Below are 144,179 nucleotides of genomic sequence, written 5' to 3'. Positions count from 1 at the left end.
TGCGCACCGCGGCGGTCGAGGAGGACGTACTTGCTCGCGTGGACGCCACACCGTCCACTAGCACCCGTAGCATTGCACGTGCAGTGGGAGTATCACAGTCGACAGTGTGGCGTGTCCTTCATGATGATCTGCTGTATCCCTATCATCCACAGCGAGTCCACGCGTTGCAGGCTTGGGATTACCCACGACGTGTGGAATTCTGTCAACGACTGTTGCAGTTTTGTACCGACGATCCCCGTTTTTTGCGCCATGTGCTTTTCACGGACGAGGCAACATTCACCCGTGAGGGCATCTTCAATTGCCGAAACAGCCATGTGTGGGATTATGAAAATCCACATGCAGCAGTCGAGGTGCACCATCAGACCCAGTTTGCAGTGAATATCTGGGCAGGTATCATCGATGAACAGATTATCGGTCCATACCTGCTGCCACCACGTTTAAATGGCCGCCTCTATCGTACCTTTCTTGCATCAGTCCTTCTAGAGCTGCTAGAAGATGTACCCCTCAACGTGCGACATCGTATGTGGTTTCAATTGGATGGAGCGCCTGCACATTTTGATGGCACAGTGCGAACCCTTTTGCACCGTACCTACCCACAGCGCTGGATCGGCAGAGAGGGCCCCGTCCCCTGGCCCGCCCGTTCACCTGACCTCACACCAATGGATTTCTTCTTGTGGGACCATGTGAAAACACTCGTCTACGAGACCCCGGTGCCTGACAAGGAAACATTGGTAGCGCGGATACTTGCAGCATCGGCCGAGGTGTGTACCATGCCAGGGATTTTTATAGGGTTCGCCAGAATTTCCTGCGACGCTGCAATGCATGCATTGAATGTGGTGGTCGTCAATTTGAGCAACTTTTGTAACAACGTCAGTCCGGGGTACGACTACGTACTACGTACTATTCCTATCTGTAAGTGCACGTTTGCGTGGCAATAAACCTCCTGTGCCCGTAGTTGCTGTGTTTGTCCTGCTGGCGTACGACCTCTGTGTGACATCCCCTCGGTGCTGCTACGGGGAATCCCTCGTCCCGCATTTGTTGTCTCCTTGGCAGGTACCATTCCCCGTCCGGTCCTCTTTCTCTTTTGTTGAACCGTGCTTTGTTCTTGCAGCGGTGTCTCCCCACTGTGTTTGGGGACTCCCCACGCGCTGCATGTGTTTGTTTCCCGCTGTGAAATTGTTACTTCATGCTTCATTGCTTCTTTTTGTCCCTTCCGTTGTCGATCGCTACCCTTTCCCTTCACCTGTCTTGCGGGACACTCCTATTTCCTTTGTGGAACCCCATGCGCATGCGTTGCGCAGCTGCCGCCTAGTGTTTTTCGGATGGGCGACTTTGGTGTTCCTTTTGACTTCGTTTGTTCCGCCTTTCTATCTTCACTGGTACTGGCTGTACAGAGGTGTGAAGTTCATTTTCACACGTTTTCGGCGTTGTCTAGCTCCTCACGGAGGCATCTCTCGGCAAAGTGGAAGGGGAACTTTCGTCTCTATTTCATGGGAGGTATCTGTGGTTTTCGTTTGTACTATACCTTTAGAATCACCCTGTATTTCGCACTTTTTCACATTGCCGAAAGAGCCTTTAAGATTGGAATTACGAATTAAATAAGCTTTTCAACTTTGGAAACTTAATTCACCGTGTCAAATTTGATTAAATGTTTAATTTTCTAGAAATCTGGTATAAATATTTGGATGCACAAGTTTCCATGGTTTGTTGTAGGTTACATTTTTTAAAAATCATTTTTCGCATCAAAATTTTAAAATGCAATCAAAGAGAGAAAGTGTACTAATACTAATGCAAAAAACGTACTAGCCTAACCTATTCGCAATACCTAGATGCTAAGAACACCTAGGGTAACCAGACGTCCTCTTTTATCCGGACATGTCCTCCTTTTTTGGTGTCTGACCGGCGTCCGGGCGGATTTTTTAAGAATCGGTAAACGTCCTCCTTTTTTGGAAAAAGGCTTCCACCCATAACGATCAACCAGGTGTTATTTTACATTTAAGCATATCACTTGAGGCGCGATAAGTATCCTAGCAATGCTCCTTGAGCACCTGGGAGCTCAACCATTATAATTTTGTCCAAATGAGCCTTCAACGCCTCCCAGACTGCAGTTCCTTTTCGAGTCATACATATGCGACACATAAACGCGTAATAACAAATTTGATTATTAAGTAATATTTAAATTTATGAAATACCAAAGTGCCAGCCGGCGGAGTGGTAAGCACACAGCGCTACGATACAAAAGGCCCCTGGTTCGAATCCCGGAACTAGAGAACAGTGGCGGATCCAGAAGTTACAGTTGGTAGGAGCGAATTTCAGTTGGGTTGGGTATATCACCCCACAGAAAATTAATTCCAACTTACAGTTGCACTAGTCTATACAAAGGAGAAGAAGTACTATAAACAGGAACAATATTGTTTTGCAAAAATAGGGATCCAGGGCTGGAATAGATTGTTGTTATATGCTGGAAGAAGCACCTTTGATACATTTATGAAATTAATGGTAATGACAAATGTGATACAATTGTTTGCTGTATCTCTTTTTTATGTCTGTGTCATCCTTTTTCGCCATGCCCTGTCCTCCTTTTTGAATGTGTGTGTCTGGTCACCCTAATCAACAGTAATTCAAGCCTATTAAAAGGGATTTACAATCACACGGAAAATGAAACTCGTTGAGAATATTAATGCAACATGCAAGCAACTTACTTTAATTAAGAAGCAAGAAGACACAATAAATGTCTCATGCTCTACCAGGAGATTATTGTTAAAAGAATATCGTATTCTAAAGTCCTTATAATTATATCCCTTTTCGGTAAACAAGCTAGATAATGATAAAAACCAAGAGACAAGTTATTTTTCAGGATAAGGGGTAACTTTTAATATACAGGGTGTACAAAAAAATCCCATACCCTCCCCCCCCCTTTGAATTGTAGACAAACCTGCAAAATGTTATTTTAACAGCATGCATATGATGACAGGATGGTATACCATTAAATCACACCAATGACCACCATTTACTCCAGAGGATTTGTGTCCACACCGCCATTTTCATGGCACAGTATTATTCGCCTCCAGGTGCGATGTGAAATCCTTCCTAACTTGGCTGGCGTGAGGGAAGCAAACGCACTGCGAACAGCTTCTTGAAGTTCCCCAGTTGTCTGATAACGATTATGGGCGACTTTCTGTTTGATGTGCCCCCATAGCGCATTATCACAAGATGTCAGATTTGGACTTTGGGATGGCAATTTTAGAGGTGCTGGTAAATTTGGCAATCCTCGTCCAATCCATTTGTCTCTGAACATATCATTGAGGTATTCTCTTAAAATGGCCACCTGAAATCCAGATCTGACATCTTATGTTACGGAGTATTTCACATCGCACCTGGAGGCGAATGATACTGTGCCATGAAAATGGCGGTGTACACACAGATCCTCTGGAGTAAATGGTGGTCATTGGTCAGATTTAATGGTAATCATACGCATGCTGTTAAAATAACATTTTGCAGGTTTGTCTACAATTCAAAGGGGGGAGGGACAATGGGACTTTTGGTACACCCTGTATATCAGCGTGTGTTTCATTCATCCCTAACAACGACAATTTACTTCTATCCAAGGTTATTAGAATCTTCTAACTACCTGGACACGTACTGAAATCGTGTCATGGAATGTTCGCTGACATGTAAGTTGATAATTAATATTTTCCCCTTGTACTTGTGATATTTAGAACAGGTTGAGATATCTCACTCTCCTACTTTCCCACAGAGCATAAACATTAATATGTGGCATAAATGTAAATAAAGCCAATGTATTACATGAAATCACAATGACTGACTATGCAAATGTACTAATCGTTATTCTTTACATAGTAAATTTTTACTTTAGAAACTTGTCTACATTTTCAAATACCTTATGTTGCTGACACAAGTACACGTTTTTATATAGTTCGCTAATTACATCGCAATAATCAAAAGGATCTTCCTGTCTCTAACAGAAATAATCGACAAGGGAAAATATAACATCCATTACTGAGTAAAAATATACAAATTTATCCACAATATATTTGTGAAATAGGTTAATAAAATTGAACAAAGTCGTAAAATTCTATTGCTGTAGGCCTATATTATATTTCTTTCACCTCGTGTATATCATAGCACATAATTCTAGTAAATTGGAACATAACATGAAGAAGTAAGTGAATATCCTCTATTGTGACTAGAAAGTAAAATTTGTTCAAGACGTGACTCTTGCACTTTGAACTGCACAATTTTAGACAACGTATGGGCAATAATACGGACATATAAATAACAATCAATATTTTTCGTATTAAATAAGGGAATACATATAATAGTTACATGGTCGGCATCTGTTCACAAATTCTTAAATGTATACTTCGCACTGGTTGAACACAGCCTTTTTTTTTTTTTACTAACATATAATTAAATGTTGTACGATATACAAACGCATAAATTTACTTGTATAACTGATCTGGATACAGTGGCGCAACCTCGGGGCGGTGGGCGTTGCCCCCCAACCTTGGACTGAAATCAGTTCTAGGGGAAGGGGGGCAAACATTGACGGCTCAGTGTACCTGCAGGGGGGAATTACCGCCCACAACTTCTCAAATTTTATTCTCTAAATTAAAGTAAGTTGTAAGATTGATTCATTGATTTTTGGTTTTAAGTCCACTTTACGTACATGTTGCTAATCGGGACAGGACCTACAGTTTAAAGTGGGGTCCGAACCACTGTGCCTCCACCGGGTATCGAACCTGGGACCCCTTGATCACAAGGCGACGATGTTACCACTACACCATTGGGGAGGCACAAAAGTTGTACAAGAGAGAATGCATTGACGTCCCGTGGAATTATTTGCGTCCCATTAAATCAATATTGATTACAGTCTGCAGAAAAATTGGATCCAAAAATTGTCTTACTCGCTTCGCTCGAAATTTATGTTTGTTCGCTGTAATGCATTGTAAATCACCAGACAGAGAAATAAGACTTGTCTTAATTAATTTTGTGTTAAATGGATGAACAATTGTTTTGAGGAGAGGGAACGTGCACATTTCAGAGACGATTTATGTAATTTTTGCTGTTGGTTTATTGTGAGATGGATGAATTGGATGGATAATGTATTTAAATAATATTTGTTGTATATAATATGTATTAAAGAAACTTTGAATACGTACACAATTTAGTGTCCACGTCGCTCCATGTTGCACATATGTGAAACATATATATTGCATGAAAGTTATAGCCTACATGTTAAGGTAAAAAGTATTTGGAATACATTTATCAAGCATTTTCTGTCTTTCAAAAATAGTTTGTGTGCTTGTTTTCTATTATTAATGTGAAATAAACGTGTTGAAAAAATAATTCAAATCGTTTGTTTGAACACAAATGCTTTAGCACCAACGTCTACCCCCTTTTTGCATAATTTACGAGGGTAAAAACGTCTTTGATACTACTACTACTACTACTAATAATAATAATAATAATGATGGATGATGATGTTGGTCTCGTTCGAATCCCGGCCTGGGCATGGATGTTTGTGAGTGTCCATTCATCAATTTCTTCATATCATCACCCAAAAGTGGCACAAGAAGCAAAGTAAAAAAAATCAAACCAATAATAACAATAATAATAATGTTATAATAATATTATTATTATTAACATAATTATTCTAGCATTATTATTAAAATCATTATTATTATTGTTATTACTTTTTTGTCACAAAGTTGCCATTCCTTACTAGCAAGACACTGCAGCAGTGTTTCAGAAGTAACTAGTTACAAGTAAGAGTTACTTTTTTCTTTTGAAGAAATGTAACTGTAACTACTTACATTTAAAATCAAGTAACTGTAACTGAGTTACTTTTTTCAGCAGAAGTAACGTTTCAACAGTTACTTTTGCAGTTTCTTTACCACACTAAATTGTTATTGTGATGGAAGTTACTGACAATTTGGCTACTTTTCTTCCTCTTCGCCATTCATTTGCGTTGTCACACTTTCCTGTCAGACTGTTGGGAGCTACGTTTGGCGATAGCCTCAAGCAATACCGGATTCCTGGAACGGCCCAAGTGGCAAGCGTCAAGGCATGACCCCTTGAAGTGATGGTCAAGGCATAGATAAAGGAACCAAGGGGTCTAGAACAACCTCCCCTAATCCCTTTTCTCTGTCCGTGTCCATTGAATTTTCCAGAAAATAGTTTCACAATGAATGAGAGAGTTGTCATGGTGACTCGGATTCGGTCATCCACAGCAGAACGTCTATATGCATGAATGAGTGGAACAGTGGCGCAGGAACGTTTTTTCATTTGGGGGGTACAAAATTCAGCCTCCCATATATATATATATATATATATATATATATATATATATATAATATAAACACATATACTACTGCACCTAGAAATACATTTCGGAGGTCCAACGAAGTGTTGCAATAATAATAATAAATAATTATAATAATTATATTTAATTAAATTACAATATTAATTAAATATGTAAGTTATCTAGCTTACGTGTAGTTAAAATCGCCAAGATTTGCATAAAAACAACTGCCCTGGCAAGGAATTTAATGTCAAATAGAAAAATAATTGAATATTTATTGAATAACAAACAAGGAGTTAGATCCAATTAACGAAAAGTAAAGTTTCTGATTAATATTTTATGGATATTATTATTAGTTGTGTCCATAAATCTTTTGGAACCCTTCAAAGCCGTATGAGCCAAATTCTTTGCCTTCCAATAAGTTCAGCGGAAATAACCATCGATTATATAACAAATGCTAAACAATTATATTCTGATTATTTACTTTTACTTCTTGGTAAGTCTTTCGGGGGAGTGTCCGGACACCCTCCTAAATACGTCCTTGATACTTAGGTGTAATGTGAAGGCATGGGAAATATTCTATTTTAGAACAGCACACACGAATTATTTAATGCAAAATTTGTATAACTATTTTTTCTTTATTTTTCTTAGAATTTGTTTTTTTAAAACAGATTTTAAAACCAGATAACAATTCTGAAACATATAACGCTCTGGATTTCGGAAAATCTGAGTTCGAAATGTGAAAATTGCGAACAAAGATACATCTATTCATTTTAATGCAGGTTGAGATTAAAGGGGGTGAAGAGGATCTTGAGCCATCCCAACCAGGAATAATTACCTCCCACCCACTAGATATAGAAACCACATTATTGAATATACCATACTTATAGAGTTCCACTTCAGTTCAGTTCATTCTAATTTTAAATTCCCATAGCTACGCATAAAAAATATATTTAAACAATTTATGGCAGATGTGTATCACATCCAGTGTCTTTTAGAAGCCATGTATTTGGTATAAGCCATGTATTTGGTATTTACTCAGACATCTGTAGGGCGTTGTATTAAAAAAAGAAACAAATCTGAGTTGAGATGGTTCCCGATCAACTCGTATGAAGTCTAACTTTGAAATATTTGTGAAACATTTGACAAAGCATTTATTTGTTATATAATTAGCTGTACCTAATGACACTCTTCAAGCACTGAAAGTACTATCATTACATATACAAAACCGAAATCATTCGGATGTCAGAGGAAGCAAGGAAAGACATACGCTCAAAAGGTTTTTTGTTTTTTTTTCAGTTTCAATCTTTGGTGGACAATATGAAGAACCGCCCAAGGTTTCTTTTCGTAGGTAGTAGTTTTAAATGCAGATTCATGCGTGTGTTTTAGGGTGACATGTCAATTTCTCGTTTATGTGAAAAGGTAAACTTTAATGTAAGCAAAAGCATGTGCGCGTCACAGTTAGAGATTTTCGCATCTACAAAGAAAATCCTAAACACATTCCCACCTCGCCGGCCTCCGTGGCGCAGTGGTTAGCATAGCGCTTTGACCAGTGCCGGATCTACAAGCCTCAAAACCCCGCAGTGCGGGGGGGGGAGAGGGGGGAGACAAGTAAGCATTTAGGGGCCCTAAGCCATTGACATAGTATAGGGTTCGCATATGCGTATGTAAAAAGTATGTAAAAAATAAACTGTTACTCAGGGGTACATAAATGAATACAATATATACAGGTAAAGGTAAAGTTCCCTGTGCTGTGCATCTCTGTAGCACCGTGACATGAAGGCACGGGGTAGGCTCCACATATTTTCGCTGTCGGCCATCTTGGAGGTGATGTGATCAGCACCACGCTGCGGCCGCGTTTATCCCCCGGGTACCATTTGATTTAAGGCTGGGTGGGCCCTAGAGCCGCTTTATGCTGGGACAAAGCCGGGAAAATTCCGATCTTAAGACACCCACCCGGGTTTCCCGTGTGGCAGTCAGACATGAGGCTAGAATTTCACTAACAATGCAGAGGTGAAGATTTCTTCAAACTATCTTCAATCAGGAACAACTTACGACTGCATGATTGTAACAAATGTATCATTTTCCAGGTGTGAGAAAACAATGTCAAATACTCGTATATACCACATCACCCCACTTTCCATTTTTTTTTTCAAAAATGAGTTGAATGCAATATGGTGAGCGTCTACTTGGAACACACCAATGTGGTTCCCTCCAAGCCAGTGGTTCTCAACTTTTTTTCTGTCTGGGACCCACCTTGAAGGATATTACACTCCATGGGGCCCATAAGCATGGCCGCCGGCAGAATTACTTGTAGGGGTGTGTACCGAGTATATAATCATATTGTTTCCTAACATCGAGTACTTTAAGATGCCCTCTTTTACGCTTGCTTATGCAAATTACATACGTATACTACATTCTAGAAAAGTAAATATGTAATTTAAAAGACGAACCGTGAAAAGTTCCAGTGAATTCTTAAAACCGCCGCAATCCATTTGTTCATAGGCAGTTAGCAAGCAATCTCGATAGCACGATAGAGATGTGAAATGACTACAGGTGACACCTCTCGGCAATCGCGCGCACACACACACCCACACCCCCTCCCCCACACACATATATATATATAGCATATGTGTGTGTGTGTGTGTGTGTAAAGGTAGGTAAGTAGAGGAGGCCTCTTTGGCAATATTTTTGGGGGGGGAGGCTAAGATTTGTAGATCCGGCACTGGCTTTGACGCCAGAGGTGCCAGGTTGGGCATGTGAGTTTTCATCAATTTCATGATATCATCACCCATCCTCATCTTTGCGATTAGCCAAAAGTGGCAGAAATGCGAAGTAAAATAAACCAAATAAATCAATCAATCATTCCCATCTCACTCAAAGACCTTGTGAATCCAATCCAAAATCTACCAACAGAACCTGCAGTGAGTTTCATTTATCTCGTGCATTCATCTGACTAATGTAATTTTCTTACAGATTGACTTTAGGGTTTAACTTAAAATGGCGTTATTTGTGTTGCATTCGATACCAAAATTAGATTTTAAGCAATTAATGTTCAATTATAAGTATACCTAATAAATAGGTAAAAATAATTCCCCCTTCCTCTGATAATATCGCAAATTGTACCCTGTTTAAATGTCTAGGAAAAATTTAATTTCACCTAGGAATGATATCGCGAAGCAATGAGTCAAGAATTGTCACAGCCTCATCTCGTCTCCGGTGTGGCGAGGTCCGTTTCGTTCTTGTTTGTGTTTATTTTTGTTTCGGTTTCCACTCAGAAGTTATTAAAACACATTCTAGATTCACTTCATGCTCAGATAGACTAATCGGGACTCTATTTTCAAAATCTTTTAATATATAGGTTTAAGTATAGTTTTCCGAACACCCCCTTACAAAGTTATGAAAAATATGGGTGAGGAGGTGAGGTACAGCAGTACATTGTACCCCCCAAGTTGGACTGCTGTGTCTCGTCTCCTTCGCGTAAGTATTTCGTTTTGGAAAATTCCATTTTAAATATTCAAAAGGAAATGGGATCAGTCATATATTCTTCTGATGAAGATTTGTATCTTACCTTCGAATCGACCCACCGTTACGCAAAGAAGCATTCGTCTGCAGCGTGATTTTCTGAGAGCAAATCTGATTCCATCGTTCCACACACATTTTAAACTATTTTCATCTACTTAAAGAGGTTTCAAAGAACACAGGTCAATGAATTAACTAGTAGCAACCAACCACAATGTAGTAGAATAAGTTTAGAATGGTTTGAATTTCTGTGGTAAGGAAGATAACGTTTATAAGTTATAAACAATATACACTTTTTTATTGGGCGAACTGAAAATAGGTTCTTTTAACAGTAGCACCTTGCGTCTGCTGTCACATTACCAAGGGGGGTACAGGGGGTACAACTCGATTTATGGATTTAGGGGGTACAGTACCCCTTTCAAAAATGAAGGGGGTACAATGTACCCCTATACCCCCCCGTTCCTGCGTCACTGGAGTGGAACAATAATAGTACGCGGAAGATGGCCTAGCTAAATGGATTTTTTTTGAAAGTGCAGTAGTCCTTTACGAAATCATTTTTTAAAGAACAGTGTGAAACTCTCCCGTGACAAACCAACGAAGAGGAAGAAACTAGCCATTACACACGCTTGTTAATGTAATCTTCTTCTGGGGGGGGGGGGGGGGTAAGTTTAGAATGTAATTCTTGGTTTCATTGATAACGCACAAGCACTTGAAATTTATTTCTCTCTGTCACACTCTTTACATGCTTCAACCCCCCTCCTCTTGTGAGAATATAATTTCATAGCGTTCTTAAAAATTTATTTTTTTCTTCTTAAAATTTAGTACCGCTACCCTCAAGAGGTAACAAGAGAAGAAGTCGCCAATTCAAGGGAATAGGGGGGAAAGACTTTGGGGCAGGTGTGCTCTGGGGTTATTCGCCTGTTTAGAGGCCCAGTTACTGGTGAGGCCTGCCGGATACAGGCCAGTGTTGCCACATTGGATTGGCAGAAAAGAGCTAAATCCCACCTAAAGTGGGGATACTATTTCTGTGAAGCAACTAGAGGTAGACTGCAAAGCCAAGGATGGATTTAACTACGAATGAGACGAGTTAGGTATTAGACGAAAGTATAGTTCCTTGGTGCGATTCGTGATTTGGACAAAGCTTGCTCCAAAATACTAAGTTGGCAACAGTAATACGTACAGCTGGAGCTGGGCTTCCCACATTGACTGTCACTGGAGGGAGGAGTTCTGTCGTCTGCTCACCACACAAACGTCGAACTGACCCGAGAAAAGTGTGGTTCTTGTTCTTTCCCTTTGCACCTCATTGCGAAGAAACAGAGACTGATGAAGAATTGACAAGAGCATGTGACTTTTCATTGGATTTTCGCAGTAACTGTTTCATGAGTGGTAATTCTTTCTAGAAGTGTTTGTGGCTAAATCACTGTGCGGATTGCAAAAAAGAACGAGATGAACAAGAATCTAGGTCGAAGACATGTTTTTTATGGGGGGGGGGGGTTGATAACGTCTAGCAGGCATAATTGTCGTACTGATGGCCGGTAACACTTTTGAAAAAGTCACGCCACGCCACTGCCCCACTGCAAATTTCTGAAATATAATACTGATAATATAAATACAGAGATGAAATATGTTACGTTCCAGATTATTGATTGTGTGTAAATTATTTGCAAGAAAATTTCTAACAGAAAGTAACTGTAAAAGTAACTGTAACTGAGTTACTTTTCAAAATGAGTAACTGTAACTCTGTTACTTTTTGAAGCAAGTAACTGTAACTAGTTACTTTTTAAAAAAGTAAGTTTCCGAACACTGCACTGCAGAAACATTGTTTTCTCTATTACGTTACAGTGAGAAGCAGTGGCGTGCCTAGAATTTTTGAAAGGGACGGGAGGTTACATGTACTTTTTTAGTGGTCAATCCTACTTTGGCATCTTTTTTGCCTTTGAAGTTCCCTTGAGGAATACTTGACCAAAGTGGAGGTTGTGACCCACCACTAACCCTCCCTTGGTCACGCCACTGGTGGGAAGTTACCATACATGATTGTCCTACATATATATCATAGGCGTGCGTAGACCCTCTGATTAGGCGGGCAAAAGCCTTGATGAAAGTTCAATCGGGAAAGAAAAACCTCATTTTATCTCACTGTTTAAGTTTTATTGCTTCGACTGGTGTGTGTATATTCGTTTATACACCCTCCCCCCACATATATAATACATACATACGTACATAATCAATTCATTCGCCCCATAACAAATCAACTGCAAAAATCATATAAATTGCCTCTCAAATGTGCATGCTCCTTTTCCTCCAAACAATTGTACATGTGTGCAAGAGAAAACCATTTAGCAGCAGTATTTCTCTCCCTGGTACTTTACAATGTATTACGGACAAGAAATTGCGAGGCAAGAAAATTTTCTGATCCAATTTATTTGCAAAATGAAAACAATATTGATTGAATATGGTGCAAAGATTTTCATGGAGCGTCATAGCATTTGTTTATTTCTTTTTTCATTTAGATCTTTGGTGTCCAGGACTAACTCCCACCGAACCCTAGTTATAGCTCTGAACTTAAGGCGAAGAGGGACAATTACGCACCAGGCATGCATTTATTCCAATATCGTCGGAATGAGCAATGCTAATAAAAACATCTCCGGCAGAAATGAAGAGTATGAATTTCTCCCCATGTGGCAAGTGGAAGCGGTTTCCTAAGTTGATTATTAAGCCTTATACGATTTTTGAAAAATATGATGAATTAGTATTTACCGAATCCCATGTATTCCTTATGGGACATCAACTTCAACTTCAAGTTACGGCTCATCAAATGGGAGTTTCGACTTTTCCTACTGCTATGACATAGTTCTACGTGTCCTTTTTCCGTCCATGTACTTTTCTACGTCATCGGATGTTTGATATTCCCGAGAGAACGAATAAAATAATGGTCCCATAAGCCTAGTGCATTTCTCTTTGCCTCCTACGGCCATCCTGGCAGTGTTGCCAAACGTGATGTGCATAATAGAGCTAAATTTCACCATTAATATAGCTAAAGAGGACTTTCGAGGAGCTAGATTAACGAAGGCTGCATAAAGTGTCTACTAGGGTAATTTTAGTTGTCAGAGGGGTAGGGGTGCTGCTATTACCGTTAGCTTTAAAGTGATGGCAATTTATTCTTTCTTAGTTTTCACCGCCTAGATTTGGCGGCATCACCCATCTCAATAATCCAATGATGTTAATATAAAATCGAAAATAAATGGTTCCCGGATAACAAAATTGTCATCTTCATCTTAGCCACAGCGCTATATATAAAAATACATGGGGAGGAAAGAGGGGGTGGGTGACGCAGCCTATAGCTATACGAATATCACGTCACGTGCAAAATGTACACTCATGGCAAAAGTTGGTATTTTTGGGCCGGAGCCAGTGGTGGCATCATAGTGGGGCAGAGGGCGGTAGCCACAGTTCACAGTCAAACGAGTGCACGAAAGAGCCAGATTTGGCTCCAAAAGAGCGAGTTGGCAACAGTGATCAGCAGCTGCCCCAGCGAGGAAGACCAAGGGGAAATTGTCCCTCCTCGCCTTAACAAGACTGCAAGAAAAGCAGACATTGCTAGCGAAACGAGCAAGAGAATTTTACGAAATGTATATTTATTGTATAACATTTTAAATCGAGGGGGCAATTGCAGTTCTGTCCCCCCCCCCGGCCAGCCTCTTAGTCGTCTGGAAGAAATAATGCAAGAAAGACGTGAAAACTAATTCCATCTTGAGTATCCTCTTCTCCTGCTACTCTTATATTCTGCTAGTCTTGTTTTCCTTTACTTCCATGTTTGCCCCTAAAATTGATTGCCGTCCAAGGTTGTGGGGCAATACCCCCTGCCCCCTGTGGTTACGCCACTGCACCCCCTTTCCCCGTAGTTGCTCTGAACTTTCATCCGCTTGAAAATACATCATTTTCTTTAAGAGTATAATATAATTTAATAACGGCGCTAAGTTCCACTGTCCTAAATTTCTAGGTGAAAATATAATAATAGAGGGGCATGAACGTCTGGAAGGGGTGCAAAGATGGCCACATCTCTTCCTTAGAAAAAGAATGAATATCAACCTAAAAGTACATTTTTACGTATAATTTGATTTCAGTCATAATAATTTACATTAATTATAATGCGATAATTTCAAATTAAAGTGGTGTTTTTTGAGGGGCAACACTATTATCGGGGTAATATGCCCCATGGTAAAATAAATGCATACCTCTCTTGTCCCTCCGTGGAAAAACTTGCGGATGTCCATGATTAAGGGGGGCATTCCCCCCCTTGCCCCCGTGCGCACGCCTATGGTATATATCAGTAGCGTACGAAGGATTTCATCAAAGGGGGTTATATCTAAAACTTTTTCCAAATTCACATTACCATTGTTTTATTATACTTTAATTAATTAATAATATTCATAATTAATTAATAATACTGATAATTGATTAACTAGTTTAATTACTACTAATAATACTACTAATGCAGCTGCTGTTACTACTAATATCACTACTATTATTAAGTAGTAGAGATCTACATAAATATATTTATGAAAGCAATAGGACAAAATTAATGTCTAGTCATTCGATTGTCAACAAATTCTTGGAGTTTTTTTTTGTTTCTTTGTTACGAAATAATTGTCTAGTCAATGGTTATTTATTTATGATAGTCCATAAAAACAATCAAATATACACTGCTCGCCATTAAAATTGCAACACCCAGAAGGAAATGAGATAGAAACACGAAACTTGGCAAATATGTAGTTCATAATAAGATAAGAAAATGATTACAGTTAGAGCTCGGTGGTGTGACATGTGACACGTAGAACATGGTTGCATAACCCCAAGGAGCTAGTAGCGTGTACAGCCTCCACGGGCGGCAATAACTGCTGCAACACGGCGAGGCATGGACAGAATGAGTCTATCGATGTCTGCTTGCGGTATGGCGTCCCAAGCGGCTACCACACGGTGCCAGAGGTCTTCAACATTACGTGCCGAAAACCTGTGTTGGGCCAGCCGGCGACCCACCATGGACCAGACATGTTCAATTGGTGACATATCTGGCGAACGTGCTGGCCAAGGAAGCAGGGGCACGTGGTTAGCTTCCATAAATGCGAGGACATTCCTTGCAACATGGGGCGCACGTTATCCTGTTGAAAAGTGGCATTATGCAGTGCATGGATTAATGGGACAGCAACAGGGGTGAGAACCTGTGTGATGTACCGTTGGCTGTTCAATGTCCCTTGAATGCGTACGAGACGCGAACGAACATCTATGGCGATGGCACCCCATACCATGATACGCAATGAAGGCCCTGTGTGATGATGCATGATGCAGGCGTCATGAAGCATAGTGCCACGGTGCTGCCACACGCGTGTACGTCCATCATGATGTTGTATACAGAAGCGGGATTAATCAGAGAACACTACAGCATTCCACTCCGCCATCCATGCACGACGGTCTTGGCACCATCTCAGACGCAAACGCCTATGCTCTAGCGTCAGAGGAATCCGCAACAGTGGGCACCGGGAAAAAATTCCCCGGTTCGCCAAACGACGAAGTACGGTTCGTGGGGACACTGGACGTTGTAAAACATCCCGTACTTCATGCGCAATCCTCGTTGACGTGGCCGTTCTGTCTGTAAGGGCCATGCGTATCAGACGTCTGTCCTCTCGTTCCGTCGTCCGACGCGGACGTTGTGAACCTCTACGTCGCTCTACAGTGCCTTCCTGGACCCACTGGTTCCATACACGGATCACTGTGGATGCATTCCGTCCTACACGGGCACCGATCTCACCGTAGGATAATCCGCATTCACGGTATGCAACAATTCGGCCGCGATCGAACTGGGAAACCTGCTGGAATCTCTGCCGTATTCGACGACGTTGCATTGCTGACCGATTTTAACACACTACACTCACGACCATGCACTTTCACTGCTCTTCTGCACCTATCTGACCTGCTACAGGTACCACTTACCAGATGGCGTGGCAAGCGCACATGACGCATGACGGCCTTGAACACCTAATCATTTCCTTCTGCACCTCTCCTCTACACACTGTGCACATTTCGTCCGATTCCGATTACGCCTTCTGGGTATTTCATTTTTAATGGCGAGCAGTTTATTAAATTAATTGAAATAATCAAAATATGAAACTCAGCCAAGGAGCCGCAGCATGGAGCCGCGCTGCTAGTCTAGTCTGACAACTTCGCGGGAGATCCCCGGAATTAGTTGGAATTAATCCAGCCTTGTCCCCGCACCCAGCATCATACGACAGTGGGTACCTGAGAGCAACCCTGGGGGGATAAATGCTGCCCGAGCATGGTGCTGATCACATCACCCGCAAAATGGCCGAGATTGAGAATGTGTGGAACTCCACCACACCACTACAAGTGCTTTCATGACACGGTGCTATATGCATGGGGGAATTTACATTACCTTTACCTATGGGAACTCACCCAGGAGATGAGGCAGGAGAATACATGTTGCTAAATTCCACTCCACTGAGTGTATGTTTTTGTTCAAAAGTAAGTTTATGGACATTCCAACACATTTATCACTTCTAGGTGATTCACAAAGCACTTCTTCAACATTATTGAACTTTGCGGCCGCTTAGATTGTTTAGACATATCGACGGATCCCAAACTACACTGTAAAGATTTATGAGAAACACGCCAATACCGCTCTCAAAATCTACTATGCACGGGCACTATAATTCACACCTGGTTGTCTCGTTGTCCTTACCAACAAAACATTTCACAATAGTTAAGCTTATTGTAGTTCGATTTCAGAAATTCAAATGTACCGCGCAAACAATGGAATGGTGGACTGGTGATCGTGTGTTCTTGTAGGGCGAGCATTTGTCTACATTAGCAGCTTACAACGAACCAAGAACTTTATTTATTTAAAGCTCATTGTTCACAGAAAAAAAATGCATGTTCTTTGAACATTCTTGCATCTGATGTACAAAACAACTTTTTTCTTTTAAATCATAGTTGCCCTCATACTTAATTTTCAAGAATTTGTGTTTATTTTCAAGGCATTCACTATTAAAGGTGCGTGTGTTTGAAATGTTGTGCTTTTCTCCATGCTGCATGGGAATAATAAAAAACAAATTATTATTATTATTAGTATTGTGAATATTATTATTATTAGTAGTAGTGTTTTTATTTTTATTACTGTTGCAGATCTTTGACTGTGATAAATTGGCCATTTTTTTTCCACAGCATTTTCGCATTTTCGATAATATTTCAAAAGCTCAAGGGGGGGTTAAACCCAGTAACCCTCCCTTGCGTACGCCATTGGTATATATGCACCTTTGTCTTTAGAGACAGCTTATTCTTTTCGCTGGTCTATTGTTTTTCAGTGCATGGACGTTACCTAGCAACAGGGTCCTCAAATACATTTTAGGTGATTAGATGCAAAATTTGTAGTACCGTGTAAAAATTCATGGTGATTTAATTTCAGAATCGTTCGAGGTAAGAAGATGTATAATTTCCCGAATATATTATGGGATAAATGGCTTTACCAAAATCAATAAGAAGTTCGTCTCATGACGGAAAACAATGCTCACTCAAAGATTGCACATGACACGATTTGTTCTTATCAAACCTATATCTAATGCAAATTCAGCAGGAAATGCTATTTAGTGTGTTTATTTTTATAATTGTATGCATACTGAACACTTTACGTTAGTGATAAACTTATACAACTTATTTTTAGGCATTAGAGAGAAACGGCGGGGTTTGTTCGCCAAACCCTGTTTTTCCTTCGTCATTTCCAACACTATTTAACTTGTGTGTACAATCTTGCCATTTCTAGAGATTCCCTAAATTATCTTATTACATCAAGTGCTTTTACACCTCTTAAAGGTTAAAGCCATCACGACGATGGGATGAATGGGACACTTTATGAATGAAGAATGGGGCCTGATGCCGTTCTTCCATTGATTTTTTTGGAAATTCAGTCAGGCTTTATCTGTATATATACACAACTAACTAACTAACTAACTAACTAACTCTCTAGCCTTCTTAAACCCGAAGGTTCGTGGCTGCAGCAACACAGGCCTTCTAACTGTCCCTATCTTGAGCAATATCAATATACTCTTTTCCATCCCTACCGTTTTCCTTTAGGTCCATCTCAACGTTGTCCCTCCATCTTCGTCGTGGCCTTCCTACAGGTCTGTATATATACATAAAAATATATTCTAAAATTTTCAATTTCTGTAGATTATTGACTCATGAGGGCCTTTCGAATAGCCCATCAAAATACAGTATTCTTTTACGATGAATTACACTACACCCTCGTTTATCTGAATCTGATGGGACAGAAGGGGAGAGTGGGGTCTATTTTAACAGTTTTGACAAATTGTGCTTTCTCTCTCAAACTATTGACATATGGAGCTTGAAAATTAGCATGCAAACACTTCAATATGTTGTTATTTATATTGTGCAGTTATGATCCCACTAACTTTAATGTGCTAAACATCAGTAACATTTTAAATATGTGTGACAAATGTCACAATTGACTCTTTCTCGGGGGTAAATGTAACACACTACAGCCACTACAGGGGCAAATGTAACATGTGAAGTGTACCTAAATTTTACAGAAATACAAAATATTTTTGTCATAAGTGGTAAGCACGCCTTTACCAACGTGAGAGACGTATTCTAGTGTATTTGAGGATTATTGTTATTGCTTCGAAATATTCATTTGTACTCAAGGAGCCATGGTTTTGACATCCGGTGAATGAACCTAAAGGTTCGGATACCACTTTAAAATATAGATCCAGTTCCGAAAGTGGACTTAAAACAAACTTTGAAAACATGCATCTTTCACGAGAATTCATTCCTCCTTGCCTCCCCGATGGCGCAGTGGTAGCGTCGTCGCCTTGTAATCAAGGGGTCCCGGGTTCGATACCCGTTGGAGGTTCATAATAGATCGGATCCCACTTTAAACTGTAGGTCAAGTCCCGATTAGCCTTACTGTTCATAACGTGGACTTAAAACAATAAATCAACAAACAAACAGAATGTAATATTTCAGGATGTTTGTACAATGTTTCATATTGCAATACAAGCGAATATTTTAAATGGGAAATACACAAGGGGCAATTATATCAGTGTTACAACTGTCCCAATTAAAAGTGTTACATTTGCCCCAACCTGACGCCATATTGTTTTTTGGCTTCCAGCTGCTAATTACGACATCATAAATTTATCATAACTATCTTAACAAATACATCAAATATTGGGTATTGTAATGATATATGAAAACCTTGATCAGACGACATCGAGAATCCACTATTAAAAAATAAAGGAGTGCTTTAGGTTTTTACAGACATGTTGAAATTTTGAAAAAATCCCATTAATATCCACAGTAATCACAACGTGGGCAATAACTCTACATATGTCACTCACAACTGACTTCTCCTTTTCACAGTTTTAGTAGTTTACGAAAATACCTCACGAGAAGAGCACAGCAGCGAATGTTACATTTGCCCCTTGTTACAATTGATCCCACTCTCCCCTTCCTGTTCCGGACAGTAATAAACTTGTACTGTACATTAAAAACATGCATACCGTATTTCACCACATAATCGTCGTATCCAGTTTTTTCAGTCCAAAAATTGGCTTGTAACATTTAATCGCGTAATCGTTGCAACGGTGCGTCAGACAACGAAACTAATGATAGCGACGCAGAATCTTCGGACACAAAGTTTTAAATGTTGTAAGTCCGTACTTCACAACAATTGTAGTAAATTTTCTCAAATGTAACATTTCGACTATAATGCACAAATCAATAACAACTTATGTGCTTTTTTTTCAGACCTGAGAAATGTTCGCTAAACTGTCAGGAAGAAATGATGTGTGTCAATTTAGAATATTCAATTTTTACGTATATTCACTAGTATTCAGTGCATCCTAATCTTGCACCAAAGACAGTTTACATGTAGTAATAAAGGATTTTTAAGTACCGGTAATACCGGCACATTTTTTTATTTTCAAATAAAAGCTTCACATAATGGTCGTTTGCCTCCCAAATTGGCATAAAATACAAATGACAAGCTATGCCACGTTGATTCCCATAATACCATTTTCCTCAGCACCCTTTATTGATATGTTTTGTTTTCATCGAAAAGTTTTCGTTCCGAAAATGCAGTAACCAAAACCAACTAACAAATTTTAAAAAAAGCAAAAAAAAAAACCAACAAAAAAACCCAGTTTTTATTAACAATTTTCCAGCGCTGTCAGATCGTCATTTTCACTGACGACGACTTTCCAATTTTGGATTGATGGCGTTGGATGTTCAAGTGCTCCTGTGAACACTATTACGATACCCCTATGCCCCTTTTCATGGGAAAACAGGAACATTAGGTACCCAATTGCAAGGAATATGCTGGAGTAATTTGATACGCTTTCTCTCTTCAGGTCATTTCCACCATATAGTATTTAAACCTCCGTGTTGAAACCAGCTGGCCATGCATTTCTAAGTGTAGTGCCCCGCAGAGTATCCAAATCAGCGAATGCGATGGAGATGCAAGCAAATAGCTGGCCCAGATGGGACAAGGGTGACCAACCTGCACAGATGGAGAGTCAACTGAGACCCAAGAACTCGGAGATGAATGCCCTGGAACAGAAAGGTTACGTGATCGGCAAGAAATTTGGGCAAGGGTCGTACACCACGGTTCACTTCGCAGAATACACAGATGCCACCAACCAAAAGAAAATGCGCCTGGCTTGTAAGATCTTTGATAAGGAAAAAGCTTCCAAGGACTTCCTGGAGAAGTTCTTTCCTCGGGAACTGCACATCCTGACGAAGATCGACAACCCCCACATAGTGCAGGTGCACAGCATCTTGCAGCGCGGGCCGCGAGTGTTCATTTTCATGCGTTTCGCAGATCACGGCAACCTGATGGATTTTATGATGAGGAACGGTGCTGTCTCCGAGCAGCAGGCTAAAGTGTGGTTCAGGCAGATGGTGAGAGGGTTGCAGTATCTGCACGACAAGAACATCGCACACAGGGACCTGAAATGCGAAAACATTTTGCTCTCGAGGAGGTTCAACGTGAAGCTAGCAGATTTCGGGTTCGCCCGTTTCTGCGACGACAACGAAGGCGGGAGGGTGTTGAGCCAAACGTACTGCAGTTCTGCAGCCTACGCTGCTCCCGAGGTGGTCGGCAGAACCCCGTACAATCCGAAACTGGCAGACGTCTGGTCGCTGGGAATTGTCCTCTTCATTATGCTGAATGCAACCATGCCCTTCAACGACTTCAACCTCCGGAAGCTGCTCAAGGACCAGATGAACCGCAACTGGGTATTCCGGCCGCACATCAAAGACCGTATCTCGACGTCCGCCAAACATTTGGTAACCCAGATTATCGAGCCGGACATCACACAGCGACTGAACCTGGAGCGGGTGGCGAGTCACGACTGGGTGAACTTTCGTCCCCGAGGTTCCCGCACGTCTCCTTTCCCACAGCCACTCACAGAAGTTCCTCACCTTTGATACAGCTTAGAAAAAAGTGACAAAGCACAACTCACCTCCACTTTCTTTCAAATGTTAGCATGAGATACACTGGAATAGTGGGAACCAAATGCTTGTCTTATACAATTTGGTTTTCGCTTCATAACTGCTTTGTAAAAGCAACATTTAGCATATGTACAAATAAAGAATTCTACTTTTGGCCTCAAAACAGACCTAGTAATACTTAAGTAGTAACATCCGCAAAATAACATACATGTTTTATTGATGTACTGCGATTATATTTTCTATTGGCTTTTGTGATACAGTTACAATAATTTTTGCTCCTTTCACTTGATGGCACTTACATGGTTATAGGCTTCGCCGATGGCGTAGTGATAACGTCGTCACCTTGTAATCAAAGCAGTGGCGGGCAGCTGCAAGTATGATGGGTAGTGCCAACGTGATAAAGCAATCGAAAAAAAAAACAACCTTTGTAATGCCCCCGCCCTCTCCTTGAGGTTGCCCCACTGGCCAATATGTTTATCCTCCTTTGGTAACGTGGAAAACAGTGTGTGTTTGAGGTAGGCACGTATCCAGGAATTCCTTTCGGGGGGGGGGGGCTCAACACAATTTTTTTAAGGGTATAGTAAGAACCTCACAATTGTATGTTCAAGACCACTGGTGGCAATTGGGTTCCAAAACGGGGGGGGGGGGGTGCGGAGGGCATTGCAAGGGAAGTTTACTTTCTCTTGGTAGACAAGGCTTAACATTAAGAGGCCATAATGTTGAAGCAAAAAAATGGGGAGCAACTGTAAGGCTGTCAGTTTAATCAGAACGTGAAATCGGAACATTTTTCACCATTCGACTCCTCTGTTTCCATGCATTAACATTGTGTGCCGGAACCATCTCAGTATATGCACAGAGGTGTTTGTCCATTAGGGTGGATCGAAAAACAGTTTTTTTCGAAATCGGTCTGCGGCTAGTACTTAAAGTTTGTGGTTGGTGGTCCTTATAACCCATAAAAAATTCCAACTTGATCGGATAATATCTTCAGGCTGCGCTTTTTAGTCAAAATTTTAAATTTTTATGAAAAAATGTCAAAAATTTGCAATTTTTCCTGATGGTTTCTCGATGATTCTGGAGTGATTTAATGGCAAAAAATTATATATATTGCTTGTATGTTGCTTAATATTAACGATTTAGTGTGTTTGAATCAGGGAAAATGGTTTCTTAGTTCGCCAAAATTCGTCAAAAAACGCCAAATATACAGAAATGTTACGGATGTTGGGTAGGCAATAACCCGCTATAATTACTCGACCCCACCGACTTAAATATACCAAAAACGATAAGGTTATAGGAAAGGAAGTAAACTGCAGCTCTTAGTTTATCGACTAATCGACTATCCAGCACTCGCCATGAAAAGGTAGATGCAAATACATTAATGACGCCAGAACGTGCTTTGCTTATATCCTGCACCTGTAGTACTCTTCTTCCGTCATCCTAGTGCTCCCATCGCCCGTGTGATTTTTTTTTATTTTCAGAAGTGCGGCAAGTGGACGAAGCTGAAAATGTCGAAGACAAGGAAGACTTACCTGGCGATGATGAAGATGGAGAATTAATTCCGCAAAAGAAAAAGTTTAACTCAGGAACAAATAGTCAGACCAGGGTTAATCTGAGTTCGTTTTCGCGTGCATGTGTCAGACAGAGTAGCTGCACATTTGGCGTCAAGTCTTCTGAGTGATATAGATAAAACACTACCTCAAAAGGAGAAATTTAACATTGTTACAGACAGAAACAATGTCAGGCGACAGCGCTCACGAACGCGACAAACACTACAAGAACAACAATGTCCCCAGAACAAGAAAATTTTGTCGCTGTACTTTGATGGAAGGAAAGATTCTACTTTGTTGAAAGAGATATGTGAAGAGACTGGAAAAACGTACCAACGGACTTGTCAAGAAGAGCACATTTCTCTCATCTAGGAACCTGGTTCATTCTACCTTACCCATGTTACGCCCAAAACAGCCGACGCAGAAGGAGCAACTGCCGCTATTTGGAACTTTCTCTGCGAAGAAGGCATAGATTTGACAGAATTGTCGTGCATAGTATCCGACGGAGAGAGGAAGAACACGGGGAAGCACACCGGCATCATCTGGCGTTTAGAAGAATATATTCAGCGTCCTCTCCAATGGATTTTGTGTCAATTGCATTCTAATGAACTACCCCCAAGACACATTTTTGAGAAAATTGACGGCAAGACATCCGGCCCGAAAGGATTTCATGGCGACGTAGGAAAGAGCTTGTCTACCTGCCAAGACCGGCCCATCGTCCAGTTCAAAAAAAATGAAGCAGTTCTTCCTGATATTGACGTTGATGTTCTCAGCACAGACCAGGCTTTCCTCTACAAAATGTACCAGGCTACAAACAGTGGAGTGTGTCCAAATGATCTTGCGATGTGTCTTCCTGGGCCCATTCACCATGCTCGATGGCTGACTCTTGCAGAGCGCATCTTTGGACTGTATGTAGCAACGTCAAATCCATCACCTGCTCTTAAGACATTGACAGAATTTGTCGTTAAAGTTTACGCTCCCATGTGGTTTTACATCAAATGCAATGGAACTATCAAGGACCCGTCAAAATACCTGTAGCTAACATTGCAGAAAATGGAATCTTACCAAACGATTTAAAGACTTTTCTCTATGAACGTCTTCAAAATCATGCTTTCTAGGGGCATCCAGAAAACATACTTGTTGGTATGTTGGCAGACAGTCGTCCAAATGTGCGTCAAAACGCGGCGAAGAAAATCCTGGAAGCAAGAAAAAACCAAAGCCAACCAAACAACACCATTAGAAAATTTGCACCTCCAGTGATTAACTTTAATGCCAAAGATTACACAGATTTAGTGCACTGGGGAAAATAAGAAATAACATCGCCTCCAGTACCACACTTGCTTACGAATGAAGACTTAGAAGAGATCGCAGCAGGAAGAGACGATTCCCTAGGAAAACTGCAGACTCTTTTTTGACCTGCCGTGCCATAGCCAGGCAGTGGAACGGTGCGTCAAAGATGTAACTGCTGCATCAATTGCTGTATGTAGCAACGTCAAATCCATCACCTGCTCTTAAGACATAAACTGTATGTATGCTGTATGGTTATGACTCCCGAGATGGCTATAATTGAGCTCGATTGGAGGACAGGAAAATATTACCAAAGTTTGATACCAAAGTGGACTTTAAAACCTAAAGAGACCAGTCTACCTGGGTGGGTGGGCGGCACTCGATTGCAGCCACCTCCTCATGGCGAGTGCTGGATAGTCGATTAGTCGATAAACTAAGAGCTGCAGTTTACTTCCTTTCCTATAACCTTATCGTTTTTGGTAAATTTAAGTCGGTGGGGTCGAGTAATTATAGCGGGTTATTGCCTACCCAACATCCGTAACATTTCTGTATATTTGGCGTTTTTTGACGAATTTTGGCGAACTAAGAAACCATTTTCCCTGATTCAAACACACTAAATCGTTAATATTAAGCAACATACAAGCAATATATATAATTTTTTGCCATTAAATCACTCCAGAATCATCGAGAAACCATCAGGAAAAATTGCAAATTTTTGACATTTTTTCATAAAAATTTAAAATTTTGACTAAAAAGCGCAGCCTGAAGATATTATCCGATCAAGTTGGAATTTTTTATGGGTTATAAGGACCACCAACCACAAACTTTAAGTACTAGCCGCAGACCGATTTCGAAAAAAACTGTTTTTCGATCCACCCTATTGTCCATTTCTTCTCATCAGGCATAAAAACATCTATGGTGTCTTTGATTGTTTTTACGAAGCTGTTACACCTGCACGGGATGGACAATCCACTCGACAACGCGAGATTGGCTGCGAACTGGACGCAGACAGCTCTCTAATATTTCTCTCTGATTCGAGCCTGAACACCACTAAACGTGTCTTGTCCTCCCATGTTTGCAGCTCTTATAAAAGCCTAAACCCACCAAATTGTTCAGATTCAGGCCTTAGCACTCACAAGTGTTCAAAAATGCCTGTCACAGCTTCCGCTGTCTTGTCATATATCGGCACGAAACAAAGGAAGTCTTCTCGAATACAGGTGGATCACGAAACAATTAATGCACAGTGAGAACCCTTCCGTTCCCAACACATCTAATGTTTCGTCTCCCAGTATGATCAAATGCTTACTCATTTATTTATTTAAAAAAAAAAGAAAAAAAATCAGGACTGACCACCAAAAATAGTATGCGTAACCCCTCTTCCGAAAATCCTGGGCACGCCTCTCTTTATCTCGGACACATTTTTTAAAATCAACTCACCAGAAGTTTTTATCATTCCGTATTGGAGATTGAAGTAAGATGCGTTCTTCCTGCAGGTTTGGATATGATCCTTTAGGGTGTCGTCTGTCGTCTGCCTGCCTTCACACCTAACCTTAACAAGGCCCTAATTTTCCATCCTTGTGACTTGGATTTTCAAGACTTAGGAAGGTTTCAGACCGAAGGGACATGCGATACATGTCGATTGGAATGGGCCAATCAACAGCAACGTTTCACACCGTAGCGACACAAAAGGCAGCACAAACCTAATCTTCAGGCGACACGGTGTGAAATCTCCCTTATTAGGCCACTGTTATTGTCACCTCGAAGTAGTAGCTCTTGTTGACTACAGAAAAAAATTCTCCTCAACCGGTGGGAATGCTCTTCAGTTTTTTCTCTCCTATATTTTCTGTGCTTGTTCACTATACAGGCAACACTTTATGATTTGATATACACATAACATGTACTGTGTATACATTTTAACGAAAAATCGGTTAAAGTCAAGGATGGCTAGGTGGCTCAGTTGGTAGAGCCCTGATTTGGGTCCTGGTACAGCCTACAATTTCCGCCTAAAATGTCTACATATGCAACATCATCTTGCTTTCTCTTCTCGACATTCATAAACTTTTTGGATGTCTCTTTATGGTAGTTAAGTGTTTGAATGTGTTTCGAACCCAGTAGGCTTAAACAAAAGTATTTTTTTTTAATACCATGAAATTCTCAGACTGCATATATGAAATTAATTTAGTTCTGTCAAAACTAAATCATCACTCAAAACTTTGATTTTCATTTGATCTATGCAGCTTATTTCTGTTTTAATAAACCACTCCAATATCCGGTACTGCTGAAATATTCACTTGAGAGAGAGAGAGAGAGAGAGAGAGAGAGAGAGAGAGAGAGAGAGAGAGAGAGAGAGAGAGAGAGGGAGGGGGGGGGCTTGATCTCTTCGGCCCTCGAACCGAACTAGCACTACACTGAGGCCCCGGAAGTTCTGCTGTCGTCAATGTCTCATTTTCGAATCACTATACGTATCTTATAAAGCAACCAGAGGATGCTGACTGATCTGATCACCAATCGACTGTATGAATTGTCATACTTACCTCCAGGGACGTCGTTAGGGGGGGGCACGGGGGGGCACTGGCCCCCCGAAACGTTCACGTGGCCCCGGCAAACTGTTCTACATTTGCTGAAAATTTTACTTTCATGACAAATATTGCAAAATAGTTTTTCAGTAATTTTTTCTTTCAGTTAGCAACACTGTTCTTAATTTGAGTGTCACGAACCCAAAACCACATTTCTTTCTCGTTTTCCTGGTTATAGCTATAGTGGATGTCAGTGTAGGAACCTAGAACTTCGTTGTTTCTCGAAATTTTGAGGGAGCGGTCTTTCCACCCCTAGCAGTCGCAGGTCAACAACAGGCAGGGTTGGGCGTTGAGTGTTGCCGTTGCGTCCAAACAATGTTTTGAGCTTTAGTAGATTGAAGAACGACCGCTTATGCAGCGGTAAACCACATATATGCAAACAGTTACAACTGGTCCCGAATCAGAGTGCAATACACGCTAAATAAGTATAATGGTGGCAGGATGCCTCATATCTCCGGGTAAGTAGTATTATTCGCACCAAATATCTATTCTACTATTGAAACAGATTAAAACACGCAACGTGTTAAAAGTAATTATCTTCACAAACTGTACGATTTCTCGAGTCGCATATTTTTCTCGAGTCACATATTTTTCTCGAGAACGATTTTGAGAATCCTCCTTAACAAACGATGAATCCCCGATTGCGCAGTGATAGCGTTGTTGCCTTGTAATCGGGGGGTCCCGGGTTCGATGCATGGGTGGAGGTACACAGTGGTCCGGATCTTACTTTAAACTGTAGGTCCAGTCCTGATTAGCCTTACTGTGCATAAATTGGACTAAAAACACCAACTCAACTCAACTCCTTAACAAACTTTTCGAAGAATCGAAAATTTAAACAAGAACAAGTAAATACATTTTTGTAATTTTGAAGTAAATTATTATTATTATTATTATTATTATTTTGGGTATTTTTGGTTCATATGAATCTGCCTCACACAGTAAGCTTATTTTGTTGAGTCAAATACAATAACAAACCCTTGCAATAAGTCACTGGAAACACATGTGAGGTTGCACATATATTTAAGCATCTATAAATATATAATAACCCGTGGTTCGACAGCCCTGGAAGGGCCTTGGTCTATCTCCCGACTGCCAGTCCCTCCCACAATCCTACCTAAAATTTTAGAGGTGTGGAGATCTTTAACCAGTAATGGGGTGACGTGGGGTCAGCACGTCGAACCCCCAACCGTTATAGGGGATATCCGTAAAGAATAATTATATTCTTGTGGTAAGGAGTCGTTGTCATTTAACAAACTTTATTAATTTTTTCCATCAGCATTATTTAAAATGTAGTGACATACTGAACTTACCAACTTAACAAAGGCACATTGATTGCTAAATGAGGCATTTTCCTTGTGTTGCAGAGCAGGTTCAGTTTTTGAAGTTTTGCAATGTTTTACACAGTCAGTTCGAAGGATTTTGAGAATATTGATGTTTTGTCAAAGGGACCACCCCCGAATGAATATATGTGGATGTTTTACAGGTTTCATCGTATTTAAGAAGGTAATTTTTCCTGTACAACTTTCCTCCATACAACATGTCTTTTGCCACTCAAGCTGAAGAGCCGATTCATAGGTGCAACGACCTTGGCAGAAAGAAACTCTGATTGGCACCATGTTGACAAAAGACTCAAGAAGTCCCGGAACCGACAGAACTGGAAGCGCTCGGATCCTACGGTGACATACACTTTGGTTGAACACAAACGGATGCATTGGTAGGAAACGCAGTGATTTTATGGGCCGTCCCTTTCTGCAGGTAACGCACTGCAGGTAGCTAGGACTTTCTTGGTTAATTACTTTATGGTTCACCATGGACATATGCTTTTCAAATTGCAAGAGACAAAATTCTACTGTTTGTCCCTTTTCTGGCGGGAGATGAATGACGAAGATGTCGTGGTTCCTTCAGGTTCCCACACTCAACCCTTGTGCTCATAACCTGCAATGAAGGGAAAGGCCATAATAAGCCTTTGTAATATACCAATTTTATATCCTTCCTTGTAACTTTCCACTCATTTTCAAGAAACATCTGCTTCTTTTTGCCCTACTGTGTTGATTGGTCGACAATTGATGACTGTCAGCTAGTTCGAAGAACAGTTTGATCCAAGAAGTTGTTTCGTAGTTAGCTTCTGTAAACGTGAGATTCCGGCAGGATCACGGAGTGCTTGAGATCTCATTTTCATGCTTTGCGAGTGAAATTTCGATTGATTTGGTTCATTTTACTTCGCTCTTCTGCCACACTTGGCTAATTGCGAAGATGGGGATGAGTGATGATATGATTAAATTGATCAATGGACACAACAAACACCCATGCTCAGTCCGGAATTCTAACCCGGCACACCTGGCATCGTAGCACAATGTGCTAACCACTCCGCCACGGGGTAGGCGAAGTGAAATTTCGAGTGTGAAGCTGCCAGCTTGTTTTCCTCTCGAAAAAGGTGAAGACTGATCAACTAAATGTCCAACACATTGGCTTTCTAAATTGGTGTCCGACTACCACACAGGAGACCGCGTTTGACTACCAGGGCGGTTGATCTCACATGTGATGAAGAATAAGTCAAATTTCAATTAAGAAAGGAAACGAGGTATGTAGTCAACATTTTATAGTAGTGTGCATGCTCTAGAAATAATACGTTTCAAAATTCTGCATATTTTGTGATTTTTCTTTATTTAGCCTCCACCAGGGTTGTCAAAGGTCCATCTACCCATAACTTCTATGGGTTTTATTGGGTTCCGTTGCAGGACCGGAACCTTTCTTCTCGCACAATTTAAATTCGGTCCTAGTAGTGTATTGTTCCATTAAAAAAAGTTACTGGATCGTATTTAAATTGATCTGGAAAAAAAATCCTGCACCGAATTTTAATTCATCCTGGAAAAAAGGTTCTTGGACAGTGTTTAAATTCAGCCGAAAAACAAGGTTCTTGGACAGTGTTTAAATTCAGTCGCAAAACAAGGTTCCTGGACCGTATTTAAATTTTACCGAAAAAAGAGTTCCTGCACCGTATTTAAATTCATACGGAAAAAAAGGTTTCTGAACCGAATCGAGGCCTAGAACCCATTTACACTTGCTGATTTTCTCTCCCGGATGTGAAATGAATTTATTTACAATACCTGGACCATTAACAACCCTGGGATTGTTAAAGATTAGGGAACGCATACATTCTAATCCCATTATAGGACCGGAATCTATTCTCTTGCACAATCTAAATTCGTACCAAGTTGCGAATTGTTTCATTTCAATACGGAACTTTGACCCTATTTAAACTGATCCGGAAAAAAATGTTCCTTGACCGTATTTAAATTCATCAAGAAATAAGGTTCCTGGACCGAATTGAAATTCATCTGGGAAGAATATTCCTGGACCGAATTGAAAACTTTACAAATTAAAAGGTTCATTACGATCCAGAACCCATTTACGATTGCTGATTTTCTCTCCTGGACCGGAATTGAATTTATTTAAAATTCCTGGACCTTTAACAACCATGGCCTCCACCCGCAAATGCAGACGCTGTGGCTGCATACTAGACATACAAATAAAATTTATCCAAAGGTATATAGCGAATAATAGTTGCTTACATAACAATATCATGAAATACGGAGAGACAAATTACTTATCAAGCATTTTCTGTTATTTGCCTATCCTAGTGGGAGCGAAAATCATTTGCCCTTGCTGGTGAACTCGGTTCCTGCAAATTCAAGATGGCATTTTCTAATTTACATTTCTATTTGGGCCGACAACTCCGTGTTGGAGTGGTTAGGAGGTTACGCTACGAAGCAGAATGTCCCGTGTTCTAATCCCGACCTGAGAATGTGTCTTCTTTGTGATGGTCCTTTCATCAAGTTAATCTTAACTCATTCTCATCTTCACGATTAGCCAAAAAGTGTCAGAAAAGTGAAGTAAAATGAACCAAGTCAATCAATAATTTCTATTTCGTTATTTTACGCCGCTTTTCTACCTCTTGGGTTAAATGCGACGGAATCTGAAGGAATAGCGATGCGAGACATGATGCAACCACACCTGTCCAAGGTCCGAACCTTGGACCTCTGGTTCATAATGTGTCATGCTCATGCTTCGGGAGTGGAATCCTTTGAATTAAAAACTATAAAAGTAGGGTGAAAGAAAACAACATTGTACTGTGCAAAAAAGCCATGTTTAGGTCCTCTAAAGAAAAGTACAGTTATTCAGTAAAATTAATTTTGAAGGACAAAGCCTCCGAAGTGTTTTTCCATTCGGTGACGCGTGGTCATCACATCAAGTCCCATCTAGCTTTGAGAGTGGAATTCGCTTACATATTGATTTCAAGTAGCTTCTCAATTGTCCTCATGATGTTAGGTCATCACAGAAATTTTGGAGTTTCTACCAGGAATCGAACCTTGAAAGACTAGAGCGCAATAATTTGAGCGTGCGGGAATTGTTGTTTCTATTGCCATCACATATTCAATTTTGCATGCTCAAAGATGATTACTTTTAAGAAACTAGATGTGAGCATAAAATTTCGTATATATCGTCATCATTCTCCAATGTGAACAGTACGACGCCACAAAAGACTCGTGCATGTCCCATAGAATAGTGGTTAAGAGTGTCGCCTTGCAATAAAGGCTGCCGGATTCGATTCTGGTATAAACAATATACATGGGATGCCTATCTTTAACTCATCATACAAACATTTCATTTTCGGACCGTTGTCATAATTGTACACCTGATTCCATCACCCTTTTATATCTAAACCCACGGAAGAGAGTTTTCTCTACTTCTCAATTTTATTCGAGCAAATTTACAAATCTAAGGAGTAACGACTAATGCCATTGTTCTTGGTATCTCAAATCTGACATAAGAGAAAATACATGGATTTTTAAAGACTGTCTAGATGCCATTAAGTTAATGCTTTCATTGTGCATTTAGATTCCCGAATAATGGCCGTGGATTTCGCGAGTCTATATTCATAAATTTTAGGGGGCTACAGGAGAATATAATGTTCTCTTTCAACAATATATATATATATATATATATATATATATATATATATATATATATATATATATATATATATATATATATACACGAGGGTTGGGGCAAAAATCATTGGAACTGTTTTTTTTTCTTGCAGATATGTGAGCGCAGCACAAAGTGCTATGTGTCGCGTGGAAGCCATGCAGACATAGTGTGTATTTACAACAACAGATGGCTCTGTGATTGCAGGAAGTAACACAGAGAGCGCTCTGAATCAGTTGTGTGGCGAGCGTCGTGTGAGATGGACGTAACCCGTGTTGAGCAGCTCGTACATCAAACTAGCCGTTCGCCGAGGGTTGAATGCGAGAGATTGTCACAGTGAATTGGTGGACGCCATTGGGGATAATGCTCTCCCATACCGGACAGTAGCATGGTGGGTACGAAAGTTTCATCAAGGACGTTGTTTCAACCGGTGATCAGGAAAGCTCGGGACGACCTGTCAGTGTGCGGACCGACGTGGCACGTGCCATCATCGAGCAGCTCCTGGAGGAAGACAGACAATGGACACTACTGGAGTTAGAGAGGGCAAGTAGCTACTAGAAACGCACCATCCACAGGATATTGCGGACAGAGCTGCTACTGCGCAAAATCGCATCACGGTGGGTACCACATGCACTGATGGAAATTCAACGGTGGATGTGATATGCAACATGCTCCGACCACCTAGCACGCTTGCAACAGGACGGCGACCACTTCCTGTCACGAATAATCGCCATCGATGAATTTTGGGCCAGGTCATACGAACCAGAACTCAAACGTCGGTCCGCGGAGTGGCGACATGCCGGATCACCAAGGCCGAAGAAATTCCGTCAGAATCCTTCCACCGTGAAATTGATGGTGATCGTCGCGTATGACGTCAGGGGTGTCATTGTGTGCCACTTCGTTCCACATGGCAGAACAGTGACAGCAGAGTACTACAGAATCTTCCTCGTGCGACAGGTACGACGTGGCGTTCGGGACAAACGTCCGGACCTTCTGGACAGTGCAATCATCCTGCACGACAACGCTAGACCACATAAAGCAAAGTGTGTAGGGCGGAAACTGCACCGCTGGGGATGGGAAGAATTGGAGCACCCCCCGTACTCTCTTGACATTTCGCCCTGTGACTTTCATCTCATACCCAAGGTTAAGGATCCACTATGTGGAAGACGGTTTGCAACACGAGACGACATTGCCAATGCTGTGCAACAACAGATGACCCGATTCACACATGGTGCGACCAATGGTGACGCAGATGGTATTCAGTCTCTCCCACATCGTTGGCAGCGTGTGGTGCACATGGCAGGTGACTACTTTGAGGGCCTTTAGTCCCAGTTTTATTCTGTCAACTGTAGAACAGGTATGTATTTGTCTTGCATGATCAAACCAATATTGTTCTGTACGCTATCGTAATAAATATGTGAGGCAAAATGTTCGCGTGTTTTAACTGTCCCCACATGTAGTTCCCCCCTCGTCCTTTCATCTGTATATGTCGCATTTTCCAACCGCGCTCTTATCTGCAAGAAAAAAACAGTTGCAATGACTTTTGCCCCAACCCTCGTATATATATATATATGTATATATATATATATATATATACATATATATAAATAAAGCACACACACATACTGTACATATATGTAGGCCTATATGGTATATTAAGAGTTTGTTAGTTTTTAATGGTTTGATAGAAAAAAATCTTAAGTTTTGGGCCCCCCCGAACTGATCAGCCTAGCTACGTCCCTGCTTACCTCTGAAATCTCATTAACCGATTCTTTGTACAGATCAACCGAAAAATTGAATCCGCGTATTTATATCCTCATTATATTCTAGAATGTTCCGCAGATAAAACGATTCGTTAATATTCCAGTAGTTGACTCCTCCTCTAATTCAAGAACGTACCTTCTCCCGCCTTCCCGAGATTAGAAATTACAACGAATCGCCCTACGTGTGGCGCTACCTTTGTTGTGCAGCTTCCAAATGCTGACAAGTCTCTACATAGTGCTCCAGTGCGCTGCGACAACACCGAAAGCGCAAGAAAAGTTTACGTGCAATATTATCAACAACAGGGTTATAGAACATTCTCCGTCTTGCCTCGATAATTGTCTATCTCCTTAAATCATCGCCACATTATTCAAAAAGCCAAAAACCTAATTTTATCTAGTGTAAAATAAAAAAAATCCTGGGGGTGGGGGCTCGAGTCACCTTAACCCCACCTTGGATACGTGCTATTAACAATAACAGGGTTATAGAAATTATCATCACATTATTCAAGAAGCCAAAATCCTAATTTTAATTATTATAAACAGAAAAAAATCCTGAAGGGAGGCTCGAGCCTCCTGATTCCCACCTTGGATATGTGCTATTGACAATAATAGGGTTATAGAACACTCTCCGTCTTGTCTCGATAATTATTTCTCTCAGATTTATAAATTTATTATCTTCACATTATTCAAGACGCCAAAAATCTAATTTTATCTAGTGTAAATTGAAAAATTTCCTGAGGGGGGGAGGACTAGAGCCACCTCATTCCCACCTTGGATACGTGCTATTAACAATAACAGGGGTACAAAACATGCTCCGTCTTGCCTCGATAATTATTTATCTCTTTACATTATTTTCACATTATTCAAGAAGCCAAAAACCTAATTATATCTAACGTAAACTGAAAAATTTCCTGGGGAGAGGGTCGAGCCCCCTGTGCCCCATCTTGGATACATGCTATTATCAATAACAGGGTTACGGAACATTTTCCATCTTGCCTCGATAATTATTTGTCTCCTTAAATTATTGTCACATTATTTTATTGCACACCACAAGAAACAAAAAAAAAAATCATTTTATCTGGTGGAAACCTAAAACTTTCGGGGGGCTCGAGCCCCCTAAGCCCCCCTCTGGATACGTGCCTGGTTTGAGTAATAACACACTAATACGATTCATCTTCACTCACCTATATTTATACACTACAGGACACTTCACTAAAAACACAATTACAAGAGGAAGGGAAAACAAATCTTCTCACATTCTCCTCCCCCCATGCACACGTATTCCAACTGGATGTTGAAAATATTCTAGACATTTGATGTAAAAAGAAATTGTCGAAATTCCAAAGGAAACTCACATCACCATAGGATTTTTTACTTTTATATTATTAAAAAAACTGGATGACCCTCTAGGCGCATCTATCTATTATCAAAATGTTCATTTAACTTTGGAAAAAATACTAGGTTCATTTCTCCAAAAGTTGGCAGAAAAGTAGATAGTACCTTTTTCACGAATTACTTCCCCAACGGGTCTTACAAATCCGTCGTATTTAGTGGCTTATCTCTGAAGATAGCAACTGTGTCAACACTGTGAAAGTTCCCTCGCTGTGCCAAGTGAAAGCGGGCATGGATGGTGTCTTATGGGCTAACCCCATTGGCTAACACCACCCCCTGCCACCTTCTTCCTGGCTCATGGAGGAAATGTTACTCGCTGAAACTTCTCCAACCCTCTGCATGTGTTTCAACTTGGTTAGGCGAGCTCTTGGGTGGCGTGGACCGCTGCCTCGCCAAGGGTACAAAACAGCTGGCGATGCAGTAAGGAGGTTGGGGCGGTTCATATCTAGTCTGGTTGGGGCGGTCGTCACGTCAGCTTGACCGATTGCAAGATTCGAATCTCCTTGTCTGTAAACTATCAATGTATTAATTTAACAATACTTGGGCTAGGTATGCATTTCTTCTGAGGGTAGTGCCATGGCACGGCGGCTCTCCCGCTTGAGCTGCCGCTGAATCAAAGGGTTCCAGGTTCGAATTCCAGTAGAGGCACAAAATTATTTGAATCCCACTTTAAACTGCAGATCCAGTCTCGATTAGCGTATCTGTGAATAAAGTAAAGCAAAACTGAAACATGGCATTGCCACTGTTTACAGCCTTTACCATCTTCTTCAATTCTCTACTACATGTTACTTTCAATGATATCTTTGTCTTCCCTCATCGATGGGCCTTAAACTTCATGGAAGTAAATAATATGAAAATAATTATATTAACTGGTGACAAGAGCAGCCTATAATGACCCGATGTCTGACACTGTGTGAGCATGCCTAGCTAGCAATGCATTATGAGGTTCAGCAGTCCATGGTACAGGCACAGGTATGGTGGCAGGGTGTTCATGGACCCGAAGCTTCAGTAGATGCCAAGACCATCAGAAACTGCAATTGCAAGCTGATGACTAAAGGATCTCTCGTAGTAGATATATGCAGAAGTTGTCGTTCCTCAACTTCCAGATTGGAGGATCATGTCTAAGTGGTGGAGAATGCCGGTATGTTTGTTTGAAATCTTGTAGTCATCAGCTTGGAATGACAGTTTCTGATGGTCTTGACATTCACTAAATCACGGAGTCCGTGAACATCCTGCAACCATCTCCACACCTGTACCGGGGTGTAAGGGGTGCTCCTTCCATGTAGTGCACCCAATAGTCAACCTCACTTCCACTTAGTACACCCTGGACTGCAGACTAACGAGACTCTGGCGACTGGCCCAATGGCCAGTATAATTCTGTGTAATCTTGTGTTTTGTCCTTATTTGTGCTGAGTGCCCTTTTTAGCCTCAGATTTTAACCAAGGTAAGGAAGTTTTAGTTTTCAGACATGCTTTTATTTTTCTTATAATAAGGGGCTGGACACCGTATAGTGTGATGGGTGCAAAATTGCCTCAGTGCTTACGCACCCAACAAATTTTAATTCAAATTCAAATCCACATCTGTACCACAAACTACTACACCTCGATCTCAATACCAGATGGCCATGCTCACACAGTGCCAATAAAAATATTTTTTCAATATAAAGCAGCATGGTTTACATAGCTAAAATCGCATCTACACAAAATTATATTTTTTGTTATCTTGACCCCGTCTGGCTGGTGCATGAGAACACTATCTATCCTCCCTGTAACTCAGTGGCATGCCCAGGATTTTCGAAAGGAAGGGGTTATGTACACTTTTTCTGTTAGTCATCCCTCATTCCGCCATCTTTTCCTATCTTTGACGTTTTTTTTAGGAATACTGGGCCAAAGGGGGGGAGGTTGTATCCCCAAACAACCCCCCCCCCTTGACACGCCACTGCTGTAACTATCGTTGAACATACCCAAACGGGGCTGGTTTTGCACTCTGCACTGCTATATTGGGCAGGTATCTTTCTTTGCTTTCTTTTTGGTACACCTTCCTCTTACCGATTTTTATTGCCCAGGCTAGGATTTGATCCTGGGGTCCCTGGCCTCAGTATATTGTGCTAACCAGTCTGGCACGGAGGTGTATCTGTGATGTCTTGATGTGGAAGACGTGAGGTGTGGCATACCTTTAAGGTTCTGGACTTGGCTGCAATGGCAATAAGCAGAAAGCAACTGGAAGACACAGACAAATTACTCTTTGTGAGTGTCCCCTCATCAATTTTATCTCATCATCACTCATCCTCATCTTCATGATTAGCCAAGCCAAACATGGCAAAAAAAGCGAAGTAAAATAAACCAAATCAATCAATCAAAACAACCGATATGGAATTAGGATGGATCAAATGAAAACTGAGCAGGGGCCACAGAATGCAATCAACAAGGTGATATGATTCATATTTTTGTGACGTCACAACCTTAAAATATGTCACTGATATATTATACTTTTATGAAAGGACACGTAAATGTTGTGTTATTATATGTAATATTGCACCTTATTTGTAATGCATATCTTTTGTTTAATGATTATTGTATCTTATGCTCTATTATGAGTAGTTTAATGTATCTTCATGTTTGCGAGAGTGCATGTGTAGATGTCAGTTTTGTTGATAGTATTCTTTTGTAGATAGTGAGTGTTTCATCTGTATTTGAATCTGTGTTCTCGAAAATAGTATAAAAGCGAGGATATCGCATAAGAAGTAACACACTTTCGCCATGGATCGACGAAGCTTTTAAATTTAAAAGGAACTCCTCGGTGTTGTGCATACATCTTGGAAGCTAGGCCTATGCGATTATAGGTACGCCGATAGCCATGCATTGATTCTATGCACAATACTGCAACCATTCTACGATAAATAATAAAGCTAGCCTAAGGATTAATTTGGAAATAAAAGGCTAAGGAGCAAATATTGGCTCAGTTATTATTGCATATCTCTTGGTGTGGTAGTTCGGGGTGCAAGCTAGGTCTATGTGATCATAGGTATACCGATAGCCACGCATTGAGTTTCTGCGTTTTAGTTGAGTAAATTCATCAAAAAAGCAAAATCCTCGCCTTCGTTTCAAGTATAATTGCATTATAATTGCAATAGATAAAGGATAAAACCTTTCAGTTTATATATACTGCAGTAATGTGGTTTTACTTCTCTGTGCTGTGAATGTTGTTTCTGCCTAACACTATCCCTGTACCTGAGAGGAGTCTGTGTACTTCACCGAGTCTTATCGTTCACCGCTGAATATTATTAAGTTAATATTAATAGTATAATAATACAACGTGTCTATTCCAAGAACGTATCAAACGATTATTTCAAACGTAATCTCCAAAGTTACACAAGCACTTATCCCATTGTTTCACCAAGCAGTGAATACCCTGCTCGTAGAACTCCTTTGGCTGAGATCGGAACCAGTTGTGAACATTGTCCATGACTTCATTTTTCGAGTGGAAGCGCCGATCCTTCAATGCCCTTTTCCTTGGACCAAAGATACAGAAGTCACATGGCAATAGATCAGAGCTATATGGTGGGTGTTCCAACACTGTCCACCCAAACGTCGCCAACAGCTGACGTATTTGGCCGCACGTTGTCATGCAGCAAAACCACTCCAGAGGACAACAGGCTGGGTGCTTGGCTTTGATTGCTGCTTGGATGATACTGCTGCCCGACCACCTACGCATATCATGTGCGACTATCTAGGGTGAGTCCATTATGCAGTAGAGGTTACCTTCCTTACCTCCCGCTCTACCTCTACAGAGGGTTGTCGCTACGCACATAATATAAACCAATACATCCATTGTTCTGTTTTTATTTGATCCACCCTCATACAACAAAATAGTTCAAATTTGCTTCATTTCCTTTATTTGACAGTTAATTTTAAAATGAGCAGCAAAGTTTAAAGCAGGGTGGATAAAAATCATGATTTTTATTTAGAAAATCATTTTTGTTGATTTTAATCGATTTTCTTTATTAAGGGAAAAAAACATGCTTAAAATTGCTTGTTTGATTTTTGGCACCATACATACCCATACAGCACACCAAGTTTCAGACATATTTCAGAAATATTACAATCTTTCATATATGTTTCTAACATTCTGGTTTCGCGTTGACGTTACAGAAAGCATCACATGAAGTCCCAGTTTTGTTTCTGAAACATTGCAATGTTATAGTTTCATTGTATAGTTTCTGCAACGTCTAATTTTTCTTACATCTCTGAGAAATGTTTCAGAGACATTTCCGCAACGTGGATTCGGTCATCATGCATGCGTGGCGGCCATCCGAGACATTTTCTGCGGCGGCCATGTTGTTACCTTCAACGCTGACCGGGAGTCGTGCACATCTTATGAAGAATAATGTTGTTTATTGAGTGGTAAGTTGAATATTATTAATGCCAAAGTGTGTTTAATTGTGTTATACTTATGCACGCTATCCTATTTAATCTGTGTTGTGTAAGATGTGTGAAAAAGTGAGTGGAAACAAGGCAGTTCAAGCCAGTGTTTAAAGAAGTATTTTGTTTTGTTTGCTTAATTAAAATATGTGGACATAAAGAAGCACTGAACTTCTCCACCTCATGAAACTATAATCTCGAGAAATAAGTTGCCTGCGTTGTGTGTAGTGAAAAAGTGAATGGTCTAGACGCAAAGTATTTTCCTGCATGTTTTTACTGTTAAAAATAGCTATATAGTTTTCGTTTACGGTATATGACCACCCCCCTAAATTTTGCACAAAATTTGTCCTCTCTTTTTAAAAAAATGTTGTTTCTCACTTCCCTGTGCGTAGTGAAGAGGCGTAGAATAATACCACGTAAGTTTTGTTACGTTCAGAGCCTCTATCTACTACAAATTACGAATCAACTAATTTGTTCTGTGACATCGTTACGTAATGCAAGTCTACGGCAGCACCACAGCCATGGTCATACTTGTTAGATCAGCTCTCGATTGGTTGCACAAGCTATCAAGAATAAAATTATCCTATGAAAAAACCTTTAATAATAGCTCAAATGAACATAGCAGTCATAATCAAAATTCTGTTTACAATGAAGTGCAATTTATAAACAAAACAAACATGATACTGGCTTTTAAAAAAACACAGCCCTCTGAAAGTGACAGTATGCCATGACTACTAGTAGTGTCACAGTGCCATGACTAGACAGTGTAAATTATTAAAAAAAACTAGCTATGTCAGACTATCAAGCTAGTGTTTATATAAGTATTTTGACCTGTCTCATTATCCACTATAATGTGAGAAATTCTTGTTATGAAATACATGTAAAATCAGAAGAGATTTTGTTGTAAACTTTCATTTTTCATGCTGCACAAGTTGCAGATGTTGTATTTAACTTGGCATGATAAAAGAAAGATGGAACATGAAAAAAAAAATCTGCGGAATGCAGAGGAATTTTCTAAAAAAGTAGATGGAAACACTGATTTTCACTAATATTAACGACTTGGATGTTACATAACATATTGAGCATTCACAAAAATCTTTATGCTAGTTCTGAGCAAATAATATGAAGTAAAAGCAATTTTTCTTGCCAAAATTGACTCTGTTTCACGGCATTCTCCGAGGTTACCTTTATAAAAAAACTGAATTGTGCTGACATGAAGAATGTAAATTCTTGATGTTGCTTTGCAATTTTCTTCAATGCTAAGATGTTTATGACTCCAACAGTTAGTTTTTATATAAATTTAGCAGTAATTAAGTATTCTATGGCTGTTTCAAGATTCGTTCTTTCACAAGAATGATCTTTTTTGGACAAAATTTGGATTTCAAGTTACAATAATTTAAAACTATGAAACAATATTCATATTCATATTCTTTATTTCCGTTGACCTATGTCCATAGGTATGGAAATCGTCACATAACAATACATACAGTAATAAAATATTAATACAATTTTAGACAAGGATTACAGTAATGATTTTAAGAACTACTACATGAAGGAAATCCAAATACACTAATAAAAATATTAATACAATTATAGACAAGAATTACAGCAATGATTTGAAGAACTTCTGCATAAGGAAATCTAAATAGAGGAAGAATACACTATTGGAGTAAAATTACATACAATATTTAAGGCGAGCACAATAATAAGCAAAGATTTTTTTTTTTTTAGTGTAAAAATAAGATGTAAAAGTAACTATGTAACTTATACAACATGGAAGAATGCAATATCTATACAGGACCGATTAATGATTATTTTGGCACAATAATAGCATATAGTGAATACTTCATACGTGATAATATAAATAGTATAATTCCATTTTCTGTACAACCGAACCCTCTTTGTTGACAATTTATGCAATTTAATATTTACAAATTTAGAAATTCATTTATTGAATAAAAACAATGTCGTAATAAGAATTTTGTTATTTCCCTCTTAAATTGGGTAGTTGATTCCATTGTTTTCATGTGATCAGGTAATTTATTATACAGGTGGATACCTACGAATTTAGGACCTTTTTCAAGGAGAGTGGTATTATGAGTTTGTATAACCAGATTGTGATTTTTTCTTGTGTTGTATTGATGTACTTCCTTGATACGTTTGGAGAAACTAGACATATCTTGTTTTACATAGCACAGTAAATGTAATATATATAGGCAAGGTAATGGTAGAATGCCATATTTAGGTCATTTGTGGTTCAATTGTTATTATTAAGTTTGAAGAGGTAAAACATTGGTAATATTTAGTTGTTTTTATGATAAAAATCCATACAATCATCATTTCTTCGTAATTAGGTAGGTAGAATTATGGATTATTGACAAAAATTAAATAGAAGGTTAAAATCAAATTATGATACTGCACGATTGCACAAGTTGCAAATGTTGTATTTAACTTGGCATGATAGAAGAAAAATGAAACATGAAAAAAAAAATTCTGCGGAATGCCGAGCAATTTTTTAAAAAAATAGATGGATACACTGATTTTCACTAATATTAACGACTTGGATGTTACATAACATATTGAGCATTCACAAAAATCTTTATGCTAGTTCTGAGCAAATATTATGAAGTAAAAGCAATTTTTCTTGCCAAAATTGACTCTGTTTCACGGCATTCTCCAAGGTTTCCTTTATAAAAAAACTGAATTGTTCTGACATGAAGAGTGTAAATTCTTATGTTGCTTTGCAATTTTCTTCAATGCTAAGATGTTTATGATTCCAACAGTTAGTTTTTATGCAGATTTAGCAGTAATTAAGTATTCTATGACTGTTTTAAGATTAGTTTCTTTCGCAAGAATGATCATTTTTGGACAAAATTTGGATTTCAAGTTACAATAATTCTAAACTATGAAACCATACAAGTTTAATATACTAGATTTAGGTCATTTGTGATTCAATTGTTATTATTAAGTTTGAAGAGGTAAAAAATTGGTATTATTTAGTTGTATTTATGCTAAAAATCCATACAATCATCATTTCTTCGTAATTAGGTAGGTAGAATTATGGATTATTGACAAAAATAAAATAGAAGGTTAAAATCAAATTATGATACTGCACGATTGCACAAGTTGCAGATATTGTATTTAATTTGGCATGTTAAAAGAAAGATGAAATATGACATTTTTTCTGCGGAATGCTGAGAAATTTTCTAAAAAAAGTAGATGGAAACAGTGATCTTCACTAATATTAACGACTTGGATGTTACATAACATATTGAGCATTCACTAAAAATCTTTTTGCTAGTTCTGAGCAAATAATATGAAGTAAAAGCATTTTTTCTTGTCAAAATTCAATCTGTTTTACAGCATTCTCCAAGGTTACTTTTATTAAAAAAAACTGAATGGTGCTGACATGAAGAATGTAAATTCTTGATGTTGCTTTGCAATTTTCTTGAAGGCTAAGATGTTAATTTTACTTGTGCAAAATATTGTTTTTTGAAATGAAAATTCTGACCAGAATTGATATTATGACATTATTTCCTTTCAGGAAAAAATGAATGTTACCACACTCCAACAAGAGGTTATAGCGGAGAACCTGCAATGAAATACTTCTTAACAGAACAGAAGCAATTGTATTTTGACAAATTTAGACAAATAAAGAATATATTTTATGAAAAATATTATTTTTACGTATAATAATTTTTCTTTGAAGTGATGCATGTCCAATTTTTAGAGTTCAACGGTGACATGGATAGTGTCTGATCACTCGCTGGTGTAAAAAATGTATCAAAGTATGCTTCTTTATATTTATTTGGTTCTTTGAATTGATGTTTTAAGTCCACTTTATGCACAAATAGGCTAATCGGGACTGGACCTACAATTCAAAATGGGATCCGTATCACTGCAATATGCCTCTACCAGAGTTTCGAACCAGAAATTCCTTCATTACAAGGAGCTTAATTCAATTTATCAGTGTATTCTGAAACTGACCAACTCATCCTAACCACCATAACAATGTTGAAAGTCAAACATGGGTGAAATAGAAATGATTAAAAAGTAATAGAAATGAGAACATATACTTATATCTTGGAAGTAATAATTCAATGGAAATTGCTCACAAGTAACATTAAGAGAATTAATTTTTCTAACTAGTAACCACAACCTCTGATACACACTGCACATTTAATATTATAGAGAATGTCAAAACTTTTAATTGATTTATACATTTTTAGTTATTATTCAATTATATTATTCATATTTTTACTGCCTAAAAATTGCTAAAGTTTGCTTGTCTCCACTTTGCACTTGTGAATTGATATTTATTTCCCAGTTGTGGTTACTGGTTCATTTACTGAATTTATTTTGTGGTCAAAGTGTATCTATATTTCTCCAATTATGTAAGTATATAGGATATTATTACATTCATTTTGAATTTTTATTTGAGATACGTAAAAGGTGAGAATGTCACATAGTAAATTTTAGTATCCGAAAGTTATATTTGAAGACATGTGCTCAATTTGTGATGTTGGAAATTAATTTGGAATATTGCTGTAATTCTGAAAGTTCGAACACCATATAGGTTGAAAACCATACATGTGAAACATGTATTCTGTCCAGGAAAAATGTTTTCATTCATACAGACACATTAGAGTAGAATTTTCAGATGACCGTGACTCATAGAATCATGAATGAATTTCATACAACACTAAAATGCTTCCAGCCTCTCATCTATTAGTAGAGGGGACGGGAGCATTATGCTGATCACATCACTCAAATCCCACCTTCTTTGTGACAGGGTGCAACAAACCACGGAGAGCTTATTATTGCATGTAAAACTTTACACACATTGGATTTGGTGGCGAATACGAGTATTTTTATTTTTTTAGTTGTAACTGTTGTCTGGTGTGAATGAATGTGTATTTCGTACTTTTATGCACTTTTTCCCCCCCTCGAGAATAATTCTAGCAATTGAGATACGTGGTCATTTGAGGTGAGGTAAAATAAATATAATTAGATATCACTCCTAATTAGGTATCAAACATTGTGAATTTTATTTTCAGGAAATGATTTACAAATAAATATTGAAATAAAAGGGCTTAACCCCAATAGGCCCCCTTAAATATTTCACTCATGAATACAGTACTGATTCCATTCAATATAACCGTAATGTAAAATTATATCACTGTAATGTAGCTGAAATATCACAAAACCTTACGGAAATGTATTTGTAATGTTACACTGACATGTTTCTGCAATGTTACATTGACACGTTTCTGTAATGTTGAACTGATATGTTTCTGTAACATTACGAATGTTATGTTAGATTCGCGGATATTTTTACATTGCTGAAACATACCTGAAACATCACAGTAATGTTTCGCAATGTTGCTGCAATGTTACAATGTTTCACGAGTTACGTATCCGTAACATATCTGAAACCATGTTGTGCTGTATGGGTATATGTAGATATATGTTTTTTATAGAAGGCCTTTTCTAGTAAACACTCCTGTAAAACATTTGAACAGTTTGTTTAAAGCAAATAAAAAATATACGTAAATGTACATTTTTCTGTTTCTGATACTGTACCTATGGAAATTTTTGTTGTGTGTGTTAATGAAACTAATAATAATTTCAGTAACTTTTCTTCCAGTGAAAATAAAACATTCTGGATGTACCTTATAATTGTAACTTAAGGGGATGAGGGACAATTTTGCACCAATTTTGCATTTATTTCAATATCATCCAAATGGGCAATGCTACTGAGAAAAAAAGCTGGTGTTCAATAGAGTATGAATTTCTCCACATGTTGCAAGTGAAAGTGTTTTTTAAAGTTGATTAAGCTTGATACGATGTTTGAAAAATATGATGATTAAGAATTTTCAGAAACCCATGTATCCTTATGGGGAATCAACTTCAACTTAAAGTTACGGCTGATCAAATGGAAGTTTTGACTTTTTCGCCTGTTAATTACTACTTCACTCTGACCTTTTTCCGTTGATATATTTCTCTATGCCATCGGAAGTTTGATATTCCCAAGAGAACAAATAAAATAATATTTCCATAAGAGCAATGTATTACTCTTTGCCTCCTACGGCCATCCTGGCAGTGTTGCCAAACCTGATGCACATAAAAGAGCTAAATTTCACCGTAAATGGAGTAAAAACTTTCAAGGAGCTAGATTTACGAAACTGGATAAAGTGCCTCGTGGGGTAATTTTAGGTGTCAAATGAGTGGCGGTGTGGGTGAGGGGGCAAATTATGACTGTTAGCTTTAAAGTGGTGGCAATTTATTCTTAGTTTTCACCGTCTAGTTCCGGCGGCGTCACCCATCTCAAAAATCCACTGGAGGTCGTATGAAATCAAAAATAAAGTATTTCTGAATAACAATATTACGTCCTCTTCACGTCAGCCAAGGTGCTATAAAAGTAGCTGGGAATGTAAGAGGGGGTGCGGCGACGTAGCCAATATAACATATCACATCACGTGCAGAATGTATACTTATGACAGAAGTTGTTTATGTAAGCCGGAGCCAGTGATGGCATCATAGTGGGGCAGGGGGCCATAGTTCACGAAGCTGGCAACAGTAATCGGCAGCAGCCGAGGAGAGAAGGACCTGGGGGAAATTGTCCCTCCCCCCCTTAAAATATTAACTTAAATATTTTTATAGTCTTTGTAGCTGAATTTTGGAGATTTTTTTAGTGATGGTTTGAAAAATATCAGCGCCATGTTTATTTACAGTTTAGTGATGACACTATTTATTGTTTAACATGATTAGTAGTTTGTATATTTTTCTACACAAAATGTTTTATATTTTTGCCTATAAAAAATATTGAAATTTAAATCAGGAGAAATAAGTTTACATTTGCTTTCATATGAGCTTTACACACCATCAGTACATATATTTTATTTCCTTTAATTTCCTATCTTAGAGCCTAATAAACACCATTAAATGATCATGGGATTGTTGTACTTTCACCAAAAGTGATTTTGATATCTACAAAATCCTTACATACATTATCAATTTTTTTTTTTTAAAAAATCACCTGATTAAAATGTTGATTTAAATCAACCTGATTTAAACCAATCCACCTTGGTTTAAAGTAACAAAAATTGGCAGTTACTTTTGCACCAACCAAATAAACATACATATAATTTTCAAATAGACAGTCTCTGTGCTGGAGTGGTAAGTGTAAAGCCAGAGGTCCCAGGTTCGAAGCCTGGCTAAGACCAAGGAGTATTATTGCATTTCATCACTTCATTATTTATTCACATTGTAGCGATTAACCCATGAGGTAGAAATGCAACTTAAAATAACCTAGAGATAGAAATATCTTTATAATAAATGAAATATTAACATTTTGGCACTTTAGTATATGGACTACCTCCAGTTAGCATGCTATACGTACCTAACCTCAGCCTCATATCTAATTAGTATGCCATAGGAACCTAACCTAACTTATTCGATATTAAGATTAGGTTAGGTATGTATAGCGTAGTAATTGGGGTAGTCCGTATAATACTAAAGTACCAATATTTTTTTCTGAGAAGCTATCTATCAAGATATCTAGCTTCTCATTAGGTTTACCGAAGAGAAGATTATGGGAACCCTCTTCCAACTTTGCAATTAAAAAATAGATCAATATAATTATTTTGTTCCATTTTCCTACCCATTATGACATTCATAATGTTTTTTGAACATGAGCAACCAGTCACCCATACAAAATTTATTGAAAATATAAAACATACTGGCAACATTTTGAATGCACGTACACAGTTTTTTCACCTAGAGCAGATATCCCAAAATAATGTAAGGGCATTTTTTCTGGTTTCCAAACTTTGTTTAGCAATCTTCTTGGAAAAGTTTTTGATTATCTAAGCCTTGGTAGCCTTTCATGCGTGTATGTTCTATGATTGTGTTTTGATTCATTTCATGCATTCAGGATTTACCGTTAGTACAGTTAAATGGAACCAGTGCTAGCATCCCATCTCTTTTCACATGGAGTGAAAGATGGTAAATTTGCGTAATTTATTTTATATATACGCAAGTTATAGAGAAAAGATGGAAAAGAACATGGGCTGTTCTTCTCATCTGAGAATATTACTCGGCCATTCCACATCAAATCAACCAATAAAATTATTTTTGAACCTTTAGGATTCATATTTTTTAGATTATTTGTATACACATTGCACCTAACAAGAAGACAAAAACTGCCAAATTTCAGATTAGAGAGTTTTACAGCTGGTACTTTCTAGGACACAATTGTATGTATCAGAATGTGGCAACAAGTGAAATGGATGGCAGTGCAAAAATGACCCATTTTTGAAAACCTGGGATAAATCATGACAAATAATGAATTAATCCAATTAATTTATTTAATCATCTTAGTTTCCTTGGACTGGACAACTTTTTCATAGCTTCAATCTTAGATGGACCCAAAAGTAAAGAACAGATTTTTATTGCAAATTCCCAAAATTTAATTTCCTTTGATGGATGCGGTAAATGCAGTTTAAAATTACTTACGTGAAATTTTGAAATTAATTTACAAGGAAATTCGAAATTTCAAAATTTCACGCAAGTAATTTAATTTCCTTGTTTCCTAATTGCCTTTTGTCAGGTGATAAAGAGTAAATTTGAATTTTTCAATGTGCTCGAAATATGCACATAAGAAAAATAAAGACAATTTTCCCCACTTTAAGATGAAGTGACTGAACAGTTACACTCTTCGAACCTACAAACATTCCCATTAAGTGTGGGAATATCGAATTACATCATCTGCATCACAAAAAAACACTAATAATTTAAAATTACAGAATTTAAAGGGATAGTATTATAAAAAAAAACAATTGGGAGTAATTTTATATAAAAATATTTTATTCTATGAAAATTACATGTATCTAATAAGGTGATAAAGCTAAAAGAAGAAGAAAAACACTTGAAGATCCTCCTTGTAAGTGCAAATCATTCATTTGGAATCTGGCTATCTTCCACTTGTTGGCTGGACGGAATGTACACTTTAAATGAGAAGTCACTCTTAGGAAAAGAGCCCTGAAAAAGTAATATAACATAAATAGAAAAAATATAGTAGCATTTCTTTAATAATTACTAGAAATATCCGTTAAAATTGCACATAAATAGAAAAAATAGTAAACATACTTTTTGTTCATTAAATAAATTACAATTATGCATGTCATTACAGCCACTGTAGCAACAACTACAAAAATATACCTGCAATAAGGATATCACATTCCAAGAACGAGTATAATCAAGTCAGAAAAAAGAGAAAATTATTTTAAATCGAATTTCCTTGAGATTGAAATGTCAAAATACACATATTTCCATTGTGGGCTACATACAGTCAACTCCACTTGTAATAATGAGTTCACTATATCATAATTTGACAAACAGAAATGCCTTCCCTTAACCTGAAATGGTGTTAGTAGTGACAAGAGGAAATAATATAGGTAGGAGTTGTTTGACGGACAAAGAATCTATTAATGAAACTAAATATCAAATACAGTAGAGTATGAAACATAAAATCAGTTTTTAACTTTACTGTAGCCTGAAAAAGTATTATCTGTGGTTGCTTAACCTTTTGTGTCCCAAGTATCTCGATCGAGATACCCAAAAGTAAGCCTCACAGTCCCAAGTATCTCGATCGAGATACCGAAAAGTAAGCCTCACGGTCCCAAGTATCTCGATCGAGACGCTGTGTCAAGGTCATAGTTTTTACGTTATAACTTTTCTATTTTTGGCTAGAATTTCGATTTTTTTTTTTTATATTGTTCCTAACACATGTATTTAACAGAAATGTTTCTTGCACCTTTCTTTTTCTTCATGAAAATGGAGGTGAAAAGGTGGGAAAAGGGACTTCTCTTTACGTCTCTTTTCAGGGTCAAATTTTTGCCAACAAAGGAAGATGGGCTTTGTTGTTCTAAAGCAATGCTTTTCACTCCCGCCCGTTAACTGCATTTGAAGGAAACTTGTTTATCAGTATCTGATGTCAAAATGAAAGTTTTCCATGAGGGTGCAAGCAGGGGGAGGGGGAAGACTGGTTGTTGAATCTGCGTTGTGAGAATGGAATTTCGAAGCGTGCTGAAGGAAATCTTTGTTTTTTTAGCACAAGTGTCCAACAAGTTGGGACAGGGGTTACCCTGCATTGTCTAAAAATAGAATTCCAAGCAGCTGCAAGAATCGGCGCTCATTTTTCACTGCGTTTTAGCTTTTCGTCCGTGAATGTGCGTAGGTGTCGTTTTGTGCCCAAGTGCGAGGACATTTTTTGGGTGGTGACAATTTTTAAAATAATTTTTGGGGGTTTTCTCACTTCCCTTCCCCTCCATATATACACCAAATTTGCATAAATTTTGTATTTTGACCAAATTTTTTTCCCGAAATTTTGGAATTTTGAGTTAGCCCCCTCCCCCCCACCACATATACGCCGAATTTGCATAAATTTCATACATCTGAATCTCTGGTTCATTCCACGTACAACGATATATCACTCATCTCTCTAGGGCAATTAGTCTCCGATCTACACTCATTTAATTGAAACTCTGCATTTTGCTCAAAATCGGCTCGGGACCGAGAGTCTTACTTGTGAAAATGGCCTTGGGACTCAAAAGGTTAAGTCATACTGTTTTAACGAACAATATTCTTCTAGATCCCTTCTCTAGAGCAGCCATGTCAAACTCTAAGGCCGCATGCCTTGACCCTACTTACATTTCATGCATGCAGGACTGACTATCTATGCATACGCAGTTGTCCTGCTTTTCCTTTTTTCATGAAATGAACCTAAACTCATTCAAACTTCACCAGATTGATCTATTGGGTTGAGAAATAATTCATGAGCATTTTCTTCAAGTGTAAAAATGCATTGGCAAAATGTTTTATGTTAATTGAAAGAGAATTGTTTGCTCTACAAGATAGTGTGTGTTATGATTTTTTAATGTTATTGATTTTTGTGTATTTTCAGATCATCAAAATGGAATGTCAAGCCGACAAAACTGAGCATTTTCGACACCATTTGCTTTATGCATATAATCGAGGTGTTAAGGCTGCCGAAGCTGCTCGTGAGATTTGTGTTGTGTATGGAGAAGGAGCAATGCCTGAAAGTAGTGCCCCCTTTTGGTTTTGGGAATTAAGTTCGACAATGCGGTAAAGAAAATGATGTTTGTGACCATGTGTTACACGATGTCGAACAAACTGGTGGAAATTGTGGAGCGTTGATTTTTGTTGTCTTTGCTCAAAGTGTGTGGCACCCAAGCACAGAGTTTCTGAACCTTGCCCATTGAGGGAAGGTGGTTCACCTCAGTTTTTTTGTTTTTTTTATCACACTCCATCTGCTCCTCCGCCAATTCTCTGGTCGTTTGACGTGGATTTTGGTGCAGAAGATGATTCAAAACTTCTTCATCGAACTCAATTGGTCGACCGATGTGTGATACGTCCTTAAGGTCAAAATTCCCATTTTTGAAGCGTAAAAACCAAGTGCGGGTGGTACTTTGATGCATTGCTCCTTCTCCATACACAACACAAATCTCACGAGCAGCTTCAGCGGCCTTAACACCTTGATTAAATGCAAAAAGCAAATGGTGTTGAAAATGCTCCGTTTTGCCCACTTGACATTCCATTTTGATGACCTGAAAATACACAAAAATCAATAACATTAAAAAATCATAACACACTATCTTGTACAGGAAACAATTCTCTTTCAACTAACATAAAACATTTTGCCCATGCGTTTCATTTCTGCGTGCATTTTCACATTTGAAAAAATGCTCATGAATTATTCCTCAACCCAATATTTTCCCTACTCTTGCATTGCATTAAGGTGTATTTCTTTTGTCAACCATGAGTCTTGTTTCTTGATTGTGAAGGAAAGTCATCTTCTGGAAAAGTTTCAGATAACCTAACCATGTCGCTCTGCCTAAGAATTGTGGAAGTAAGAAAAGGACTATAAAAGAGGAATTTATTTTTGTTGTGAAGTGAATTCACATTCACAAACATTTCCTTGTCATGAAATACAATTGCCGACCTCTATGGCGGAGTGGTTATCACTAGGGAACGGAACTTTAGGCAAATAAATGTTTTCTCTGCTATAAGATAGACCCTCGTTTTTGCCAAAATTCTGATCATAGCCTTATATGTTAACACGTCAAATTTTATTTTACATAAAAACACATATTTTCCAGTTTTCCGTATGTAAATACATATTTTGCGAATTTTCATTTTAAATACATAAAATCGCTCATTGACTTCAGCTACCTCAAAATCCTCAAAGGAAAAATGTTTATTCTCCGCACCTCTCTCACATCGAGTGTGCTAGGTTTGTTTTGTCCTTGAACATGCTCGCTGGCAGACTTCTGGCACCTTGCCTACGATCCTATTGGGGGGAAATATTACCTAGATAAGTCAAGCTTACAACGTAATGCAGAGTTTCGAGAGTGTTTCTGCTTTTGTGATTTTCTGATTCAATACTTGTGCAGCAGTGTGTTTTCTCCTATGATATACCAAAAGTTGAGGCAAGTGTTTCGTCTCGTTTGCAACAGTTCTGTAAAGAATATAAGAATGTGTTTTCAACTGATGGCAAAGTGTTATTTTGCAACTGTGTGGTAAATCTATCGCAGCTGACCAACGTTCGCAAATTACGCAGCATTTAGGTAGCAACAAGTATGTTGTTGCTTCTTTACGTTTGAGAGGCAGACAGGCACTTATCGGGCAACAAACTCGGGAACCGACAAAATTGTCCGCTTTTTCAATGGACTTGTGCAGAGCTTTTGTGTCCGCAGATATTCCACTGTTCAAATTAAAGAACCCTGATTTACGAAACTTTCTCACGAAATATACGAACTTCGAACTGCCTGACGAATCAACATTGCGAAAAACGTATCTGCACAGGTGTTACGAGCAAACCTTACAACATATTCGCTCACAATGTGCGCATCGAAATACTTGGGTATGTATTGATGAAACTACAGATTCCACCGGTAGAAAAGTGGGAAATCTGTCTCAACGACAAATTATTTCTAGTGTGTAGAGAGCTAGCTGGGGCTACACATGTAACGATAGCAAGGCTATTTAACGAAGCAATGCAGCTATTGTGGCCGGAAGGCATAAAATTTGACAATGTTCTTCTCCTCGTGACAGATGCTGCAGCTTACATGAAAAAAGCTGCAATAAGCCTTGCCGTTAGCTACCCCCAAAATGGTGCACGTTACATGTGTGGCTCATGCTGTGCATAGCATATGTGTAAAGATAAGAGCTCTTTATCCCAATGTCGATAAACTGGTTTCAAATGGGAAGAAAGTTTTTATCAAGTTGCCTAGAAGAATAGACATTTTTAAACAAAAATGTCCTGATGTTCCACTTGCCCCTACACCTGTAGTTAGGTGATAGGGCACTTGGTTGGATGCAGCTGTATATTATGTCCAGAACTTTGAAAAATTTGTATCTGTTGTAAATGATCTCGACAAAGAAGAGAAATTCTGCAAGAACTGTTGAAGGATCTCTCCTTAAAAGTCGAAATGGCATACATCTCAACAAACCTGTCCTTTCTCTCTAATTCCATACAAAAGCTTGAATCGTCTGTGAACACTTTGGCAGCTTCCGTGGGTGAAGTCCGTATAGTAGAAACTAAACTGAAAGAACTCACTGAAAAAAACCAAGGTTTTCAAACTTTGTGCCAAATTGCACGTGTTTTGTAAGGTGAAGTAAAGGAAGAGCAAGCTTTGGAAAACTTCAGCGTTAGTGACATTTCTTGCTTCAGATATGCAAGAATTGTTTCTTGTAACGTGGAGCGATCTTTCTCACAATATAAGATGCTTTTAGAGATAATCGTCACAGATTTACAATGGAGAATTTGGAAAAAACTATGGTGATCCACTGCAACTCTTCCAAAAAATAGCTCACTAAGAGATAAGCATTTAGAAACTGATTTCAGGTGTTTAAAATGCATGTAATATTTTGTTTTTGTTACCAAATGTTTTTTTTATTTTTGTCACATATTTTCAACATTTATGACTCATAAAAAAATTAATATTTCGGAGTTTCTTAGCACATAAAGTTCCGTTTCCTAGTTATAACAGTGGTCACTGAATCCAGGCCTTTGGATGGGTGTTCTGTGTAGATGTTCCCTCATCAGTTTCATTATATCTCTCATGCTCATAGTTGCCATTAGCAAAAAGTGGCAGAAAAGAGACGCTATATAACAAAAATCAAAGTTCCAAAATCATAAATACAGTTCAAGAGGAGATTGAGATACCAAAGAACAATTGAAAGCAAAAATTGCTGGTTTTGTTGTTGCTCGCAATAGAAAGTAGGGACTTTTAGAGTACTCTGATAGCTGTATTCATTCGTGAACAATTCTCATCTCAATGTGACAGAACTGCTTGATATAATTCCTCTCTGTGACACAACTACAGGAGAAGATATCTTCAAGGAAATGGAGGCCATTTTGCAAAGGTACAGTAGCTATAATTTCAGTCATTTCCAAAATTCTCTGGAATACCGAAGTTCAATCTGTGAATATGATTTAAGGCAATACTGGCCCAAAGTAAAAATACTGCTTGATGAATTTGAAAACAGGTTTCAAAACTTCAAAGAGTGAGGTAAATTTTCTTGTTAACTGTTCCCTTTCCTTTTGAATTCCAAACCTTCAAATGGAATTTAGTGACTTACAATGCGACTCAATATTGAAAGAGAAATATCAATTTTTTCATACCTCCCACAGCAGTATCCTCGAATAAGCTATTTTGCTGCTGGAATTTTAGTGTTGTTGGACAGCCCTTAACTTTGTGAACAGCTGTTCTCCATTATGAAGATTAATAAAACATCCGAAGGATTAAAAATGACTGACAGCTGGTCTCTCTGGTGGAATGATTAGCACAACGTGCTACGATGCCAAGGGTCCCTGGTCCCTGGGCATGAATGTTCTTTGCGAGTGTCCCTTCATCAATTTCATCATGTCATCACTCATCCTCATCATTACGATTAGCAAAAATGCCAGAAAGGTGACGCAAAATAACACATGTCAAGTTAAAGAATGACTGACAAACACTTGTTGTTTCCATTAAGAGTTTCCTGATACAAAAACATAATTTAGACATTGGGAAGTTGGTTTCTAAAAAATGAAGGGTATCTAATATCTGGGAAATGAAACTAAAATTGTCCATATTTGGGTTTCTTGCCAAAATGTTTGTACAAATGTAACCAATTTATACTTGAAACAAACACATAAAATAGTATCATTGGCTATGAAAAATATTTGTATTATTTTTTTCTCTCAATAAAACATATGAGGATTATAATTAAACTATTTTTCATTGCAGTTATACACATGTGCAATCGTATAAACTTTCAGTTCTAGGTAGGGTGGTATGTAAAGGAGGTGAGGAGAACTATTGCATCCCCTTTCTGTTGCTAATTTTTATCACTTACTTTCTATATAATTTACGACACTACAAGTCAAGTCTAATCACTGGAACCTCCACCTCTTCCACCCGTCAGGGGCGAACCTTTTAGTTTTAGACTTCAAGAAGTCTGGGTTCGAGATGTGCAGCCTAGACAGTTTTGGTATTATTGTTATGCGGCCCTTCTTACGAATTGAGTTTGACATGGCTGCTCTCGAGTCTGGTTTTTCTGTACTTAGTTTGGCCTTATCCAAACACACTAAAAACATTAGAGCAGTCTAACACACTTCACTGCCTCTTTTATGGTTCAGACACTTCTCCATTCTTGTCCTTGTCATTTTCACCATTTCCTTCCATGCTGGAAATTTAAATACATCAATTATGGTAGCAAATTCAATTAAACTGCATGAAACAAAAGGGGAAGAGTAATAAACCTCAAAAATGAAGAAAAATGCAATAAACATGGCAAAAAATACTGAAACCTAAAAGCCAAGAAAAGCCGAGGGGGAAAAAAAAGGCAAAATAAAAACATGTTTTTCTGGTTCTAACTTATGAGAAACAGACTGATATCAGGTTTAGCATTGTTTTGAAGGCTCAGATAAAAATATAATTTTTCAACTTCAGAGTCCTAATGATGACCTACTACAAGCAGGAAAAGGGTACTTACAGGATTTATCACTTGGCAATCCATATACGATGTGCTGAAAGCATTCAATTGGTCAGCACATACAACCAGATCTGGAACTGGATACAGGTGTAACCCCATGTCAAACGACCAGTACACAGGGCACACAGAGAGTGGAAGGGGTGCTAGATGAGCTTGGCAAACAATTGTTTTAGCAAACTGAAAAAAAAAAAAAATTATTATTTTGTAAAATACCTATTTTTTTAAACGCTGAAAGCACAAAAATTAATTTTAGTGACAACACAAAAGCAAATAAAATGACAATAAAGAGATCTGGTTAAATTCCCAATGTGAATCTGGGCTTCTTGCTACTTCAATGGCCAAGTACTTAAGAGTGTCTGACTCACAATTTTGCCTGCAACAGTTCTAGTTTTGAATCTTGTTCAGGATAGAGAGTCCTCTATTTTACCATCCTCATCATCATGTTTAATCTTTTGCAGCCCAAGGCCTTTTTCACATGTAAGCCTCTCTGTCCCGAGCCGATTTTGAGCAAAATGCAGAGTTTCAATGAAATGAGTGTAGATCGGAGGCTAATTGCCCTAGAGAGATGAGTGATAGACCGTTGTACGCGGAATGAACCAGAGATTCAGACTATATGAAATTTCTGCAAATTCAGTGTATATGTGGCGGGGGGGGGGGGGGGGGGGGGCTAACTCTCAAAATTCAAAAATTTCGGGAAAAAAAAATTGTTCCCCCACCCTCCCCTCAAGCAAAAAGTACTTGACAGTCGACATGCACATGGAAATGATCGCTAACATGTAAGGAACACAAAAATATTTTCATTATTATCATATGACCAATGTAACTTGAGTTATACCCCCAAAAGGAATTGTCGGCATGCCACTGATTCAAAATGCAGCGGTACCTTGAAATGACTTTAGCTCAGAGACTATTTGCCCTGGAGATATGAACGATATACCGTTGTACGCAGAATGAATCACAGATTCAGACGATATATAATTTATGCACATTCGGCGCACATATGGAGGGGGAAAGGTGAGAAATCCCCTGAAATATTTTTTTTTAAAAAAATGGGATTTCTCCCTCCCGCCCCCCGAAAAAAGGATATGAAAAGTTCAAAATGCACATAGAAATTATCGCTGACATGTAAGGATCACAAAAATATTTGCATTATTATCATATGACCAATGTAACTTGAGTTGTACCCCCAAAAGGAATGGTCGCCACGCCACTGATTCAAGCTTCAAAATGCAGAGTTACATTGAAATGACTATCGCTCAGAAACTAAATGCCCTAGAGATATGAAAGATATACCGTTGTAAGCAGAATGAAACACAGATTCAGACGATATATCATTTATGCACATTCGGCGTATATATGGAGGGGGAAAGGGGGGAAATCCCCTCAAAATTACTTTACTTTGAAAAAATGGTGTTTCCCCCCGCCCCCTCAAAAAAAAGTCAAAATGCAAAATTTATTCAAATTGGGCGTATATATGGAGGGGGAAGGGAGAAAACCCCCAAAAATTATTTTAAAAAATTGTCACTTCACCCAAAAAAATGTCCTTGTACTTGGGCACAAAACGACACCTACGCACAACATTCACGGACGAAAAGCTAGAACGTAGTGAAAAATGAGCGCCAATTCTTTCAGCTGCTTGAAATTCTATTATTAGACAATGCTGGGTAACCCCTGTTGCCACTTGTGCTAAAAAAACAAAGGTTTCCTTCAGCGCGCTTCGAAATTCCATTCTCACAACGCAGATTCAACAACCAGTCTTCCCCCTCCCCCTCCCCCTGCTTGCGCCCTCACGGAAAACTTTCATTTTGACATCGGATACTGATAAACAAGCTTCCTTCGAATGCACTTAGCTGGAGGGAGTGAAAAGCATTGCTTTAGAACAACAAAGCCGGTCTTCCTTTGTCGGCAAAATTTTGACATTGAAAAGAGCCGCAAAAGAGAAGTACCTTTTCCCACCTTTTCCCCTCCATTTTCATGAAGACAAAAAAAAAAAAAAAATAATGCAAAAAACCGTTTCTGTTAAATACATGTGTTAGGAACAATATAAAAAAATAAAATCGAAATTCTAGCCAAAAATAGAAAAGTTATAACGTAAAAACTACGACCTTGACACAGCATCTCGATCGAGACGCTTGGGAGAGTGAGGGTTACATTTGGGTATCTCGTTCGAGACGCTTGGGCAGCAAAAGGTTAAGGGCCGCAGTGGCTCAGTCGGTAACGCATCTGATAACCATGCTACAGGTCCTGGGTCTGATCCCCGGCCAGTTCAAATCCGGGAGTTTTTCTAACGTTTGAAGCGGCCCCAGCGCCCACCCAGCGTCGAATGACATGTGTACGTGGGGGAAACCCTGGGGGGTAAAGATGGTCAGGGGCGTGATGCTGATCACATCACCCCCACACCCCTATATGCCTTCATGGCGTGGTGCTAAGCACAGGGGAACCCTTTACCTTTATCATCATGTTTAAACTGAAGAGCTGAGAGAGTAATGTTGAACACCAACTACATGCAAACAAAGTAACTTTCTAAAATTTATGTCAGTGGATGATAAAATCACAAAATACACAAGACTGATTTAAGACTCTCACTAGGAATTGAGCTCGGAACTGTTCACACCAAGGGACAAGCGTGTTAATCATTTGGTTACATGGAAGTCCATCATGCATGATTTGCTACTTCACTTTCTTGTGAGTTACCCATATAGGTGAGTCAGTGGCAATGGCACCACTATGCCATGTAGTTTGATGCCAGATATTATTAAATTCAATGTTAAAAACATACGGCAACTAAACAACAAAAAAGGGGGTCTGCCACTGACTTAAGAAGCCTGCATTTTAAATTTAAATTTTGTTGAAACACTTTATTTAAAATTAAAACATATTATTTAACTTTATATTGGCAATATGTTACTAAAACCCTGATTACAGGGCATGCAATTGTTCTGAATTGAATTTTAATTACGTGTATTTTTATATTTATGATTTATTAAAATTTCTACAAGCAGAATACATCACGAGAACTTAAGTATTAGAATGCATTCTAACAAATACTATGAATAGTGTGCAGAACATCATAAAACTACCTAATCTAATATACTTACATGGTCATGTATTTCTCCAGATACTGGGAAATAAATGGTATTCCTACACATTTTTGTGACTATGTCTTCTCGGAAAACAACTATTTCCTGTGTACAGTATTGAATCCGACAAGGATTTGTTGCAAATATGGCAGAAGGTACCTTCTTTTCAAGATCCTCTCTTATGGACTTTGCAATTGGAGGTCTGAATAATAACAATATCAATAACATAAATTATAAATCATTCAAAAAAACAAAAACCGAGGGAATTTGTAGAAATAGTGTGCAATTTTGAAATACTGCTCATTCCTAGAACTATTTATTAGTCCACACTAAACTCAGATGAGCTAATCAAAATTGAACTTACAGTTTAAAGTGGGATCTGAGCCACAGTACAATGTGCCTCCACCACGGATTGATTAGCAGTGTTAATATGATGCCACTGGGAAGGCCTTTACAAAAATAATTACAAAATAATTTTAAAATTTTTACTTTGAAAGGGATTTTTATTCTTCTGGTGATATTCTGTTCCAGTTGTGACAACAAATGAATGGAAGAAGAATAAAAGTCATTTTCACAATGTTTACATTGATTTACAAAACCTAGTAAAATGAAGAAATTTTATATTAAAAAGCATTAGACAAAAAATTATCTTTCATGAGTACCTATCATGCAAACTTCTCATTCTTGGAAGCTTTTCTGGTGATAAATGATGAAATTCTCTTGGGATATCAACCAGATCAGTTCCAGATATGCTTCTGAGAGGTAATGTCACTCTCATCTTCAGGGATTGAATAACTCTGCATCTCAGAGATGTGTTTGGAGGTGATGTAATCAGCACCAAGCTCCAGCTGCCTTTACTTTCCCCCTCCCCGCCACTCCAGAGCCACTTTATGCAGGGACAAGGCCAGAAAAATTCCAACCTTGGATCACTCACCCCAAGTCTCTTGCATGGCAGTCAGATGCCCCGTTGATTAGCCCACTGCTGTGACAATTTATAAACAACTGATCAGTGTTGTTCAGTCATGGATACTTCTGCGTTGTAATGGCCTAATTTACTTTCAATGGAATCGTTACAATGCAAAAGTGTCTGTGACTGTACATCTACTCTATGTGATCAGAAGTATCCGGATACCCACCTGAAAATAAAGTACAAGTTTGAGCAACCCTCCATCGGGAACACTGGCAGTCGATACAGTGTTGGCCCACCCTTAGCCTTGATGACAGCTTTCACTCTCACAGGCATACTTTCAATCAGATGCCGGAAGGTTTCCTGAGGAATGGCAGCCCATTCCTCCCAGAGCGCCAAAATGAGAAGAGGTATTGATGTGGATAGGTGTGGTCTAGCACGAAGTCGGCATTCCAAAACATCCCAGAGATGTTCTGTGGGTTTCAAATCAGGACTCTGCACAGGCCAGTCCATTAGTGGGACGTTGTTGTCATCAAACCACTCCCCCACAAGCCCTGCAGTATAGACGGGTGCTCGGTCGTGTTGAAAGACACAATGGTCATCCCCCATCTGATCTTCGACGGTAGGCAGCATGAACGCTGTTAAAATGTCAACGTAAGCTTGTTCTGTGACAATGCCATGTAAAGCAACAAGGGGGCCAAGCCCCCTCCAGGAGAAACACGACCACATTGTAACCCCGCCACCTCCGAATTTCACTGTCGGCACTATATAGGCTGGTAGATGTCGTTCACCAGGCATTCACCACACCCACACCCTACCATCGGATCGCCACATTGTGTACTGTGATTCATCACTCCAACCAACGGTTTTCCACTGTTCTATGGTCCAGTTTCGACGCTCCTTGCACCACACGAGGCGGCGTTTTTAATTTGTCTGTGTGATGTTTGACTTATGGGCAGCTGCTCGGCCATAGAAACCAAGTTGCCGCACCTTGCGCCAAACAGTAATGGTGTTTGGAAGAGACCCTGATGCAGTTCGGAATTCCTGTGTGATGGTGGCGATGGATGATTGACGATAATGCTGTACGACCCTCTTCAACACTCGATGGTCTCTGGAGGTCAACATGGGAGGTTGGACTGCATGCTTTTGGGTTGTACACATCCCTTCACTATAACATTGGAAACCGTGGACAGAGGGATGTTTAGGAGGGTGGAAATCTCACACAAACAGACTTCCTACACAAGTGACACCTAACCAACTGACCACGTTGAAAGTCTGTGAGTTCCTCACACCATCCCATACTGCTGTCTCAAACTGTCTGCAGACTACCGAGTTCGCTGACTATGTGTTCCATGCAGTAGATGGCAGTACTGTGTCGCCCTCTATGATAAACACACGTTTCGCGGTGTGTCCGGATACTTTTGATCACATAGAGTATATTACCCGTAAAACAACTGAATTTGAACTTAAAACTACATCAGATTTCAGAACTGGGGCTTCGTCAAATAAAGGTCAAGCTATGGGAACAATTTGTCTCCACAGTGTAACCTCAACAATAAAACATGTTTGTATTACATCAAATTTTAGATAAAACTGATATACTAACTAACCTGGGAAGAATGTTTGCAAATGTTGGATCTGAAGGTCCAGGCACAAAAATGAATCTACTACTTTGTACCAGCGATGGAAATTCAGCGATCAAATCACCAAGCACTTTCATTTGAGCTTTCAGCATATGTGTGTGATCACTTCCTTGCTGAGAAGATAAGAAATTTCCCATGAAAACAAAAGCTATTGGTGGACATTCAGCGTAACCATGGAAAAGGATGCGGAGCTTCTCAAGTACCTATGAAAGGGTAATAAAATATTATCATCTCTGCAGCTAGGCCTGTATATATTGATACATCAATATAGAGTTTACAAAAACCAACAAGGCGTAAATATAGTATAAAAGTTTCAACTTTACTATTGTTATTACTAGCTGAACCAATACCGAAACTCTTTTATTCTCACAGATACTGATGCAGATACTTGAAAATTGTAACAATTAAAGTAGTTCAGAATAATTATTAATAATATGATGTAAGCATTCCAATGGAACTATGCCACTGCTTTAAAACATTCATGCTTTCACATGAGATAATCATTGAATCACCTAGTTGAGTTTGTTTGTAAGTCCACTTTAAGAACAGAAAGGCTAATTGGGACTAGAACTACGAGGGGAGAGTGAAAAGTTCTCTACATAATTACATAATCACTATGATCACCCACCAGATCAATGCACTTATGCATTCTGTGCTGTAAGTTTTTTACAGTCATCTGGTAGAATGATTTGTCCTGAGTCTCACACCACTGAATGACATCCTTCGTCCACGTGGAAGTGACGTCCTCGAAGCGAATTCTGACGGGGGCAGGTTGGAGGATTAAAGTGAATGGGGAAGTGCAGTGAAGCCACACTCGACCAAAGCAGCCTGTGCAGTGAGGCCTTTCCGACAGAGGTACCAAATCACGGCCCTGTCAGCCACTCTCTTCTGACACTTCATTCATTTTGAACTTGACAAAAACATGGAAGAAAACATGTGGATTTTATCAAAGTTCGTACAGTGTCTCCTAAAACTCAAACCTTACATACTCCAAAATTTGAACTACCTAGCATCACTCCTTCCATGTGAGGCTCAAAACTTTTCACTCCCCCCCCCCCCCCCCCCGTACAGTTTAAAGTGGGATCTGAACCACTAGTGCCTCCACTGGGCATCGAACCAGGGACATTTGAATACAAGGCGACAATGTTATCACTACATTATAAGGGAGACCCTCTCCACAATGTTGTTACAAAAATAATGAAAATTATGCACTTTGCATAATTTCCAGGATATTTAGTCTCCAAAGTGCAGCGCATCATTTTTGTGGACTGCAAAACACCCAGACTCTGGAACAGTATTTTTGATTAAATTATAACCAACATATCCCGATAGCGATACCAGTGGTATCAGTCAATAAAGATACATTAATATCGGTATCGGCTCAGCCCTAGTTATTAGAGACATAAGTTTGTCAAAAGTTTTCAAGTCCACTTCATGTTCAGATATGCTAATCAATACTGAACCTTTAGCTGATTTTTCACAAACTTGATAACACCAGAAAATTTAAATTTTTGGAAAAAAATATGTTTGTGTGTGTGCAATGAATGTTCAAAAAATGTTTATCATGCATTAAAAATTGCAAAATAAAGTGAACTGTGGCCATTTTGGCAAATGTCAACATAACTTGTGATCAGAAAGTTAATATTGCACAGCCCTATCCAAAACATTTGGGAATTTCACAAGCTGGTGAAGTTTACCTTGATGCGGTCCAACCAGACATCTGCTATAAACACAATCATTCCATCTTCATTTTCTTTTTCCAGTCGAAGAAGCTTGGGTGATGATTTCACGGACACTGCTGATGGTCCTCCAAAAAAATTTAAATTGCCAAAGTATGCTCTGGAAAAAATGTCATTTTTTAAAATATCATTCAACAGAGTAGCAGCATAAAGTGCTACTTTATGCAGTACAATCAGCAATTTCTTACACACATATTCTCTCTTTCTAAATTACTAAGTCTACCAAAACAGATTACAAGATTTAAGTAACACATTTGAACTTGAATATAAACTGCAAAGAGTGAGATAAAAATGGTTCATGTTGCACATCTAAATGGACTTTATTTATTTCTTAATGGTTGTCTTATGTTCAGAAATTTTAGGTCAGAACAATATTGATCACGGAGTGATCATTTGCAACAACGGGAACTGAGAATCCAGTTTTGAATGGATGTAAACAAGTTGCCTACACATAAGCTCCTGCCACTGAGGTACAATGCTGGTACATTTTAAAAATATAATGTTCACTTAACATGGACAAATTTCAAAACACTGTATTTTCCAAAGTATTACACATACATTCCTGTACCAGTGTCATATACAGGGTGATTAGTAATTCGACCTATTCCTGGAAAGGGGTAATACTAGAGCACATTTGCAACAAATTTGACCCTATGCACCGGGGGTCGGAAATCAATGGGTTTCGAGTTATTAGAGTTTGTAGATTTTCGTGACATATTCCAACTTGCGACCAAAAAACTACTAATTGTGAATAAACTACTACATCCTGGGCACTTAATTGACACGTTGCTAACAGCTGACGAATGAGTGACTATTGGGAAAAAAAATTCATGCCCAAAATTCCCATACCCACACAAAGAAACAGTCATTGGAGCACACGTCATGAAGAAATTTGGAAATTATCATTTAAATTGAAGAGGATTACTCAAAAAAGTGGTAACACACTTTGCGTAAAAATTACGGAAAAAACTTCCTCGTTTCATAAGCTCTCCAAAAAGATACAAATGTTGTCAACTGGCACACAGGTTTGGGGAAAAACTGAATAAATAGCGGAGAAGGCACGTTGTAGACCTCTTTGTAAAGTGAAAAGATGTTGTCTGTTGTGAGAAATAAACGAACGAAAATGAGTGAAATAATAATGTTATTTACCATTCTCATGATTGCAGGTTGTCAGAATTAACTGTTACGAAAACTACAAATCCTGTTCAAATTGCCTCCCCCGTTACGTATGCAAGCACGCAACCTGCGATGTACTTCAGGCACAGTCACTCGCGTTGACACTCAGTCTCTTATGTATTGGGCGGCTGTCACATTTCTCTCTCTCAACTCTACTTGGGAATCCACTGGTGTACTGTAGACTAACTCTTTCATGTGACACCAAATGTAAAAGTCGCATGGCGTCAAATCCGGACTCCTCGCCAGCCAGGGGTCGGGCCACCTCGGCCAATCCATTGCATGGGATAATTGTCGCCCAGGGACTGTCGCACACCCTGGAAATAGTGGCCTGGGCAGCCATCATGTTGGTAAATCATACCCCTTTTTGTGGCGAACTGCACATCCTCCAGCAGCGTCGACAATTCTTCCCTTAGTTTTCGTAGGTAATGCCGTTTAGGTTTTGTGGCACATAGAATGGCCCGAACACATGTTTGTGGATGATTCCCATTTAGTGAGAATTTTCTCTGGTGAGCCTTTCCTTTAGATTTTCTGGGGTTATGACCCTTAGGGGATGAAAAACCGCATTATGAAAATTCGTAATACCATCGCGGTCGAATTTGGATTCGTCCGTCCACAGAATTCTTGTCACATGATGGGAGTCTACAACGTGCCTTCTCCGCTTTGTATTCAGATTTTTCCCCCAACCCACGTACCAGTTGACAACATTTGTATCTTTTTGGACAGCTTATGAAACTAGGAAGTTTTTTTCCGTAATTTTTACGCTAAGTGTGTTACCATTCTTTTGAGTAATCCTCTTCGATTTAAACGATAATTTCCAAATTTCTTCATGACGTGTGCTCCAATGACTGTTTCTTTCTGTGGGTATGGGAATTTTGGGCATGATTTTTTTTCCCAGTAGTCACTCATTCGTCAGCTGTTAGCAACAAGTCGATTAAGTGCCCAGGGTGTAGTAGTTTTTTCACAATTAGTAGTTTTTTGGTCTCAAGTCGGAATATGTCACGAAACTCTACAAACTCCAATAACTCGAAACCCATTGATTTCTGACCCCCGGTGCATAGGGTCAAATTTGTTGCAAATGTGCTCTAGTATTACCCCTTTCCAGGAATAAGTCGAATTACCAATCACCCTGTATACATGTTCCCAAAACAATAAATCAAGGTTTCTTTGTGTGTATGTATTAATCACCTTCAGCAATGCTTGATTTTACCTTGTTGTTTTTGCAGTCTCTGCAGGAGGGAAACCCATAGCATTCACATGGAATATTTTGTCTTCATACCACCCTTCAGCTAACACGAAACAATTTTCTGTATGGAGACCTGTATGGAATTTGTGATCACTGTGTTAAGGAAAATATAAATTGAAACTTCACAAAATAATATATTTAATAAAAATAGAAAGAGGTCATAAAGAAGCGCCTTACACTTCTTAGTCTTTGAAAACAGATAAAAACTTCTTGTGAAATACACATTATAAAAATACCTCAATTTGCAGAAATATGCAAGCACATTTGATATTATGGTTACAGTACTTCAAAAATTAAATAAAGTTGCTCCATGGCTAATATAATTACAGCAATGAAAATAAGAGCGTTAAAACACTCGATAGCAAATGAGTAATTAGAAATAATGTGGAGAAAATTAGACACGCAAATAACAAAAACTGAGGAAAATACCGTATTTATGCATGTATAAGGTGCACTTTGGTTTTGATAGAGAAAAGCATAAAAAATGATCTCATCTGTAATGTGCAGAGGAAAATACATAATATCATTGAGTGTTATTTTCCATTTTTCTCTCATGTGTCAAATACTGATGTTATGGCTCCCATGTGACAGTTGGTTTGATTGCCATCAGAACTGCATGACTTTGCATAGGGACCAAAAATGTTTCTCATATAACAAACACTGATGTTAAGGCTCCCATGTCAGTAAGTGCATAGTTGATCACCACCAGAACCACATAACATTGCTCAGTGTTGCAAAATGAACCGATAGAAGGTGAAAAATCATAGGAAACAGCCATTTGGCTGTTAGCTGTTGGAATTATTCCATGCATAACCTGCACAATAGTTTTTTGGGGCTAAAATTTTGGTTAAAAGTACACAGATGCTGTCGTCATGTTGTAATCCAACTCCCACATGTTTTGTTTGCATCTTGTTGAAGAAGCTTATTTTGCAAGCGTGGTACTGTATTACGGGGTCTACCGAAATAACAAATCTAAAATTCTTCACTTTTTTTTTTCATTTTTCTAAACCTTTATTTATACAACTCCTGCGTAGGTAAAGCTGGAAATTAGTAATGAAGAAAATACATATTTATTTAATGATAAACCCCTACCAAAAGTCCACTTAAGATGAAAACTGAAACTCTATTTAATTAGAGAATTAGACTTGCTTTATCTATTAATGCATCTGTACTGCACTTGGCAGGCTAGAGAGGATCTTGCACCTGGATTCACGGCCAGTATGATATGTGGCTCGTGTTGTCGTCCCTGCATATTGTGATTGTCCATTCATCCATCTTATCTTACCACCATTCATCCTCATCTTTGAGATTAGACAAAGGGGCATAATCAGTTATTGTGATAGCAAAAATTCTTGACCACAAATATAATTTCCTTTTATTGACTTCTTGACCTACTTGTTGATTTCTTTATTTTTTCTTGACTGTTGGGACACCCTGTATTATCTTAATTCGCATATCTTAATTGCAGCCTGGCCTCGGCTTTCTCCAACACAACATTCGCTCTGTCTACAGTGGCAACGCCGCGTGGTTTCTGCTAGAAATACCAATGATCAGGGAACGTGGGAAACGTGACAGGTTGTACAAATGCAGTTTAGCACAAGACATTTAAAGCTCAGTCCAAGGGAACTGTTAGCAAGGAAGGTTTGTAGGCAGATGCGGAAAATAATGATTTTATTGCATCCTTGCTTGTACTAAAGGATATTGTATTTGCTAAATCAAGCTGTACGATCCCGGTAGGGTCTTCCAGAAAGTAGCATCCTTCTTTGAGTTGTGTGAGCAGTCCGAGTACTATGGCCTCTCCCAGGCGAGAAGAGGAGCTCAAGAGATACTCCACTGGTTGCAGCTGGAATTTCCTTCCTGCTTCATCAGATTCGCAGCCAATCACGGCTGGGGTGAACAGGTCATGTCGTTCTGTCCTCTGCTTCAGCAAAATATACCTATGACAGAAAACACTCTTGGTAAGTAAATGGGGCAAACGATGTTCATCGCTACAAAACAACAAAAAACTCCAAATTTAGTGTAAACATCTCATAATACAACACTATTGTAGACAATGGGGTGGAACCGATGCACAAAAAGGTCTACGTCCAGTTCGAAAGGAAGGTCACGTAAGTGTGTGGAGCAATTATGTGCCCCCCCCCCCCTCTTTTGTAAGTTCTCGCATAAGCTCTCAGACGTATGGCCAATAGTGTTCCAGGACTTCCCAGTGCTCAAAGCGACTTCAACTTAGGCAAGGTGAGTGATGGTGTGCCTTCCATCTACAGCATTGTTTCTCAACCTATGAGGCGCTACCAACTGCTCGGACTCGAGCAGGCGTTTGCTGAGTCATGGTTGGGCTCGAAAATTTATTTACTGTGTCCTTTTGTTTTTGTTTCAGTCCCAGCAATTAGTTCTTAATTATCTGTGTGTCATATGCATGTTGACTTAAAGTGTCGCTTGATATTTCCGACCATGTGTGTGTGTGTGTGTGCATGTGGTTACCGAGAGGTGTCAACTGTCATCATTTCACATTGCTATCGAGACTGCTTGGATTACAAAGCTAACCATTTATGAACAAATGGATTGCGGCAGTGTAATGTGTTTAAGCAAGGTAAAAGAGGGCTTCTTAAAGTACTCGATGTTAGCAAAACTATGATTATAAACTGGGTGCACACCTCTACAAGAAATTCTGCCAGTGCCCATGCTTATGAAGTGTAATATCCTTCAAGGTGGGTTCTGAACTGAAAAAGGTTGAGAACCACTGGTCTACAGTCATTTACCATTCGTTTGATCTAAATAAAATACATGTGGAGAAAATATCGGTCTTTGCAATTTCCTGCTTGCCTTATCCTGATAAGGTCTCTGCTCTCCCAGAGAATACGTGGTTAGTGGAGCTACGAAATGTGATGACCCAGCATCGTCTTGTCCTATAGTGGGCACTGTTCCCTTGGGGAGAAGGGGGACTAAACTATGACTAAACTATTTGAAAATATCCAAAATGCATGCCACTGAATTATATACAAACCACTGTTATTTGGTAAATAAATTTCTGAAAACAAAACCTGAATCCAATAAATAAGTGGTTGTTACAACCTGTAACATTATCTCAGAGTCAGAGCAATTAAGATAGATAAGGAACGTGAGCAAAATTCCAATGTAAATAGGAATGCATCTAAGTACCTTTTTCAGGAATGTCATATATTATGCATGGGCATGTAACATGAGATTTAACTTTTAGCGGATGGAAGCCTCTCCCTAATGTTAGCCACTTAGGAGGGAACTTTTCAGTACGTGTTTTTCAAACTTCTTTTCTGTTTATTGTAGCATGAGAACTAATTGTCATAAAGAAATGAGATATTTTTTTGGAATGACAGGACTTTTATATTTTGATGTTATAAATATGGAATGTGTGATAGTTTTCAATTCATGATCTTCCTCTTCTGTAAACACTCTGTTGAACTACACAATTTTGTAACTTGCATACCACACAATCAAATTTGTGACAGTTACCTGTTCTTAAACAAGTCAGCCTTAGATTTCGGCACATCAAATAAGCAAGGAGGGAAAGTTTTCACAGCCTTGTCCTCCACATACTTCTTGCGCTCTGGGTTATAGATGAACCTCGGAACTTCGAAGGCACTAATTACATTCACTATGGATTCAGAATCATCCAATTCACTCCTGCTGCACTCCTTAAAGAAACAACATGATGTGACTATATGTATAAAAATGACACAAACAAGGAAAATAGATAACTATCTTTGTTTCAGAAATGTTTCTTGCACATGTGGATGTTAGCATGTTGAAGGGTAGGTTCACTTACTGGTGAAGGCACAGTGGTTTGGATTCCACTTTAAATTGTAGGTTTAATTCTGATTAGGCCATCTGAGTATGAATTACACATAAAATAAACCTTGGAATGTTCTTTTGTTTTTTTGACAGGATGAAAATAGACTATCAGGAGTAAATTGTCAGGTACCCTTGACCTCCTATCCCTCAAGAAAGTAAAATATTTTGCATGTTTGTTTTCTGTTGTTTTTAGCTCGTGATGTGCTGTTGTGAAGTAAAGTATGTCTGTTACTTTACAGTGAAGCAGAACAGCCCAAAGGCTTTGTCCACGTGAATATAGCACCCAACACGACTTTCCACAACAGCAGCTATAATTTTACATTGTTAGATTTGGAGCTGATGGCAATTTCAGACATTTTTATTTTTATTTTAATGTGCATACAAACTGTTTCTACTTATAAAAAGTGGCAAAAGTACTCTAAGATGGCAAGTTTTACCTTATGCAAACCATACTTTGGGATCAAATACCTCCATTATTTGCGTTTTCCACCCATTGGAACCAATGTTATATTACGTAAAACATCGAAATATGTCTGTTCAAAAAAATTCAATATAATTTCGAGGGGGTTGACATTGTTACGGGCTTACTGAAACAAATGCTCAAATTCCAACTATTACCATTACCTGACTTGTCTTCCAGAAAGGTCTATAGAGTATACCAATGGCAACTTATTCCTGGCTATACATGATTTCTCCTGTAATATGAAATTATACAGGAGTTAACTGCAGAAGTGTATGACGAGAGTATACAAAAACTTGTCTCCCTGTATGATTAGTGCCACAATGCTATGGGTGTCTGTGTATAAAAATAACTTAAGGTATGTACTTTCAGAATAAAAAGGTTTTGTCCAACTAATTTCTTTCATTGTCTTTCTATTATCAAATGTGTATTACTTTCTGGACAGTGTCGTATTTTGTCACCAAATAAGAAAAATTGTTTATACTGAAAATCATATCAGAAAGGTTAGTTGCTAGTAAACAAAATTCATTATCATTGTGACAAATAAGAATAAGTTTTACACATTAGGTGAAGAGGATAGGAAGAAATCACAACATACAAAACAACACTGGAAAATAAAATCTGGCAAACGTTGAGCTCTATGAAATTGTAGTTATTACCAGTTTCCCCTGAAAATTCAACATTAGAAGTGTTAAGTTATTACCCTTCGTTGGTATACGGTGACCGTCGTGCTCACAAATACATTTTATTGTCTTTAGTAATTTTTTCGAATATATTTTTAAATTCCTCATATTTAAAATACAGTAGTTTATAAATATGTATTGCCTAATATATATCACGGTACCAGTTCGATCTCCACCAAACACCTCTCACTCGTTTATTTTGTCATTTTTAACATTCGTACTTACCTATTCTGCATTGTGAAAGATTGTTTAAGGTGGCATTTTGCTTTTTTCACAAAAATAATTTCAATTTTTCACATTAACAGTAATTATTGTTCTTCCTTTTTTGGCTTCCGTAACACACAATATGGCCGGCATAGCTTTAGTCACGTCGTGTATCATGTGGGCATGCAGTGTTTCCAACCTTTGTAACTGAAAAATACCTGAACAGCCCCACAAACCATTGCCGGATAGCCCCATGAACAATTTCCGGCAAGTTTAGGCACGCATAATTAAAATTTTGTTCGTAAAACAATGTGATACAGCTTTGGAAGAAAATACCTCCACAAACTTTCAGAATGCTACAGAAACTCATTTCCGTAAGTAGTTTCTTCTGTAAAAATGAAGAAATCCGTTCGGCGGAGATCGAACTGTTACCTATATCATTTATATTAAACTTCAAGAAAAACATAACAATGTTTAAAATTTTATTAAGAATTTACTTTTGATGTTTACTAATTTGCAAAGCATTAGGGTAACAGTACGGTATAGGGAAAACACATTTCTTCAAATTTACAGGAACTGAGTTTCTGTAGACTTTTGAAAGCTCATGGAAGTGTTTTGTCCCTTCGTTCAACTTATTTGGCTGGTAAATCATGTATTATTCGACATTAATGTCTCTCCGATGCACAAAAGCTCTTGCCTCCATTACGTTTGACTACGTGACCAAATGTTCCGTGCGTTCAATGACGTAACCCCCGGTCAGTGTTTCCAAACTCGCCATTGTTTTGCCAGAACATGACAATTTTAACTATGTTTGCCTAACCTCACAGAACCTAACCTAACCTTGCATGCATGGTTCGTCCTATTTATGAATGGTTTGTGAGGCTATCAGTGAATGGTGTGTGGGGCTATCAGTGAATGGTGTGTGGGGCTACGCGTGCATGGTTCGTGGGGCTATTTATGAATGGTTTGTGGGGCTATCCGTGAATGGTGTGTGTGGGGTTATTTATGAATGGTTTGTGGGGCTATCCATGCATGGTTCACATGGGGTTTTCGAACCTGGAAAAAAATACAAAATGAGTAACACGAAAGTAGGTATTTTTCGGTGAAGAATGTTGCAACACTGCAAACCCACTGATCATTGACAATGCTAGTCAAGATTTCTCCGCCATATTGTGTGTGAGAGGAACAAACAATAATTACTCGATATGTGGAAAATTGAAGCTATTTTTGAGAAAAAAGTGAAATCCCACCTTAAACAATGTTTCACAATGCATAATAGGTAAGTACGAATGTAAAAAATGATGAAATGAATGAGTGAAATGTGTTGGTAGTAGTTTACTATCCTTCGGACACATTTATTTATTTTTACAGAAGAAACTACTTACCGTAATAAGTTCCTGTAGCATTGTCGAACATCAGAAAGGTGTTTTGTGTGATGTGGGAATGTTTCATAGCTGAAATTCATGTTGTTTATTGAAAATTAATTCTCCGACGGAACCACTGGCACGTGGCTAGGTTAGGAAACATAGTTCAAATTTGGTGTCGTGTTAGTATCAGGATCTAGAAATTGGAAATAATTGTGAACCATTGACGCTAGCCCCACAAACCATTGGCGCTAGCCCCACGAACCATTGGCGCTAGCCCCACAAAGCATTGACGCTAGCCCCACGAATCATTGGCACGTGGTTAGATTAGGCAAACATAGTTAAAATTTGGTGTCGTGGTAGTATCAGGAATATATATATTTGTCAAAATATATATACGAATATATACGAATGTCAAAAATTGACGAAACGAAAAAATTAGAGGTGTCCGAAGGATAGTAAATTTTTACCGTTAGTGTTGCAACAGTACACAGGAAATTTTCATTGTACTGGCAATTGAAGGTGAACATTATAATAGCCTGAGATAACCTACATCTTAAACTTACTTGTATTGCAAGTTCAATGTTGGACTTTTCAACTGCAGAAGTCGAGAGTGTCTGCCTCTGTAGATGTTCTATTATCTTCTGCAACCACTCCTCATGGGCACTTTCATCAATAGGCAGAAACAAATTAACTAAATACTTGCATGCCTCGCTGAAAAAAAAGGAAGAAATGAACACTAAAATGTCCATTGCAAACAATTTATCAGATACCAATTTTTGACAGCTGTGTTCGAAATTGGTTGTTGTTACAAGTCACAAAAATACTTCACTGCATTTTTAGTGCCTAACTGAAACTAGCAGGTTGCCAATCGGTAATATTGTAAGTGCATTGCAAATTACGAAAGAAAACTGTATGAAACTGGGCATTTCTTGCACCGTAAAGTGTGAAACAAAAGTGTGTGAACTGAAGTAGTCTCAAAACAAAAACTTTTAAAATTACTGACTTACCTACGAAGTGACAAACCATGCATTTTGAAAGTTTTGGAAGCGTTACTTTTTATTTTAAAAGCAGTTGCAGAATTCATATTGATGGCACACAGTCACAGGCACACTCGTTTATCTACCAAATTGTAAAAAAAATATAGATATATATATATTAACAATATTTGATACCGCTCGAACTTATAAAAATTTGTCTTATTCACGTTTGAAATGAAAACATCAAGATACACTATTGCCAACACGTGGAAGAAAAAAGTCTCGTATTCATAATTGTACAGCAAATTATCCTTGACTATTTTCAATAATCCTTCTTCGCATCCTACTGGTTTTTGAAAAACAGATTTTTAAGTATTATGGTGCAAATGCTGTCAACACCTTGTTTGGCGTTTTCTTTTAGTTTTTGGAGATCTCACTGGATAAAAAAGTACATTAACATGATAAGGGACAATTTGTGCCATCTGTTGTGGCGCCAACACTGCATGCAACTCTTCTGCATTTCGCATTTTATGTTAAGTCGAAAGTAGATTGTATGTTATCTAAATATAAACAGGGAACTTTTTGTGTGTATTGTTATCAGAATAAGGTAGCCAGCAATTCACAATTTAGTCGAATATAATCAAGTAGTCATCATTTCTATGAAATCTGGTATACACAGGACGCTAGGCAAGTCTATTGCAATGAAGTTGTCTAATGACTAATAAAGTATTCTATTCATAGTTACCATACGTACATTATTGTTTCAGCAGATTTCAGTAAAAATAAATTATGCATATCCGGATTGGACACCAACATCTTGTCACTTTTTTTTGTTTTGTTTTTGTAAATTATCCTGCCTCTTTTCTCCCTACCTACAACAAGCAAGAAATTGACATACAGTTGAGCTTGTGACCTTCCATTTCTACTAAGAACACATTTGCCAGTTCTGTACTGAGAAATAAGTTTTAATTATGCTTATGGTCCACATATCGTTGGGTAACATTATTGTATAGGGGAGACTGATTTCTTCAAATTTACAGGAGAAAGTACATTTCAAAACTATGTTTATGATGACCCTTAATTTTTACTATGCTTGCCTAACCAAACCCAATCTAACCTTACCGTGAATGGTTTGCGGGGCAAACATTTTTTCCACCTTATGCAAGACGCTGTTTTGGTAACACTTTACTATACCGGAGACGGATTTCTTCAAATGTACAGGAGAAAGTACTTACGCAAATCATTTTCTGTAGCATTGTTGATGTTCGGGAATGTAGTTTTGATCCATTTTAATGCGAATGCATGTGGTTTTGTACGAAAATCTATTTCCGACGCGCTATTGCTGCTGCTGCCATTTGCTTTCTGCACGAGAGCACAATATGCACTATTGCTGCTGCTACAACATGATGTGTCGAGGATGCGTCGTGAAGTTGTTGCTGGGTGTGGAAGGTGCCGTGGAATTTGTAATTCCGATGTTGTCCGTATATGCTAAATTGAAAGAAAGGAGTGCTAATGGAACCTAACCTAACAGGCCTAACCTAACCTAGTACGCATGCCTCATCCCCGTGATGGTTCGTGGGGCTATCGTATGTAAGAAACACATTATTTTCGTTAGAAATCCATTATTTCACCTAAAGAAATGTTCTGCAACGCAGAATAGAATGTTATCAGTGTAAAAAATTGTGAAATAAATCATTGATAGGTGTCTCCGGTATAGTAAAGTAGTACCGCTATTTTCTCAAATGGGAACGACTTAAGATGACCAGACCCCTCTCCGATTTTCTTCATATTTGGCATACTCACTAATTGAGGCCTCTTAATCACGAATCTGAAGTTAAAAGTTGTCGGAAATGTCTAGAAATTGCAAAATATGTGAAAATATGGCGTTAGTTTTTGGAATGGAAACTGTCTATTTTCGCGAAATTTTTTGTTATACAAGGAAATATATATATTCCTGATACTACCATGACATTTGAACTATGTTTGCCTAACTTAACCGAAACTAACCTAACCACACGTCAATGGTTCGTGGGGCTAGCGTCAATGGTTCGCAATTATTTTGCAATTTCTACACGTTTCCGACAAATTTTAACTTCAGATTCGTTATTAGCTGGTCTCAATTAGTAAGTATGCCAAATATGAAGAAAATTAGAGAGTGGTCCGGTCATCTTAAGTCATACCCTCAAATGCAAATCAACGCTCCATGCAACAGGTAGCAAACTTCACTTGTACACATCATCAAACATGGCTACCATAATAGTGTATCGACAATCATAGCGTTAATATGTTCACGTAATTTTGCAATTTCTGGAAGTAACCGCCAATTTTTAACTGCAGATTCGAGGCCGGAACTAGTGAGTATGCGTAATTTCAAATCAATCGGAGATACTTCCGGTATTGTAAATTTATACCAATCTCTGAATGTTGGATATTATTCTTGACATCTTGTGCATGTAGGAGTGACTAGCTTCAAGCTTTTGAGCTAATTTCACCAGGTTTAAACATGTGCAGGTGCATGAACTACGATTTTCCCTGACCTGTTTCATGAATGTGCACATTCTTTAGTTGTTGGCATTTATTTTCATGTGGGCGACTAATACTTCTTGTTACTTGCACACCATGGAGTTGATAAAATACTTACCGATGTTCCGACATGACTGCTGCTGCTAATACATCACCTGACATTGGTGTGAAGTGGTATTACATTCCTAAATACTTCCATTGTTAGGCAGGTCAGGTATGAGGCTGTTAGCATTAAAATTCCTTCTGTAAAAACTTCCAACACCTGTGATGTACGTATGAAGGGGTATTACATTTCCAAATGCTTTTGTTGTTATGTTAGGTAGGTCATGTGGTAATTATGCGATATAGCCCGAACACCTCTCACTTGTTTATTTCGTTCATTTTAGCATTGATAATTACCTATTCTGCATTGCAGAATATTCTTTTAGGTGAAGTTATGCCTTTTTCCATAAAATAGTGTCAACTTTTCATATTACGAGTCATTATTTGTCTTCCTTGTTCCGCTTGGGTAACAGACAATATGGCATGCACTCGTCATGGATCATTGCATGTCGTGCTTGTGTTTTGTCGATTTGGAGTGGGTATGCAGTGTTTCAACCTTGTTAACCAAAAAATACCTACTTTCGTGTTCATTATGTCATCACAATCCACTGAGGGATAGCCCCAAAAAGCAATCCACGATAGCCCCACAAACCATTGACAGATAGCCCCAAAAACCATTCACGATAGCCCCACAGACCATTTCCGGCAAGGTTAGGTTGGGTTAGGTTAGGTAAGCATAGTTAAAAAAAATATCATAAAAAGAGGCACGTTTGGATACACTGGCGAGACCGTGTGACTTTCGACGCTCGCACCATCTGCAGGTACATAATGGAAACAACGGCAAAATGTTGTCGCTTTGCAGAAAATGCAAGTTCCTTACATAAAAAGTGATTATTTCTTTTTTCTGCAGCATTCTATGGTGAAGTTTTTAGTTTCGGCGAAAGAATGTACCTCAAAGGACTTTGACAATGCTACAGAAACTGATTTCAGTAAGTAGTTTCTCTTGTAAATTTGAAGAAATCTGTTCGGGCTATATCACATATTTACTGGCCATGTTTCTGGCTGTTGGCATAAAAATTACTGCTGTCAATACTTCCAGTTCCCGATCATTCAATTTCTGGTCTTCAGTACTTCCTGCTATTCTCACCACCTGGTGAAAGCAGTTGTAGCCTTAAATAAATAAAATGATAGAAATAAAAAGTTTAAATGCATTGTTTTACTGAAGTTTCTATGCAAGAACTGCAGAAGAAAAGCATGGTGATGTTGCTTCAATGTCTCAAAACTTCTTTATTTCCCTCCACCCAAATTTTGTTTAATTTTATAGATTGATTTCATAGTATGTTACAGTGAGATTAAGTGCATTTCAGTGTTCATATTGTGGTATTTATGGCATTCTATTTTGAAGAATTCTGTTAGAGTATTACCACTTCAGAAAAGTCTTGTCTATCTGTGTAGTGATTTTGTTTTGTGTACTTACAAATTGTGGTTGTAGGTTTCCATGACCAGGTTTCATACAATTCTCATTTGTAGCTCCCCAATTTTCTCAGCATGCAGGGTGGCCATCAATCCCCCTTCCCCTCCCCCCAGAAGATTCAAACCTGCGAGAATGAAATGTGAGTGAAACGAGGAAGAATATTTTACGAAATGTATTTTTATTTGTAGGAAAAATGACATCAAGGATGGCAATAGCTCCTCTGCGCCACCGTGCTGGTGCCCTTGGCCGTCTGGAAGAAAAAAATGCAAGATATACATGAAAACTAATACTATCTTGAGTATCCTTTTGTCCTGCTACTCTTTGATTTTGCTAGCCTTGCTTTTTTTTTTAATTCAATGTTTGCCCTTGTAGAATTCATTTCCATCCAAGTTTGGGGGGAATGCTCCATTACTAACTGTGTATTTGGAAATAGAAATATTGAGATAGAGTAAAATGCTCATTTCAGAGTGGCATCCTGGATAATTTCCCACAGAGCCCTTACATTTATGAACTTTCTATCACACAAATAATATTTTGTTACAAAATGAAATTGTGTTGAACGTTATACATTGGACCCATTATATAGGGGGGCACTGGCATTTTGACATTTTCATGCAGTTTATTACATAAGTCACTAGCATGCCACCCCAAAGCTTGGGGCAATAAAAAGGCAAGGCCATAAAATAAATCATGACAACTATTATTTATGTAATTATCACAAATGTCAGCACCCAATTTAAGCACATAATTATGGTTCAAAATCTTTCCTTGCTCATGTTAAGTAAGAAGCAATTGTTCTGTAGTGAAAATGTTGAAAAAGGGAGAAAAATAACCTTGTTATCACATTGATTGTTTGTGTTTTTGAAGTTACACACACACACACACATATATTTATATTCTTATTACCCCGAACCTGTGCAAAGTATCAGTAAGAAATGTTTGTTTTGATGTGCTCCACACACTGCGAACATTGTCAACCACCTATATATGCAGATGCAAAAGTACACTGATTGTGTGAATATGTAAGAAATGCATAACATTAGACAGCTTAATAAAAATACTATTGTCTTTGTTTTGATTCCATGTAGAAATGCTCATGTAGCAGCAACAGGTGTGAGAAATGGACCAGTACACTGTGATTGGAAGGATAGGGGAAGGTGCTCATGGCCTGGTGTTGAGAGCACGACACATTCGAACTGGCCAGGAGGTGGCGTTGAAGAAGGTCCCGATTAAGAAACTGGAAGATGGCATACCCAATATGGTTGTCAGAGAAATAAAGGCTCTTCAGGAAGTGGACTGTGAGTATGTAAGTACCCATGACAAAGCTGCATGGAATAGGCATTTCAAATCTGGTAATTAGAAATCTGTGCTGAATGTTGGCTGTGTAAAGCACATTGCTGCATTAACAGCCATATTCACAAAACTTGCATTTATAGTGGAACTTTGCACTTTCACCAGGTTGAACTTGATGAAAGCACAATGTGATATGTTGAAAGATTATATAAAGGTTATTGTACTGGGTGTAGTAGTTACTTGTGGTGGTAAACCTTGAGTTGGCCTAAAACTACAATATGGTAAAAATATACATGTATGTGGCAAATAAAACTATCATCATTATATGTAGAAAGCTACAATTTAATTTAATTTAACAGGACTTTGGAAGAACAGGCCAGGATACATATTTGAGCAAAAGCTGCATGCAGTATGTCACAACACTTCAGTGTGAAATGTTGCATTTCTTTTTACAGGTGCCAGTTAACATGTTCTGATGAGTGGTTACTGACAGCTTTTTAAACTTGGAGATATTCTATCAGCAGTGACTGTTATGGTGTCACACATTTATTGTTTGCTGTGGAAACTACACTAGCAGCACTAATCGTAACTTGCCTAGATAGAGTGCAACTTACACCACACATCATCATTTCACTGAGTAGCAGAACTTAAAAAGATCCAGTTTTGACTTGTACTAACTTATTTTACTCACAATGAAATTGCTCCTCTGTGTGTCAGCTGCAATTTGCATCACATATCAGAGAAACACAATTCAATTTTCTGTCGCAAGAATTTGTGACACAGAGGAGTAACTTGCCTAACCTATTCACATGCTTATTTCTGCTATTAGATGCATTTGTGAGAGGTTAGGCAGGTCTGGTTTGGTGCTGTTAGCAATTATATCTGCAAGTTGCTACAGCTGTCTCTCGCCACTTGTCATGTTTTGTGTCATTTGTCACTTCAGTGAGAGGTCTTTACAATCTAATTTCCGTACTTGCTGTTTCATTTCCATATTCTTTTCACAGGTCGTACAGCTGTTGGATGTGTTTCCTCAGGGCCTGGGCTTTGTGCTGGTGTTTGAATTCATGCCATCAGGATTGTGGGAGATGCTGAGAGATGCTGAGCATCCACTGACAGAGCCTGAGATAAAGGCCTACATGCAGATGTTGCTAAAAGGAGTTGCATATCTGCATGAGCATGGTATCATGCATAGAGTAAGCACCATTTCATGATCTATTGTGATATTCATTGTGTAACAAAGATAACCATATTCTTCTTGTATGTATGTATTGCTTGCATTGTAGAATTATTTTTCTTGCAGTTTACATTTCTTACAAGCACATAAGCAACATATCAGCAAAAATTGTGTTTATGTCCTTGCAAGAACTGTAAACTGCAATGAAAAATAGATGTAACATATGTATACCAGAAACATAAAATGATACATTTGTAATTGTATTGATGTTCTATTACAAACTCCCACTCATTGACTAGAACTTTTATTTGTTCAACACAAGGTACAAGAGATTCTTATTCAAACACCTGTTGATGACTGTAAGATATGTATTTTATATGTTGTGTAAAATATAAATGCATGGACAATCTCGCTATTGAAGATTCTTGATTTAGGTCCTGACCTGGACACAGGTATTCATTTGTTCATTGCATTCAGCAAAAAAGTGTTAGAAAATGAATGCAAAATAAAAAAAATCAATGTATGTTACAGTTTCAGTGCTTGAGATGTCTTAAATATTGCTGACTTTGAAATTTGAGAAATTTATCATGGAATACTAAAAAAACATTCTTGAATTTTGTCATGTAAGTGCAGTAGCCAGCCACCATGTACAGGAAAAAAAAACAAATAACGATAAACACAGATCCTGGTACATTTTATAAAGGTAAAAACATAAAGCTTCCTCCCTGTACATTGCACTGTGCCATGGTAGTGGAGGTAGGCTGCCATGCATTGTTGATTTTCACCATACAAATCATCACGAAACTGATGCTGATTTGTCACCCACGGTCCCAGGTTCAAATTCTGGCATGGACATGGCTGTTTGTGGTGTCTCGTCATTAATTTTTTCTAATCATCATCCATCCTCGTTGTCATAATTAGCCTAAAGAGCGAAAAAAGTGGCATGATAAACTAAAAAAAAAAAAGTAACAAAATTTTTAGCTTGGGCACTTTTTAAAAAATCTCCATGGTCCAACAATGGCTTTCCACACTGAGACTATTTATTTTCACGTCTTCATGATGCCAGGTCAACACCAAAATTCTGCTCCTACCGGGTATCGAACCTATTCCTGTGCAACTCTTATATCTGGTGCGAGAACCGCCTTTATGGCAGTGACCCTCTGTTGCCGCATTTCTCTATGAAGGAACTCGTGGTTAACCAATTAGGCCTAGTGCTTGGGCAAGAAATGACGTTAAAAATCCCCCTCCCCTAAGCAGTCAGCAGAGAAACAGGATTTTGTCAAAATAACCATTCTGCGCTGTGATTGCACACTGGTTGTTACACCGTCCCTGGAATAGGATGGTTTGGACCAAAGATGAGCCTAGATTTCCCACATGTAGTCAATAGCATTGAGCAGCCACCAAAGATTCCAGGTTCGAGTCTCAGTTTGGTCATGGGTGCTCCTTTATGATTGTCTTTTGATCAGTTTCATCTATCATTCCTGGTTAGCCAGAACTCTGAGGCAACATAAGTAGGATGAGAAAATTTATTTTTGTATTTTACATTTGTAACATTTTGGGAGAACACACATTCTCTTCATCAGACATTTATTTGCGTGGTATTTCTGGAGTGTATTTTTATATACTTGTAACAACTGTAAACTACAAGATGAATAATTCTACATTGCAAGAAATATGTGCATGCAGGAAGAAAATTTAAAAAAAAAAGTATTTAAAAAGAAATACAAATCCCTTGTGGCAATCAGATACCCAAACAAACTGGATCATATCATGCAATCTTATTTATCATTCACTCATGTGAATTCTTGAAAAATTTTGTAACTCCCTGCTTCCTCATTTTTACCTTTTAGTGTGAGAATGGACCCTGATATTTGCAATGGAAGAGTTGCTTATGCTGACAACATTTATTGTACTTCTGTTGCAGGACTTGAAGCCAGCCAACCTCCTGATCAGCAAGGATGGGATTTTGAAGATTGGAGACCTTGGATTAGGAAGAGTCTTCTGGCCAGAGCATGACAGGCCGTACTCTCACCAGGTGGCCACTCGATGGTACCGTGCCCCAGAGCTCCTCTATGGAGCACGGTTCTACACAGAAGGCGTAGATCTGTGGGCCGTTGGATGTATATTTTCTGAAATTTTGAACAATTCTCCTTTGTTTCCAGTAAGTGCACATTTTTAAGAAATTCTATGGTGGTGTATATGCTTCCGTAAGTTGATTTTGAAAATAATAAGGTCAAATATTTTTTTAAAATTATGATTAATAATTACACTCCAGATATTGTAACTGTGGTTTCTGCAATAGATCATAAATTAATGGACGGTTTTAGACCATTATTATCATTAACAGACAAAGCATTTAAGTTTTCTTTCCTTCTTTCTTTAGTCTCATACTGACATGATTGTGATCACCCCATAATTTGGCTGCTGCAGTTCTTGATAGGCCACTGGTTACACCCATAACCCATAGTCTGCTGTAATAGCTTAATACAGTGGAAGCATACTACTTACATTTTTCACAATTTACATTTGGCCTCCCCGATTCGCTTGTAATCATGGGGTCCCAAGTTCGATACCGGGTGGAGGCACATAGTGGTTCGGATCCCACTTTAAAAACTGTAGGTCCAGTCCTAATTAGCCTTACTGTGCATAAAGTGGACTTAAAGCACCAACTCAATCAATCAATCAACCACAATTTACATTTCTAGCATCATAATTGTTTTTGCCATAATTACCTGTAAACCTGTACTTTGGAAGTAACTTTCCACTTTAACTTAAATTTGCAGATGAAGAGACCAGTAACCACCCAAGTAATTACAACTGTTGGGCCAACGTCAGTTTTTGCGTGGGAAAGGTTGGTTTTATGTTGGTTGGCAAATTGACGTTGGTCGTTGGGCCAAAGCTGGTTGCTAACGTTTGCCCAACCATGGAAAATAGTCAAAATCAGTTTTACAAACAACTTTTTCATGCTAAGACAACTTACAGGAGTATGCTGTAAATTCTATAGTGTAAAATAAGTGACATGTAACAGTGTTTCTCTTCGAATATTTCAGTCACAGCACATACTGGAAATATAATGTATTTTTAATGAAAGTAGAACTAACTAACTCTAACTCTATAGCCTTCTTAAACCCGAAGGTTCATGGCTGCAGCAACATAGGCCTTCCATCTGTCCCTATCTTGAGCAAGATCTATATACTCTTTTCCATCCCTACCGATTCCCTTTAGGTCTATCTCAACGTTGTCCCTCCATCTTCGTCTTGGCCTTCCTACAGGCCTCTTACCATCAGGTTTCCCAACAAGAATCCTGTAAACTCCTCTTTTCTCTCCCATTCGTGCCACATGGCCTGCCCACCTAAGTCTTCTTGATTCAATCATTCTAATAATATCTGGACATGAATACAAATCTCCACTCACCTGTCTCCTCATCCCTTTCAGGTCCAAATATTTTGCTAAGGATCTTATTTTCAAATACTCTCAATTTATGATCCTCTTTCAATGTAAGGGACCAAGTTTCACATCCATATAATACTACAGGCAAAATTAGTGTTTTGTATATTTTAACTTTTAGTTTCTTAGATATTAAACGAGAAGACAAAAGTTTATGAAGAGAGAAGTAACATGCATTTCCTGAATGAAGCCTACTTTTTATTTCCTCCTTAATATAATTTTCACTTGTTAATATTACTCCTAAGTATTTGAATTTGGAAACTGGTTCAAATGAGTTGTTATCAATAATGAGATTTTGATTATTACCTAACACTTGGTTTCGGCCTGTAAGCATATATTTAGTTTTCTCTTTGTTAACTTCCAAACCCATCTCTTTAGCAGTTTTGAAAAATATTTTAGAATTATTCTTAATTGTATTTATATCATCCCCTAATAAGTCTACATCATCTGCATATGCTAACAACTGAGTCACACCATTTAATTTTAGTCCTGCGTTAGTTCCTTTTACCTTCCTAACAGCATGTTCTAAGGCAAAATTAAAGAGCAATGGAGATAATGCATCTCCTTGTTTTAACCCATCATGAATTGTAAATTTGTCAGACACATTAATACCCACACGAATTTTACTTTCCGTTTCACTGGTGCATACTTTTATCATACTAACAAGCTCCTTAGGTATTCCAAACTCTACTAGTATATTATATAATTTATCTCTTTTGACCGAATGATATGCTTTTTTGAAATCAATGAATAGCTGATGGACATTTTGATTATATTCCCACTTTTTTTCAAGTTTCTGTCTAATGTGAAAAATTTGATCTGTAGTTGATCTGTTACGTTTAAATCCATATTGATAATCACCTATAATTTCATTACCATATGGGGTTAGTCTTGTTAAAAGAATGTTAGATAATATTTTATATGTTGTTAAAAGTAGAGAAATTCCACGGTAATTATTGCAGTTCATTTTATTACCTTTTTTAAACACAGGAACAATTATGGATTCTTTCCACTGTTGAGAGATTTCTTATTTATTCCATATTAAACAAATTAATTTATGAATTTGACATATTAACGAATTTCCACCATTTTAATTAACTCAGCTGGTATTAAATCAATGCCAGGTGCTTTGTTATTGTTTAGCCTTTTAATAACATCTTTAACTTCAGTCAAGTTAGGTTCTGGAACTAAAGGTTCTGCTGTGTATACTTCATTTACTTCTGATTTATCTCCTACATGGACATTTAAAAGGTCATTAAAGTAGTTCTTCCATCTATTTAGAATATCGCTTGGGTCAGCTAGAAAATCACCATCTTTATCTTTTATCAAGTTTACTTAGGTTGCCACCCCTTTCTAAATTCATTTACACCTTTATATAAATCTCTGACATTTTTGTTTTTGCTGTTTGTTTCAATTTCGTTAATTTTGCTCTTCAAGTAATCTCTTTTTTTACTTCTAAACGTGTGGTTAACTTCTTGCTTTATTCTATTATAATTGCTTAGATTTTTATCATCAGAGTTATTGAACCACCTAAGTCTAGCCTGATTTCTTATTTCTATTAGATTATGACATTCATTATCAAACCATGGCTTACTTTTTCTTGGTTTATGATTTCCTATACTTTCTTTAGCTGCTGATTCTATTGCATTACGTATGTTCTCCCAATTCATATTTACGTCTGTTTCATTTATATTTTCATCATCATCATTTAAATCCTGCAAAACATCAAATCTATTTGACAGTTTAATTTGGTAATCTTTCTTAATTCTTTCATAACCAAATTTTCCTGTATTAAATTTTAGAACTTTTAGATTTTGTTGCTTATGATTTATCACTGTGAGTCTTTCTCTTAATTTAGCAATTACTAAATAATGGTCACTGGCACAGTCAGCACCTCTATCTATGTGTACGAATGTCAATTATACTAGTATGCCTTCTCTTATCAATGAGAATATGATCTATCTGATTATGAGTTTTACCATCTGGAGAAGACCAGGTATATTTATGGATATCTTTATGTTTAAAAATTGTACTTTTCACAATTAAATTCTTTGAGGTTGCAAAAGTAATTAAACTTATACCATTATCATTACTTAATTCATGAAGACTTTCTTTACCAATCGTGGGTTTAAATGTCTCTTCTTTGCCAATCTGTGTATTACAGTCACCTAACAGAATTTTCATATCATACTGAAAAAAATTATCAAAGACCTGTTCTAACTCTGCATAAAAATCATCTTTAGAATTGTCATCTTTATCTTCCGTTGGTGCATGTATGTTTATTAAAATAATTTTGCACCACCTACCCTGTAAAACTGCATATGATAAACTATCATTAATAAGTTCTACTGTTTTAAGAGCCGAGATAATTCTATTATTTATGAAAAAGCCTGTTCGAAAATTATGATTTTCAGTACCACCATAGAAAAAAGTATAATTTTTAGTTTTACAATTCCCTTCTCCTGGCCACCTAACTTCCTGGACAGTTACTACGTCTAATTTATACTTGACTATCTCATTAACTTTACACTGAAATGCCCCATTCCGGTAAAGGCTCAGAACATTCCAGGTGCCTAATTTAATATCCTTGTTCCTAATGTATATCTTATCCTTAGTCCAGGGACCTCAGAAAGTAGTCCCCACCCGGAGATCTGAATGGGGGACTATTTTACCTCCGGAATATTTTACCTTGGGAACATCCATGGCCTTATATTGCTGTTACTTGACATGTCTTTTTACAGTGCAGAGTTGTCAGCTCTACGCCTAACCCCCAATATGAATGGAGGACTGCACCTGTTGTTGGTCAGCGGATCCCTCAGATCTAGCTGGGAGGATCACATTGTAGTCCACCAACCATACCCCACTTCTGCTGATTGTGGGATGCTCATAGAGTCATGACAGGACAGCTCTGTAAATCCCAACAGAGCAAAATGTTGACCATTTCACTCTGTTGGTTGACTAACTGCAGTGAACAAATCAATAGGCGATGAGGTCGTCACATCCTACGCTAGAAGAACAGGTCGCCAAAGGACAAGTCTCAAAAACAAATGAGTAGCATATGGACAGGTTGAAAAAAGACTGGATAGCATATGGAGATTGCTAAAAGAATGGGTCGCCAAAGGACAAATCTCAATAATACAGTGTAGCATATGGAAAGGCCGCAAAAAGACAGATCAGCATGAGGACAGGTTGCTAAAAGAACGGGTCGCCAAAGTACAAGTCTCAAAAAGACTGTGTAGCATAAGAACAGGTCACTAAAAGAATGGGTCACCAAGGTCCAAGTCTGAAGAAGACTGTAGCATAAGAACAGGTCGCTAAAAGAACGGTTTGCCAAAGCACAAGTTTCAGAAATACTGTGTAGCATAAGGACAGGTTGTTTAAGGAACGGGTCACCAAAGTACAAGTCTCAAAAATACTGTGTAGCATGACAGGTTGCTAGAAGAACGGGTCGCCAAAGGACAAGTCTCAAAAACAATGAGTAGCATATGGATAGGTTGAAAAAGACTAGGTAGCATATGGAGATCACTAAAAGAAGGGGTCGCCAAAGGACAAATCTCAAAAACACTTTCTACCATATGGACAATTGTAAAAATAGTCTGTAGCATAAAGACACGCTGCTAAGAGACCGGGTTTCCAAAGGACAAGTCTCAAAAACACTTTCTACCATATGGAGAATCGTAAAAATAATCTGTAGCATAAGGACACGTTGCTAAAACAACGGGTTGCCAAGGGACAAGTCTCAAAAATACTTTGCACCATATGGACAGGTCGCTAGAAGAACGGGTGGCCAAAGTACAAGTCTCAAAAACACTTTGTACCATATGGACAGGTTGTGAAAATAGTCTGTAGCGTAAGGATATGTTGCTAAAAGAACGGGTCGCCAAAGGACAAGTCTCAGAAACAATGAATAGCATATGGACAGATTGTAAAAAGACTGGGTAGCATATTCAATTCAATTCAATTCAATGGTCTTTATTCTTGGACGAGATTCAGCAAATGCTGATCTACCACCTAACCCGACAAAGAAAAATGTAGCAAAGTACCTAGGTACATTATTATACATGAAGATTATAAGACACTACATAAGTAAAATAACATAAAAGAAACTATAAAGAAAAACTACTACTACACAAAGAAAATCACAAAAAGAAAACAGATGACAAAATATATACAGTGCGTGTGTGCTAATAAATGAAAAGATAATAATATACATGTATTAACTTAGTTTCGGTCCAGTTTTTTCAATAATTCACAGGAAACAGTTTTTAATCATATGTGGTCTTACTTTGCTTCTGATCATCAATCAGTGAATCATATGCGACCCTACGAAACTGTTTGTAGTTCAGTTGCTTTATTTCATTCGGGAGTGCATTCCAGATTTTAGGTGCCATGTAACTGAATGAAGATTGCGAAACAGAAGTTCTGCAGCGAGGTATATGGAGATTAGCGGCGCTTCTGGTGGAGTATCAGTGCATTTCACTCCTGGCTTTAAGCTTTACACTCAGATAGTCCGGTATGTTTTTATTTATAACATTGCAAGTAATGCAGGTCATGTGCAGTTCTCTCCGTCTTGCCATGTTGAGAATTTTGTGCTGATTAAGCACAGGTAGAACGTGTTCGTAATTTTTAAATCTGTAGACATACCTCATGCATGCATTTTGGACTTTCTGAATTTTGCCTGAGAGCCTTTTTGTGATTCTTGGCCCGTAAACAACATCGCGATAATCGAAAAGAGGATATATTAAAGATTGGACCAAATTTAATTTAATTTTCGGTGAAAGAAAGTCAACAAGCGTGTAGAGGCTCTTTAGCACTGTTTCAGTACATGTTCAGACCAGTCTAATTTTTGATCCATGGTCAAGCCCAAATTTCGTACTCTTTCTGAGAATTTTGCGTTCTTCGTTTCAATTAATATTTTGCATTCGCTGAGATTTATTTGTTTCACGAGATTATTGTTTCCGATAATAGTAAATGGAGAGATCGTTAAAAGAATTGGTCGCCAAAGGACAAGTCTCGAAAACACCTTGTACCACATGGACAGAAGGGTGGAGTGAAAATGGGCTAAACGATTTTTTTTTTTTTAATTTCAATTAGCTAGATATGTCAAAAGTTGCCAATAGATCAATAGAACACTGTGTAAAAATTTCAAGACTTTTGAACAATATTTTGATTGCCATTCGCAACCTTTTGTTTTACAATACTAAAAAAAAAAAAAAAAAAAAGGTAAAGTGTTCCCCTGTGCATAGCACCACGCCATGAAGGCGTATAGGGGGTGTGGAGGTAACGCCCCACACTTTCTTGATCCGATCATGAGTGGGGGTGATGTGATCAGCATCACGCCCCTGACCGCCTTTACCCCCCAGGGTTTCCCCCAGGTACCCATGTTATTCGACGCTGGGTGGGCGCCGGGGCCGCTTCCAACCTTAGAAAAGTTCCCGGATTTGAACCGGCCGGGGATCGAACCCGGGACCTTTAGCATGGTAGTCAGACGCGTTACCGACTGAGCCACCGCGGCCATACTAAGCGACATTATAATGATATAGTCAGTCAATAGTGACTATTAGTCAGTTTAGTCACCTTAATACTCAGTTCATGCAATCAAATGCCACAAACAGTTACAAGTGAAGTGAGAAGGGTCACGTTTCGACTCGAACGTCGGCATTAGGTGTCGAGAAGTGATGCGTGCATGGATGAAGCCATCTCGCGATATCTGTACACAAACAGCTTTCGCCGCCTCGCTCACCAGCTTCACGTGTCCACAGCCTGTGTGTGGTTGGAGAATTTTGAGAAGATGGAAGTTGGAGTCACCTCCGTCGTGATGAGATCCTTGAGCTCAGTGTCTTTCATTGCCTTTATTACGGGAGGGTTCGAGATTGTGCAGACAGCCCAGTCGATCATGTCGAAGTATTCCACGGCGTCGAAGTTGAGTTTTGCGGAAATCTTAAATCTCCGTATTTGTCCACTGGGGTCTGCTGCAGCTCTGGCCTTCATCACTCGTCGCAGGCCCAGCTCACGTATATGTGGTCGATTGTTGGTAATCATGGCCAGGAGCAGATTCTCCGGGTGAGCGAATATGCATTGCGATGAATGACGGGGTCAACGATCTTCTTGTGCTTAGGGCTGAGGTATCGTGACTTGACGAGCATCTGGTGAAGGTGCCTAGCTCCATCTTGGCATGACCAGTTGGCTTTTACGGTAAACCACGTTATATACGCTAATGATGAACGTCACAAGCATTTTCAGATTCTCTGACGGTTCCATGTCGCTTACATATAATCGGAGGATTCGATTGGCTATCGTTATCCATTGTGAGTGATTCAGGCAACCAGGATTTCGCATTGCCAGATTGACGCTACATTCACCTTTGCTGATGCTATTGCACATTTCCAGTAGATAGCGCTGATCTGTGCTCAACTCCTTTGGGTCAACGTTGGACAGTTGCTCGTTCAGCTGCACTGGTGCAAATGAGGAGACAGGCTGTTTGCTACGCTACACGTCACTAGCCGCTTTCCGACATCTCCAGAGAATCCGCGTGGGCCTGTAGTCGTGCCTGGAATAGATGGCGCAGGGGCAGCTCATTGGCATGGAGCAGACATACCACTGCAGAGGATGCTCGAAGGTTTCTTCGGCGGATAACGCCCACCGTGTGTCCCGTGTTCACATTTGTGCTGTCACACCCTACAACTTTAATGTTCTCTGTCTGCCCATTCCGCTCTTTGAAACTTGCGACTATTGACTCAGCTATGTCTTTGCTAGAGCCTGATGGCGGAGTCGTGTGGCTGAAGTACAAAGAACCCGGCCCTGGGATGATGCTTATGTGTTCTTCCGTGAGGGTTTTTCTGTGGTACTTGTCATCGTCGCCAAGAACTTGCGTCAAAGTTTGATCCTTGCAGCCATCAAAGAATACTCCATCTATGCCAGTGTGAGTGTGCTCAAACTGGTCATCATTCTGCTGGAGTTCCTTCCGAGTTTTACTGCGTTCTTGGCAGATCTTGCTTTGATAGGTCGATTGGCGACACAAGACCAAGATCATGCAGAACTGATGTTGCTGATACAGCAGCCGATCTATCCGAGACTCCGATTACATCACAAGCTTTAGCGAGTGAAAGTAGATAGATTGTCATTTTCTTACATTGGTGATTCTACTTTGGCTTAGTCTTCACTGATTCTGTATCTGGAATGTACTCATCGCCAGTGGCACTGACCCATGGGTACGTGTCATCTTCGGCACTGTCTGCAGATTCAGCTTGACCTTTGCTCTCAACGGTCCTCTGCTTCTTCATTTGTTTGAGATTGGCTTCCTGTCTTTCAGCTTTCCTCTTCAATTTTGACGTCTCCTTTTAATCTATACCGCTGATTATCATCTCACTTTCCTGAAGTTTACGGTTATTACAAGCATAAGAAAACAGTTTTTCTTTGTGACGTTTCAGGAGAACACACGCTCCTTTCATCAGACATTTATTTTCATTTTCGGTCGCAGTACGACAGACCGTTAAAAGAATGGGTCGCCATAGGACGAGCCGCTACAAGAACGTGTCACCAAAAGACAAGTCTCAAAAACACTATGTACGATATGGACAGATCGCTAAGAGAACAGGTGGCCAAAGTACAAGTCTCAAAAACACTTTGTACCATATGGACAGGTCGTAAAAATAGTTTGTAGCATAAGGACATGTTGCTAGAAAAACTGGTCGCCAGAGGACAAGTCTCAAAAACAATGAGTAGCATATGGACAGGTTGAAAAAAGACTGGGTAGTATATGGAGAGATCGATAAAAGAATGGGTCGCCAAAGGACAAATCTCAAAAATACTGTGTAGCATATGGAAAGGATGCAAAAATACCGGGCAGCATGAGGACAGGTCACTGAAAGAACGGGTCGCCAAAGGACAAGTCTCAAGAAGACTGTGTAGCATAAGGACGGATCGCTAAAAGGACAGGTCTCCAAAGCACGAGTCTAAGAAAGACTGTGTAGCGTATGGAAAGACCGCAAAAAGACTGTGTGGCAGAAGGACACGCCGCTAAAAGAAGGAGTCTCCAAAGGAAAAGTCTCAGAAAGACTGTGTAGGATATGGAAAGGCCAAAAAAAGAGTTGGTAGCATAAAGACAGGTCACTAAAGGAACGGGTCGCCAAAAGACAAGTCTCAGAAACACTTTCTACCATATGGACAATTATAAAAAAAGTCTGTAGCATGAAGACAAGTTGCTAAGAGACCGGGTTTCCAAAGGACAAGTCTCAAAAACACACTCTACCATATGGACAGGTTGTAAAAAGACTGGGTAGCATATCGACACACCGCTAAAAGAACGGATGGTTAAAGGACAAGTCCCAAAAATACTTTCTACCACATGGAGAATCGTAAAAATACTCTGTAGCATACAGACAGGTTGCTACAAGACCAGGTTTCTAAAGGACAAATCTCAAAAACACTTTGTGCCATATGGACAGGTCGTAAAAATAGTCTGTAGGATAAGAATATGTTGCTAGAAGAACGGGTCACCAAAGGACAAGTCTCAAAAACAATAAATAGCATATGGACAGGTTGTAAAAAGACTGGGTAGTATATGGAGAGATCGCTAAAAGAACGGGTCGCTAAAGGACAAGTCTCGAAAACACTCTGTACCTCATGGACAGGTCGTAAAACTAGTTGGTAGCATAAGCACATGTTGCTAAAAGAATGGGTCGTAAAAGACAAGTCTCAAAAGACTGTGTAGCATAAGTATAGGTCGCTAAAAGAAAGGGTCGGCAAAGGACACGTTTCAAGAAAACAGTGTATCATATGTATAGGTCATTAAAAGAATGGGTCGCCAAATGACAAGTATCAAAAAGACTGCGTACCATATGGACAGGTCGTAAAATAGTCTGTAGCATAAGGACAGCTTGCTGATAGAACGGGTCGCCAATGGACAAGTCTCAAAGTACTGTGTAGCATAAGGACAGATCGCTAAGAGGACGGGTCTCCAAAGCATGAGTCTAAGAAGAGTGTGTAGCATATGGAAAGGCTGCAAAAAGATTGGGTGGCAAAAGGACAGGCCGCTAAAGGAAGGAGTCTCCAAAGGAAAAGTCCCAGAAAGACTGTGTATCATATGGAAAGGCCGAAAAAAGACTGGGTAGCATAAATACAGGTCACTGAAAGAATGGGTCGCCAAAAGACAAGGCTCAAAAACACTTTCTACCATATGGACAATTGTAAAAATAGTCTGTAGCATAAAGACATGTTGCTAAAAGAACGGGTCGCCAAAGGACAAGTCTCGAAAACACCTTGTACCACATGGACAGTAGGGTTGAGTGAAAATGGGCTAGTCTTGACTGATTCTGTATCTGGAATGTACTCATCGCCAGTGGCACTGACCCATGGGTACATGTCATCTTCGGCACTGTCGGCAGAATCAGCTTGACCTTTGCTCTCAACAGTCCTCTGCTTCTTCATTTGTTCGAGATTGGCTTCCTGTCTTTCAGCTTTCCTCTTCAATTTTGATGTCTCCTTTTGATCTATACCGCCGATTATCATCTTCCTTGGTCCTGTCTGGTCTTGAAGGAAATGGCGTTCCTTTGCCGGAACTTTGAATTCTTTCACGCATTTGCAGTTGGAAACCATGTCGAAGCACTTGCATTTGCTGAGATCGAACACACTGTTACATCTGTCGCGATAGTCCGATAGTGTCCGTTGGTATTTGGTTGATCCTTTTTCCCTTTGTAGACCTTTAGGATTGTGTTGTATTTGTCGTGGAACGATCTGAGTTTTTCAGTCGCTTGTGCATGAGTTACTGTTGGAAGTGAGGCCCTTTCCCAGATCTCTTCGACTTCATAGAACAGTTTGTGAGATATGTCCAAAAATGATGGGTATTTTCCATTGTCCATCCTCAGGTCTTGTCGCAGTTGAATATATTTCTTCATGAGATCGGTGTAGGTCGGCAGAGTATTGGTCGGTAGGTTTCGTGGAGCTCCAAATATCACGCAAGATACTTTGTCTCTTGTAACTGCCATCTCTCTGAAAATGGAAGGAATAGAATATTTATTGTTTATTAAATATTATATAATAATAATAATAATAATATTTAATAAGCTAAAGCTTATCCCCAGAATTTTCTGGGGATATCCTGAGGATAACATGATGTCCCCAGGATATCACAAGGACATCCTGGGGATAACGTGTGTTGTATAGGTAAGCTATAGGGCAAATGGCACATTTTCCATAGTCTAGCTTATAACAATAAAAATTTCACTCCACTCTACTATACAATACACACTATCCCCAGGGTCCCCAGGATATCCCCATACAATGTATAGGTAAGCTTAAGATAGACAAAACCTTTTTAATAAGTACCTCACTTAGATTCGCTACTTAATAAGCCATGCTGAAATCAGACTGAATCAGGCTACAAAGTCATAAAAAGGGTTAAAATGCAAATTATTTCAATAAGGTGAAGGGCGATCAAAGAGTTGACAGAAAATAATATGATTTTGCAGGATTCTTACTATGGACAAATGGCACATTTCCCATAGTCTAGCTTATAAAAATAAGAAATAAAAGAAATTTTTTTCATTCCACCCTAATGTACAGGTCGTAAAACTAGTTGGTAGCACAAGCACACGTTGCTAAAAGAACGGGTTGCCAAAGACAAGTGTCAAAAAGACTGTGTAGCATAAGGATAGGTCGGTAAGAGAAAAGGTCTCCTAAGGGCAAGTTCCAAGAAAACAGTGTATCATAAGTATAGGTCAATAAAAGAACGGGTCGCCAAATGAAAAGTCTCAAAATCACATTGTAGCGGCAAGGTTGCGAAAAAACAGTCACGGAAAGACAGGCCGTTAAAAGAACGGGTCGCCTTAGGACAGGCCATAAAAGAATGGGTCGCCTTAGGAGAGGGCATTAAAAGAACATGTCGCCTTAGGACAGGCCGTTAAAAGAAAGGGTCCCCTTAGGACAGACAGTTAAAGGAACGGTTCACATTAAAACAGGCCATTAACAGAACGGTCGCCATAGGACAGGCAGTTAAAGGAACGGTCGCTGGGTCGTCTTAGGACAGACCATTAAAAAAACGGTCGCCTTAGGACAGACTGTTAAAAGAACGGTCGCCGTAGGACATACCATTAAAAGAACGGTCGCCGTAGTACAGACCGTTAAAACAGTGGTCAGCGTAGTACAGACCATTAAAACAATGGTCGCCGTAGTACAGATCGTTATAACAACGGTCGCTGTAGGACAGACTGTTAATCAACGGTCGGTGTAGGACAGACCGTTAAAAGAACGGTCAGAATAGGACAGACCGTTAAAAAAAAGGTCGCCGTAGTACAGACCGTTTAAAGAATGGTTGCTGTAGGACAGACCATTAAAAGAACGGGTGTGTAGCGTTAAAAGAATGGGTCGCCATAGGACGAGCCGCTACAAGAATGTGTCACCAAAAGACAAGACTCAAAAACACTATGTACGATATGGACAGATTGCTAAGAGAACAGGTGGCCAAAGTACAAGTCTCAAAAACACTTTGTACCATATGGACAGGTCGTAAAAATAGTTTGTAGCATAAAAACATGTTGCTAGAAAAACTGGTCGCCAGAGGACAAGTCTCAAAAACAATGAGTAGCATATGGACAGGTTGAAAAAAGACTGGGTAGCATATGGAGATATCGCTAAAAGAATGGGTCGCCAAAGGACAAATCTCAAAAGTACTGTGTAGCATATGGAAAGGATGCAAAAATACCGGGCAGCATGAGGACAGGTCGCTGAAAGAACGGGTCGCCAAAGGACAAGTCTCAAGAAGACTGTGTAGCATAAGGACAAATCTTTGAAAGGACGGGTCTCCAAAGCATGAGTCTAAGAAAGACTGTGTGGCAGAAGGACACGCCACTAAAAGAAGGAGTCTCCAAAGGAAAAGTCTCAGAAATACTGTGTAGCAAATGGAAAGGACGAAAAAAGAGTTGGTAGCATAAAGGCAGGTCACTGAAGGAACGGATCGCCAAAAGACAAGTCTCAAAAACACTTTCTACCATATGGACAATTGTAAAAATAGTCTGTAGCATAAAGACACGTTGCTAAAAGACCGGGTTTCCAAAGGACAAGTCTCAAAAAAAATTCGTACCATATCGACAGATCAGTAAAAGAACGGGTCGCCAAAGGACAAGTCTCAGAAAGACTGTGTAGAATATAGAAAGGTAGCATAAGGACAGTCACTAAAAAAATGGGTCGTCAAAGAACAAGACTCAAAAACAATGAGTATCATATGGACAGGTTGAAAAAGGACTGGGTAGCATATGGAGAAATTGCTAAAAGAACGTGTCGCCAAAGGACAAATCTCAAAAATACTGTGTAGCATATGGAAAGGCTGCAAAAATACCAGGCAACATGAGGACAGGTTGCTAGAAGAACGGGTTGCCAAAGTACAAGTGTCAAAAAGACTGTGTAGCATAAGAACAGGTCGCTAAAAGAACGGGTCGCCAAAGTACAAGTCTCAGAAATACTGTGTAGCATAAGGACAAGTTGCTAGAAGAACGGGTCGCTAAAGGACAAGTCTGAAAAACAATGAGTAGCAGCATATGGACAGGTTGAAAAAGACTGGGTAGCATATGGAGCGATCTCTAAAAGAAGGGGTCGTCAAAGGACAAATCTCAAAAATACTGTGTAGCATATGGAAAGGCCGCAAAAAGATTGGGTCGCAGAATGACAAGTTTCAAAAACACTTTGTACCATATGGACAATCGTAAAAATAGTCGGTAGGATAAGAACATGTTGCTAAAACAACGGGTTGCCAAGGGACAAGTCTCAATAATACTTTGGACCTAATGGACAGGTCGCTAAAAGAATGGGTGGCTAAAGTACAAGTTTCACAAACACTTTGTACCATATGGACAGGTCGTAAAACTAGTTGGTAGCATAAGCAAACGTTTGCTAAAAGAAAGGGTCGTAAAAGACAAGTCTCAAAAGACTGTGTAGCATAAGTATAGGTCGCTAAGAGAAAGGGTCGCCAAAGGACACGTTTCAAGAAAATAGTGTATCATATTTATAGGTCAATAAAAGAATGGGTCGCCTAATGACAAGTATCAAAAAGACTGCGTACCATATGGACAGGTCGTAAAACTAGTCTGTAGCATAAGGACAGCTCGCTGATAGAACAGGTTGCCAATGGACAAGTCTCAATAAGACTGATCGCTTAAAGGACGGGTCTCCAAAGCATGAGTCTAAGGAAGACTGTGTAGCATATCGAAAGGCCACAAGAAGATTGGGTGGCAAAAGGACAGGCTGCTAAAGGGAGGTGTCTCCTAAGGAAAAGTGTCAGAAAACTGTGTATCATATGGAAAGGCCGAAAAAAGACTGGGTAGCATAAATACAGGTCACTGAAAGAATGGGTCGCCAAAAGACAAGTCTCAAAAACACTTTCTAACATATGGACAATTGTAAAAATAGTCTGTAGCATAAAGACACGTTGCTAAAAGACCGGGTTTCCAAAGGACAAGTCTCAAAAACACTTTGTACCATATGGACAGGTTGTAAAGAGACTGGGTAGCATATGGACACATCGCTAAAAGAATGGATGGCCAAAGGACAAGTCTCAAAAACACTTTCTACCATATGGAGAATCGTAGAAATAGTGTGTAGCATACAGACACGTTGCTAAAAGACCGGTTTCTAAAGGACAAGTCTTAAAAACACTTTGTACCATATGGACAGATTGGAAATGAATGGGTCGCCAAAGTACAAGTCTCAAAACGATTGTGTAGCATAAGAAGAGGTCGCTAAAAGAACGGGTCGCCAAAGGACAAGTTTCAAAAACAATGAGTAGCATATGGACAGGTTGAGAAGGACTGGGTAGCATATGGAGATCGCTAAAAGAAGGAGTCGCCAAAGAACAAATCTCAAAATTACTGTGTAGCATATGGAAAGGCCGCAAGAAGACTGTTGCAGAATGACAAGTCTCACAAACATTTTTTACCATATGGACAATGGTAAAAATAGTCTGTAGCATAAGGACACGTTGCTAAAACAACAGATTGCCAAAGGACAAGTCTCAAAAATACTGTGTAGCAAAAGGATCGGTCGCTAAGAGAATAGGTCGCCAAAGGACAAGTTTCAAGAAAACAGTGTATCGGCAGGTCGCGAAAAAAGTGGGTCACCGAAAGACAGGCCATAGGACAGACCATTAAAAGAACGGTCGCTGTTGGACAGACCGTTAAAAGAATGTTCGCCATAGGGCAGACCTTTTAGAGAACGGTCGCCATAGGGCAGACCGTTAAAACAACAGGTCGCCGGAGGACGATGCGCTATAAGAACGTGTCAGCAAAGGACAAGTCTGTAAAAGACTGTGTAGCATAAGGGCAGGTCGCTAAAGGAACAAGTCTCAAAAAATATGGGAGTCACAATGACAGGTCCCTTAATGAACGGGTCGCCAAAGAACAAGTCTCAAAAAGACTGCGTACCATATGGACAGGTCGTAAAACTAGTCTGTAGCATAAAAACAGGTCACTGAATGAACGGGTCGCCAATGGACAAGTCTCAAAAACACTTTCTACGATATAGGCAATCGTAAAAATAGTCTGTAGCATAAAGACACATTGGAAAATGACCAAATTTCCAAAGAACAAGTCTCAAAAACACTTTGTACCATATGGACAGGTTGTAAAAAGACTTTGCGATCTGCCCATATGCTACCCAAAAATGGCTGGCCAAAGGACAAGTCTCAAAAACACTTTCTACCATATGGACAATCGTAAAAATAGTCTGTATCATAAAGACACGTTGCTAAAAAACTGGGTTTTTGAAGGACAGGTCTCATAAACGCTTTGTACCATATGGACAGATCGGTAAAAGAACGGGTCGCCAAAGGACAAGTCTTAGAAAAACTGTCTAGAATATTGAAAGGCCCAAATATGCCAGGTAGCATAAGAACAGTTGCTAGAAGAACTGGTCGCCAAAGGACAAGTCTCAAAAACAATGAGTAGCATATGGACAGGTTGAAAAAAGACTGGGTAGCATATGGAGAGATCGCTAAAAGAACGGGTCACCAATGAACAAATCTCAAAAATATTGTGTAGCATATGGAAAGGCTGCAAAAATACCGGGCAGCATAAGGAGGGGTCGCCAGAGTACAAGTCTCAAAAAGACTGCGTAGCATAAGAATAGGTCACTAAAACAATGGGTCAACAAAGGACAAGTCTCAAAAATAGTGTGTAGTGTATGGAAAGGCTGCAATAAGACTGGGACACAGAAGTACAGGCTGCTAAAACAACAGGTCGCCAAGGAACAAGTCTCACAAACACTTTGTACCATATGGACATTTCGTGAAAATAGTCGGTAGCATAAGGACACTTTGCTAAATGAATGGGCAACCAAAGGACAACTCTCAAAAACGCTTTGCACAATATGGACAGGTCGCAAAAAGACTGGGTCGCCAAAGGAGAAGTCTCAGAAAGACTGTGTAGCATATGGACAGGTCGTAAAAAGACTGGGTAGCATATGGACACATCGCTAAAAGAACGGGTCGTTAAAGGACTTGTCTCAAAAACACATTGTACAGTCAACGGCAAAGAATAGGCAAATTGTCCATTACAATTTTCATTGCGCTTTATTCCACACCTTGTGTTGTTTTAAGGAATGAATTTATGTTCATACATAGCAGATGTTGCCCTCTGCCTATTGATGTTTTTCATGATCATCACATTGTGGAAAATGGACTGAATGAAAGTGGTGGTGGACAATTTGCCTACTATTTCTTTCTTTAATTTACAGTCACTGACCAGTCCTTTGTCAGTCACCACGGGTGAAAGATGTGTTGGCAATTTGCTTATTATGATTATGATTTTGTTTATTTTACTTCACTTCTTGTGCCACTTTTGGCTAATTTGCGAAGAGGGGGATGAGTGATGATATGATGAAATTGATGAATAAACATTCACAAATATCCATGCCCAGGCCGAGATTCGAAACCAGGACTCTTGGCTTCATAGCATGATATGCTAACCACTCTGCCATGGGGGGTATTGCTTATTGTTTGTCTCTTTTGCTGTAGTATTACAAACACATTATTACAGGTATTATTGTGAAGAGGGTTAAGCAATGTTATGTGCAGACTAAATTCCATGAAAGGTGGAAAACTACATAAACTCTAGATAGATTTTGTGCTACCATTTGAAGGTACGGTGCCTTGAAAACAATGACACCATGTGACTGAGAAAGTACTGTGTTTTTTTTTTTATTTTCATAAATAATGTGTACTATTGTTTACATTTCGCTTCACAATAAATTGTGGCCTCCCTGATGGCACAGTGGTAGCATCATCGCCTTGTAATCAATGGGTCCCAGGTTTGATACCCAGTGGAGACACATAGTGGTTCGGATCCTACTTTAAACTGTAGGTTCAGTCCTTATTAGCAATACTGTGCATAAAGTGGACTTAAAACACCAAATCAACAACAACAAAAACAGTAAATTATATATATGAGAACACAAACCTATCCATTCTTTAGTTTTCAGTACGTTGGTCCAACTTAAACCATAGGTTGGCCCAACATAAAAACCACATGTTATGCCAATGTTGGGACCATGGCGAAAATTACCGTTGCCCAACGGTATGGTCTAATGTTTCACCAACCATTTTCAGTACGGTTGGGCCAACCACTTAAGGTTACTTGGGCAATCATATTGATGATTTACCATCAAAAATATCAAGTTCACATGCTGGGGCATGTGCCCCTTCATCATTTTCATCTTCATCATTACAATTAATCTAAATAGGCAGGAAAGTAATATAAAATAAGAAATATTCATTTCCAAAATAAAACTACATTTGAGTTTAAATATTATTATGATGAATAACATGAAGGAATTGAATTTGTTATTTTGTAGTAATTACCTAGCATATGTGGTAGCATTAAAAAAGTTTCATAAACATATTTTTATGAAAACAAAGACAAGTTTGATGTAGAAAAATTATGTATGCATATTTTTATCCTCAGAAAAGTAATTACGTTCAGTAAATGTTTACTATGATAAATCTTAGTGGACATCTAAATTTTGTGATATATCATTACATTACAATGGCTGCGCTGGCTCAGTCGGTAACACGTCTGACTACCAGGCTCAAGGTCCCGGGTTCGATCCCCGGCCGGGAACTTTTCTAACGTTGGAAGCAGCCCCGGCGCCCACCCAGCGTCGAATAAAATGGGTACATAGGGGGAAACCCTGGGGGGTAAAGGCAGTCAGGGGCGTGATGCTGATCACATCAACCCCACTCATGACCGGATCAAGAAAGTGTGGGCGTTACCCCCACACCCCCTATATGCCTTCATGCCATGGTGCTAAGCACGGGGGAGCACTTTACCTTTTTTACCATTATCATTACATTACATTTTTTCTCTCTCTTTGGTTGGAATAGGTAACCTTTACCGCTCTTGTGCTTAGAGCATTTATTTTTCTACCATCCTCAGTCTCGAATTCTCCAATTTCAGGGTGGCGACAGACCTGGAAAACCTGGAAAACCGGGAAAAGTCAGGGAATTTGAGGTGTCAAAAAAAGTCAGGGAAATGTCAGGGAATTTCGTCTTCATTGTCTTTTTTTTATTTCTCTATTTAAAGATATCGTTATGGAACTCTGCACGGGAACAGGAAATCTCGTTCGTAAGGTTCGGCCTCAACTTTTAGGCCCCTGTTATGCGCAACACAACCACGGCGCCAGAAACCAGTGATGGCAGGAGGAGAGAGAGAGAGAGAGAAATTTCTCTCGCCCGGATTTCTCGGCGGGAATTTTAAATTCGAACACTCTTTGGAGGAATATTGTTATAACTCGGGCACTACGGGAGCAATCTCCTTCGGATAACTTTTGTTTTTCAGCTAAAACATCAGCGCATACAACCGTGTACAATTCAGAATGACGAACCGAGGAAGGGGGGGGCACGACCCATGAATTTCAATGGAAAAGAAATAAAAATCTGGAGTTTGCCCCCTCTTCTCCCGCTATTTTGGGGAGAAGGCGCGAACTTTAGTATTCTTTTCAAAGAATGGACATTTCTAAAGAGAATGAAACATGTTTCATGTATTTGGGTGCCATACAAGTTGAATAATAAGCCAAAATGTGATTTTTTTAATTATTTTTTTTACGAAAAATAGGTAATTTGCATTTTTGGAGGAAAATTGTTGTAACTCGAGTACTATGGGAGCAATTTACTTCGGGTAAGTTTTGTTTTTCAGCTAAAACATCAGAGCATGCAACCATGTACAACTCAGAACACCGAACCGAGGAAGGGGGGGTTTGGGGGCGCGACCACCACATTTCAATGAAAAATACAAAAATCTGGAGTTTGCCCCCTCTTCTCCCGTTATTTTGGGGATAAGGTGCAAACCTTAGTATTCTCTTCAAAGAATGGACATTTCCAAAGAGATTGACACATGTTTCTTGTTTTTGGGTGCCATACAAGTTGAATAATGAGCCAAAATGTGAAACTCTGTTCGGAAATGTGGCACGGATATGTTGCGGAGTGGGGGGGGGGGTCATGAATATGAATTTCCCAGGCATGCTCCAGACCTGTGTCAGAGTTTCCACCCAAACATAAGAGTATGAAGGTCCAAAAAGCACATTCATTTCGTAATCAGCACCATGATACCATATGGTATCATCGGGCCAGTACGACCTTACTCTGATTATACCATATGGTATCATCGGGGGAGTAAAGGTTAAGCCCCTAAATATTACGGGGAAAATGCATTGAATTATAATTTTTTCTTCTCCATATGGGAGTAGTAAGGGACTTGTCAACAGATGGAGGGGATAAGAGCGGGTGGCGCCGTCCGATAGTTGTCGGACGTCGTAGTAAGGCATTTTGTTGGTCAAACTGAAGGTACATGGAAACAAATAGGTTCCATTGATACATACGATTTTTGTCGAATATCGCCACCCGACAAAGTATCTCACTACAACATGCGACAGAAATTGCATGGACTTCAACATCCAACAAAAATCGCATGCATAAACAAGAAGAGCTTTAGACTGCAAATATGCTGCTGGAATTTTATTACTCTTCTGGCTCACTTCACCTTATTTAATGTAACAGTGCTTACGAAGATTTTCTTTCATCATCCTGGCATATTACTGGTTTCGCACAAGTTAACATACTTTTACAATGACATTGCACTATTCTTAGATATCACGAAGAATCCAACCAAACGGGATATATATTGAATACTGTCACGAAAAAGTGAAACATAAAACTACATTGGTGAACGTTATAAAAATTGTCAAGTGCATGCTCACAACCTCAAATTTACTGCAACACTAGTATTGCAATGAAATTAACGCCACTCTCTGTCCTGTCTGTTTAAACTCGTGAGAGATGGTCATTAATCTCTCACTGAGTAAGGTTAATGCCCAATATTATGAATAGTGTTGCCCACGAGACGAGACTTTGGCCTGTCTCGTCTCGTGGAAATGCTGTGAAATGCTGTCTCGTCTCGAAAATATTCGTTTGTCTCGGGACACATGATCAATCTCGTCTCGTCTCGAATTTCTAAAAGCCTGTCCCGTCTCGTCCCATGGGCAACACTAATTATGAAATAAAATACTAATAATAAATACGTAAATATTTTAATATCATATTTACTCGAATCATTCAATCATAAAAGCAAATCACTTTCTTCAAGAATTGACTTTTCTCTGCCAGCCCTGCTAAATTTTCACTTTCCATCTACTGATTTTACGAGGGGTGGCCAGAGAGTAATTTCCGATTAGTAGGCCATTGATTTTTCGCAAACGTCAAAACCGTGAAAAATGGTAATTGCTGCAAAGTTATGTTTAGGAATGTGCAGTGATGTCTGGACACATTTTTTGCCCGTTCGAAATATCGAAATAATGCGAATTGTTGGCGTTTTTAGCGATTTTTTTAAACAAATGTCCTAAAACAACGAAAAATTCCATGAAATCCAACATTCTTGTTTTTTCTAGGCCATGTTTGTGTACATATAACGTGCAAGTTTTCCAACATTTTACTCAAGAGTAAACTATAGAGTTATACGTACATGGAATAATTCCGACAGCCACATGTATTTCCCACGATTTTTTCAACTTCTATCAAAACCATTTGCATCACAGCAAAGTGGCAGGGTTCTAACAGGAGATCGAGTGAGTATCTACCGTCACACGGGAGCCACATCTTCGTATTTGTCGCACGAGATATGTTTTGAATTACCAAGCTAAGTGCGCACCATCGGCATGTGTCGAACCAGCAATAATGGAGCTCAGTCGTTAGGGCATCTGACTACTATGCAAGAGACCCGGGGTCGATCCCCTGGGGGAGAACCCGGATGTTTTCCACCTATTCATATGAAGCTGGTACCTTGAGGAAACTTTGAGGGATAAAGGTAGCCAGGAGCGTGGTGCTGATCACATCACCCCCACCATCAGCCGTGATCAAGAAAGTGTGGGGCCCTAACTCCACACCCCTATACACCTTCATGGAAAAATGCAGGGGAGCACTTTACTTTTACTTCCTCAAAAATCTGTTCCAACATATCAAACTGTCACGAAAATTCGTAGACCATGTGATCTACAATTTAAAATAATAGTTTAAAAGCACGATGGAGTATTAAGTTTCGGTATATTTGGCATATAAATGTACTAAAACAAAAACGCGAATTTTGGGAAACGTAACACTAACAAGTCAAAAAAAGATGATGCCAATTTTTGGTGCCATAATATATCGGTATCTGTCACGTGAGATTGATTGATTTTAATTTTTTGGGTGCGTCGCCACTTATGGTCATTATGCACCCTTCAGTATATACGGGGAAAATTCCATTATCTAAAATTCTTACCTTAAAATGAAAAAAGGAGTATGAAAAATAACTTTCCCAAAATAACTTTGAAGATATCAAACTCTCACGAAGAGGCGTAAGCCATGCGACTTACGATTTGAAACAGTAGTTTAAAAACACCATGAAGGTATAATTTCAGATATTTGCCAGAAAATGCTCTAAAATTGAAATTTGAATTTCGGGAAAAATAACACTTTATAGTAAAAAATAAAGAATAAGAAAATGCACTAATTTAAAAAAAAAATATCAAGGTCCCTACCGATTAGGCATAAATAAAACAAGAATTTCAGTAGTAATTGATTGCATTAGTAACAGTGAGTCCTAACCTAATTTTCTGCATAATCACCACCGTTGTTCTGGCATTTGTCGTAGCATGGCACTAAATTTTGTATGCCCACTGACAGCAAAGACTGGAACTATCTCTACCGCATGTAGCTGTCAAGTCCTTGCCCTGCTAGAAACCGCTTCAGTTAAACAAAGAGATGAAAGTTGGTACATTCAAGGCCAGGGCTGTACAGGGAGTGGCTCAAGATCTCTCACCTGAAGTGATGCCAAGGGCCCATGTGTACTCAGCTGTATGCGGTTGTGCACATTCGTTTGGCCTTCCGTGAATTGTCTGCACCATCGTCTGACCATGCTATCACTCACGCCGTCCGGTCTGCACACCTCACACGGTTGCTGGTGGCTCTGTGCCAAATTCTGAGCGTGCAATGTAGGCTACATCGCAGTCGGTGGGAGACTGTATGAGAGCTGCAATCTTTAATCTAGAACTGTCATAAAACGGCTGCATTGCAACTGTACCAGATTACAGCTACATTCCACTTCTTCCTGCCTTCATGTGTCTGTGTGTGCGTGTCTATCTCTGACCACTAGTGCTTCGTATAGGCACCATTGGAGCTTTTTTCAGGATGCCCCTCATATATGAACTTTCAGAAGCTTTTATTATTAGAGTGTTTACTGTTTTAATGTGTGGTTAGCTAAATCAGGTACATATACAATGCAATTCTATAAATTCCTTGCGTTAAATTTATAATACCTACATGCCCTTTTCGTCAGCATTAATGGTATAACTGCATGTTGTCAGTTTCACAGTACTTCACTTGAATATACTGTACTGAAGCAGAAATCCCATTGATAATGTAAGGAAAAATGACACTTTATTTTGTTCAATTCAGTTGTTTCCCTTATATGCAAGAGTTAAGTTGTTTGCTTTACAGAGAAGAGAGAAGTAGCTTTGTGCATCGAAAAATGAGTCCGCACTCATGGTTCTTGCAAGCAGATGGTTCCAAACCTCAGTGGAAATATCAACATATAATACCGAGATTGTATAAGGAGACTTATAAATTACAAATTGTATTTCTTAATCAGTCTCTCTTCACTCTTATCTCATTTAGTCGTAACTTTAAAAGTAATCAAGTATTTTATTTTAAACTTACTGCGTATGATAAAATTTCGTAATCCTTTCCTAGCTTGTGAATTGTAATAATTTTCGAAATTCACTATTTTGCTGTTTGAATTCAAATCCTAGAGAATAGAGAAATTAAGTAAATTTCATAGAAGATAATATTGGTAATTTTCAATCCATACCTGGATCTGCATGAGTTTATTATTTCTATTTGCAAAAAACATCGATTTAGTTTAGTTTGTAATTGTCAGGGAAAAATGTAAATTTTTGTCCTGGAAAACCTGGAAAAGTCAGGGAATTTCATTCCTACTTGTTTGTAGCCACCCTGAATTTATTTTTGTTATTTTTACCAGAAATCTTTTTTTTTTTTTCAATGCACCATGGAATGGCATTCTTCTGCTCATCCTAGTTTTTCACTCCCAAGACAGCAACTTCATATTTCATCAAGCTATTCTTTTTCCTCCATTTTATTATACACTCTGTAGATCTCTTTTTTCACTATTTAAATGGTAATCCACATTGCATAATAATTTCAGCCCAAACGCCAATAATCTTGCCAAATTTTTCATATTCCGATCATATAAAATAGTCTTTACTACAGAGTGTGACCACTTTTTTTTTTATCTGAAACCATCCTTTTTACATCTTGAGCAGTTGTTCATGTATCACTGCAACTTCTGCAACACAGATATTGTTTTCCAATTTTGCACAGTATGATATTTGATCATAATATTTTAAACACATCTCACTTTATCAGAAGATGCATTTGATGCTTGATTTGTCTTATTACAATTATGAGTTCTGTTGTAATATTGTTGTTGGCTAAATATGTAAGTGCATGTATATTGTAATATTTTGAAAGTGCAAAATCAAGAGCAGTAGTTAACATAAATGTACTTTAGGAGAGTAAGAGCCCATCTTCATAAGATAGTATCAATACATGTAATTCTCATGGATATGTTTCATACAGGGTGAGAATGACATAGACCAACTGTGTATTGTGCTGAGGATATTGGGAACTCCAACTTTAGAGACTTGGCCTGGTATGACATCACTTCCTGACTACAACAAAATCACTTTCCCTGAAACCAAAGGCATTCCGCTTGAAAACGTCATTCCAGATGTTTCTCCTGAAGCACTTGACCTTGCCAAGAAATTTTTAGTCTATAATACTGAGAAGCGAATATCTGCTAAGGAGGTAAGTCAGAACGCTTTGTAGTTATCCATGTGAGTGTAGTATTTCTCAAGCTACTGTGTGTGAAAAATCGGAGTAATTGTGTAACATGTAATATATCAGGCATGGCCCATGCATTACTTGTTTGGGAGTTCACAGAATTCACATGCCATGCATTTAGTTTCCACAAATGAGACCTCCTCTGGCAGATAGGGGAGGGATACTTAATCTGTAGCAGACGGAAGCCTCGTGCACCAGTGTACTCTTTCTGGACTGGACCTTTTGAAGCGTGCACCTTTTCAAATTTAGTGCTAAGGGGGGAAAAAGTAGCTCTAGAACTAGGCATGGGACAGATTAATCAGTACTTTATCGGTATCTGCTGATATAGACATATCGGTTTATCGGTAAAATTACCAATTATTTTACCGATTCAATATATATATATATATATATATATATATATATATATATATATATATATATATATATATATATATTAGGGATGGGACCGATTAATCGGTACTCTATGGGTATCAGCCGATATAGGCATATCGGTTTATCAGTAAAATTACCGATTATTTTACCGATCCGATATATCGATAAATATCTTATAATTTAGTTCAAAATTCTGCCATTTTGTTGTAATATTTATGGATAATTTCCATGCTCTTCTTTCTAAAAAGTAAATGTCTAAATATTTAGCTTCTCTTGCACTGCAGTCATCTCAAAACACACATTTATTAAGGAGATCAATGAACATTTCAGGTTCTTCAAGGACCATTTCTAATTTTATATCGGGTCGGTAGAATATCGGTTATCAGTATCGGTAAATTTTATATCGGTACTTTATCGGTATCAGCCAAAATTTCATATCGGCCCATCCCCAATATATATGAAGGAGACGGTAAACACTTAACACACAAAAATAAAAAGTTTGATATTTCGCGACCTAGGTCGCATTGTCATCGGATAAGAAAGAGATCGTGGTGACGAAGTGTAGATGCACAGAATACTGATGGCAGCGTCACTACCGTCCGTGTTGCCAGAAACAGTAGATAGAAAAGAAAGTTAGTTTCACCAGTGTTTACTGCAAGGTGGGTGGGTAGTTTCGGGGAGGAGGAATAAGGCTTATTGGTTAGCTACGTAGGTTGAGTCTGGGGGTATAGTTGCGTCCATGCCTGATATATAGGCACTTTCCCATCGCCTGCGGAAGGACATGTCAGAGTGGGGGGCAGTTAAAAGATGGATGATGGCCATACGGAAACAGTTGTTAGAGGTGGTGGGATAAACCTAGGTCGTCTTCCGTCACCCCCCTCCCAAGCTCAAGAATATCTTGGTCCAAAACACTCCCACCCCTTCCCCCCCAGCACCTGCCACTCATCCAACCTGATTTACACCCTCATCTGCAAAATCTGCGGCAACTTCTACCTGGGCGAAACCTCCACCCCTTTGAACCTAAAGATCAATAATCACCGTTCCTCCATCCAAAACTCTGATTTCACAGTTGCCATCGATACCAACAGCCATAACACCACCTCTAACAACTGTTCCCATGTGGCCATCATCCATGTTTAAACCCCCACCCCCACCCCACTCTGACACGTCCTTCTGCAGGTGATGGGAAAGGGCCTATATATCAGGCATGGACGCAACTATACCCCCGGACTCAACCTAGCTAACCAATAACCCTTATTCCTCCTCCCCGAAACTACCCACCCACCTTACAGTAAACACTGGTGAAAGTAACTTTCTTTTCTATCTACTGTTTCTGGCAACATTGATGGTAGTGACGCTACCGTCATTATTCTGTGCCTCTACACTTCGTAACCACGATCTCTTTCTACTCCGATGACAATGCGACCTAGGTCACGAAATATCAAACTTTTTATTTTTGTGTGTTAAGTGTTTACTGTCTCTTTCATCAAAATGTGTTTTGAGGTGACTGCAGTGCAAAAGAAGTTATAAAAAAGGAAAGTTAAAAATTTGTACTTACGTATGTGAGTATAGTGCTCTTATTGTAGAACGACGTTTCAGAGATTGACTATCTCTTTCCTCAGGTTCGTATAAAAACTAAGTACTTGGCATAGTACTGCGTCAAAAATGTAATATGAGGATTGTGGTTAAGGGTTGGTTAGGGTACATTTAAAATATTAAGTTTTTGCTATTAGAAGTACGTAAAAACCAAGCCGTTCCCTAATAAAACTTGTACAGTAGACCTATTCACAGGTAAAAAAGTTAAAAATCTAAAAAACCTGCATAAATCACAATGCAACCTGCAGGTTTGGCCTTTCCTACCCAACTGTGTTTATCCATCCACATGAAGGTCAATTCACAACGAATATTTCCCCTCCCCTTAATTTTCTCGTTTCCCCTTATTACATCACAAATCCAACGTGAATTCACGTTCCTCTCTTGCAGCTTGCATAACTTCCGGAGTGACGTGGAAACCGATATTGGGTTCAATATTCCAGGCTTTATCCCATTTTTTGAGGAAATTGATCCACCCTTCTTCCAAATTTCCTTCGTCCCTATTAAGATTATTCTCCCCCCCCCCCTACAAATACTCGCTGTTTCATACACGTTTCTTCCTAATTTCCTCCCCTCTTTTCTGATTATCTCTTTTTTTGCGATTCTATGCCCACTTTCCAAAATGTGTTCTGAGAGACCCGTTTTGGGAACTTTTTCCCTTATGTCCTTTTCATGCTCGCTCCATCTTTTACCCATATTTCGGCCCGTCTGTCCTATGTACTCCTTCCCGCATTGGCATTCTATTCGATAAACCCCCTTCTGTTTTTCCGGTATTTCCCTAGTTGTCTTTCCTTTCTTATAATCGGTGAAGTATTTTTCTACATTCTTTGGTGCTTTCATCCCGCAAACGATTCCAAAATCTCTCGTTATTTTTCCGATTTTTTCCGATACGGATTGATGGTAAGGGATGCCAACGTACTTTACCCTCCTATTTTCGATTTTTTCCCCTTCTTTTTGATCCCCTTCTTTCCTAATAATTTTCCGTGCTCTCTCCGCTATCTTATCCATTTCTCTATTTGTGTATCCGTTTTTTAATCCTGTTTTTCTTATCCACCGAATTTCGTTGTCTTTTTCTTTTTCATTATTGCATAGTCTACCGGCCCTAATAAAAAAGTTAAGGAATACGTTTTTCTTTGTTATTTCGGGGTGCGCCGATTCCTTGTTAATATATAAGTTCCCCGATAGGGGTTTATGATGTACTCCTGTTCTAATCCTATTCCCTTCTTTCAAGATACTAAGATCCAGGAAATTGATTTTTCCATCGCTTAAGTTTTCCCTAGTGAAGTTTATTCTTTCATCTTGTTTTTCTAATTCTTCAAAAACCTTGTTCAGTGCTACCCCCTTTCCTATAATCAAGATATCATCAACGTATCTCCCATAATATTTAATACCCATTCCTGTTTTTTCCAAAGCTGCCTTCTCAATGAAGTCCATAAAAATGCTCGCTACTATACCCGAAATGGGGTTTCCCATCGCCAAGCCTTCTTTTTGTCTATAAATACTGTCATTGACATAGAAAAAATTATATTCCGTTACAAGGTTATACCATCGTACATATTCCCAAGCAGTTAGGATGTCTATTCCTTTTTCTAACAGCCACCTTAGTAAACAATCTCCCGCCCGCCCCCTCGGTACACTTGGGTATAAGTTAACAACATCAAAACTACTTATTGTATCCTCGTCATCAATTTCCAGATTTTCTATACATTCTTTAACCTCTTAACTGGGTAATTTCCTCGTCGAAAGCCCAATCTGCCCTGGGGATTTTTGTTGATAAATTGATGAATTTCGTAAACCAATATTTGAGTTAATATTTCTGTGCTCCATGGCATACCATTTAGGTATTGTTTATTCTTTTATTGGTCCTTCTTGTACTTTTTACAATATGCGAGATTTACAACTACAATATATCTCGGATTTCCTCAGCAGGAAAAACACGCCGTCGCTTCCGATTTGCCTGAGCCATTATTGCATACGCGATAGAACTGAACGTCGGGCTGTGTTCGTTGCTTCCCGCTAACTCTAACGGTTACAACAGTCTGGAAGTCAGAGCCATCTGGTGAAACAAAGAAGAAAGTAATTGTACGAAGTATCTCGTCATACACAACAGATATCAGCAGTAAGAACATGAGAACGTAGTATCTCGTCATGCCCATTATAAATCAGTAGAGCCAGAACGGAGTATTACGTCATACCCAGTTAAGAGGTTAACTTCTACGGCATTCCTAACGCTATATTGGGTGTTCTCATTTACCTTCCTTATTCTTTTTACCAGCATTTTTGCTAGCCCATATCCCGGATGTTCGTATGTTGGTATAATAGGCCTAAGTGGTATGCCTTGTTTGTGTGTCTTAGGTATTCCAAAAGCAATTGGTATGTTGCCAACTTTAATTTCCTTAATAAGGATTTTCTTTTCGCTTGTGCCCAATGTAATGCTTGTCTCTACCCCTTTTTTGATCTCTCTTCTAATCTTATTAATAGGGTCTTTCTCTATTTTCTCAAAATCGTTACCTTTAAAGCTATCTTCTAATTTTTGGTGATATTCCTCTCTGTCCATGATAACCATCTTGTTTTCTTTATCAGACCTAATTAGAAATACGTTATTCGCCTTCACCCATTTTCTTACATTTTTTAAATCGCGTCTTAGGTTTTCGTTTACTTTCTCTTTCCGTGTTCTATCTCCCCCTTTCGTGTTCGTTTCATTTTTAATTTCTTTTTGCAAGTGTTGTTCTACAATATTACGTATCCTTTGTCTAACCTCAGTTTTATCCTAAATTAAAAATGAAACGAACACGAAAGGGGGAGATAGAACACGGAAAGAGAAAGTAAACGAAAACCTAAGACGCGATTTAAAAAATGTAAGAAAATGGGTGAAGGCGAATAACGTATTTCTAATTAGGTCTGATAAAGAAAACAAGATGGTTATCATGGACAGAGAGGAATATCACCAAAAATTAGAAGATAGCTTTAAAGGTAACGATTTTGAGAAAATAGAGAAAGACCCTATTAATAAGATTAGAAGAGAGATCAAAAAAGGGGTAGAGACAAGCATTACATTGGGCACAAGCGAAAAGAAAATCCTTATTAAGGAAATTAAAGTTGGCAACATACCAATTGCTTTTGGAATACCTAAGACACACAAACAAGGCATACCACTTAGGCCTATTATACCAACATACGAACATCCGGGATATGGGCTAGCAAAAATGCTGGTAAAAAGAATAAGGAAGGTAAATGAGAACACCCAATATAGCATTAGGAATGCCGTAGAAGTTAAAGAATGTATAGAAAATCTGGAAATTGATGACGAGGATACAATAAGTAGTTTTGATGTTGTTAACTTATACCCAAGTGTACCGAGGGGGCAGGCGGGAGATTGTTTACTAAGGTGGCTGTTAGAAAAAGGAATAGACATCCTAACTGCTTGGGAATATGTACGATGGTATAACCTTGTAACGGAATATAATTTTTTCTATGTCAATGACAGTATTTATAGACAAAAAGAAGGCTTGGCGATGGGAAACCCCATTTCGGGTATAGTAGCGAGCATTTTTATGGACTTCATTGAGAAGGCAGCTTTGGAAAAAACAGGAATGGGTATTAAATATTATGGGAGATACGTTGATGATATCTTGATTATAGGAAAGGGGGTAGCACTGAACAAGGTTTTTGAAGAATTAGAAAAACAAGATGAAAGAATAAACTTCACTAGGGAAAACTTAAGTGATGGAAAAATCAATTTCCTGGATCTTAGTATCTTGAAAGAAGGGAATAGGATTAGAACAGGAGTACATCATAAACCCCTATCGGGGAACTTATATATTAACAAGGAATCGGCGCACCCCGAAATAACAAAGAAAAACGTATTCCTTAACTTTTTTATTAGGGCCGGTAGACTATGCAATAATGAAAAAGAAAAAGACAACGAAATTCGGTGGATAAGAAAAACAGGATTAAAAAACGGATACACAAATAGAGAAATGGATAAGATAGCGGAGAGAGCACGGAAAATTATTAGGAAAGAAGGGGATCAAAAAGAAGGGGAAAAAATCGAAAATAGGAGGGTAAAGTACGTTGGCATCCCTTACCATCAATCCGTATCGGAAAAAATCGGAAAAATAACGAGAGATTTTGGAATCGTTTGCGGGATGAAAGCACCAAAGAATGTAGAAAAATACTTCACCGATTATAAGAAAGGAAAGACAACTAGGGAAATACCGGAAAAACAGAAGGGGGTTTATCGAATAGAATGCCAATGCGGGAAGGAGTACATAGGACAGACGGGCCGAAATATGGGTAAAAGATGGAGCGAGCATGAAAAGGACATAAGGGAAAAAGTTCCCAAAACGGGTCTCTCAGAACACATTTTGGAAAGTGGGCATAGAATCGCAAAAAAAGAGATAATCAGAAAAGAGGGGAGGAAATTAGGAAGAAACGTGTATGAAACAGCGAGTATTTGTAGGGGGGGGGGGAGAATAATCTTAATAGGGACGAAGGAAATTTGGAAGAAGGGTGGATCAATTTCCTCAAAAAATGGGATAAAGCCTGGAATATTGAACCCAATATCGGTTTCCACGTCACTCCGGAAGTTATGCAAGCTGCAAGAGAGGAACGTGAATTCACGTTGGATTTGTGATGTAATAAGGGGAAACGAGAAAATTAAGGGGAGGGGAAATATTCGTTGTGAATTGACCTTCATGTGGATGGATAAACACAGTTGGGTAGGAAAGGCCAAACCTGCAGGTTGCATTGTGATTTATGCAGGTTTTTTAGATTTTTAACTTTTTTACCTGTGAATAGGTCTACTGTACAAGTTTTATTAGGGAACGGCTTGGTTTTTACGTACTTCTAATAGCAAAAACTTAATATTTTAAATGTACCCTAACCAACCCTTAACCACAATCCTCATATTACATTTTTGACGCAGTACTATGCCAAGTACTTAGTTTTTATACGAACCTGAGGAAAGAGATAGTCAATCTCTGAAACGTCGTTCTACAATAAGAGCACTATACTCACATACGTAAGTACAAATTTTTAACTTTCCTTTTTTATATTCTGGATTTGTGAGTAACACGCGACAAACCTATAAAATGCAAAAGAAGTTTCATGGATAATCTCTATGCTCTAATTGAAAAAGTAAATGTCTAAATATGCAACTTTTTTGCACTGCAGTCACCTCAAAACACATTTTTTAAGGATGTCAATGAACCATTCAGGTTCTTCAAGGACCATTTGGAATTTTATATCGGATCAGTTGAATTTCAGTATCGGTAAATTTTATGTCAGTACTTTATTGGTATCAGCCAAAATTTCATATCTGCCCATCCCTATCAAGAACTAATTGTGGGTGCCTCCCGATGATGCACTGGTAGCGTCTTCACCTTGTAATCAAGGGGCCCTTGGTTCGATACCTGGTGGAGGCACATAGTGGTTCGGATACCACTTTAAACTGTAGGTCAAGTCCCTATTAGCCATACTGTGCATAAAGTGTACTTAAAACACGAACTCAATCAATCAAGAACTAATTGTCATGAAGAGATGAAATTCTTTTTAATGACAGGGCTTATAGTGGAAGTGAAATTTTTACATTGTGCCTCCCAAAAATGAAAGTTAAAGGAAGAAGACGAATATCAATTTTTTCCCAAACTTGTTATTCGGCATGGCCACCACAATAGACAAAACTGAATCAAAAAATGTATTTTGTAGCAGTGGTACATTCCTACAATCACACAAAGTTTTGTTGAAAATAGGCTGATACTTCTTGGCGGAGAAAGGAGCATCAGTGTTGCCAGCTTATGGGAGAAATTTCTGGAATTTTGCTTCTAGAGTTTACCTATGGACTCTATATGACCCAAATTTGGAGGGAAGCTTGGCAAAAGAGCACTTTTCAAGGATATGCAATGAGAATGACCGTCCACCAATTTGGAAACAAACAAAAAATTATACAATATTCTCGAAAGTCGTAATTTTCAGAAAATTTTGATAATTGGTCCTTTGCTCCTGGACCCATAATTGCCGCAGATTGTTAAGTGTTGTTTTGTTCTCATTATTACATGTAAAGGTGAAATTTTAGCAAAGGAAAAAAATGGTGGTTGAGGAGTTACAGCTCATTTTATAAGATTTATCCTGTAAGAATCAGAGGGAAACAAAGGACTTTTTCCAACTCCACCTGTTAATAATATGTGATATATTGTTTAGTAATTCGAGTATGTCATACTTTCATGGATACTAATGATCAAAAGAGAGAGAACTGAAATATCATGTGTTGTTTTCAAGAAATGGTGTGCTAATTGCTGCTACATGGTACTGGGTTTATGCCATCTGTCCACAGAATGTTAAATGAGAGGCTTATCCAGATTTTTTCATCTGTGAGTATAACCACAGGGTTATGGAAAATGCCACACAACAATTTAGCAAAGTTCATAATCCTGGAAGTTATGCAAAATTTGAAGTTTCCATTTATTTTACACCAAATAATGTGTGAGAAACTGTATTTTGTGATTATATATCAAGTATTTTAATATTTCGATATAATTCTTGAATGTTTTAAAGCAAAACACTGATAAATTGATGCTTATAATTTTATTATACAAGGGCCATTTTTCTTGTAGTGGCAACATGTATGAGAAAGAGACATGAAAGAAGATATATACCTGGGATAATTTTCAGTCCTTCAATGCAAGGGTCCCGGGTTCGAATCCTGGTCGGGCTTGGTTGTTTGTGAATGTCCATTCATCAATTTCATCATTTCATCACTCATCCTCATCTTCGCAAATTAGCCAAGAGGCACAAAACGCGAAGTAAAATAAACTAAATCAAAATCAAAAAATCAAAAGTCCTTCAATGTAATCTCCTGCTGCTGTGTGAACATATTTCCAAACATCTGGCAGTCGTTGGATGCCATTGATAGTTCTCGTTCGTGCCAATGTGCACAGAGACCGCCCTGTGGCAGAAATTATGCTCGGGATGTTTGGAAAACGTTTCTCCCTCAGCGGTTCCTTCATCTTGGGAAACAAATCAAAGTCGCAGGGACTTATGCCAGGAGAATAAGGTGGGTGCTCCAAAACCTCTCAACCCCATTGTTGCAGTATGTTCTGCACCACTGTATGACTCTCTTTGTGGATCTGTTGCCGTGCGAGGATGCCCGCAACCATGTTCTTTCGCGGCTGATTCACAATCACTTTCAAATGCCTCGGCCCATCTGGCAATGGTACGATACGGTAAAGCATGGTCCCCACATGCCTCGCGTAAGCCCTTGTGCATTTGCCGTGCATTCCTTCCACGTACAACCTGAAATTTGGTGAATATTCACTGTTCTTCACGTGTGAACATTGTTCAGGGTGGTATTATACACACACGCCACTTTAACGTCTTCTAACTACCACACAACAGTACTATTCAGCACCAAACACCTACACACGATCCGTAGTACAAGACTAAACAAAACCCGATCGTCTTTTGTCCCAGCAACAACTGACAAGCATATACCAACAGTGTTGCCACTACAACAAAAATGGCCCTCGTAATGGCTGTTGAGCCACAGGTTATTATTTATTATTATTAAACACATACATGTTGCTATATCTGCAAGCCCCAGAATTACAATTGCACTCCATCAAGGAGAATTATTCAAATTGTGTCTTGTAAGTAGTATCTGCATTTTTTCATTTTATTTATTCAAATTTTCCTTTTCTCCTCCACAGGCTCTTCTGCATTCATACTTTTTCACCAAACCACTTCCATGCCCTTCATCAGACATGCCTAAGCCATTGGATTGCCACAGGCAGCAGTTCAAAACCAAAGAATATGATGTGGACCGACCAGTGAACGAACTTTTTGCAGACTTGAAAAAACTTGCCTTTTGACTTTTTTTATTTTTGGCAAGTGTTAGTGATTTCAAACTTCAAACTTCTAGTCAAGTGTGATTGATTGTGGTTTACACTTCCATTGTGTACAACAGTGTTATATTACAATTAATTTAAACTGTTCTTACAGTAAGTATTGTCTGCATTTTGTAAGATTATTATACCAATTATACTGCATTGGTTTATTACTCTGGTAAAATCAGCTAATGTTTCAAGAAAGATATAAAGGATCAGTTAGTGTGATGCTTTTGAAATAACATTAAAGTACAATGATGCTATAACATTATGCACATCAAGAATTTCAAAACAACCTATAGCAGTTTGTGTACATAAGTTGCAACACATGTTGTGTTACTGTATGTTGGCAAGATGTTTAAAAGTACACCATAGATAAGATTTCTGAACACTTTTATCATCACATTCTCATCCACTAGTTTGTGACCTTACAACTGAACCAGTTCCTCAAATATTTAACACCATTTCATGATGCTGTTCTGTGACTGTAATGTTTTGAAATTGCACTCACCATTGCAAGTTGGAGCCAATTTGAAATTATTATTAATGCAGAGCTTCTACTACTTGCACATGAAAGTGTTTTACTTATCAATAAATTGTCATGATTCCACTACACACTGTAAAGAAAAAAGAGAGAAGTTAAAACATGAAGAGTTTTCATGTTTGGGTAATGGAAGACAAGATATTATAATAAATGCACGTAAACAAATTACTAGCTTATTTCCACAAGACTTACTTGTAATGGTTGTATTAATTTTGGTGACCCCTGCCACTATTCACATGGGAACTTGTTGTTTCACTGCTGGGCAGGCTTCCGGTTCATGTAATTTCCCTGCATGCTGCCAGGAGATTTTGTTTTTCCTTTGATGTTGATGTTATTGCTGGCATGTTTCCATCTGATGGAGGGTAGCACTCCTAGTGGCATATAGGGAAATGACATGAACCAGAAACTGCCCAGCAGTGAAACAAGCTCCCATGTGGATGGTGGCAGGGGTGACTGAAATTAATCGAACCATTACAATGTGACAGTCAGATTTACCATCATTATTATTATTATTATTATTCATGTCTGTAGCAGTAAAAAGATGTGTTGATTCAAAGTGTTGAGTGTTTTAATTTGTAAGAATACATATTTGATTTTTGCCAAGCCGACGGGAGGAACGAGACGTTAGCGTGTCTTAAGGGTGAGCACCTGAAGGGTCACGTTATGCGTCTAAAGCTTAGGAAATTCGACCGTAGTGACAAACATTTAAATATCTTGGTTTCCAGCGTTCAGATTCATGTGAAACTTATACCAGCGCAGCAGCATGTGTGCAAGGACGGATGTGTGGAGTTTCGTCGCGATCAAGCAACAATTACGGACGCCAGATCAAATCGGTTGTAATTGATCAGTTTGTGGACACCGGTTGCAATTGAGCTATGGGCGACGGCCAGGCGGAAGCTTAATCTGCAGAAACCGAACTTCGAGCACGGCCCGTCCAAGTTGGGAGACAATAGAGCAAAGTGGAATGACCTCCGGAAGCGTCACTTCAACGAGCGCTAGCGTCCTTTTTCAAAATCCAAATAAAACGAAGGACATGGTTTTTGGATACACAGTCTTACTGCGATCCTTGTAGCGAGAGCAGCTCCGTGCTACCTCTCCGTGTACAGTTTTGCCGCTATTCTTGTAACGAGAGCACCTTCGTGCTACCTCTTCGTGTACAGTGGACTTTGTTGTGTTTTGCGAACACCAGTGTGTGTGATAGGCAGTAAGTCTACACGAGTGCGCTTACCTCAACCGCTGGGAGAAGTTGAAGCGAGACCGTGTTTCCATGATTACCTTACGCCGTTTATAATTTTTGAGATACGAGGAACACCGGAAACTATGGCGGGCTAGAGGAAGAAGAGAGATGTGGGCGTTACCATCGATTCGCCCGATGTCAGAAGAGACTACGCCGATGATGCCTATCTGCCGCCATGGAGAGAGAGAGAGAGACGACGAGCCACGCCGATGATGCCTACCAGCCGCCACGGAGAGAGAGAGAGACGACGAACGCCGCCCTGTTGATGCCCCGACGATGCCTACCAGCCGCCACGTTGACGTCCCGGCACCCAGACCACGGAGATGTTCACCGATCCCGAGAGGAAGAGAAGCCGAGGAACCAGACGTATGAACGCTTTTCGCATCTTCATCGTCACGACCAAGGAAACCTTTCGTGTGAATACTATGTGTTTTCAATCGCCCATAAAGATGCCAGGATGCACCTCGGAAGCTGAGAGATGGTAATGTATTCATCTGTGTGATTGTCAGCACGTGACGGCCCGATTGATTTAGAGAACGCCCTTGAAATTCGTCAACATTTGAAAACGCCCACTCAACTCGAACTTCATATATCAAACTCCCGTCGTGCTTGTCATTTATAATTTATTCGTCTCAGGTCAATTTTTCTTATTCCTTGTGATATTTTTTTTTACGATCTTAAATTCATTGTTGTTTGTGCTCCTTTGTATTTGTTTAAAGTGCGTACCATTAGAGTAAAGCGCCGCCCACTTAATTGTTTAATCTACTTGAGGTTTGTTCATTTTTTGTGTCAGTGCTGTGTCGCTGCTAGCTACATCAGATCGCATATGTGATTATTTGTTAAAGTATTTGCCTGGTAATATGAATTGCTCATCGCGGCGAAGTGTTTAAGTCCCGCCTGCTAGAGAGTATATGTTTGCGTCACTCAACGGAGGTTATTTGTTATGTTTGGAACCACGTGAGGTCTTGTAAAAGGAAAACGTCCGCCCACGTGAATGTAATTGCCGTTGAGATGCCTCTGTTTATGCTGGACAAATAATGTATTGTCACCGCGCCGACCTAGTTTCTTTTTAAAAAGGGTGAACTTAAGTAAGGGCTGGCTAGGATTTGAGTAGCACAGGAGCAAAATCACAAATGACCTGGTTAGACAGAAATTAAGGTAAATTTAAATATGAATTCAATCATTAGGGCTTATCGTCATAAAACCTGTACATGTCATGTATCATTCTGTGTGTCGATGACCCCGTGAGAACTGAATGTGTGAATGAAAGTGAGAGCGTGAAAGAGGGGGAGATGTAGTAAACTGATTTTTGTTGGTTATAAATAGAATATACTTTTTATTTTCATGTTAATTTTGGGCTATATCATTTTCGTATGCATGTCGCTACCCGTGATTTTTCAGGTACGCAGCTAGCTGCTTCCCGGCTTCAGGTAAAGTGGTGGTAATTTGAACGTACATATGTCTTTGTTTTTATTCGATATGGCTTATCACTATGCACTGTTGGTCACCGGTTCCTACACACGAACTTAACCTGGACCGTAACGCTATTTTGCTTGTCCGAGGGAGATTTTGCCGCCTCTATCTAGGTAGTGGTAGTATTTGTTTTCCCGGGCAAGGGAGGGCGTTTCACAACAAATAAGTCTTCAGAATGAAGTTAGTTATTTCCTTACACACATTTTATCAATAGTTTGTTACACCATTAATATACTTTTATGTTGTTTTGAATAGATGACCCTGCATAGTTATAAAATAATTAGTTACACCCAGTAGACTTATTTGTGTCTTATTGCAATTTGTGCAACATGATGTATGTAATTTATTTAATAATCAGTTTCCAATGAGTTAGTTCTGCATTCATTGTAATTGATATTTTTGTACAAATGTGTATATGCTCCATTGTCTTACAGACCATGTATTTTCACACATGAATAAATATTATGTATAATCTTCCATTAGACAACATTAAAACAGTGAAAATATTTCATATATTTTGTTTCTGACATTTCACACTTCAGGATTTCGAAATATTTACATGCAATATGTTCATATTATAGATTTTAAGTTTTTCTTTTACATTTATGTCCATGTGTCAATATTTGCGTATATTTTTTTTACATATTTTTAACAACACGTTTATTCATTTTTACAAAAGTTGATGTTTAACAAACTTTTAGATTTGATTTAGCTTATTTTACATTGCTTTTCTGCTAATTGCAACAATAACAAGCTTCTTCTTCTCTTATAATATGAAATAGTAGGAATGGAACATATTAGCCTGTACACCATCAGTATCAACCTTTATAAGCATATTAGTACACCAGTAAAATTGCTGATACATAACCTGTAACTTTACACAAAATTCGGATTTGTTATTTACTTTTATGGCTATAAAGATATAATTACAAAGCATGAAGGATATAAACAATTCATATCAGTGCATCTCTATCAAATAGTGAGTAAAAGTGTACATTCCAGCACAAGGCAAGTTAGTACCTTGTCATGTTTGCATAGGTATAAGAAGACTTGCTTTAAGTCATTCTAGCTTATTAAGATTATTAAGGAGAGAGGTTATTAGAAGTTATGCTGTAGATAAATTGTTTTCATGTTGTGTTTACCAATTTCAGAATCATTCAATGAGCCGAATACAAATTGCATGACATGGCAATTACGCATGAAAATTGAAGGATGGCTCTTTTTACTTTGTAACTCAATAATGACCAAAATGTAACTTATCATGTTTTACCTTCAATTTACATGTGAGTTGTTTGAGTTAAAGTTTCAATTTCCATCAAGTTCAAGTTCCACCTTCTTACAGAGGATGCCTCCATACAACATCAATACACATGCACAACATGTAGGGAACATCAAGATGAACAACTTTTCTAGCTGCTTAGGTCAAGTTCCATCTTTCCACATTGCCGTTTTTATGGTTTTTCCTATTCATTTTGAAAGTGAGCTGCCTTCATTAACAAAGGTTATGCTATATATAATGGAGATGCTAGTGTGTCGCTGTTTTGCTTGCTTCCAGTTGATGGTAGTTCTGATTTCTCCCATCTGGTGGTGCTGGTGGGTTGCTGGGTTTGTTTGGTTGAGTTATCTTCCATGCTCTTGATTGGTATTTTCCTGTTGTCTGTCAATTGGGGGAAAAGCATAAAAACTGCAACACAGAGACATGGCACGTTCACTGTACCAACCATGAACTTTTCTTTCTTGAGGCCTGAGGTTTTGAAAAATTGGAAAGCTTTTTTTCTGTATTTATGTGGTCATCATCACAGATTCATGGTTGCCTCTGTCTTTTTGTTTTTGGAAAACATACTAAAAGCGATAGTTTTCTATGGAGATGCTGGTAGGATGGAGTATCATGGTTTAACCCTTTCCCCTTAAACTGTGCATGTTTCATATCCTACTTCATGTTTTTGAATTAAAGAAGGGCTTGCAAGCTTTGTCCTTAGGTATTCACACTTCAGAAGATGTCCTTTCCATTGATGAACTTCACAACCTGTCCTTGGCATACTAAAAATATGAATGTTCATGACAATTATGAATTTATGTTGCATAGCTGCATAAATACAGAATAAAAATTGCTGTTTTTCGAGGGGCCCATAGGATTGCAACTAACTACACTTCATGGTGCAAAAGCCCTCGGAGTGCCAGAGCTTTTTCTTTTAATTAAGTCAGGGTGGCTTTTCACCGTAATTCCTTGAATTCCGGGAATTATGCATGAATTATTGGCTCTGGGAATTATGCGTGAATTTTACTTGAATTTTTCTCCGTAGATGTGAAAAATTGCAACTTTTTCTAATCCAAATCCTATTCACATTTTATGCAAATAAAAATTATTTTCGTAAAATTTTCTTGATCGCTTCGCTCGCAATTCCTACTTTGCTTAGTCTTATCAAGTTTATAACCATAGCTAGGAGGCAGCAGGAGTCGGCGCTGGATGCTGAACTATCTAAAGAAAAAATGTTGTGAAATTGATTGATTGATTTGTGGTTTTAAGTCCACTTTATGCACAGAAAAGCTAATCGGGACTGAACCTATAGTTTGAAGTGGGATCTGAACTACTGTGCCGTGTGGAGTAAAAATAATTGAAATCGTTGTACCCCCTCTTTGCATAATTTACGAGGAAAATAATGTCTTCTTCTTCTTCTGCTGCTGCTGCTGCTGCTGCTAATAATAATAACAACAACAATGTTGGTCCCAGCAGGTTCGAATCCTGGCTTGGGCATGGATGTTTGTGACTGTCCATTTATCAATTTCATCATATCACTCATCCCCATCTTCGCAAATTAGCCAAATGTGGCACAAGAAGCGAAGTAAAATAAAACAAATCAATAATAATAATGTTATAATAATATTATTATTATTACGTTTATCCTGGCACTTTCTCCTCGCCCACTCGTACAAAAATTTGTGGTTGCGCCTCTGATTGTAAATAGAAACTAAGCACCTTAAATTAAATATTTTAATTATATTACGTATACCGTTTAATTGAATTATAATTTTTGGATGTTGGAATCACATAGACCCTTTATATTATGAAGATATTTGTGTGTGGATGTTGAGAGGCGGTAATACGTAAGGTTGAAATAGAGAATACATCTGCTTGAATTTTTGGAAAGTTCGCCTTGAAAACCAGGAATTATACTTGAATTTTGTCATGGTCATAGAGTAGCCACCCTGTAAGTGATTGGGGTTTACTACATTGAACACCATATCTGCTGTTTTCTGGCTTTCGAGACTGGAGCCCACTACTTTTTCTTTCCAAGTTGCTCCCCAATTGTCCTCACGAGACAGGTCAACACTGAATTTTAGGTGCTCCCACCAGGAATCAAATCTGTGAAGTGCTAACCATTTGGCTAAGTGAGAGCCGTCAGGCAGAAAAAAGCCATTTGCAGAACATGTGCTATCTTCTAACCTTTGAGAAGAAAACAGCAAATGTAATTAATGTAAATGGAATGTATTGCACCAGCCAATAATCACGACATGCAAAAGTACAGAAGGAAAGTGCATGTAAAACATCAAAGATAGTGCATTTTCATGAATGCAGTAGCAACTCTCACTTGCAATGTTCCTACGAAATTGAAAACACAAGTAGCAGTTTCCTGTAGAACGCATGAACTGTGCAGTGGTAATACACTGTTCTAGTAACAATCATGTTCACATCAAGAACAACCCTGTAGAGCAAATAAAACACATCTTGTTTCATCCATGTACAGGCAGTGTGTATATTCATTCTTCCAACATTTGAATTTCTTTGTAAAAATGTAAAATATCTATTGTGTAGATGCTTATATCTATAGCCACATATTTATGGTGAATAAAATACAAAAACTGGGCATATTTCGAGATCAAAAGCGGTATATAAAATGGCAAACAAAACCCTAAATTTGATTTAAAAACTGCACTTATTACACAAAATTAACATTTCGCTTCTAATAACACATTTACATAGTTATCAGAGCATTAAGTTTATTCCTGTGTAAACGAGTCCATTATTGCTTCTAAAGTATTTACAGCAGAATTAATCAATTTCCCGTGATTTGCATAACTCGCAGGATAATTCAGACTTCAGAAAGTGTGACATCTGTAAATAAGAGTTTATTTCGCATTTTGCAGTTCATTTCACATCATTTCATGACAAGACATTGTAACAAAATGCACTTCACACCTTTCAAATACATGAAAAATTAACATTACAATGTGTTATTTCACATTTTGTGTTTTCGTCAAAAACAAAATATGCATGCCCCCCCTACTTATGTCTAAAGTATTTCCAAATTTTCAAACCTACCTGGAGCCGGCCCCCGTCACAGAGTGGTTAGCACATCACACTACAATGCCACGAGTCCTGGGTTCGAATCCCAGCCTGGGCATGGATCTTTGTGAGTGTCCATTCATCAATTTCATCATATCATCAGTCATCCACATCTTCACAAATTAGCCAAAAGTGGCACAAAAAGCGAAGTAAAATAAAGCAAATCAATCAACCTACATGGATTGTTCATCAGGAAAGAGAGTGTGTTAAATGAACACAGGTTAAAAAAAAAAGATTAAGATTTACAATGATGGAAGATGGTGTACAGTCATGTCATCCACTTCCTCTGTGTTCAGGAGCAGTGATCACCCTAGGCCTTTTTCATCTTTGTGATTAGCTGCTGATGTCAGTGGAGCTATTACCTTACTTGTTAAAAACATGATTTTGAAGACAGAACAAAAATTTTTTGAATGGTGTTAATGATGATGATGTATTTGCTTTATTGATAAGCAAATGTAAGCATATCATTAATGACAAAAGCATCAGGTTATATTAATTACATCATTAATGAGGAACAGCCTCTGAAATTATTCCTCATATTTAATTTTTCCATTGAATTTTCTGTTACAATGTGTGTGTCACTGTGATATATGGGAGAATGTAAATCTTTCAATAATCTATTTTTTGTCTGGTAGAGGGACCTGCCATAAAATGGGCTACTCCCAGCTGGCTCTCAAGTGTGGCCCCACAGTAACACTTTCTGGACTATTTTTGGACAGTCGGTTAACTTTTGGGCAAGTGTACATTAATGAAGAAGCTGAAGGAGTTTTTCATGTTATATTGGATCAGTAGAATATTGGTTATTAGTATTGGTAAATTTCATGTTGGTACTTGAAAGGTATGGATAAAAATTTAATATTGGTCCATCCCTAGAAAATAGTATAATGTTTCTTAACACTTTAGCTGCCACATGTAGCGCCGGCGGTACAAGCGTATGCTTTACTAGCAAGTCAGCAGAGATTTTAGTTGGCATACCGAGGAGGCCAAAATTTCATCTTTAATAATGTAGTCTTATTTACTTCCTTACTTCCTGTAAGTACCTACGTGATCCATTTTTTGACAATAATATGTTGGATAATTGTATTTTTCCTTTGTCGGACTCTTTGTGAATTACCATTAATTGATTCATATGAGGCCAACATGACAGTTGGCAGTTCAAGGGATTGAAACCTCCTTATCATTGTTGAAATGTTTCATGTGCTCGAATATTCTCAGAGGAGATTTATCAACAGCAGTATTATTACAGTTGCTTTCATTTGACAAATGTCATTGTTGTCACCACTTGCTCGTATTATTGTTTTCCTATATAATTTTGTTATTCCGCTTTTGGCAATTTGCAAATGAAGAAAACAATGATGGCACTCATTTTTTCAAGGTGCAGTGTTGATTCAAAAACTGAACGAAGCCTATCAAAATACTATGCAATTTTTTTCTGTGATTTTATTTACAACATTGTATTGATAAAAATAAATATATACATAAAAATGTATTAACACATAGTATTGCATTATTATTAGAAGCATTTCATTGCACAATTCATATTGATTGTGATATAAAGTGGAAGAGAACCCAATGAAAAGTATTTAGTGTGTAATAAGTTTATGCTGTAATGCACATTGTAATGATAAATAAAACATACGTAAATGTGCAAACAAATACAGGAAAAAGTACGTAAGGTGAAAAGGTAAAGTTCCCCGTGAATATAGCACCGTGCCATGAAAGCACATTCATAGGAAAAATTCCGACCTTAGATCACCCACCTCGGGAATTGAACCCGTGTCTCCCGCATGGCAGTCAGATGCCATACCGACTTTTTTGGGTAAAAGGAATACCCGTAAGTGGTAGTATCTCCTGTTTTCACGTTTTCCACAAGTTTCACACAAATCAATTTTCTCTAAGTTCTCTCTGGATTCTTATCAGGACAAACACAGATATCCGTGTCTGAACCGGGATTCGAACCTGGACCCCTGGCATTGTAGGGTGCTGTGCTAACCACTCCACCACAAATGTTGACAACGACTTGACCACAGTGGCTCTCTTGTAAGAAAAAATATACTGAAATAATTCATTTATGGAAAAATATTTTAGCTAGTACTAAAGGAAACAATAATCAATAATCATGAAAATATAATAAATAAAATTAATAAATGAAAGTAATAATATAAATATTGCACACTCGTAGAATGAAAATACTATTCCAAGCAGGCCACTTTCATTCTAAAATTATTTGCCCAGAAGGCCTTACAAAATGTGACAAATTCAAATTTAACGGCCACTTGCTAGCCTCTTGGGAATACACATACTTGAACTGCAGATGGTACAACTGTGCGTGCTATAGATAATTCGCTAAAATGCCCATGCAGGAGACATACTATTGTACAAATGAAACTAACACGAAATGCACATGGGCTGATCCACAAAATATACATGCAGTGTTGATATTCCTACAACAGCTTCAAGCCTCTTCATGCAATCTGGTGAACTATCCATCATCAGCTGAAAGAAATTGAGGAAAAGAGATAGTTACTTTCGTCATAGACTTCAACGTCCACAGATAATTTCATTAAATGAAAACCTTGTTACTTTCGTGAAAATATTTGCATTTTCTGAACACACATACTACAAATTTTCGAAATAGGTTTTGAAATATATTATAATTGATTGCTTCATAATTTAAATGTATTAATGTACAACTCTACCTTTCTCTCTGGCATTCTTAAATCCAGATATAGTGAAGCTTTGATTTTATGTGCTGAGATTTTTACATTTCGCGATATACATTCAGTTTTCATGATCCTCAAGCAAAATCTTACACAGGTTTTAGTTTCCCGCACTTCGTGTTTTTTTTTACCTTGGTCATCAGTATCAGTCCAATTTTTATCATCTTTAAGTTCTTTGGGTTCATCTGAATATTGTCCTTCCTATATGTCTCTTACCACTAGGTTTCCCTCAAGGATACTTTAAACTCTCCTCTCTCTTTCTTGTATACCAAATTACCCACCCATCACAGTTTGCTTAACTTAATTATTTTCATAATATTAGGAGATGAATACAGATTATGCCATTTCAGTATGTATTATGTAATCTTCTCCACTTGCCAATTTCATCATCACTTTTGGTTCAGGCTATTTTAAAGATTTAGTTTTCAAAACTTGTGTATCTACAATGATATGAAGTGATCTTTGTTTAGAAAACATTCATTTTTGTGCAATGATACAACTTCATTGAGAACTCTTGTGAGTTAGGAAATGGAGAGTCATAAGTACTAACCTCAGGTGAGAAATGCTGAAACCAGTTCCTCAGTGGACTTCTTACATTGCCGAACATCTGTACACCAAAGCCAACCATGTTGCCTCCATTAAAAGGCAAGAAAGTAGGAAATGCTTCACTGTAATCTGCTTGATTAACCATCTTGTGGTAATGGTGTGTTCCTTTAAGAGAGCGATATTGTTACTTAACAATGAATTTTCTAAATGCTTGCTAAACATGGATTTGTTAGTTAATTGGTAGTGGTATAAATGTGCTTATTTCTTAGTTATAATAAATACATTTGTAATGATGACAAAATTTTGCATTTCTTTAAATGCAGCAGTCTCCCTGTATATGCTATGGATGGCACTGAAACCTATGTACAAAAATCAATTTTTATTCACCTTTTTCTATTCCTGAACTGACAGATTCTATTAGGTACGTGCAAAAGTACTACACGTTTTTGACAAGTCACCGTTTAGCGGAGTACTAACCTCACATATGGCGCTGCAAGTGCATGAATCTGTGGTCACGTAATTGGGGAACCTAAGAGCAGCAAGAAGCAGTGAGTGTGGAAGAAGGAGCTCTTAGTGAACAGAGTATCCTGTGGTGAAAGAGAAACCGATAAGAAAGACATGAGATTCTGTTTACTGTTTGAGTTCGATAAAGGCAGCACTGCAGCTGCAGCCTGCCGGAACATTCGGCAAGTGTATGGGACAGATGCAGTTGACAAAACACATATCGTCGCTGGTTTCGAATAATCAGGGAAGGAGACAGAAGCTGTCAAGATCAACCACAGTCTTGACGTCCAGCAGTGTTTTCCGAAGAGCATCTTGACCAAGCCATAAAAAACAACCCGAAGCCAACCGTAGCAAAATTAGCGGACACCTTCCAGGTACACAGGACAACAGTCGAAAGAAGGTTCAAAGCACTGGGTTTCACCACAAAGTTTGATCGTTTGGTTCCACATCAGTTGTGTGCAAATCAACGAGAGGGTCGAGTCGTGACCTGTGTTTTCTTGGTTTCCCGGTACAAAAATGACCAGTTCTTGCTACACATTGTCATGGGTGATGAGCAGTGGATTATGTACGTGAATATAAAGCGTCGCAGAACTGTGTGCCACATTTCTGAACAGCCGGCATCAACATCGAAACCAAAACATCATCCCAAGAAGGTGTTGTTGACAGTGTGTGGTTGGATGTCAAAGGAGTAATTCACTTGGAGGTCCTGCAACCTAATCAAATCATTAATACCACCTTCTACTGTGAACAGTTGGACAGACTGTGAGCAGCATTGCAATCGAGGAGACCAGGCCTCGTCAATCACCAAGGAGTGATCATCCACCATAATAACGCCGGGCCACATGCTGCTGTCATCACATGTAAAAAGATAATGGACTTTGGTTGGGAGGTTTTACCCCAGCTGCCCCATTCTCCTGACTTTGCCCCTACAGACTACCACCTGTTTCACGAATTGCAGAACTCCTTCGCTCGGAAAATCTTTGATGATGTGTAAGCTGTGAAAACTGCCTTGCAACAGTTCTTCAACTCTAAACCTCAGGACGTTTATCAGCGCGGGATTCATCTCCTATCTGCAAGATGACAAGAGGTTATCGATTTCAATGGCGATTATGCACAGTCCTTCGCACTTCTATTATAACAATTGAACCAATATTCTTAACCATTCCCACAATACAGATTCTTGAATGTTGTAATGATTTGAAAGGATTCAGAATATTTAAAAAGGTTAATATACAGGGTGGCTCAATAAGTCACTTAACACCCTCAGTACAAGGCCACTGCGGCATGGAATGTGAAAATGGCGATGACCAATCATTGCCTGGCAAAGGGGGAACCACATTGACGCCACCCACACGGTCGGCGGCCATCTTGATGTCCGCCATCTTGAATTCAACTTTAGAATTTTAAATGGGAAGGGGGTCGTGCGACATATCAAAATGGGCTAGAATTTCACGAGAAATGCAGTGGTGAAGGTTTTTTCGCCGTATCTTTAACCAGTAAAAAGTTATGACTGAATTCTTGTACCAATTTGCTCCTTTTCAAGGTGTTAGAAAAATGCCTTAAAATTGTGTGGCGTGCTGTGTGGAACACGATTGGTTAGTCAATTTTCCATCAACGAAACCTTAAATGCTTAGGGCTACTTGGATTTTTTAAATAAACAGTTTTTTTTCCATCCTTGCTTATGGAAGAAGGTACTTTTTACAGAGTTTTTTCAATAGGGAAGAACACCAGAACACTTATGGGAACGTTATGAACCTGTTTTTGTCCAAAGTTAGTTATCAGATGACAAGGGTTGCATATTCTGTTTATGAACTTCCTTCTGAACATAAACATTAGCCTTGTCACTGTGGAGGACTTTTAATTCAATGGAAGCGTCACACTGTAAATTGTTCGAGACAACCATTTATAATGCGCAGCTCTTCATGGATGTATCCGATTAAAATCGTGTGCAATGGCATGCGAGCTTCTCTCCCTAGACAACACTTTGATCTCGATGCATTACCGACGCGCTAAACAAATTTTAAGGCATTTTTCTAACACCTCGAAAAGGAGCAAATTGGTACAAGAATTCAGTCATAACTTTTTACTGGTTATAGATACGTCGAAAAAACCTTCACCATTGCATTTCTCGTGAAATTCTAGCCCATTTTGATATGTCGCACAACCCCTTTCCCATTTAAAATTCTGAAGTTGAATTCAAGATGGCGGACATCAAGATGGCCGCCGACCGTGTGGGTGGCGTCAATGTGGTTCCCCCTTGGCCAGGCAATGATTGGTCATCGTCATTTTCACATTCCATGCCGCAGTGGCCTTGTACTGAGGGTGTTAAGTGACTTATTGAGCCACCCTGTATAACAATTTTGCTGGAATTACACCATATCTATCTTCTAGGGATAGACCAATATGAAATTTTGTCTGATACCGATGACCAATTCTACTGATTTGATATTGATACCGATAACCAATTTCTACTGATTTGATATAACATTACAAATAGTTCATTGAGTTCATTGACCTCTTTAATAAATGCATGTTACCAGATGAAGCAAGTTTTTGCAATGCAAAAAAAGCTGCAAATTTAGACATTTAGTTTAAAAAAAAGCATAGAATAGAGATCATATATTTATATCCATAAAAATCATAACAAAATGGCAAAATATTACACTAAATTGGAAGATATTTACACAAAAATTGATAAAATTATTGGTAATTTTACCAATAAACCGATATGCCTATATTGCCTGATACCAATAGAGTACCGATTAATCTGTACCATCCATTATATCTACAATTTTTTAAAAATGTTACATTGATATACAAGAGAATCATAATACTACATACATAATAAGTTCAACACCAACCACAGAATTCATTTTCCACATACATTTATGAAAATTTTGCATAATTTCCAGGCTCTCCAGACTGTGTGAATCTGTCATGCTGCATTTTGCAAACTTACGGAAATACTCAATTTATGGATTAGAGTGTGTGTGTGTTTATTTATTTATATATATATTGTTGTAATCCCGTTTTACCTGGGATCTGAGGTCACAGGGAAGTTTCAATTATACATTTAGGTAGAGCTTAATAGTATCTGTTAGCTGAACCTGCTCCGATTAGGAGGGTAGAGATATGGAAAGTGAATGTAAAGGTTATTTACGCTTGTTCATACCTGGTAGGTGTGTGATGTTCTTGTCCTGATGCTTATTGCAGACCGAATTGTGACAGATGCCAAGGTTCTATCCTGCGACCCTTGGCTCACCAAACCGAGCAATCCCTTGCGACTCGTAGCTTGCTAGGCAGCCGTAACTCCGTGTTCCGTTGTCGTAGTTCAGTAGTGTTAGTGTGTTGTAGAGTAATCAGAGACTACTTATCCATGTGAGCGTCGATGATAAAAGTAATTCAAAAGAGCATCGATGATAGGTGTAGTTCAAATGAGCGTCAAAATCCAAAAGAGCCTGAGCTCCGGGAGTGAGCTCCCTTTTATAATCTTAGGCTTCGAAAGGTTGTTAAACCTTTCGAACGCGCTAGATCTTGTTTTGATCCACGTGTTTGCCTTTCAGTTCCTTGTTTAACGGAATTTACAAAGCTAGCGCATTCTTGGGATCACCCGCTGGTCGGACAATTCCAGGAAATAAACAAGCGTGAATATTACCATGACGAGGTTTTCTCGGTTTAATAATCTCCATATCTCTACAATATATATAATATCCATAGTCATACCTGTCATAGTCATACACTTTCCTTTTATAAATAATGCTGAATTCACTTGACTAATTTTTTGGCACGTAGATGATATTGTATCTTGTCCCATTTTGCATGAATAGCCCTTTCCAGTTCCTTCTTGCAGCAAGTCATTCTTGCTCCTCCCACCTGTTGCAAGCACATCTGTAGGTTAGAATGTGATATGTAGTTTAGTTTGTTTTAATTTGTGTAACATAATTGTATGTATCCAGATACCCTGAAAATTTTGTTGACTCTTTCTTATGTACTCGTATCACTCACTATTCCTTAATCAATGGTATATCAACAGTACAGTGCAACCTGCATATTTGTGGCTAAGGTATTGCTGTTCATGGTCTCCATAATCACCTTCCTCTTGTATTACAATGAATTTTCAGAGGTTTCATCTCTAGACATGGTAAAGGGGGAGGGGGATTCCATATTTCTCTCCCATCTGATGTGGTTTCACTTTGATCATGCAGTTAAAAATTATGGGTTACCTACTACAGTATTAAATCCTACTGAAGTTTATAATTTTAAGTGGTTCTTTTGGATTTTTACTATTCATGGCAACTACAAACAGATTGATTATGTTAGAGAAAGCATAGAAACATTTACATCACTTCTTTGAGTGGTAGCTTCACAACTGTTCATATTGTCATTACTAAGGAAGAGTGTATCATATTGTTACAATTTAAACATGGTCATGTTATCCGTCAGCTCTAAATGGACATTTGACCTTCTACACTACATTATCAGAACTCCTAACAACATAAACAAAACATGACAATGATATCCATCTATTGATCATATCTCATCTTCATGAAAATGAGCTACTAACAAGAAAGAAAGAGAGTTGTGCATGACACTAAATATGTGTTTCACTTTTGTTGTGTTGACTGCAAACATATCCATGAATGTTTCAAGGAAAGCAACTTACATGGGTCTACAAAGTAAAAGGTGAGTAAATACAGCTTGCATTTATATTTTTCCACTTGTTGAAAATAGTGTTGTTTTTTTTTAAAAAAAATGGGTAAATGTTACCTTCAACTTCCACATCTGTTACTGGAATCTGAAATAGAAGTACTTGTACAATAAAGACTATGAACATGTTGGTACACCCCACCCTCCAGAAGGATTAATTCGAGCAAGCACTGAGGAAAGTGAAGAATGGGAAGGCAACAGGAGTAGAAGAGAACTATCAAACTAATGAAGTGCATGAATGAGGAAAAGAAGGAGATCTTGCATTCATGTAATGAAACTTATGAGAAAGCCTGTTGATGTGAAAACTTCACAATGGCTGGTTTAGTTTCCCTACCGGAGGAAATAAATGTCCAAGGAGGACAATCAGCCTGATATCTCACTCAGTGTAAATTCTCCAATGAGTACTAAATATATGCTTATACACTAAGATTGATGGAGAGTTAGAAGAATAACAGTTTGGTTTGTAGAAGGGAAAGGTACAAGAGATGCAATTGGATTACTGTGGACAATTGGCGAAAGATTCCTAGATAAAAGAAAGAAAGTGTTCATTGTGTTTGTGTAGCTGGAGAAAGCATTTGATAGAGTGAATTGGATGAAACTTACAGATACTGAAAAGGATTGGTGCAGATTGGAAAGAGAGGATTGATTGATTGATTTAAAATTTTTGAAAACTTAAAAACTTTAAAAAGGGGTGTAGATAGCCCCTTGGGAAAAAACTAAAAGTGCAGGTTGTAAAAAGACCTGCACGAGACAAACACAACACATTAAAAAGTCAGAACAAACAAACTAAAAACCTCCTTACAGACGGTGGAAGAGTCCAGCTCTTCGCAGAAAACTATAAACATTTGATAAAATACTGCTGTCATCACCCAAGACGGATGACAAACAGCCGGAAAGGTTAAAAGTCTGCCGGAGGTAAGCAAGATCGACACATTCAACTAGAATGTGTCGAATTCTTAAAATAACATTACAAACACGACACAACGGAGGGTCCAGCCCTTGTAGCAAATGACCATGCGTCAGACGGCTGTGTCCTAGACGCATGCGGGTAAGAATAACTTCTTCTCGCCGAGAGGGGCGGGACGAGGAACGCCAAGCGCCTATGGTTAGCTTAACAGCGATAAGCTTGTTCCCCGTTTCCGTATCCCACTCGGCCTGCCAAGTGTCAAGAAGGCAACAACGGAACACATTCTGTAGGTCGCTAGCTGGCAAAAGTTGGACGAGAACGTCGCCATCTGCATCAGCAGACTTGGCAGCAGCATCAGCTGCTTCGTTCCCCTGGATGCCCACGTGGCTAGGGACCCAACAGAAGTGTACATCCGCACTGGCAGATAATCACACAAGCCGTCTGAATGTGCGTTGCACTACCGGATGCCGGGAATACGGCGAATCCAGAGTCTGCAACACGCTGGTCGAATCACTGCACACAAGGACTTTCTTCAGACCATTCACGTCTGCAAAGTCCAGTGCCTTTAGAATGGCGTACAACTCTGCCGTATAGATGGAACAGGCAGGATGTAGCGAGTAACTGGAACTTTGAGAGTCTAGGACGAAGGCGCAACCAACTGATTCGACTGTCTTGGACCCATCCGTGTAAAAAACATTAAATTGGGGTGCTTCGCACGAAGTTCTAAAAACCGTTGCTGGTATACAACCATTGGTGTTTCTGCTTTTGGAAGGGCAGTCAGAGAAAAATCGATAGAAAGTGCAGGAAACTCCCAGGTAGGGAGAGGCGGAATGAGTGGAGAGACACAAGGAAGATCACTGTCAACATCAAGTGCTGACAGGATCTCGTCTGCACGAATACCAAATGGTCTAGTGACACTAGGGTGGTTGCCTTGTAATCAAGGGGTCCCGGGTTCGATACCCGGTGGAGGCACTTGGCACAGTGGTTCGGATGCCACTTTAAACTGTAGGTCCATTCCCGATTAGCCTTACTGTGCATAAAGTGGACTTAAAACAACAATCTGCATCTACAATCTGACACTAGGGTGGAGCCAATACCTTGCCAGCCTACCCTCGTCTGAGATGGTGTGAAATGAAGGATGTGAAGGCATCGAGCGAAGATGGAGGAAGTAGTTCACTAAGGCCCCAGAGCACACACGTATACCAGCATGGTGGACGGTGTTAGGATGAGAAGTCTAGATGGGCGGGCAGAAGAATACACAACACATCCATAATCAAGCTTCGACCTGATGAGTGCACGGTACAGGCGAAGCAGTACCGTCCTATCAGCACCCCAAGAAGTATGAGATAAAACACGTAGATGGTTGAGAACTCGAAGACAAGAGAACTTTAACTGGCGAAGGTGAGGTAGCCATGTTAATTTCTTATCGAAAATGAGGCCCAGGAAGCGGACCTCATTCACGAAGCACAGGGGAGATTTCCCCATGTACAGGTCAGGATCGAAATGACATGTACGCTGACGACAAAAGTGAACACACACGGATTTCTCGGATGAGAAGGTGAAACCTGTTTGGGAGGACCACTCAACCAAACGGTTTATCGTCAGTTGGAGTTGACGAGAAGCTGACGCGAGATTCCGTGAGCGACAAAAGATCGTGAGGTCGTCTACATACAGAAGACCATGTACAGGGGCAACAATGCTTGCCATAACACTGTTCACTGCTATGGCAAACAGAGTCACACTAAGTACGCTGCCCTGCGGGACACCGTTCTCTTGTTGGTCCGAAACGGAGTTCTCAACACGTACGCGGAAAAAACGATCTGATAAAAAAAATTGAATAAAGTACGCCATATGGCCACGGACGCCCCAAGAATGGAGCTGCTTTAAGATGTCAAAGCGCCACGTTGTGTCATATGCTTTTTGGAGGTCAAAGAAAACTGCAACTAAATGTTCCTTGTTGAGGAATGCGTCCTGAATATGTGTTTCCAGCTGAACCAAATGGTCCAGTGTGGAACGGTTGGAGCGAAAACCACATTGAAAATTACTTATCAATGAGTTTTCCTCCAAAAACCAGGTGAGACGCTTGTTGATCATGCGTTCCATCAAGTTGCACACACAGCTAGTTAAGGCAATAGGCCTATAACTCGAGGCTGCAGTGCGTTGTGTACCTGGTTTCAGGATGGGAACAATAATAGCTTCTTTCCAGGAAGTGGGGAAAGAGTCCTCCAACCAAAGCCTGTTGAATACCGCCAAAAGGAAATTTCTTGCTCCAATGGGCAGATGACGAAGCATCTCATAGTGGATCTTGTCCACTCCAGGAGCTGTATTCTTAGAATCTCGAAGCGCCTGATCGAACTCCCGTTCGATGAATGGAGAGTTGTATGGCTCGGTGTTATGACTTCGAAAAACTAGAGGGCGTCGTTCCTGACGGTCCTTCTCACGGCGGAAACGTGGATCATAATTTTCCTGCTTCGTCAAAGACACGTATTGGACTCAGCACGCCTTCTTACTGGCTCGAATGAGCCGACGGGCACGGGCACGCTTAATGCGGAACTGCTCGAGGTTTGCGGCAGTGTGGTTCCTATTGAATCGATCTAGGGCATGATTGCGGTCCTTGATGGCTGCACTGATCTCCACAGTCCACCAGGGGACTGGGCGTCGCCTCACAGGTCCACTGGGATGTGGAATGGAGGTGCGTGCAGCATCATGTACTCGTGACATAAATATATCTAAGGCGTCGATGGCTGGCAAAGTCGACGCTAGATCGACTTCAAGGTCCACTGCACGCTCGAAGGCACCCCAGTCGGCCCGACTGAGATGCCAGTGAGGGTGTTGTTCACGTGAGTGCTGAAGATGTTCGAAAGTTAGAAAGAGTGGGAAGTGATCACTCCCACAGAGATCAGGGTGAAGGCTCCAAGATGTGGTAGGAGCAAGGCTGGGACTGCAGAAGGACTAGTCCAACACAGAGTGTGTGTCTGAGGAAGGACTGAAATATGTGGGAGTCCCATCATTCAGCAACGTTAAATCTGATGTCTCACGGAATTGATCTACAATTTGACCCCGGGGCTCTGTACGAACGGAGCCCCACAAACGATGGTAGGAATTAAAATCGCCCAAAAGAACTACAGGAGACGGAAGTTGTTCGAATATACAAAGGAGGTCCTCAAGAGAGAATCGCTCCTCCCTTGTGATGTAAACACACCACACAGATATTGGCTGTGGTAGATGGACCCGCACGGCGACAGCTTGGAGGGGGGTGGTGAGAAAGATTGGTGTTGAGTGGATGGTATCTCGAACACCGATTGCAACACCACACAAGGAAGCTTGTCGGTGCGGTAAAGCGTGTATCCGTTCAGAATCACTGATTCATTTGGACGAAAATGTGTCTCTTGGAGACATACGATGGCAGGGTCAAATTCAGATATTAAGATTTGCAGTTCCTCGAGATGAGTACGGAAACCATTAAGGTTCCATTGGAGACAATAAGCCATAGCTGCAGGAATTATAGTTACCTTTTGAGGCGTACTCTATTTCTAGGCCCTGTCACCTTGATAAATTCTTCATCCGCGGCTTCGTCCTGTATCATGTCCTCGGGTGTGGACACAGAGGGCGAAGGGGATGAAGAAGGGGGAGTGGGGGTGGGTGCATTTAGCGCCCGCCGGGCAGCTTTCAGCTGCGCTTTAAGTCTCAGGGTGGTCGATGCCACCCTGACTGGAGAGCTAGTAGACTTCAGAAAATATTCTTTGGTATGCACCTGCTTGAACTTTTTCTCTGTGGAGCGAGGAGTGGTTGCTGGTTTCCTCGAAGCAGGGCGAGCTACTACGGGAATCGTTGTTGTTTGAGTTGACACGTCGCTGGTTTGTACCCCTACACTGCGACGGGTAAGAGGAGCTGCAGCAACTGTAGCGAATGACACAGGTAAAGTGGTGCGTATACTTTCACGGAGACGTTGTTTTGCTTCACCAACGGAGATTTTCTCTGTGACGACCAACTCTCTGATTTTCTTCTCTTGTTGGAAAGAGGGGCAGTCACGATACCAGACTGGGTGCTCGCCTTGGCAATTAATGCATTTGGGACGAGAAGAACAAGGTTCGGTCCCATGATCAGGCAGACTACACTTACCACAAAGGGCGGTAGTGGCCTTGCAGGAAGGTTGAGTGTGCCCAAAGTGCTGGCATTTGAAACATCGCATCGGGTTAGGGATGTACGGCCGGACTTTTAGTCTCAAATATCCAGCCCGTACACTATCTGGGAGAGTGGTCGTTTGAAAGGTCAGTATAATTGAAGCAGTTGGTAGAAGTTCTTCGGACTTTCGCGTCTTCATTCGCTGCACGGCGGCCACATGTAGGTATGAGAGTGCTTCAAGAATCTCTTCCTCCTCAGCATTTAGCAGATCCCAGTGGCGAATCACACCTTTACTACTGTTAAGTTGACGATGGGGTTCAACATTAACAGGGAAGTTGCCCAAAGACCTTAACTTTAAAAGGTTGTTGGTCTGGCGATCTGTGCTGGTCTGGATAAGTAGACTCCCGTTTCTCAGCTTTTTTATTTCTGGTACGTCTGAACCAGCGGCGTAGTCTAGCTGTTTCTTGATCAGAAACGGTGACAAATCCTTTAATGTAGCAGCTCCATGTTTCTTGGTTGTTGCAGATTCATCGTTGTTCTCAGTCTTCTGCACAATACTAATCACAAGATAACGTGGCACGTTACTTGTCTTTTCCAACAATTGAAGCGGGCTCGAAGGCCGCGCTCGTTCCGGGGGTTTAACCCCGTTTGAGTTGTTTTTTGTACCCATATACAAAATAATTTTATATAGGAGGGTCCATAAATTGTCGCTTCGACATGCCCTCTATGCCGAGGAAGGCCTACCCCCAAAAATGGAGGCTACTCGAGGACCAAACCGAAATCCCCGAGGCTACGTTCGCGACTGCACCTACCCCTGCAGCCAACACTGTCCCATCGGCACGTGCAACTCACACCTTGGGATAGGGTTTTTTTTATCGAGGTTGTCTCCTCTAGCAGGACCCTTGGCTTGGTTATAGGGAGGTCAAAGATATGGAGATGAATGACGTGATGGAATGGTGAAAACGTGAGATATGGATGTGAAGGATGAGTGAAATTATGAGATGAAAATGGCCTCCCTACCTTAGTTATAGGGAGGTCAAAGATATGGAGATGAATGACGTGATGGAATGGTGAAAACGTGAGATATGGATGTGAAGAATGGGTGAAATGATGAGATGAAAATGGCCTCCCTACTAAGCCCCCTCGCCCCGTCAAGGCAGTCCTACATGGAGGGGGGAAAGAGAGGAGACTCTTAAGCAATTTATACATGAAACAAAAATCCCAAGAAAATAAAATAATGTGTGAATGAGCATTATCAGGACCTCAACGATGATGTAGTGGCTATGCTGTTGTCTTGTAACCAAGAGATTTGAATCCTGGTGGAGGCACATCACACAGTAATTCGAACCCAACTTTAAAGTGTAAGTCTAGTTTTGGTTAGCCTATATAGGCACAAATTAGAAGCAAACTTTAAATCAATATTAAAAGTTTCACTGCGCCTTCAATGACAATCTCCAAAGAATAACAAGTAAAAATACGTAATTGATTGCATTCGAAGAACAGATTGACTTACGCCAATTTGAATCCCAGCAATTATTCCATTATAATGGTATAGAGCTGCAAACCTATTATCATCTGACAAGGGTTGCAGGAATTTGATAGTAATCTCCATTGTCTATTCTGTTAGGCTTTACTTCCCAAACTCTTCTTTTAGTTGCATTATCCAGGGTTAGAGGGATATTAAGGAAGCTGCTACTGACTTTTCGTTGACTGTCATACCGCACTGAAATAATGCAGATTTCAAAATTAATTGTGTTATAAACATATTAGGCTTCAGTCCTAATATCTCTTTCTTGTAATTAACTACACTTTTATTCAAAATTCTCAAAATAATTAGAGATGTGTAGGAATTATTCCAAGGTAATCTAAGTAAATATTTTCCCGAATTATAGTCCTGTTGTTAAGATATTTATATGGTCTTGTCACATCATAAACTTACTTTCTATTACTTATTTATATCTCTTTAGGAGATCATAATGGTGTATAAATGTACTATGATGTTGAACAGAAATTAATGTGATCCACACAGATCTCATTTTTATAAGTTGGAATATTGGTAAATATGTACTTTTTAAAATGATTGATAGAAAAGCCATTGAAACAATCTTAATGGTAGCTTGATTATTAGAGGTCCCCTTTTATCCGATGGCCATGATCAAATCTAAGAAAATAAATGGAGTTCAGTATTGCACTACTAAATCATAAGAGTTAACTCAATATATTTTTCTAACATGAGTGCAATGCCTCAAATTGTCATATAATTTCATGTCCACAATTTTTTATCCTATCACGAGAATTTTAAGCTACCAGTAAGAAGCAGTCTTTTCTTGCATAAAAGCATTTTCCATCCTTACATTCAGTGCTCTCACCATAAAAATTCATTGATTTTACACTTTATAATTCTTGCAAACATGCATCCAGAAATACATATTAAATGAGTAAACACCAGTAGGACCATGCTGGAGACCCTAGTGTGATATCGCGGATGAGTGAGCTCAGGTTCACCCAACCTAGGACTAAGAAGTGTAGATCACGCCACCTCCACTACAACTGATATCAAGAATGTTTGAATCCCTATTTCCATGCCTTCTGTGATTTAACAACATAGTGCAAGATTTAAGCTGTGAATACACTGATGAATAATAAACCTCTATATGTGTAATTATTGGCCAGCAGAAGCAGCAGCCAGTACTTGCTCCAGTAGTCACGACAGTCGAGTGGCTGACAACGATTTTTTCACTCGCGCGTAAACTCGACAGACCACTCGGCCAATGTAAACGCTTTCTGAGGACAGAATAGAGTCTGTGTTGTGTGAGTGTCCAATGTCCATGGAATTTGTGTCGATTATAGGAACAAACAAAATAAACTACTGGCGTATGAGGCTATAATTATCTGTGCTATAAGTGTAGGAGATGAGACTTGGTGTATTTGGCGTAGGAGAAGTAAAATTAAAAATAAGTAATTTAAGTTCTACACAACCAAGAACGATCGAAATTTAGAAATAGAAAAATCAAGGAAATTGTTTTTTTTTTTTCAGACATGTAAACCAACCTTCATATATCTGCCCTTATTTATCATTATAGAGGACTCCTGCCCACCCGGTCCAAAGTTTTTGGCGCCGGCCCTGAGTATGTGTCTGATTTCTTTGTCGTTACCATATCACAGCCACTATTTATAGTGTCCACAAGGACCACCTTAGACTATTAATCTCACTCATTCCAGCCGTGCCAACATGCCCAACCTCGCAAACACCGCAAAGGCACAGCCGAACTTGGAAAATCTCTGGCGATTTGGATCACCATATCAAATGTACGGAGGTTGTCATTACTGCCTTACTAAGCCAAAACCTGGCAACTTAACGTTACACGATTTGGAGGATGTGAGAGACTTCAGAAATTTAGAAATATATAATTCGACCAGTAGTAGCCGGTCCCCGTGGCGAAGTGGTTAGCGCATCGCGCTACGACGCTAGGGTCCCGGGTTCGAATCCCGGCCTGGGCATGGGTGTTTGTGAGTGTCCATTCATCAATTTCATCATATCATCACTCATCCCCATCGTCGCAATTATCCAAAAGTGACAGAAAGGTGAAGTAAAATAAAACAAATCAATCAAATCGACCAGTAGTCGATTGTCTCACAGAATATTTCATATACTTGTTGCTTTCTACATGTTCTATGAGAGGATAAAGTGTTAAGAAAATCTGAAACCGGTATTCTGCTCCACTGAGAATGTGTTCGTGCTTCCTTTCTATGGCCGTATTTACAGTTTGTTTTTTTAGGGTTCAAACCCCCCCGAAACGTCTGGCATGTTGGATTAATGGGAGTTCAGAAACTAAAATTTGTAACAAATTTTGAAAAAAAATTATTCGTAGTTTCACAAATATACAACAGGGAGAATATCCTGAAATGATCGAGCTAGAATTTTCAAACATTTTGAATTCTGAAATTTGAGCGAAACGGATTTACTTAATCCTCAGAATCACAGCCCCCACACGACCCCTTCACTTCTACTGTCCTCTTTCTAGTGCTGTTCCTGGATCAGACTGAAAATTTCCTTGTGATTGTCCCAAAATTCCCATTCTAACTTTTAAATTCCCTGTTCGATAAGGGTTTAAATTCCCCTTTATAAGAGTTCAAACCTAGGATATCGTAGCGCATTACATTCACTACCCTTCACCCAGCGGTCGATAGAGTACATACATTTAACCTATATGCGGTCCTATAAAGCTTGTATAGTGCATAGTGGTTGGTAGTATATAATGCTGTTTGGTAAATATAAAGACAATATGAGCGTCGGAAAGTGGGATCGAACTGGTCTATAGACCCCCCCGCCGAATTGACATTTATTACAAATTTCAAAATAGCAGAACGTTTGTTAGTTTTATTGTTAATAACGTAAATAAAGTCCAGTTACTTAGTATTCGAGCCAAAGAAAAACCACGTTGGATCGAAAAATTGAGGTTACATTACAGGCACCTGTTATGTTTTACCATTTAATCCAAAGAATTGCTGGTTTCCACAGTTTTCAAAATTCCAAAAATTAAATTTTATGTGAATGGTCAAACAACATAATCTTTATGACTAAAATCTATCTCTTACTTTTAAGGCTTTTTCTTGAGGTATTCGTAAAATTTAATAACAAAACATAATAGCTGTGCATTTCAGTACACACTGCATGAAACGTAAGAAAACATATAAATAAAAACCGTTGTGCTGCATATTCACACTTCTGATGGATAGAGTAGAAAAATCTCCTCAAGGCTATAAGGACAGCAATAATAATTTATAATAATAATATGTTTGGAATCAATTAGTTATTTATTATGAAATTTTAATTATTATTAATTAATAATCATTATTTTTATTATTTATATTATTCAAATTTATTGCGACACCCATGAGAACAATTATGAATGACCCCCCCCCCCTGCCTACGACCATGTTCCTTTCCACTGCACTAGTTCTGTGCTGAAGAGAGGGAGCGATTCCCTGTTCGCGTGCGCCCCAGCCCACCCCTCGTGGACTTACGCTGTTTTTCCATGTTTCACCTGTTAAGTTTAAGTTGCTTGGACCAGCAGAAAGGCGACGATAGAATTGCTTGTGCCTTCCCGTCTGAGGGTGTCTGCAAGAGTTGCAAACGCACGACACAAATACGGTTGACAAAATGCATGAAGCATCACTATTTTGCATTTGCATTTGCACTATTACATTTACATATTTCAGCAGTTTATTTATTAGTTTTCGTGCTCGAAGTGAAAATTCCTTTTCGTCGATTATCCTAGCCGAGGTAATGGCATCATTCACTTCGAATACTACATTCAACGCGTATATTTATATCAGCCGGTTCCTGCAATTTTAAAAAGGAAACATTTAACCATAAGGCAACCAATTATTACATAATTCAGTAGGAATAACCACTACACAAATCGGCTTCTTTGTATTACAGGTTCGAACTTACATACAGTATGTGTTTTAATATTATAAGGTAACTATGATAATTATTTTACATATTTGTGTTAAATGGAATCGTAATGAGACCCTTGCCTGACTCCAAATGTCACCACACGCCCCTGAATACGACCATATATACAAGTAAGCTAGAGTTCATAGAACTAACTGATCTCTAACTACGCACTGGTAATGATCAGGCTGGAAAGTTCATGCGAACTAACCGAGCACAATAACTTTTTTGTTGTTATCTCCGAGTTATATACAGGGTGTACCAAAAGTCCCATTACCCCCCCCCCCCTTCGAATTGTAGACAAACCCGCAAAATTTTATTTTAACAACATGCGTATGATGAGAGGATGGTATACCATTAAATCAGACCAATGACCACCACTTACTCCAGAGGATCTGTGTGCACATCGCCATTTTCATGGCACAGTATTATTCGCCTCCAGGTGCGATGTGAAATACTCCGTAACATAAGATGTCAGATCTGGATTTCAGGGTGGCCATTTTAAGAGAATATCTCAATGATGTGTTCAGAGACAAATGGATTGGCCGAGGATAGACAAATTTACCAGCACCTCTAAAATTGCCACCCCAAAGTCCAAATCTGACATCTTGTGATAATGCGTTATGGGGACACATCAAACAGAAAGTCGCCCATAATCGTTATCAGACAACTGAGGAACTTCAAGAAGCTGCTCGCAGTGCGTTTGCTTCCCTCACGCCAGCCATGTTACGGAGGATTTCACATCGCACCTGGAGGCAAAAAATACTGTGCCATGAAAATATCTGTGTGCACACAGTTCCTCTGGAGTAAATGGTGGTCATTGGTCTGATTTAATGGTATACCATCCTCTTATCATACGCATGCTGTTAAAATAACATTTTGCAGGTTTGTCTACAATTCGAAGGGTGGGTAAAGGGACTTTTGGTACACCCTGTAGTGTGGAATCAAAAACCTACAAGTCTTCCGAAATGTTTGCTCGTGTTTTGTTCATTTTGCCGAAATCACGCGAACGTAGCTACAGCCTTTCGACTTATCAGGTCAAATTACCGCCGTAATGGTAAGAAATACTCACCACCCCCGCCTATTCAGCCACACAGCTGTTGTCTTGATCTTGAACCAATTCGACACGCCCCCTAGCGTTCCTCGTCTTATCGGGACACACACAGCGCTCTTCATCGTTGTTCAGGTAGTCGATGACCTTCGGTGTCTAATGCACGTTGCGGCCGTGACCACCGGCGGATAGAAATTTGCTAATCTGGACTGGACCTACGGTTGATTTAAAGTAAGATTCGAACCGTTGTGTGTCTCCATCGGGTATCGAACCCCGTATTACAAGACGACGACGTTACCACTGCGCCATCGGGGAGGCCCAGGAGCATGTGTATTATACAAGGTAAGTCTTAACATATTAATATTGTCGAAATTGATAACGGAATACTTAGTTTCTCAACAACAATACTGCATGAAAAGGCACAGTATTATATACGAGTGCATATATTTTGAAGGTAACCTGAAATCTTTAAATATGAAAACATGTGGAATGACAGCTCCTTTCTTATGTTATGCCTAGTGCAAACATATTTTGTAGGAAAACTTTTTTTGTTGTTGTTTGGGCTAAATGATTCCGAGCTGGTGGCCAAAAC

At 38.9% G+C, this 144,179-nt stretch overlaps 2 protein-coding genes and 1 pseudogene across 5 annotated transcripts; 2 read left to right on the top strand and 1 right to left on the bottom strand.

The window, feature by feature from the left end:
- The first annotated feature begins 17,238 nt into the window (after nt 1–17,238).
- On the top strand, nt 17,239–21,549 carry LOC145985903 (testis-specific serine/threonine-protein kinase 3 pseudogene; annotated as a pseudogene). Its single transcript, XR_014441464.1, has 2 exons — nt 17,239–17,335; nt 20,287–21,549. The product of XR_014441464.1 is annotated as a testis-specific serine/threonine-protein kinase 3 pseudogene (transcript).
- A 26,666-nt stretch (nt 21,550–48,215) lies between these two features.
- On the bottom strand, nt 48,216–72,966 carry PolE2 (DNA polymerase epsilon subunit 2). The gene is made up of 10 exons (XM_083120041.1): nt 72,763–72,966; nt 72,319–72,466; nt 68,703–68,884; nt 66,916–67,150; nt 65,178–65,299; nt 62,753–62,894; nt 61,023–61,258; nt 58,524–58,707; nt 55,426–55,602; nt 48,216–48,402 (listed from the first exon to the last, which is right to left on the bottom strand). Exons 1-10 carry the CDS (start codon nt 72,837–72,839, stop codon nt 48,316–48,318), a joined length of 1,590 nt encoding a protein of 529 aa, XP_082976167.1. The 5' UTR covers nt 72,840–72,966; the 3' UTR covers nt 48,216–48,315.
- Nucleotides 72,967–73,229: 263 nt separating this feature from the next.
- Nucleotides 73,230–119,700, top strand: LOC145985241 (cyclin-dependent kinase 20-like). Of its 3 annotated transcripts, none has more exons than XM_083119016.1 (6): nt 73,230–73,339; nt 77,860–78,077; nt 79,069–79,257; nt 81,163–81,399; nt 105,853–106,080; nt 115,791–119,700. In XM_083119016.1, exons 2-6 carry the CDS (start codon nt 77,892–77,894, stop codon nt 115,950–115,952), a joined length of 1,002 nt encoding a protein of 333 aa, XP_082975142.1. In that variant the 5' UTR covers nt 73,230–73,339; nt 77,860–77,891; the 3' UTR covers nt 115,953–119,700. The 3 variants fall into 3 exon arrangements, with proteins under 3 accessions (XP_082975142.1, XP_082975141.1, XP_082975143.1); XM_083119015.1 differs by having other exon boundaries at nt 73,230–73,419; XM_083119017.1 differs by having other exon boundaries at nt 73,237–73,276.
- The last annotated feature ends 24,479 nt before the right edge of the window (nt 119,701–144,179 follow it).

The sequence above is a fragment of the Lepisma saccharinum genome, chromosome 3 (genome assembly GCF_977018435.1).
Source record: "Lepisma saccharinum chromosome 3, izLepSacc3.1, whole genome shotgun sequence".
NCBI classification, from domain to species: Eukaryota; Metazoa; Arthropoda; class Insecta; order Zygentoma; family Lepismatidae; genus Lepisma; species Lepisma saccharinum.
Note: the sequence above shows the minus strand (reverse complement) of the source record. Positions and strands in the feature narration are given on the sequence as shown.

What these genes read in the sequence shown, in the direction of transcription:
- PolE2 (XM_083120041.1), bottom strand. Translation starts at nt 72,839, where the DNA reads ATGAATTCTGCAACTGCTTTTAAAATAAAAAGTAACGCTTCCAAAACT. An exon ending in GAGACTGCAAAAACAACAAG is followed by an intron (nt 62,895 to 65,177) that starts GTAAAATCAAGC and finishes CATTTTTTCCAG; the next exon opens with AGCATACTTTGGCAATTTAA. An exon ending in CTGGAGAAATACATGACCAT is followed by an intron (nt 55,603 to 58,523) that starts GTAAGTATATTA and finishes TTTTTTTTTCAG; the next exon opens with TTTGCTAAAACAATTGTTTG.
- LOC145985241 (XM_083119016.1), top strand. Translation starts at nt 77,892, where the DNA reads ATGGACCAGTACACTGTGATTGGAAGGATAGGGGAAGGTGCTCATGGC. An exon ending in AGCATGGTATCATGCATAGA is followed by an intron (nt 79,258 to 81,162) that starts GTAAGCACCATT and finishes CTTCTGTTGCAG; the next exon opens with GACTTGAAGCCAGCCAACCT. An exon ending in AGCGAATATCTGCTAAGGAG is followed by an intron (nt 106,081 to 115,790) that starts GTAAGTCAGAAC and finishes TCTCCTCCACAG; the next exon opens with GCTCTTCTGCATTCATACTT.